This window comes from Oryx dammah, unplaced genomic scaffold (genome assembly GCF_014754425.2).
Source record: "Oryx dammah isolate SB20612 unplaced genomic scaffold, SCBI_Odam_1.1 HiC_scaffold_22, whole genome shotgun sequence".
Classification (NCBI taxonomy): domain Eukaryota; kingdom Metazoa; phylum Chordata; class Mammalia; order Artiodactyla; family Bovidae; genus Oryx; species Oryx dammah.
Window position 1 is genome coordinate 15352305 of NW_024070206.1, and position 143491 is coordinate 15495795.

Below are 143491 nucleotides of genomic sequence, written 5' to 3' on the forward strand. Positions count from 1 at the left end.
TTTTCTCAGATAATCCACATACCATCTGTGTGATGAATGTAATTATTCCTGTTCTATAAGTTGAGAATATCAAGGCTCTGAGAGGTGGTTTAGCTGGATCTCTTCAGGGAATGAACCATGTGTGATTCATCCTCTTAGTGTCATTTCTAAAATTTTCTTTTAATGGAAAGAAAAAAAAGATCATCAATAAATGTGTATAAAATTGAAAAAAAGAGATGAGGTTATGAGACATGGATGATAGAGAAGGTCTAATATATTTCTAATTGATGTCCCAGAAGAAAGGAAGAGAAACAGTGGGAAAGAGACAATATTCGAAAAGATCATGGCTGAGAATTTTTCAAAACTGATGAAAGATATCATCCTACAGGAGAAATAAGAAATAAGAGAAATAAGAATTCACACCTTGACATATCAGGGTAAGACTGTAAAACACCAAAGATAAAGAGAAAACTGTTAAAATCAAAGAGAAAATGGATATTTTCAAAGGTTTGACAGTTAAGCTGACAATGATCCCTCATCAGCAATGATGCAAGCCAAAAATTGACACTTTAGAAAGATAACCTAGAACTCTGTACCAAGCGGAAATCTCTTTTAAGTATGAGAGAATAATATATTTTCACTTGACAGAAATTTGTCCCCAGTAAACCTTCACTAGAAGATGATATAAATCAGGATAGAAGGAAGAAATCCTATATGGAAGAGCTCAGATGTGAAATAAAGGCCCCAGAAAGTGACTGATTAGCAGATACTGTCTAATAAGTTAACAACTCAATGTAGAATTTTTAAAAGCAAAAAAGAGAATGAAAAATCACATGAGGGACTTTCCTAGTGGTCCAGTGGTTAAGAATCTGTCTTGCCATGCAGGCAACATGGGTTTGATCCTTGGTTAGGAAACGTGACAGAGAACAACTAAGCCCACACACCACAATTACACGGCAGTGAAAGATGCTGTGTGCTGCAACTAGAGAGTGCGTACACGGCAGTGAAGGATCCTGTGTGCTGCAACTAGAGAGTCCATACACTGCAGTGAAAGATCCTGTGTGCTGCAATTAGAGAGTCCATACACTGCAGTGAAAGATTCTATGAGCTGCAACTAAGACCCAAAGCAGCCAAATAAATAATCGGTAGTGACAAATGAGTGAGGATGAAATGATGAATAGGCTTTTTATTGGTAAAGAAGAGGGTCAAAATGTTCATTTATTTTAGATTGCATGTTGTCATTTTTGGAGTACCTGCTTTAAAAAAATTGAACAACTTTCAAACTGGTTGGGGAATAAATGGGATGTAAAAAATAATCCAAATGATAGAAACATCAAAATTGTGGGATAAATGGAAAGCAAAAACCAGTTGATATAAATCCATATATCTCAAAAATTACATGAAGTCAAAATGGACTGTTTCAGGTGTATGACAAAGATGGTCAGATATAATATACTGTTTACAAAAGACATTTGAAACAGAAGTGCAAAAATGCTGGACTTTAAAAGATAGAGCAAAATTTGACCTGGGGAATTTTGAGGTTGTTGTAGTAAAAGCAAGCAAAACAGCTACCAAATTATTAGATAACACAGTTTTAAATGTGCCTATTAACATAGCCAAAATACATTGTGTAGAAAATGTAAGAATTGCATGGAGAGTAAAAAAAATAAAATCTGGTCGCTACAGGAAATAGTAACATCTCTCTTTGTAATGAACAGAACAAATGTTTAAAAAATTAGAAATATACAGAATTTAACAAACATGATTTAATGAACATACATAGACTAATTATCAAACAACTGCAGAATATACCTTTTTTTATAGCATAGATAGGACATTTCATATAAATTTCAAACAGTTCAGATATGGAAGTATGTTCTCTAGTGTTGGTCGCTCAGTCATGTCCAACTGTTTGAGACCTCATGGACAGTAAGTAGCCCATCAGGCTCCTCTGTCTGTGGAATTCTCCAGGCGAAAATACTGGAGTGGGTTGCCATTCATTCCCTTCTCCAGGGGATCTTCCTTACCCAGAGATGGAACCCGGGTCTCTTGCGTTGCAGGCAGATTCTTTACCAACTGAGCCACCAGGGAAGCCCATTGTGTTCTCTAACCACAATACAATCAAGCTAGAAATCGGTGCAAAAATTGCACGTCTAGAAATTAGTGACCCCATGGAATTCTCCAGGCCAGAATACTGGAGTGGGTAGCCATTCCCTTCTCCCGGAGATCTTCCCAACCCAGGGATTGAACTCATGTCTCCTGCATTGCAGGCAGATTGTTTACTAGCTGAGTCACAGGGAAGCCTAAGTAACTCCTGAGTTCAAGAAGAAAATGTACCACTTTGCATACAAAACAGAAACAAGATTTGCAGACATAGAAAACAAACACAGTTTCCAAAGGAGGGAGAGAGGGGAGGAGGGACAAATTAGAAATATAGGATTAATAGATACAAGCTGTTACATGTAAAATAGATAAGCAATACAGATTTACAGGAATTAATATCCTAAATCCAAAACCTATAGTGAAGTATAATCTGCAAAAAAACTAAATCACTGTGTTGTATGCCTGAAACTAACAAAATACTGTAAATCAACTATACTTCATTTTTTTAAAGAAACTGTTGGAGATTAGAAAGTATTTAGAATTGAATGCCAATAAAAACACAATATATCTAAACTTTTGGGATGCATCTAGAGTAATACTTAGAAGTTTATAGCCTCAAATATGTATATTAGGAAAGTCAGGTTGAAAAGGGATGAGGCAAACATTCCTACCGAGTTAGAACAAGACTGGCATAAGTCAAAAATAGGAGGAAAAAATAAGAGTAGAAATAAATAAAATAGAAGATTACAATGGAAAGATCAGTATGGTTTCCTCCTACTCCCCACAGCCTTCTTCACCTTATTAACTATTACCCTTCAGACTGCAGTTTGGCCATCTTATCTAGAGCAGTGGTTCTCCAAGTGTGCATTCTGGGAACTTGTCAGAAATGCAGATTTTAAAATTCAGACTTACTGGGGATGGAGCATAGCCATCTGGGTCCTGAGGCTCTGTGAACATGGATCAGGAGCCCTCCAGGGAATTCTGATACCTGTTTGAGAACCACTGTTCAAACTTGAGTTTGTATCAGAATCCCCTCTAGGCTGATTTAGTGGAAGGTCTAACAAAATTCTTCAGGCAAGAATACTGGAGTGGGTTGCCCTTTCCTTCTCCAGGGGCTCTTCCCGACCCAGGGATCAAACTCAGGTCTCCAGCATTCCAGGCAGACGCTTTAACCTCTGAGCCACAAGGGAAGCCCAACAAGTTCCAAGGGGATGTTAATTCTCTTCTTTTAGAAACCACTGTTTTAGGGGCTTTATAAACAGGCCCAGGAGATTCTGGTTGGCTTGGGTTTGGCAATCTGACAAACTTCTATGTGTTCCTAATATGCAGCCACTTCTCTAGGAAAACTTACTCAACAATCTCTGCCCTCCTAAGCTTTGGGTCCATCTCTCCAGGGAGCTCTTTTAGTACCCAGTGCTCCGCTCCACTGTAGCAATTATTTTGTGGCCCAGCACTATCTACTTGTCTGTCTCTCTCATTAGAAGATAAAACTCTTTCATGCAAAGACCTTACCTCCTTTGCTCTTTTACCCTTAATGTTTTGATGCTGCTGCTGCTGCTAAGTCGCTTCAGTCGTGTCCGACTCTGTGCGACCCCATAGACGGCAGCCTACCAGGCTCCCCCGTCCCTGGGATTCTCCAGGCAAGAACACTGGAGTGGGTTGCCATTTCCTTCTCGTATTCAGTAAATATTTGTTGATTAATTGATACTTGAAATACCTCTGACTGTTAGCTGACTTACCAGCTGGATTTCCATGATAGCTCAGTTGGTAAAGAACCTGCCTGCAATGCAGGAGACCCCGATTCGATTCCTGGGTCAGAAAGATCCACTGGAGAAGGGAAAGGCTACCTACTCCAGTACTCTTGTGGGCTTCCCTGGTGGCTCAACTGGTAAAGAATCCACCTGTAATGCGGGGAACCTGGGTTTGATCCCTGGGCTGGGAAGATCCCCTGGAGAAGGGAAAGGCTGCTCACTCCAGTATTCTGGCCTGGAGAGTTCTGTGGACTGTATCGTCCATGGGGTCGCAAGGAGCTGGACGTGACAGAGCGACTTTGACTCCACTTCCCCAGCTGGGTGGTGCTATTCTTTGGCCCTCACAGAAGCACAGAGAAGGGCAAGTGTTTTGTAGTTTCGGATGAGGTTCCTGGAGGGAGAAGAATCAGTAGGGGAGCTAAATCAGATATTCCCTTTCACTTGGACTTGAGCAGTCTGGTAGGACCCTGTCGAAGTGGCTGTGTGGACTGCCTGAACTGGAGTCCTGCCTCCTCTCTGCGATTTACTAGTGTGATCTTGGCGAAGTTACTTAAGTACTGTATATTCTAGTTTTCTCATGCAATACGAGGATAATAAAAGTACCTTCCTTTGGGGTTTGTCACTTTTGAGAATTAAAATTTATGTGAAGCTATCAGAGCAGTATCTAGCACTTACTAAGCAGTATTACTACAGTCCCTTTTAATTTATGGAAGTGACTAAAAATTATCTGATTATTAAATCTCTTGGGGCTTCCCAGGTGGCTCAGTGATGAAGAATCCACCTGCAATGCAGGAGACTTGAGTTCAATCCTTGGGTCACAAAGATCCCCTGGAGAAAGAAATGGCAACCCACTCCAGTATTTTTACATGGGAAATCCCATGGACTGAGAAGCCTGGTGGGCTAGAGTCCATGCGGTCGAAGAAAAGTGCGACTAAACAACTAAATCTCAGAATAGATGACTCTCATTTGCCAAGCCCCTAATTAAGTCCAAACATTATTTTCATTCCTAGGGATGAATACAGATGGAACCTAAGTAAAAAAAACTATAGTAGTGAAGCAATGCAAAAGGATTAAATTATTTGCCAACATGAACTCGTATTTTTCACTCAGTTTTAGTATATTTGCTAATTGGATATATTTTACATATAATAATGTTGTTATACTTTTCTTACTGTGTAGCTAGTGCCAAGCTTACATTTTATGGGTCTTATTGATTAGGCAATCCCCTCCCTGCCCCCAATTTGCTGTTCTCCATTAGGATTAGAGGTAAAATTGCTGTGAGCTTGGCAGAGAGGTAGAGATATTAAAACACATTGCCTGCACTTGGGTACTGACTTTATTAGGGATAGTAAAAAATAGCCTTTTATATAATCTTTTTCCTCAGCTATATCTCGTAATCCCATGAGGAATATATATGGCAGAAGTTTCTCTCTCTCATTCCTCCTTTCAAAGGGAAACCAAGCTGCAGACTGTTCACCAAAGGTCAAACAGGACTCCACATTGATTTCCAATTCAAGACCTTTCCCATCAGGCCCCACTGCCCCTGGAGGATCAGTAACTGTCTTACATGAGGCTTGGGAGGTAACAGCAGGAAGGCGTCAAAGGACACTGCAAATTCACCCATTTCATCCAAAATCCGCAAGCTCTTTACCCCGTGGTTCCCAGCCCTGCCTGTACATCACAGTCACCTGGGGAGTTTTCACAAATTTACCTGTGGCTGGGCCCCGCCATAGACCAATTCAGTCAACTTCTGGAAAGTGGGGGTCCTGCATGGACATTTTGTAAAAGCCGGGGGCAGGGAGAGGGGAGGGGAGGTTCTAAGGTGCAGAGCCACGTGCCTGGAGGTAGGATAAATGCCGAGAAGGAACGAGTGGGAGAAGGAACCCACAGGAGGTTGCAGCACGCTGAGCCTCGGTCACTTGCCCACAGAGAGGGTGAATTTATTTCAGAGCCTCCTGTCTACCTGAGATTTCTGGCCCTGCTGTTTTCAAGTATACGGGTAGCAGGAAAATAAATATTGAAACTCTGGCTCTTTTTCCTTTTCCTTCTCTGCCACTCCCCGTCCCCCTCACCCCCACTAACTCCCTCTCATGCTTACACCCAGAGTAGCCGTCCACTTCAGTGGACTCCAGCCCCCAGCCTGCCTGCTAAGTTAGAAAGTCGCCTGGGCCTGCTGACTGCACCTCACCCACCCTTTGAGGGAGTACCACTGCAGGTTCTGCAGTGTTTGGGAAGATTGGGTTCTCCCCATTTAGACTGAGACAGTCTTCCAAGCCTGGGAGGGAGACAGTGAATTCCTGGTGGTGACCCAGTTGAGAGGGACTCTGCCCAAGGGGTTGAGTGGGACTGCCAGGGTTAGCCAAAGGTGTGCCAGGAACACTTCCTACTCGGATCCAAAAAGAACCACACTCCAGAATGTCCACGGGAAATGGTGATCTCTACCTGGGATCTCTCAGACCTCAGCTCCTCTTCAGTATGGGGTGGGGCGAGCTCTCCACATACCTGAGGCTGAAGTTCCTGCCTCCTCTGAGGGTGGACACAAATGCTCTAGTCTGTGAGCAGATCCACTCCTACTATGCAGGCCAGAAAACAGGAATTAGCTTTCATTGACTGTCTAATAATATAACAGCTAACATTTATGGAGCCCTTACTCTGTGCCAGGCACTGGTTACCTCATGTAGTCAAGCACGGTGACCCTGCCAGGGAGAGACACGGATAAGGTGATGTGAAATTACTCACCCAGAGTCACACAGTTACTTGTTGTGGAAAATGAGATTTGAATTCAAGCTTCCTCATTCCATTTTCTTACTCAAATCTCTGGCTGCGTCTCTTCACCTGCATCTTCTTTCTCAGTCCTCAAACTTGTTCAGCTGCTAAGTCATGTCTGACTCTGCAACCCCATGGACTGCAGCACGCCAGGCTTCCCTGTCCTTCACTGTCTCCTGGAGTTTCCAAACTCATGTCCATTGAGTTGGTGATTCCATCCAACCATCTCATCCTCTGTCACTCTCTTCTGCCCTCAGTCTTTCCTTACATCAAAGTCTTTTCAAATGAGTCGACTCTTCACATCAAATGTTCAAAGTACTGGAGCTTCAGCATCAGGCCTGAATAGAGTTGATTTCTTTGCAGTCCAAGGGACTCTCAAGAATCTTCTCCAGCACCACAGTTCAAGAGCATAATTCATTGGCACTTAGCTTTCTTTATAGTCCAACTCTCACGTCCATACATGACTATTGGAAAAACCGTAGCTTTGACTAGATGAAAGTTTGTTGGCAAAGTGATATATCTGCTTTTTAGTACTCTTAAGTTTGTCATAGCTTTTCTTCCAAGGAACAAGCATCTTTTAATTTCATGGCTGCAGTCAAGTCCACAGTGATTTTGGAGCCAAAGTAAACAAAGATCTGCCACTGTTTCCACTTTTCCCCCTTCTGTTTGCCATGAAGTGATGGGATGAGATGCTATGATCTTAGCTTTTTGAATGTTGAGTTTTTTTAAGCCAACTTTTTCACTTTCCTCTTTCACCCTCATCAAGAGGCTCTTAAGTTCTTTGCTTTCTGCCATTAGAGTGGTATCATCTGCATGTCTGACGTTGTTGATATTTTTCCCGGCAATCTGGAGTTCAACTTGTGTTTCATCCAGCCTGGCATTTCACATGATGTACTCTGCATATAAGTTAAATAAGCAAGGTGGCAATGTATAGCCTTCACATACTTCTTTCCCAATTTTGAACCAGTCCATCATTCCATGTCTCATTCTAACCATTGCTTCTTGACCTACATACAAGTTTCTCAGGAGGCAGGTAAGGTGGTCTGGTATTCCTGTCTCTTTAAGAATTTTCCACAGTGTGTTGTGATTAACACAGTCAAAGGCTTTAGTGTATTCAGTGAAGCAAAAGTAGAGGTTTTTCTGGAATTCTTTTGTTCTCTCTATGATCCAGTGAGTGTTGGCAATTTGAACTCTGGTTCCTCTGCCTTTTTAAAATCCAGCTTGTATATCTGGAAGCTCTTGGTTCACATACAACTAAAACCTAGCTTGAAGTATTTTGAGCATTATTTTGCTAGCCTGTGAAATGAGTGCAAAGAATGTTCAAAGTGAAAGTCGCTCAGTCATGTCCAACTCTTTGCAATCCCCATGGACTATACAGTCCATGGAATTCTCCAGGCCAGAATAGTGGAGTGCGTAGCCTTTTATTTCTTCAGGGGATCTTCCCAACCCAGGGATCAGACCAAGGTCTCCCATGTTGCAGGCAGATTCTTTACCAGCTGAGCCACAAGGGAAGCCCAAAAATACTGGAATGAATAGCCTATCCCTTCTCCAACAGATCTTCCTGACCCAGGAATCGAACCAGGGTTTCCTGCATTGCAGGCGGATTCTTTAACAACTGAGATATGAGGGAAGTCCTAAGAATATTCAAACTACCATAAAATTGTGCTTATTTCACATGCTATCAAGGTAATGCACAAAATCTTTCAAGCTAGGTTTTAGTAGTATGTGAATCAAGAACTTGCAGATGTACAAGCTGAATTTTAAAAAGGTAGAGGAACCAGAGATCAAATTGCCAACATTTGTTGGATCATGGAGAAAGCAAGGGAATTCCAGAAAAACATCTACTACTGCTTCATTGACTACACTAAAACCTTTGACTGTGTGGATCAATTCTTAAAGAGAAAACTGGAAAATTCTTAAAGAGATGGGAATACCAGACCACTTTACCTGTCTATCTCCTGAGAAACCTATATGCAAGTCAAGAAGCAACAGTTAGAAATGGACATGGAACAGCAAACTGGTTCAAAATTGGGAAAGGAGTATGTCAAGGCTGTATATTGTCACCCTGCTTATTTAACTTATATGCAGAATAGATCATGCAAAATGTCGGGCTGGATGAAACACAAACTAGAATCAATATTGCTCAGAGAAATATCAACAACCTCAGGAATGCAGGTGACACCACTCTAATGACAGACACAAAGAGGAACTAAAAAGCCTCCTGATGAGGGTGAAAGAGGAGAGTGAAAAAGCTGGCTTAAAACTTGACATTCAAAAAACTTAAGATCATGACATCTTCTCCCATCATTCATGGCAAATAGAAGGGGAAAAGGGGGAAAGAGTGGCAGATTTTATTTTGGGGGCTCCAAAATCACTGCAGATGGTGACTGCAGCTATGAAATTAAGACTCTGGCTCCTTGGAAGAAAAGCTATGACAGACCTTTATTTAGTTGCCGTCATGTCTGACTCCACAACCCCATGGACTATATAGCCTGCCAGCCTCCTCTGTCCATGGGATTTCCCAGGCGAGAATACTGAGTGGCTTGCCATTTAGACAGTGTATTAAAAAGCAGAGAGATCACTTTGCTGATAAAATTCCGTACAGTCAAAGTTATGGTTTTTCCAGTAGTCATGTATGGATGTGAGAGTTGGACCATAAAGAAGGTTGAGTACAGAAGAATTGATCCTTTTGAACTGTGGTGCTGAAGAAGACTTTTGAGAGTCCCTTGGACTGTAAGAAAGTCAAAGCAGTCAATCCTATAGGAAATCAACCCTGACTATTCACTGGAACGACTGATGCTGAAGCCCCGATACTTTATGTGCTGCTGGGAAAGATTGAAGGCAGGAGGAGAAGGGGACAACAGAGGATGAGATGGTTGGATGGCATCACCGACTCAATGAACATGAGTTTGGGTAAACTCTGAGAATAGCCGATGGACAGGGACGCCTGGCATGATGCAGTCCTTGGAGTTGCCAAGTGTCAGACACACCTTGAGCAACTGAACTGAACTGATGGAACCAAATCCCATGATCTTAATTTTTTGAATGTTTAGTTTTAAGCCAGCTTTTTCACTCAACTTTTTCACTTTCATCAAGAGGCTCTTCAGTTCCTCTTCACTTTCTGCCATTAGGGTGGTATCATCTGCATATCTGAGGTTATTGATATTTCTCCCAGCAATCTCAATTCCAGCTTGTACTCCATCCAGTCCAGCATTTCTCATGATGTACTCTGCATATAAGTTAAATAAGCAGGGTGACAATATACAGCCTTGACACTCCTTTCCCAATTTAGTCAGTAGGCAAATGTTAAGTTAAACCTATAGTGAGACGATGTCATGAACCTCCGTCCATAGTTTTTCAGGCACTCTATCAGATCTAATCCCTTGAATCCATTTGTCACTTCCACTGTATAATCGTAAGGGATTTGATTTAGGTCATACCTGAATGGCCTAGTGGGTTTCCCTACTTTCTTCAATTTAAATCTGAATTTGACTATAAGGAGTTCATGATCTGAGCCACAGACAGCTCCCAGTCTTGTTTTTGCTGACTGTGTAGAACTTCTCCATCTTTGGCTGCAAAGAATATTATCAACTGATTTTGGTTTTGACCAGCTGGTGATGTCCATGTGTAGAGTCGTTTCTTGTGTTGTTGGAAGATGGTGTTTGCTATGACCAGTGTGTTCTCTTGGCAAAGTTCTATTAGCCTTTGCCCTGCTTCATTTTGTACTCCAAGGCCAAATTTTCCTGTTACTCCAGGTATCTCTTGACTTCCTACTTTTGCATGCCAGTCCCCTGTGTTGAAAAGGACATCATCTTTGGGTGTTAGTTCTAGAAGATCTTGTAGGTCTTCATAGAAAATTAGAGATACCAAGGGAACATTTCGTGCAAAGATGGGCACAATAAAGGACAGAAATGGTATGGACCTAACAGAAGCAGGAGGTATTAAGAAGAGGTGGCAAGAATACACAGAAGAACTATACCAAAAAGATCTTCATGACCCATATAACCACGAAGGTGTGATCACTCACCTGAGTCAGACATTCTAGAATGTGAAATCAAGTGGGCCTTAGGAAGCATCACTACGAATAAAGCTAGTGGAGGTGATGGAATTCCAGTTGAGCTATTCAAATCCTAAAAGATGATGCTGTGAAAGTGCTGCACTCAATATGCCAGCAAATTTGGAAGACTCAGCAGTGGCCACAGGACTGGAAAAGATCAGTCTTCATTCCAATCCCAAAGAAGGGCAATGCCAAAGAATGTTCAAACTAACATACAATTGCATTCATCTTACATGCAAGCAAAGTAACGCTCAAAATTCTCCAAGCTAGGCTTCAACAGTACGTGAACCATGAACTTCCAGATGTTCAAGCTGGATTTAGAAAAGGCAGAGGAACCAGAGATCAAATTGCCAACATCCACTGGATCATCAAAAAAGCAAGAGAATTCCAGAAAAATATCTACTTCTGCTTTAAAAGAAATAGAATTATCTAATGATACAATAAATATTTGTTTAAAAAAATTAGGGGGAAAAACTAATAAAAGCAAAGAAAATCTGTATCACTGTCTAACAAATATTCTTAGAAACCAAATTTTATAAAGGTAAAACATTGCAAATTAAAGGCATTAAATCTTGATAAAATCTAAAAAAAAAGAATAAGGAAATCTGAATAAACTCTAGGTTCTACTTAATAACAGTGTATCAACATGGGTTTATTGATTGCTACAGATACACCATACTACTGTGAGTTGTTGACAAAGGGAAAAGTGAATTTGTGGGATATATAGGAATTCTGAACTGTATCAAAATTGTTCTAAAATAGTTTACTTTTTAAATGCCATTTACAATAACATAAAAAACATAAAATACCTAGGAAGAAATTTAACAAAAGATGTGCAAGTCCTCTATGCTGAAAACTACAAAATATTGAGAAAAACTCAATAAAATATGAACAAATGAAGATGTATTCTATGTTCATAGACTGGAAGACAATATATTTCAGATGTCATATTGTTAAGATGATATCCCAATTTTTTTAATTTAAATTTAAAAAATTGGTTGAGTTGCAATATAGTGTTATTTTCAAGTGTACAGTAAAGTGATTCATATATGTATATGTGTTTATATATATGTGATCTTCTTCAGATTATTTTCCAGTATATGTTATTACAAGATATTTAATATAGTTCCCTGTGCTATACAGTAAATCCTTGCTGTTCATGTAGTTTCTATATAGTCATGTGTACCTGTTAACCCATACTCCTAATTTATCCTGCCCTGCCCCTTTCCCCTCGGTAACCATAAGTTTGTTTTCTGTGTCTGTGAATCTGTTTCTCTTTTGTAAATAAGTTCATTTGTATTATCTTTTAGATTCCATATATAAGCAATGTCATATATTTGTCTTTTTCTTTATGACTTACTTCGCTTATGATGTTAATCCCTAGGTCCATCTATATTGCTTCAGATGGCAATATCTCATTCTTTTCTGTGGCTGAGCAAAATAGCCCCTCGTATATGTAAACCACATCTTTTTTTATGCATTCATCTGTTGATGGACATTTTGGTTGCTTCCATGTCTTGGCTATTGCAAATGGTGCTGCTGTGAATATTGGGGTGCATGTATCTTTTCCAATTAGAGCCTTTGCCTTTTTCTGAACATATGCCCAAATGTAGAATTACTAGATCATATGGTAACTCTACTTTTAATTTTTAAAGGACATTCCATACTGTTCTCCATAGTGGCTGTACCAATTTAGATTACTATCACACCCTTTCCAGCATTTATTATTTGTAGACATTTTTATGATGGCCATTTTTGCTGGTGTGAGGTGATGCCTCATTCTGGTTTTGATTAGAATTTCTCTAATAATTAGTGATATTGAACATTGTTTTGTGTGCCTGTTGGCCATCTGTAAATGGCATCCCAATTATAATTCCATCAGACTTTTTGTAGAAACATCAACTTCTATTATCAAAGCTGATTCTATAAATGTATTAATATTTGAAATTGCAAAGGAGCCTAGAATAAGCAAAACAATCTTAAAGACTGAAGTTGGAGGACTTTTACGGTTGGATTTCAAGACATACTATAAAGTTACAATAGATGAAACAATATGTATTTCGCATATGGGTAATTAAATAGAACAATGAAATAGAATATCAAACCCGAGAGTAAATCCATATATATATTAAAAGTATAACTTGCTGTTCTGAAAAAGCACTAATGCATCTCAATGGGCAAAAAAATGTCTTTTCAATAAATGGCATTGGAATAACTGAAGGTCCTTATGGACCAAAAATGGACCTTGACCTCTACCTCACACCACACACAAAGTTCCTGCTCTCAGCTCACAGTCTGGCCAGGTGTGGCAGTTTCACACAGAGGAGGAAGCAATGAGCTCAGCCTGCAGTTGGGCATGAAGAGTGAAGTGAGCGGAGGTGACAACTTAATCAAGCATTACCGGTTTATGACTATGGCAACCCACTCCAGGATTCTTGCCTGAAAAGTCCCATGGACAGAGGAGCCCGGCAGGCTACAGTGCAAAGGGTCGCAAAGAGTCAGACACGACCGAGTGACTAAGCATGGCCTGTGTCCTGAGCTCCCAGAACAGTGCTTGGCACGTAGCAGGTGCTCAACAGCTTTTTGTGAATGAAGTTAAAAGCCATAGGAAGAGAGACGAGAAAGACAGTGACAGTCATCACATGCCTGGCTGAAGAGTTGAACGCAATGGAGAGTGACGGATTTTAAACAGCATGTGAGATCGGCAGTGAGAAAAGGCTGGTGCCGTAAGGAGAACAGACTGTAGGGGCTGTCAGGAGGGTCTGGAAGAACAGTCCAGAGTCTACTACGCTAGAGCAGGCATGATGTGAGCAGGCAGATGGCTAAGGCATTGGCAAGCCTAGTCGGTAAGGGATGAAGAAGAGATTTAGGAGTGGGGACTGCAAGATCAAACCAGTTTATCCTAAAGGAAACCAACCCTGAATATTCATTAAAAAGGACTAATGCTGAAGATGAAACTCCAATACTTTGGCCACCTGATATGAAAAGCCGACTCATTGGAAAAGACCCTGATGCTGGGAAAGATTGAGGGCAGGAGGAGAAAGGGGCAGCAAAAGATGAGATGGTTGGATGGCATCACTGACTCAATGGACGTGAGTTTGAGCAAGCTCCAAGAGAATGAAGGATAGGGGAGCCTGGCGTGCTGCAGTCCATGGTGTTACAGAGAGTCAGACACGACTTAACAACTGAACAACAACTGAGTGTTGGAGAGGCTCCAGGGATGGACCTGGCGCAAAAGACTTATTTTACAGAAGGAGAGTCTGAGACCCAGAGAGGGGAAGCAATTTGCCCATGGCCACACAGCATGCTGATAGCATGTATTGGACAGGAACAGGTCCTATCTCTGGCCAGATGGTCTGTGTTCTGCTCTCTGTGTTCCTAGCTAACCTTGTCCTCAGGAAAGTTTCCAATGTCATCCCAGCCTCTGCAGTGGAAGGGGAGTCCCCAGGCCTCCTTACTCAGCGCTGCCTCTGGCTGCTGACAGGCCAGAAAGGCAATGAAGACATTGGGGGCAAAGGTCACCGGAGGCTTCTTGGTGCGGCTGACCCTCAGTGGCAGTTGTTATTTTAAGTAGTTCATGCTGGAGGGAGGAAGTGACGGAGGCGAATGTGAAAATGAGTAGCTATTGCAAGATGTGTGTGATAAATGAAACAAGGAACATAAAGACAGACCAAGAGGCTCATCTGTTGTTTTTGTTCCTTTTTATAGCAACCTCTAAGTCAGACTTCTCACATTGAGTAGGATCCCTTAGCTGCTAAGTGTTTTCCTGACTGAAGTGCTCATGAGCCCCAAAGGGAACGAAGGTGGGTAGGTGATGCGGGGCCCTGGGAACAGGATGAACCCTCAGAGCCTCACCTCAGGCCTGGGCACTCAGCACCTCAGGATCCGAGGCTCTGAGCAGAAGGGCTGCAGGGCTTCAAAGGTCAGTGCTCCCTTCCATTTACCAGAGTAGGGTGGCGATCTCACTTGGTCCCTGAACCCAGGGATGTCCCCACCCAGATGGTCCCTCACCAGCAGTCAAGAATGCAAGGGAGCCGTTTTCCATTCGGGAATACTGGTTTTCTGTCTCGAGGTGCTTTCTGCTGAGAGTTGAATCCCCAGTGCCACCTGCTAGTGGGGACTGAGCCCTGGGGGCTGCCGAACCAGATTCTGAGCTTCCTGCAGGGGGGACTCCCGCTGTTCCGAGGCTCATCAGCGGCTCAGAGGAGGAACTGAGGGGGTGCTGGGGGAAACCCGTCCCTGAGATGGTCCCAGTCAGCCTGCTTCAGGCTTCCTCTGCATGGAGCCCTGGAGATCCTGGAGCATCGTGGGAGCAGCTAAGGGCTCAAGCCATCAGCTGTGAGCGCATTTGCTCCCTTCTTTGTTTTCACTGGTCTGTACTAAGCTCTGGGCTGAGCGCTACTGTGAGATTCTAGGAGCGGGTGGGGGGAGCGTTGCTCTGGCCTGGGCACCCGCTGGTGCAGCTGGAGCAGCTTCAGAGGGACAAGAGGGATGGCTGAGGAGTGGGAGGAGAGGCCGGACCTTCTGCCAGGAACAGGAGTGGGAAGAGTGTTTCGGGAACGTGTGCAAAAGAGAGGGACATGGCCTTGTCCAGGAGTGGGGGCCTCTGCCAGCATGACTGTTGTTTTCTCCAGCCGTGGGGACAGCCTGGAAGCAGAAGTGAATGGCGAAGTCATCACTGGCTGTGCATTGGCCAAGCATGTACAGTGATAGGACCACCCTCCCCCTTCTTCCTTTTATTTGGAACAGGAATTAAGCAGCAGCTAGGTGTACCTCTGTGACTAGCTGCAGGACGATGAGCGATAAGAGGAAGGGGTTGGATGGGGAGGTTCCAGAGCAGGAGGATAGATTGCTGAGGCTCTTTGTTTTCCTCTCCCCTTCCTTCCTCTGTTATGCTATCTGGAATGCTGACACTATGGCTGGCACTCAGACAGCCATCTTGGACTATGAGACAGTGTGCGAACAGCAAGAGAAGAGCATGGGTCCTTGATCCAGTTAGAGCCATCATCCCACCTCCCGGTTGGGATTCCTTTTATGTGAGAGAGAAATAAACTCTAACGATCTTAAGAATTGCTATTTTGAGTTTTCTGTTATACGTCACCGAACCTAATACTAACAGACACAGATCAAGTATGAGGAAATTGTGGGTAATAATAAGATGGCCGTAAAGTGATTGATCATGGTATCTGAACTAAGGAAAAAAGTCAGAAGGTGGCTGATACAACTGGGAATGGGGACTCCGGCCGGCCGTTTGGACTGGAGGGCAGGAGATCTTTAAGAATAAGAAGCAGAAAGTTGTGGTCAGAAAGTGGAATTTCTGATTTTATGGTTTCAGAATCTGTGTGACAAGATGTGGTCACAGTAAGTGCTAAGATTTCCTAAATACTTCCTTTGTGGCCAGCTTCCTTTTAAGGAATTGGTATGCCTACTCTCACTCCTCGCCATAATTCTGGAAGGTATTTTCTTTATTATTTCATAAATAAAGCAACAGGCTCAGAGAGGTCAAGAAACTTACTGAGGGGACCAGACTGATAACTGGCTGGGTTGGCAGTAGGAACCCAGCAGGATGACTCCGGGGCCCAAGCTCTCAGCCAACCCTCTTTCTGCCTTGCACGGCACTGGGGACTGCTAGACAGAGTGGGGAGAAGTGTGTGAGCCCAGAGGGGGAGGGCTGTGAGGCGGGCCAGAGGCTATGCCTTCTGAATGGGTATTTGCATCTTCCAGCAAGGTGGAGGAGACAAGTTGGAGGGGAGGTAGTGAGCCACATACCAGACCTTTAATTGACAGCCCTGCTCTGGGCCCTGGGGTTGGCTTGGAAGACAGTGCAGAAGTCTAGGGAGCCTGAACCCTGCTGTGTGAGGTAGATTGCAGCTGAAGTAGAAGGGTGGGGTCTAGAACCAGATGGCCTGGGGTCAGGTCCCACGCTCACCTCTTACCTCACTGTGTCACCTTGGACAAGTTGCTTCACCTTTTGTGGCTCAGTGTCCTTGGGTATATGGACATGATTGTAGTTCCTACCTTGTAAGACTGTGCAGATGAAATGAATTAACACCAGGGAGCACTGTAGACAGCCACCTCCACTCTGAGCACTCGATGGTCTTGTTTCCCAGAGCTTCATGGAGAAGAGAAAATGCTGGGACAGAACAGATCCAGGTAAGGAGAGCAGATGGTGAAAGGATTGATTCCACGGAGGAAGCACAGGGCTTGGCCCAACTGCTCCTCAAGGAAGGCTCTCATCCTGGTCCTCTGCAATCCCTCTGGATAGCGCAAGGCCACTGCCCCTGGGTTACTTGCTTGTCAGTCTCAGGTCTATAATATGAAGACTGACCTGACTTCTAAATAAATATCTGAGCAGCTTGGAAAGAGTGAGTTTTCTTCTGAAACTCCCTTGAGTTTCTGAACACCTGCCCAGGTATCCCCGGGGAATGTCCATTGGTGTTTGTCTGATAATGGCCTGAGCCGCCCAGCTTTGCTGCCTTGGCCAGGATGGGGCCTGCCTTTAATCCACTGCCCTCCTCATCCGGCCAGATGCCCGGTTTCCAGCCCTGCCCCAGCGCTGGCTGCACACCCTGCCTTGGCCCTGACTGCTCCACGTTCCATCTGATCCTGGCAGGTCCCACACACTCTACACAGCCAGTGAATTCCTCACGCATGTCTGCAGCTATTATTAGGCACCACTGGAATGCAATCCTGCTGAGGGAACTGTTTTTTATTAGCCATTGTTATAAGGTTGGTATCTGTGTGTCTGTTTCGGAAACCTTCTGGTGAGGCTGACGGTGGGTCTCTTAAAGAATCAGGCACCCCTGGGCCACCAAAGCACCTGGATGGCCACAGGGCTGTGGGCCGGTCCAAACTCCCGCCCCAGTCTCCGCACCCCTGGGTCAGGAAGGCTGCAGCTCCAGGTCGTGGCTGGCCCAGCCCCAGAGCCCAGGGTCCACCCTTCCCTGTGCTGCTGACTGACTGTGTGACCCTGTGGAAGTCACGTTGCCTCAGTGGGCACTGTGGTGTCAATCTCTGAAACAGAAATGGTAAGGGTTGTCTCACAGGGTTTTTAAAAGATCCAACCAAAAGCACAAAAATGAAAGTCAGTGGCTTGTCACAGGGGATGCTGTATGTGGAGTGCCAACAGGCACAGGTCTGTGGGGAGGATGGGGACCAGTGGATTTGACCCTCAGGACAGTGCGTGGCAGGGGTGAGAGAGGTTAGGTCTCTTGTCCAGGTTCACAGAGCCTGCGGGCAGAAGCACTGAGACCCTAACCTGGGTAACTGGCTCCAAAGGTCACGCTGTCACGTGTGTGCTAAGCCGCTTCAGTATGTCTGGCTGTTTATGATGCTATGGACTGTAGCCCACACCAGGCTCCTCTCTCCACAGGATTCTCCGGGCAAAAATACTGGAGTGGGCTGCCATTTCCTTCTCCAGGGGATCTTCCCGACTCAGGGATCGAACCTGTGTCTCTTAGACTCCTGCTTGGCTGGGTGGGTTCTTTACCACTTGTGCCACCTGGGAAGCACAACAACCTCAAAAGATTACCTGCCCCCATGCCCAGGGTGTCTGAGAGGCTTGGGAAGTGAGGAGAGAGGATGGGGCGAAGACAAAGTTGCAAATAAAAATGGAGAAAAGGAAAGCATTTTTTTTTCTTACCTAGGTGTCTTTATTTTGTGATAATTTATGGAGCTGTACTCCATGATTTGTGTACTTTTCTGTACATATGCTGTACTTTTTTAAAAGGTTAAAAAGAAAATAGGAACTTTGTAGCATACCATTGAGTACAAATGTATTTTTAAAGTTCAAACTCATTATGACTTATGCAACTCTCATCTGTATCTTTTCTAACGACATTAAAAATTATGTTTGAGAATCTGAAGATATCAAAGTAAGATTCCCAAGAGGCTAGGTCAGTGTATAAATCTCAGAACTGAAATTCTCGAGGGTCATTAACCCCTCTTGGTGGCTGACTAGCTCCTGACATGGAAACAACCAGCTGTCATAGGTCATCCTTCCTTCTCCTCCCCGCTGGAAGATGATTTCCTCCAACCTCCCTTTTTAAAATATATTGCTCAGTTGCTAAGTCATGTCTGATTCTTTGCGACCCCATGGAGGTTGGAGCCAGACTCACCCAGATTTAGATCTCAGCTCCTCTGCCCACAGGTTCTGTGAACCTGGACAAGAGACCTAACCTCTCTCATGCCTGCCTGCACACTGTCCTGAGGGTCAAATCCACTGCCCCTGTACTCTTTTAAAAAGACATTGTTGTTTTTGTTCAGTTGCTAAGTCGTGTGGACTCTTTGTCACCCCATGGACTGGAGCACACTGGGCCTATATGTAATTCATTTCTTTCTTTATTTTTGGCTGTGCTGGGTCTTGCTGCGTAGTTTTTGCTCTAGCTGCAACAAGTGGGGGCTTCTCTCTAGTTGTGGTGTGCAGGCTTCTCATTGCAGTGGCTTCTCTTGTTTTAGAGCACTGACCCTAGGTACACAGGCCTCAGTGGCTGTGGCACGTGGGCTCAGTAGCTGCGGTCCCTGGGCTCAGGAGCACAGGCTCCGTAGCTGTGGTGCACGAGCTTGGTCACTCTGTGGCATGTGGAATCCTCCCGGATCAGAGATAGAACCTGTGTCGTATTAGCAGGTGGGTTCCTTACCACCAAGCCCTCAGGGAAGCCCCAGCCTCCCTTTTATTTAGGTTGACTAAAAATATCAGGTTAGCTAATGGGATGTGAGTGGAAGTGTTATGTGAGACTTCAGAGAATGTCTTTAAATGGAGAAAGACCCACCTTTCTTTATCTCTTCCCTCATCTCATTTTTTTATTTAATTTTTAATTTCAGGAAAATTGCTTTACAGTGTTGTATTGGTTTCTGCCGTACAACGTGAATCAGCTGTAATTATACACATATCCCTCCCCTCCTCGCCCCCCAGGACGCCCCTCTAGGTCATCACAGAGCGCCAGGCTGGGCTCCCTGTGTTATACAGCAGCTTCTCACCAGCTATCTATTTTATACATGATAGTGTATATATGTCAATGCTACTTTCTCCATTCATCCTTTTCTCTCCTTCCCCAACTCTGTCCAGAAGTCTGTTCTCTACATCTGTGTCTCCATTCTTTCTTTGCAAATAGGTTCATCAATACCATTTTTCTAGATTCCATATATATGCATTAATACATGATGTATTTTTCTCTTTCTGACTTACTTCACTCTGCATAACAGGCTCTAGGTTCATCCACCTCACTAGAACTGACTCAAATGTGTTCGTTTTTATGGCTGAGTAACATTCCATTGTATGTATGTACCACGTCTTATTTATCCATTCATCTGTAGATGGATGTCTTGGTTGCTTCCATGTCCTGGCTATTGTAAATAGTGTTGCAGTGAACATTGGAATGCATGTGTTTGGAATTGTGGCTTTCTCAGGGTATGTATCCATTAGTAGAATTGCTAGGTCATATTGTAGATTTATTCCTAGTTTTTAAAGGATTCTCCATACTGTTCTCCAGAATGGCTGTATCAGTTTACATTCCCACCAACAGGATGGGAATGTACGAGGGTTCCCTTTTCTCCACATCTTCCCAGCATTTATTGTTTATAGATTTTTTGATGATGGCCATTGTGACTGGTGTGAGATGATACCTCATTGTAGTTTTGATTTGCATTTCTCTAATAATTAGTGATCTTCCCTCATCTTGTTAAATGGACCTTAGAACTGATGGCTGGAGCTCTTGTGTCCATTTTGGAACCTGAGGACAAGAACTACTTCCTTGGAATATTAGAGTGATGAGCTGGAAGGAGCCTGGATCTTCAAAGACTTTTCTGAATGAAGCCACTCTTCTAGCCTTAGATTGCTGTTAGATGTCTGTTATATAATAGAAAGAAATGTATATCTTTATTAGATCTTGTCATTTGGGGGATTTCTGTCCCTCAGAGCTGACCCTGATTCTGACTCTTATTCCCCCCATGAAAGAATTGATGGCCTTTCTTTGTCCTCCTTGGGCCTCATGATTAACCAAGGATCTGTTGGGAAGCCAAGAGTTCACTTACCAGCCCGAAAAATGACATTAATCACCTAAGTTAGTCCTACATGAAAGCTGAATGGACAACCCAAGTCATAAGATCTTAGGGGGTCCAGGGGGGTCTCCAAACTGCCTCTTTCATATGCATGGTCCCTGAAATTCTATCTTTATATGTTAATTAATAAAACTATACAGCTATGAGAATTCCTACTCAAATGCAAGTGATTCTAGTAGGAGTACTATAGTGTATTCTATTACCCCTTACATTAGCATGAACTCTTTTATCTTAGAAGCAGAGACTGAGTTAAAGAATTTAAAAGATAGATGGACCCTCAGGGGTCATCTAGCTCAGTGTTTTCAACTGTGCTTCAGCAAGCCCTTGCCTCTCTATGTGGGTGCCTAGGGGATGCCATTTGGGTCAAGAAGGGGCAGGAGGGGAGGGGTGAAGACCACAGAGCATCCTTTTGCTTTGAAGGCAGAGTTTTAACGCTGGAAAAAGTTTTAAAAACCACAGCTGTCTTTCCATGTATAGGCTCCAATTCTAAGGTTGCCAACAGGTTAATCAAACCTGAATTCAGATGGCTAGTTAGTGACAGAGCCAGACCTAGAATTCGGGCTTTTGATGCTTAGCACTGTGCTGTTTCCGCGATTCCACACTTCGTTCGGTCAGCTTCAGCTGTGCATTGAGGAGATGAGGTTTGCTTGGTGGGAGGACAATGAAGGGGGCTGATCCTGGTCTGGGCTCCAGTGGGGATGCTGGGGAGTCCTGGCCACTGATGCCAGGCCCTGAGAGTGGTCGAGAGAGGACAGGGCAAGAGGGACGCCTCCAGAGACACCTGACCACCTTCACAGATATGTTGAGACTTAACTTTCCCTCTATCTCTGGACACGGTAAACACTGCTGTCTGGAGTTGCACAGTTTTATAGCTTACAAAATGCTTTTACAGTTTTACATTTAATCTTCACAGACTCCTCCTTTGAGGGGGTAGGTATTGTATTTTCCAATTTACATGCGACGATACCAGTGGGTTAGAGAAGGTAGGTTTCTCTCCTGAGCTCACAGAGGTGTGACCTAAAGCATGTCACCTTCTGACCCTATCCTGAGCTCTTTCCTGCCATCAGACAGCATCTCCCACACTCCAGGATGCTGTCAGCCACTTTCTCCTGCCTGTAGCCAAACACCAAGTCATTCAGACAACAAACATAATCTGTTTCCTCATTTGTAAGTTGTGGACCAGTTGCCTGGTTTTTCTTTTCCCATGAGCTTGGCGACTGTCGTCATACATGCAGTACCAAGTAAACCAGTAACACGTGTTGGGGCTGGAGGGCTGGGCAAGTGACCAGCGACCAGCGCCATGGATGACACCTTATGCGGTTCTGACATGGCATTTCTGGGAGGTTGGTGGGACGTATCTCCCCATTCTCTCATTTCTCTTCCCTCAACACTACACACTCCCAGGAACAGTGTCCCATTGAGAAGAAGAAAAGGGAAACATAAGTGGAAAAAAGGGTAGAGGGTATTCCATGCATTCTATAATGCCATCCTGTGATTCCCCAGGCTGTAGTTCAAGGCTAAATGAAGCTGTGCTAACCTGTAGACAAAGGATAATGGATTAACATGTTACAATCTATCAGGCCTTTGTGGACATAATCCTGAACACAGGGAAATGTCTTTTACGTGACTCTTTCGGTTCATGGAGTAGGCTTTCTTGCATAGGGCTCTGCCTATCACATAATGGGGAGCAGGGGCAGCCACCTATACAGCCCACGTGCAGACTGGTCACACCCATTCGTTTCTGTATCAGGCAACAATAGAGCTGCTTGCAAAAGAAGGGGTGCGGCCCACGAAATGTACAGAATTTTTTCTGGCCTTTTCAGAAAAAGCTTGCTGACCTCTGGCGTACAGCTCTGCCTGCTTGGCCTGTAAGTAATGACAACAAACTTACCACATGGCAAACTTACCACATGGCAAGGCCAGGCGGCCCTACTGTGACCACACTCGTGGATGAGGGTCTGTTTTCGGGGTGTTCAGGCAGAATACATCAATCCTGTTGTTTCTCATATGCAAGTGTTGACAAGAAAACTTTACAAGAAGTTTCCTTTAAAACGAGTCCCGTTTCCATGGATTTCTATTGTGACATCAGACACGTTCTCTCCCCAGTTGGTTGCCCTGAAAACACCGAGGACGCAGCTCCGTTGCTGGTCGCCTGAGGTTTCTTTCCAGCGCTCTCTGCGCAGCTCTGGCGCTGGCCTTTATTACGGGCACTGAGAATGCTCCATGTTGAATTTCCTTCCAGCAGGAGCACTGAATGAAAGCTATCAGAGCCCAAGAGCCGGGCTTTGAAAGGGAGTGGGGAGAGCATATATTTTTTGCACAAGGAACCAGAGGGAACTCTGGAAAGTGCGGGGGTGGGGGGAAAGGAAGGTATCAGAGACAAGCTCTGAGCTGTCCCAGTGTGTGGTGGGCCTGCCCCCAGCGTACTTACTGACGTCCATGAACATCAGGTGAGTCACATGTGAAGCACTGAATACAGTGCCGGCTCTCATGAAGCAGTGAGCCTGTGCCCCCGCCTGCTCCTCTAGAAGGAGGCAGAGAGTGCCTTACCAAGCTGGTACAGTAATGAGAGATCCTTGGTGGGGCTGCCTGCCAGTGGGGTGTCGGGGGCTGCGGTAGTAGGGAGGGGTCAGTTGCTGGCAGGGGGAAGCAAGATAAGCTGTCACCTCCAAGGCTTTTCAGGCTTTTCTCCCTCAGACTGTTCTCCACCACCCGGCAGATTGATTTATCTAAAGCGCAAATCTGAGCATATTGTTCCCCTACTTAAAATCTTGCAAGAGTTCTGTGGATGCAGTCCCAGCTCCCTGTGTTCTGGTTCCTGCCACCAGCCCCCTCCAGCCTCATCTCCAGCACGCCGAGCTGGCTGTGCCACATCTGCGGCTGCTCACCTGGCTCCTCTGCCCTGCATACCTCGTCCCAGGGCTCCTCATGGCCCACCTCCTTACCTGTCACAGTTGAGGCCAAACACTGCCTCCGGACACCTCTCTTGCCAATGGGTCCCTCCCCACCTCCCCACCCCTGACACCCCAGGTTGAGTTACAGGCACACACATCCTCCTCTAGGGTACTGTCTGTCTGTCTTCACTGTGCTATGAAGCTCTTGGGGCACAGACTGGCTGATCTTTTTTCCTTGGCATTCACAGAAGACCAAGCACCTGGAAGCTCTTCCACCACGGCTACCAAGTGACTGGAGATTTTAGGACCCAGGACTGTGGGGAAATGACAGGAGCTCTGCTGCGGCCATGGCATCAGGACTGGGAACTCCCCTGGCGCTTTAGAAATGGATGATCCCAGGGAACAGTCATTCCTTTCCATTTCACAGGGACTTAAGGAACATTAGATATTTCTAGGCAGCTATATTTATAGGCATTTGTCTGAAGTTCTAGCATTATACTGCTGCTAAGTCGCCTCAGTCATGTCTGACTCTGTGTGACCCCATAGACGGCAGCCCACCAGCCTCCCCCGTCCCTGGGATTCTCCAGGCAAGAACACTGGAGTGGGTTGCCATTTCCTTCTCCAATGCATGAAAGTGAAAAGTGAAAGGGAAGTCGCTCAGTTGTGTCCGACTCTTCGCGATCCCATGGACTGCAGCCTACCAGGCTCCTCCATCCATGGGATTTTCCAGGCAAGAGTACTGGAGTGGGGTGCCATTGCCTTCTCCGAGCATTATACTGACCAGCCAGAAAACGCATCTCGAGGCCAGTACTGGGTTGCAATGAAAAACATTCAGCTGAATTCATCAGTGCTCTTGCTCAAAGGACAGAACCTGATCCCAGTGTTTCTACCCCAGAGCTTGGCCTTTAAAGTGATCAGAGGAGATCCCAGGTTCTTTCTGGCCACAATGTCATCATGTCATTTAAATGTGTTCTTTTTCATGGCTGTGACTCACAGCTTGTAGGATCTTCATTCCTCAACCAGGAATTGAACCCAAGCCCTTGGACGTGAAAGTACAGAGTCTGATTCCCTGGACTGCCAGGGAAGTCCCTCTAAATGTGTTCTGAGTAACCTTATCATAAACTGTGTGGCTATTTCGATCTGCAGGAGTATGATATGCCCGAGGTAGAAATGGCTCTCTCTGCACCATATGCCCTGAATGCATAAACTCTTATGGAATAATAATAATGATGCCTCTACCTTTTGAAGCAAACTGAATAAACTGGGGCAAATGCAGGAGGGAAATACCTGTGTAAACAAAAAAATGTTGCCTGCCTTTTCAGTTCTACAAGGATACAGCCATTAGCAACTGCAGTTTGTTCTCCAGAAGAAAATTCAGGGTGGAGAAAAACAGAAAGTTTTCTGTCCTTGGGATACACTGGCCCCTAGAGAGTTGAGGTGCACGTCTAAGGAGAACGGCTAAGAGACCCCAGATTCTTGCATCGTCCTGTACATTGAAAAGCACTAAAATCATTAACTTGAGAGCTCGGTTCTTTGTGATTAGCAGTCATCTTTTGATGTTTGACTACGTGTTTTTTCCCAGCAAAAAAATAATCATATGTATCTTGGTTCCTCCTTTACCTCTTTGGCGTAGTTCCTCAGAGCTATCCGAGAGGCTGTCTCCTGGGCTATGAATAAAACTTAACTCTCTACCTTTATATTGTATATTTTTCTTTCAGTTGACCCCTGGGAGGTGGTGCTAAGACAGAAGGAGGAGGATGTTTGTCAGGTTGGAGATGTGAAGGTCCAAAGGGGACTTCACATTCACGTTCAAGATTATTTCATAACTTATTTAGAACAAAGCTCATACTTCATAAGGGAACTGAAAAAGGAGCTTAAGTTATAGTCTATAATAATAATTTATTGAAAACAAGACTGATGGCATAGGGTCCAGTGTCTGCAGTTGCCCATGCAAGGGGCAACCCTGGCTCACTGAATTACGAGGCCATCCCTGGCATTTTTAGTAAGTGGCCACTAGACACCCTCATCACAGGCAAAGTGTCCCTAAACCACAAATCCGCCTTGTTCGTACATAAAGATATACAGGAACAGCATATTCTTATCACAAACTCCTTGAACACATGGGTAGAAGGTTACTTATATAACCTGGCAGGTTGCAGTTGTGTGGTTGAAACAAAACGCAGCTTTCTTAAACCAGTAGAAACCTCTAAGATCTTTTCAAAATAGGAATCTTTCCATTTTCTATTGGAGACAATGCTCACAGCATGAGTAATGCCCATCAGTTATCAGTAATTTAGCAGATTGTGCCAGTGTTGACATTTGTTCTTGGCTTAATTGTGTGTGAGTGTGTGTTTTAAACAAAGATGCAGCTGTCCCCATTCCTGGCAATTAGGATATAAAAATGGTGTTCGCTGAGTCTGGCAGAGGGATCGGTTCTCCATGTGTTTACTCTTTTGTTTGCAAGGCCTTCTGAGTGTTTGCTGCAATTCTACCATCAGAATATCAATTTGGCTTAAAATGGAACCATATCCCCATTAATAGAAATAACAGGAACTGCAAACCTCCGTGTTTCCAGATCATCAGTCTCTGATTCCATCAGAGATGCTTGTGATTGTGTGTGTGTGAAAGACACCTCTTTGACTTCTTGTGAAGGCAGGTTTTAAATGTTGTTAGGATCAAAAAAGCAGTGTCAGCAGAGATGCTCTGGACTCTTGCTAATCATTTGCAGAGTATCAAGCAATCCAAATACCTCCCATATAGAATACAGTTATCCCTCAGTAACCTCGGGATTGGTTTCAGGGCTCCTGTGGACACCAAAATCTGCCAGTGCTCAAGTCCCTTACATAAAACAGCATTGTATTTGCATAACACGTATTCACATCTCTAGATTATTTATATTGCCTACTGCTGCTGCTGCTGCTAAGTCGCTTCAGTCGTGTCCAACTCTGTGCGACCCCATAGACGGCAGCCCACCAGGCTCCCCTGTCCCTGGGATTTTCCAGGCAAGAACACTACTACTATGTAAATGATATGCCAATAGTTGTACATACAGTTTGAATGCAACAGTTAGAACCAGACATGACACAATGGACTGGTTCCAAATTGGGAAAGGAGTACGTCAAGGCTGTATATTGTCACCTTGCTTACTTAACTTCTATGCAGAGTACATCACACGAAATGCCGGTTGGACTGGATGAAGCACAAGCTGGAATCAAGATTGCAGGGAGAAATATCAATAACCTCAGATATGCAGATGGCATCACCCTTATAGCAGAAAGCGAAGAGGAACTAAAGAGCCTCTTAATGAAAGTTTGAGCAAGGTCCGGGAGTTGGACAGGGAAGCCTGGTGTACTGCAGTTCATGGGATGGCAAAGAGTAGGACAGGACTGAGGACTGAACTGAACTGAGGCGGTACCACCAATCAAATATGGGATTACAATAATAATGGACCATCTAAAAGTTTACGTGTTATTTCTTTATAGTTACAGTGAGGACACTCTATAGTTACAGTTGGACACTCAGTCGTGTCCGACTCTTTGGGACCCTGTGGACTGTAGCCCACCAGACTCCTCTGTCCTTGGGATTCTCCAGGCAAAAATACTGGAGTGGGTTGCCATGCCCTCCTCCAGGGGATCTTCCTGACCCAGGGATCAGACCCAGGGACCGAACCAAGGTCTCCGGCATTGCGGGCAGACACTTAACCTCTGAGCCAAGCCTACTAGCAACCTCGTGGATAAGAGTTATTTGATACATAGAAAACACGGGGTCTGGGCTTTAACCTTGTAGATTAACATGAATTCCAAGATATTGGTGGAACCCTAATCATGAGATTTAACCGTGAGTTCTTTGGTTCTTCCAGTTCAAAGAGCAAACTTAGATGCGGAGACCAGAGTATTGGAGTCTGGGCACTTCCCTGTCAAAGTCCTTTTTCTTGCTGAGAGATTCGAGGTCGGGTCAAGTTCGGAGATGAAGCCCCGACCTGACTTTAGAATACCCCGGACTGGCTGGAGGGCCCTGGGAAGGGGCGCCCTAGAAAAGTCCACTTAGGGCTCCGTGGTGACCGCTGCGGGCATGTGACTCCCATGCGGCGGGGGCTGTGGCGGGGCGTGCGGGGTGGGGCGGGGGTGGAAAGCTGATGGGAGAGCACAGTGAGGGGTTAGGATTTCTGAAGTTGTACCTCTTTGGCATTGCATTTCTTTGGGTCCCCGCCACCAACACCCCCACCCCCGTGTCTGTACTCTTGAAGTGCAGACCTTTCTAAACAGTGACTTACTAGAGCTCTGGGGGACCGTGGTACCCGAAGGCGGCCCGTTGCCTGACCTAAGATTTACGAGTGGTTCCAAGGATGAGACAAGGTCCCAGTGTCTCGGTGACAACAAGGTCTTTGACGAACTGCCGAGAGCTGTGGCCGGGCGGAAAGCCCCAGAATCTCCTCCCTGCTGGAGTGGGGCGCCCGGGCCGCGGGCGGGCAGGCGGGCGGGCAGCCCCGCAGGCCATCAGCATGCAGGAGCCGCGCGCTCCGTCCTTGAGGGCTGCCGGGCTGACCTTGCTCGGCTTTCTCGGTAGAAATCTCCCCGGGAGCGTGAGGACGCGGCAGCGGGGGTGACTCAGTGCCCCGCCGCGGCTTTCTTTCCTGCCTCCTTCCAAAATTCCGGGATTCAAACCCGGCGTTTTCCGCCCCACCCCTCCCCCTCTCCATTCCCCGCCTGTCATTACCCAGATTGTCCGGGTGTTTTGTCCCCCACCTCCCATCTGTAGAACTGAAGGCCGACCTTCGCGCTCTCCCTTGCTGCGGGCCCGGGGATCAGACTTGGCCCGCCAGGGCCGGGGATCGCACCAGGCGACAGATCTGGAGCCCGGCCGGAGGGGGCGGTGCGCGGCGCTCTCCGGCGCACAGGCGGACCTAGCCCGGGCCCCGCTCCCCATTGGCCGCCACCTCGGCGGGAGGGGCCGCCCGGGCTCGGGGCACCTGGCGTCGCCCCTCCGCAGGGAAATCGGAGGCTGCCGGGCATGGGCGCCTGGAGGTAAAGGCATCGGGAGGGAGGCCTGGAGTATCTGTGGAGCTCGGGGAGGCCAGCCCTGTTCTGCCAGCTGCCCCGGCGCGGACGGCGCTCGGATTCTCCTGCTCCGGCTTCGGCAGCCGGAAACTTTGCTCCGAGAAGTCCCCCACCCTCCTGATCGCGCCGAGAGGCGCCTGGTGGGCCGCGCGCCCCCGGGGGCCCCGCAGCCCCGCGCGTGATTGAGGGGGCCCCCAGGCGCCAGGCGCCCGCCGCGCTCCGCCGTGCGCGCGCGGCCGCCAGGATGCGCTACGCGGACCCCTCGGCGAACAGGGATTTGTTGGGGAACCGAACTTTGCTCTTCATCTTCATCTGCGCCTTCGCCTTGGTGACCTTGCTGCAACAGATCTTGTATGGCAGGAACTACATCAAGAGGTAAGAAAATCCGAGCGCGGGTGGGGTGGCGCGGAGCCCGCGGGCAAGCCCCCAGGTGGCAGCCGCAGGCTCCGCCCCGGCGTGGCCCGGGTGAGCGACCCCGGGGTCTGCACTGAGCCTCGAGCAAAGCCGCGTGAGGTTTGGGTCACCGCGCTCCTAAGCGCATCTCTCCTCCCAGTGGGAGGAGAACGCCTGCGTCTAGCGCTGGCCAAAGGGGCCCGACAACTTTGTTCTGTTGTGGAAAACGGGGGACAGGATGGAATTCGGACCGACCAAGCTGAGGATAAAAACATATGAATGTCCTGAGCGGCCTCAGGGGTCAGATCAGTGTCCTCAAGTCCACAGTGCTGGGGCCATCTGGTTGGAGGGGAGGCTGCCGGTTGTGGAGGGCTCAGAACCATATAGGGTTACCTCTCGAGTCCTGAACTTTTGTGGGGGCCTCTGGGGGAAAAAAAAAACATTCCACCCCCCCAGCTCCCGCCCAGGAGTGCAGAGTTAGGTGTGGCGAGGTGGATAGTGGGCTCGGACGATGCGACAGAAACAGTGAATTCTTACAGACCGGTAACCACTGGCCCCGGGAGACTCACCACCCGATCCCTTCCGAAGCGGATGGTTCCGTCTCATCCTTCGGCAGAAGGTCAGAGCTGCAGCAGAAGTTAACCCTTCCCACTTGGGCCCCCCTCCTACCCCACCTCATCCGCGGGCAAACTCCATTAGGAGAAAGGGGCTCAGCACTCAGGCACGGCCTCAGCCCCTGCGTGCGCAAAACTCGGAAACGCCACAGTGGGCTTCTGCCTGCGGCTGGCTGAGGGCAGCCGCTTGGGTTACAGGACCTGGGGAAAGGGCTACGCTAGGATCCTCCCGTTTCAGAGCCTCTTTCGGAAAGACCCCACTTCTCTTTTCTGCCCGAGCTTTTTCCTTTGCTGTCAGTTGTCTTCCTACCCTCGCTGCCCCTCCCCCCACCAGACCGATAGAAAACAAAACGCCTGGCTAGCTATATAAACCTCCCGGCTTCTTCCCTAAACTTCCGAATAATAAAACAGTTCTTCTCTTTGCATCCTCTGGAGTCCACATCAGTCGCTGGCGCCCTAGTCTGGGCTGCATCCAGGGATGGGAGCAAGTGACACTGCTGTTGGGCCTGGGCTCACCGTAGGAAAGTCAAACGGTTGGGCTATTTTCCACTCCGCGTCCTGAGCTGGGGAGCGTGAGGCCCCTTGGCCAGAACATTTGTTCCCAACCAGCCACTGCCCCGACCTTCCCAGAGAGCATTTTTCTCTGGTTAAGGGCAGCTGACGGACCCTGCATGGTGCTGGTAGCTTTAAAGGACATTTTCAGAGTCTCCCGGCTTGCTGGAGCCCATTGGGCCTGCCGCCCACCCACCTCCTGCCCCCACTAAGATGACCCCGTGCAAAGACAGTTGGGCCCGAAACGGCCTGCTTGCTGCACTTGCTCCTTAGCAGGGTGGCTCTGGGTTCCTATCCCCTGCTGGCACCTACCCAGAATGGCCCCGGGGTTGCTGGGACCCCTGCTGCCTTATCAACACCGGGAGAATATCCTGCCCATGGCAAAGGGCAGCTCAGCTTCTAAGTGCTCCCCCTGGCAGGCCCTCCTCTTGGGCTGATGAGCTGGCTGCCTGGAATTCGGCAGCCATACCAGTTGCATCCTGCCTTCTAACACAGAGACCTCGTCCTCCTTAGTCTCAGAGGCCACCTCACAGGCCTTGCTCCAGGGCCTGGGTGAATTCAATCAAGTAAGCAAGCTCACATGTACTTGATCCTGGCAGGGCACTGTAGGATCTTTAAAGAAGATGCTGTGGTCCTGGTGTTCAGGGGCTTGATGTCTAATTGGGGAAACATAGTGGTCACAGGTGAGCTAAGACGTGAGTGTTGAGATGTTTGAGGAAGAAGGCGCCACCAGCCCGGAGTTGGGAGGGAAGAAGACCACCAAAGGAAGTGGGACCCAACTGGGCCCGTGAAGGAAGGAGATGCTTTGGGCAGGTGAGGGAAGTGCAGATCCAGAGCCCAAGAGGGCAGGAGCCAAGGTGCGAAGACATAGCCCCGCCACCTTGCACCTCCTGGGCTGACCCTACCTGTGCTGTCACATGGGGCTTTAACCATCGATCAGTTGGACCGTCCGAGAGGCTGTCTGGACCCTTCGCCAGGTTGCGGCTGCCACGCTGGCGCACGAATAGCCTCTGTTCCCCTATCTTGTTTCTTACACGTCTCATCATTGCCATGAACTGACTTGACAAGGTTACTGGTCTGTCTCCTGTGTCTCTACACTTGACACTTGAGTGCTCCTCCAGTAGATGCCCTGGAACGGCCTGCGTGAGAGTCACCTGCGTCATCACTGAAATGCAGGTTCCTGGGCCCCTCTCTGGGAGTGGGACCCAGTAACCGGCCTTTTTAATGAGCTCCTCGGGTGATTTGTAACAAGCTCCCTTCTGCTGCTCTAGGCCTGCGGTTCTCAATCAGGTCAATGTCGCTCCTCAGGCAATGTCTGGGGACACTTTGGGTTGTCACAGGGGGGAGAGGAGAGCATCTGGCATCTCTCGGGCTGAGGCTGGGGACAGGGCTAAAGATGCTATGATGCATGGCCCGCCCACGACAAGAAAGACTTATCCAGCCCCAAATGTCAGCAGTGCTGAGGGAGAGAAACCCTGCTCTAGATGAACCCATGGGATAGGGTTCACTTTGTTTTGTCCCCAGCTGTACCCTGAGCACCAAATATGGTGCATGGCACATAGTAGTTTCTTGAAATATTGGGTAATGGAGAAATGATTGCAAGTGCCTACCTGCAAGGGTGGTGAACTCAGGAGACCAGTGACAATGCGGATCCCACTAAGGTAAGGGGGAGTGTAGGGAATGGGAGGTTCAGGGAAGGAGGAGACAGATGTATTTTTGGGTCAGTGGCTTCAGGGAAGTGGTTTTTGGACTGAGAAGGACAGTTTAAAGCTGCATGTGGTCCTTGAGTAGAGTAGCAATGTGATTCAAGCGAAGGAAGGCTCTCTGAGCCTTTCGTAGGAAAGGGAGGAGGCTGGGAGGCTGTTGACACAGCCTGGTCAGAAGTGAGGAGAACATGGTGCTGGAGGCAGATCTACTTGGGAGCTGGGGACTCATGCAGGCAGCCATTCTTTGCTTCTGGGCTGAGCTGGGTGGATGTATTCAGCAGAGCCTTCATTGTTTGACATGACACAAAGAGCTCAGGGCCACAAACAGGGCCAGCTGTTCCAGCGAGAATCAGGGACAGATTCCACCAGAAGGAAGTGGGGGTGTGAGTCAGTGCACATTCTATTTTTTTGGTTGCCTGGCCACTCCCTGTGCTGTACAGGGGGTACGTCCAGGAAGGGAGGTGAAGGGGAGATGTAGAGAGGAAGGTGGGCAGTACAGGTGGCTTAGTGGGCGTTGAGTCTCTCTGGAGTAGGTGCACCGTATATGGAATGAGAAGGAAAAGGCAAGAAACAAAGCTGTGAAATTTGCCCTTGGTGTTTCTTGGCTTCCACGTCTGTTCTCGCTTGAACAAATACTTAATGAAGATTTCCTACACGCTGAGCCCACAGTGATCTGCAAGACGGACACCGCCCAGGGTCCCCGGGAACTCACAGTCTATGGGGAAGACAGAATGGCAAGTAGCACATGCATAGGCCTCACTGGAGATCCAGACAGGGGACTCTAAGGAGGCGGAGCGAGCCATAGCAAATTGGTTGGGATGTCTTAAGGAGCAGGGAGGGAGGCATTTGAAGGGGGTCTTAGGGAAAAGGGAAATGACCCATAAGAAACAGAGGTGGAAGGAAGGGGTATGAAACACAGCTTGAACAACAGTTGAAAGGTTCAGGGGAGACTTAAGTAATTCTTCATAATGCGTGTATAGCTGGGGGCCAGAGTGAGGCAGGCAGAGCCAGATTATGGAGAACTAAGTGGAAAATGACTTCTTCCCTGATGGTTCAGTTGGTAAAGAATCTGCCTGCAATGCAGGAGACCTGGGTTCGGATCGCTGGGTGGGGAAGATCCCCTGGAGAAGGAAATGGCAACCCACTCCAGTAATCTTGCTCGGGAAATCCCATGGACAGAGGAGTCCATAGAGTTGCAAGCATCGGACACAACTTAGTGACTAAACCACCACAAGTGAGAAATATGTGAGAAGGAGCTTGTCTGGAGGAAAGAGGGTAACAAATTCAAATCTGCTCAGACACTGCAGGGGAATCCAACAAGTCGTTGGAAAGGAGCTCAGGAACTGTGGGTGGACAAGAGCCAGACAAACAATGGGGATTTTGGAGTCACCACACATCAAAATCAGCATTTTTCCAACTTTCATGATTGTTATACACAGTAAGTTATACCCAGGGATCCAGAACACACTGTCATACACATCCATCTGAAAGAAACATTCTGTGAAAGAATGTTTGGCCTCATTATGAGAAATCCACTTTAATATTTTCTATTCTGCTTCATTAAAAATTCCATTTTACTTCATTTAAAAAAGAAATTCAGCCTTAAAAGGAAGGAAATTCTGATATATACTACACTATGGCAGACCTGGAAGACATTATACCAAGTGCTATAAGCCAATCATAAAAAGACTATATTATATGGTTCCACTTATGAGTTCTATAGAGACAGAAAGCAGAATGGTTGGTTGCCAGGGGCAACTTCAGGATGGAGGAATAAGAAATAAGTGTTTAATGGGTACAGAGTTTCAGTTTGGGAAGATGAAGTTTGGGAGCTAGATGCTGATGATGACTGCACAACAGTTGTGGTTGTGCTGAGTATCAATGAACTGTACACTGAAAATGGTTAAAATGGTAACTTTTGTATTTATTTTACCACAATAAAAAAAAATAATTCTGGAGCATACTGCTGCATTGATTTTTTAATCTATTGGTTGAAACCCTCAATTAGAAAAACACTGGCCTGTGTGATGGAATTGGATGACATCTTACCTAGGGGAGAGCAGAGTGAAAGAAGGCGATGGGCAGGGGCATAGAGGAGAGTCTCAAGGGCTTGCCTGCACAGAAGGGCTGGAGAGAGGAAAGCTGGCGTGGGAGCTGAGGCTGCAGAGAGGTAGGGGTGGAGGAGAGTGAGGAGACGGAGGTGCGGGGGGAATCTAGGCAAAATGATACCTGGCTGGGAGTGGGCAACTGTGACGCACACTGCCGAGGGATCTGTGGGAAAGGGCCTATGCAGTTTTGGCAACAGGGCAAGGGCGGTTTGGGTGTGAATACTGGAAACATTATGTATTCATAGGATCTACTGATCTATAAATTCATAAAGTTTACCCATTTTCTAGAATGTGCTATGCTGTGCCTAGTTGCTGAGTCGTGTCCAACTCTTTGAGACCCAATGGACTGTAGCCCGCCAGGCTCCTGGGGCTGTGGAAAGCATCTCTGCCTTTAAACTCTCCACTGCTCCAAATCCCCTTTGTTAGTGCAAAAATCTTCATATAAACGCATATCACTGGAGTGTTCAGTTCAGTTCAGTCGCTCTGAACTGAACTCTTTGCGATCCCTTGAACCACAGCACGCCAGGCCTCCCTGCTGCTGCTAAGTCACTTCAGGCGTGTCCGACTCAGTGCGACCCCATAGACGGCAGCCTACCAGGCTCCACCATCCCTGGGATTCTCCAGGCAAGAACACTGGAGTGGGTATATCCATCACCAACTCCCGGAGTTCACCCAAACCCATGTCCATCGAGTCGGTGATGCCATCCAATCATCTCATCCTCTGTCATCCCCTTCTCCTCCTGCCCCTAATCTTTCCCAGCATCAGGGTCTCTTCAAATGAGTCATTTCTTCACATCAGGTGGCCAAAGTATTGGAGTTTCAGCTTCAACATCAGTCCTTCCAAAGAACACCCAGGACTGATCTCCTTTAGGATGGACTGGTTGGATCTCCTTGCAGTCCAAGGGACTCTCAAGAGTCTTCTCCAGCACCACAGTTCAAAAGCATCAATTCTTTGGCACTCAGCTTTCTTCACAGTACAACTCTTCCATCCATACATGACCACTGGAAAAACCATAGCCTTGACTAGACGAACATTTGTTGACAAAGTAATATCTCTGCTTTTTAATATGCTGTCTAGGTTGGTCATAACTTTCCTTCCAAGGAGTAAGCATCTTTTAATATCATGGCTGCAATTGCCATCTGCAGTGATTTTGGAGCCCAGAAAAACAGTCAACCTCTGTTTCCACTGTTTCCCCATCTATCTGCCATGAAGTGATGGGACCAGATACCATGATCTTCGTTTTCTGAATGTTGAGTTTTAAGCCAACTTTTTCACTCTCCTCTTTCACTTTCATCAAGAGGCTCTTTAGTTTTTCTTCACTTTCTGCCCTAAGGGTGGTGTCATCTGCATATCCGAGGTTATTGATATTTTTCCCGGCAATCTTGATTCCAGCTTGTGTTTCTTCCAGCCCAGCGTTTCTCATGACATACTTTGCATACTGGAGTATTAAAGACTTCAGTTACTTACATTTTAACAGAGGGGTAACGAAAGAGCAATTACTGTTTTTTTTTTTTTTAAGGTAGAGAGGACACTGTGTGATCTGATGGCAACCTGCAGTTTAAACTTAGTCTCAGAGGAGGACCAGGTAGACATGGGCCTTAATGCTCTCCTTCAGTGTCTCTCAGGAGCTTTATCATTCTCCGTAAAGAATGTGAACATTTTTGTTAGATTTTTCTCTGGCTGCATAGTTTTTAATGCTACTGTAAAAAAATCTTTTAAAAATCATATTTTCTGTCCATTTGTAGCTAGTGTAAAGAAATTAATTTGATTTCAATGTATATTGTTTTTATAAAATAGCAAGCTTGAGGATAGTAATAATAATCAACACATAATGATAGTAATTTATCTGTAGAGTCTTCTGGGATCTCTATGTAGACATTTTCTTCTTTCGTTACAACCTTTTACTTTAATTTACTTATCTTACTGTGCTGGCTAGAACCTTTGAAAGCATGTTCAATAAATATGTCATAGTGAATATCCTGGCTTTAATCCTGATTTTTTTTCTTAAAATTTATTTTTAAAGAGTAGCATTATTGAAATATAGTCATAAAATCCACCCATCTATGAATTCATAAAGTTTATTCATTTGAAGTGTACAATTAAATGGCTTTTAGTACGTTTGAACAGTTATGCATCCCTCATGCCAATCAATTTTAGAACATTTTCCTTAAACCCCCAAAGAAACACTGTACCTCTTACCCATCACCCCGTAGTACTCCTATACCTCCCAGCTCTAGAAATGAATAAATACACTAATCTGTCTCTTTAGATTTGTCTATCCTGGACATTTCATGTAAATGGAAACATACAGTGTGTGGTCTTGTGTATCTGACATCTTTCACTAAGCATATGTTCAACATTCATCTGTGTTGTAGCATATATCAGTACTTCATTTCTTTTTTTAATTTTTATTTTATATTGGAGTAGAGTTGATTAGCAATGTTGTGTTAGTTTCAGGTGTATAGCAAAGTATTCAATTATACATATACATGTATTTATCCTTTTTTAAAGTTCTTTTCCCATTAAGGTTATTACAAAATGTTGAGCAGAGTTCCCTATGCTATACAATAGGTCCTTATAGGTTATCTATTTTAAATATAAAACAGTGTGTATATGGCAATCCCAAATCAGTACTTCATTTGTTTATTGATGAATAATATTCAACTTACAGATATACCATATTTTGTTTATCCATTAATGATGGAATTTAGATTCTTTTCACATTTTTGCTATTATGAATAAGGCTGCCATGAGCATTGTACCATGGCTGTACATGTATTTCTGTGGATGTGTGTTTTCATTTCTCTTGGGTATACAAGTGGAATTGTTGAGTCATATGCCAACCCACTCCATATTTTTGCTTAGAAAATTCCATGGACAGAGGAGCCTGGTGGCTACAGTCCAGAAGGTCACAGAGTCTCGGACAAGACTGAGTACACACACAGAACACACAACGTGGCAACAGGTGGAATCGTTAGGTCACATGGTAACTCTATGTTGCATCATTTGAAGAATTGTCAGACTGTTTTCTGAAATAGCGACACCATTTTACACTCCTTCCAGCAGGGTATGAGGAGTCCAGTTTCACCACATTCTTGGAAACACTTGTTATTATCTTTTTGATCATAGTCATCTTAGTGGTTTTGAAGTGGCATTTCATTATGGGTTTGATTTTGTGTTTTCATGATGGCTGGGGGTGTGGAGCATTCTTTCCTGTGCTTATTATTAGCTGTATGTATTCTTTGGCGAAATGTCTATTCAGATTCTTTGCCCATTTTTAAATGGGATGATTTGTCTTTTCATTATTGGGTTGTAAGTGTTCTTTGTAGATTCCAAATATAAATCCCTTGTCAGATATATGATTTGAAAACCATTCCACTCATTTTATGGGTTCTCTTTTACTTTCTTGATAATGTCCTTTACAGTATGAATGTTTTAATTCTGATGCATTCCAATTCATCTACTTTTTTCATTGGTTGTTTGTGTCCTAGGTGTCATATCCTAGAAACCATTGCCTATTTCCAATATCAAGCGTCACAAAGATTTATCCCTATGGTTTCTTCTAAGAGTTTTTTTTTTTTTTTAATAGTTTTTTCCCTTACTTTGAGACTTCCCTGGTGGCTCAGACAGTAAAGTGTCTGTCTACAATGCGGGAGACTGGGTTCAATCCCTGGGTCAGGAAGATCCCCTGGAGAAGGAAATGGCAATCCACTCCAGTACTATTGCTTAGAAAATTCCATGGACAGAGGAGCCTGGTAGGCTACAGTCCATGGGGTCACAAAGAGTCGGACACGACTGAGCGACTTCACTCCCTTACTTTGAGGTCTTAGATCCATTTTGAATTAATATTTGTATGTGGTGTCATTAATCCTGCTTTTAAGAGGAATAATAGTAAAGTGTCACCACTGCATCTATCTGCTTAGTTTTATTTTGTTTCATTTGTTGTCGTAGTTTTTTGTTTGTTTTGTATCCTCTAGTAAGGAAAAGAGGGTTCCCTTATGGAATATGCTAAAAAGTTTTGTGGTATTTGAATATTAATTTTAATCAGTGTTTTTTTCTACATCTATTGGACTTTTTCTCCTTTACTCTTTTTATAAAAATGCTTTGATTTCTTTATTTATATGACTGCACCCCGTCCTAGCTGTAGCATGCAGGATCTTTAGTGGTGGCGTGAGAATTTGTTGCATGTTGGATCTAGTTCCCTGAACAGGGATTGAACTTTGGCTCCCTGCATTGGAAGCACAGAGTCTTGGCCCCTGGACCACCAGAGAAGTCCCTCCTTTACTTTTTGGATGTGACTGTTGTTGTTTAATTGCCAAGTCACATCCAATTCTTTTGTGACCCCATGGACTGTAGCCTGCCAAGCTTCTCTGTCCATGGGATTTCATTGTGTTAATAGATGTTAAACTAGAATTTTAGAGACAAACACAGCTTGTTTGTGATACATTATTTGTTTCATACAATGTGAGGTTTTGTTGACTAATGTTTTTATTTAAGATGTTGAATCTCATGTTCTTGAATGATACTGGTGTACAATTTTTAAAATGTTTTCTTTGTCTAGTTTTAAAACCAGTCTTGTCAAATGAGTTGGGAATGCTTCCTCTTTATCTATTTTCTGGAACGGTTTATGCAAGTTTGATATCTATTTTCTGAACGCTTGGTAGAATTCACCTGTACAGCCATCAGCACCTAATATTTTCCTTGTGGGAAGACTCTAAATTACCAATTTTGTCTCTTTAATGGTTCAAGGCTATTCAGGTTTTTCTATTTCTTCATTCATTTATTGGTAGATTATATTTTTCCAGAAAAATTTCAAAAATGTTCAGATTTCTTTGCACAAAGTTCATAATATTCTGTTACATCATTTTTAAATGATCTTTATTAAATGACTGATTTGGGGCTTTGTTGATTTTTCTCTTGTAACTTTCCTATCAAATTCATTAATATTTTTTGCTTTGGTTTTATTTTCATATTATTTTTTCTAGCTTCTTAAGTTGCATGCTCATCTTTGTAATTTTCAGGGGGTTGAACTTGGGTCTCCCGCATAGCAGGCAGATTCTTTACCATCTGAAATGCCCCTTTCAGTCTTAAGTATTTTCCAATGTAAACTTTTTAGGTTATAAAATTTCTTCTAAATAACTCTCTAGAGTTATTAATCATAAATTTCTATGATTTGGGATGATGATGATGACAACAATTCAGAATTGTCTTAGACTTACAATGTGCCACATACCAGTCTAAGCGCTTTATATGTTACTGCACTGAATTCTAACAACAAATAATAGATACAATTACTACTCTCATTTTATAGATGAGGTAACTGAGGCACAGTGAAGTTAAGTAATTTGTTCATAGTCATACAGCTCCTTTTCGTTACCTTGAAGTATTTTAATTATCTTGAATTCCAAATATTTTCTAGTTTCTCTCATGATTTATTTATATTTGCTCATAAAGTTTGGAGAAGGGATAAGCTACTCACTCCAGTATTTCTGGGCTTCCCTGGTGGCTTAGCTGGTAAAGAATCCTCCTGCAGTGCGGAGGACCTGCGTTTGATCCCTGGGTTGGGAAGATCCCCTGGAGAAGGGAAATATACTCACTCCAATATTCTGGAGAATTCCATGGACTGTATAGTCCATGGGGATCGCAAAGAGTCGGACATGACTAGATTCTTTCCTGCTCGTAAATTTAGAAGTGTTTTAAAAGTTTCAGATTCTTTCTTTACCTACTTTTTTGAATTTTTAACCCAAATGAATTGTGATGTGATGTTTATAAGGTGGATTCCTTGAAATTTGTTGAGATTTTCTTTGTGGTCTAATATGTGGTTGATTTTCATAAATATTATTTGTGTTCCTGAAAAAAATGTGATTCTCACATTGCTAGGTACAGTATCCTTACATATCTTTTCAATCAAGTGGTTTTTAATTTTTTAGTCTTCTGTATCCTCACTGGTTTTGTTTGTTTTTAGTTTTTTGGTTCACTTGTTCTGTCGATTTCTAAAAGATAGGTATTGAAAATTTCCTCCATGATAGTGGATTTATTAGTTTCTCTTTATCAACTTACCAGGCTTTATGTTAAACATTTTGAAATGATGTTATTGGATGGATACTAGTTTAGACCTATTGTCTTTCTAGTGAACTGAATCTTTTATTAAAATGTAGGGAGTTTCTTTGTTTTTAGTAATGTTTTGACCCTTCAATTTGATGTTGTCTAAAATGAATATAGTGAGGCAGTTTTCATTTGGCTAGTATTTGCTTGTCATATGTCTCTTTATCCTTTTTTTCCCCAACATTTCCATGTCTTTCATTCCATGTCTGTGTAACCAGCATATAGCTACAGTTTTTAGTTTGACAACCTTTATCTTTTACTTGGGAAGTATAGTATATCTACATTTATTGTGATTACTGATAAATAGCATAGGATTTTAGAATATTATTTCTACCATTATATTTTGGGTTTTTTATGTATTCTGCTTTACTTTTTTTCCTACCTTGATTTTGAATTGTTTGTATTTTCTTGGGTGAAGGAGGAGGTTTCTAAGAAGAATCTTTATCTTGGGTAGCCCCTGTTGCCATTGCAAGGGAAGCATGGATCATGGGGATTGACTGACGCTGCTAAGACTGCTGCTGTTTTTAGAACTCATCTATGGCTTCTTTCCTTGCCAGATCATTCGTCCATTTAAGAAGGAGTTTTATACATATTGTGAATATATATATATTATTATATAAAAATATATAATATATAACATTATGTAATAATATATAATAATACAATATATCATATATTATTATATTATATTATATAAAATTATTATATATAAATTATATATTATATAATATATATTATATAATATTAATATAATATAATTATAATACATTATATATTATATTACAATATATAATATATTATAATATAATAATAATATATGTAATATATATATTATATACATATAGGGACCTCCCTCGTAGCTCAGTTGGTAAAGAATCTGCCTGCAATGTAGGAGACCCAGGTTCGATTCCTGGGTTGGGAAGATCCCCTGCAGAAGGAAATAGCAACCCACTCCAGTATTCTTGCCTGGAGAATCCCACAGACAGAGGAGCCTGGTGGGCTCTCGCGTCCATGGGGTTGCAAGAGCCAGACACGACTTAGTGACTAAGCCTCCACCACCGTATATATATTAGGTGTATTTTAGCATTTTGTAGTGGGAGATGTTGCAGAATGGGGTCCCTGGAAGGAAGACTCTTTGCCAGAGATTTGAATGCAGGATGTTTATTAAGATGTGTTCTTGGGATCAACACCTAAAGAAGGAAGAAGGACAAAGATTGAGCAGAAGGAGAGACTGAGCTGCAGTGAAGTCCCAGAGAAGGCCATGGCCTTCTCCCCCTGGAGGGGGAGCCGCGGAGTGTTCCCTGAGTTGAAGCTTCCTCAGGGTGAGGAGGCTGGGTCTTTGTACCTCTGCTGCTACTGCTGCTGCTGCTGCTAAATCACTTCAGTCGTGTCCAACTCTGTGTGACCCCATAGACGGCAGCCCACCAGGCTCCCCCGTCCCTGGGATTCTCCAGGCTCTAGGTTGAATTTGTAGTCACTGGATGCAGATGCTTCTGGAAGAGAGTGTGGTCTTGGCCAAGTTGGATCTCCTTATATGGGGTGATTCCCAGAGGAAACTGAGAGCTGGGGGCTGTCAGCTCTCGGTACCCCAGCAGGTCAGGAGGAACTTCTTCATTCCTGAAGGGGCACCTGCCACAGAGGGGTTTTCAGCATGCCATTTTGCCAGAAATAGAAACCCTCCAATATCTCCATCCCCTATGTCCTCTCCAAACAAAAGTCTCACCCCCATGATCAACCTGTGCTTGAAGCCCCACTCGTTGTTTTTTTCTTTAAAGAACAGAGCTGCCCAGTATAGCATAGACAGAACAATCTGCCCTGCAGGTCCCAAAAGGATCAGTTGAAAGAAAGTAGGGGATCACCCGACTTTTAAAGGAGACTGTTGCTCCTGCCAGCCAAGGGTCTTTCACACATCACATCTGTCCTGACTCTGCAACTTTACCAACTTTCCCCTATCTGCTGTGCCCTCCCAGTTATCTCTCTGCCAGTTCCAATCCTGCTTCTCCTGTTCTCAGCCCACAGTGTGCGTCCCTGCTCTGAATTCGTAGCACCTGTGCTAGCTGTACTCAGCACAGTCTGCCCAGAGCTGCCCTGTTGGCTTCTATGTGAGAGCACAGCAGGCAGGACCCTAGACTGGGCCTACCCTATCCTGCCTGGTGTAGACAGGACTCTTCCGTACTCTTTCCTCCACCTCGAGGGTATAGATCTGGGCTGCCTGCATATGGCTTGTGCAGGCCTGAGATTTGAGAATATGAAACTGGGCCAAGGAAAAGTACAGCCTGACTTCATGCTGTATCTCAAGTGTGTATTCGAAGGCTCTCACTGCTGATCCCACACTTCCTCTCAATTCAGTTCAGTTCACTTCAGTCACTCAGTTGTGTCCGACTCTTTGCGTCCCCATGAACTGCAGCATGCTAGGCCTCCCTGTCCATCACCAACTCCTGGAGTTCACCCAGACTCATCAAGTCAGTGATGCCATCCAGCCATCTCATCCTCTATCGTCCCCTTCTCCTCCTGCTCCCAATCCCTCCCAGCATCAGAGTCTTTTCCAATGAGTCAACTCTTTGCATCAGGTGGCTGAAGTATTGGAGTTTCAGCTTTAGCATCAGTCCTCCCAAAGAATAGCCAGGACTGATATCCTTTAGGATGGAATGGTTGGATCTCCTTGCAGTCCAAGGGACTCTCAAGAGTCTTCTCCAGCACCACAGTTCAAAAGCATCAATTCTTCATCGCTCAGCTTTCTTCACAGTCCAACTCTCACATCCATACATGACCACAGGAAAAACCATAGCCTTGACTAGACGGACCTTTGTTGGCAAAGTATTGTCTCTGCTTTCTAGGTTGGTCATAACTTTCCTTCCAAGGAGTAAGCGTCTTTTAATTTCATGGCTGCAATCACCATCTGCAGTGATTTTGGAGCCCCCCAAAATAAAGTCTGACACTATTTCCACGGTTTCCCTATCTATTTGCCACTAAGTGATGGGACCAGATGCCATGATCTTCGTTTTCTGAATGTTGAGCTTTAAGCCAATGTTTTCACTCTCCTCTTTCACTTTCATCAAGAGGCTTTTTAGTTCCTCTTCACTTTCTGCCATAAGGGTGGTGTCATCTGCATATCTGAGGTTCTTGATATTTCTCCTGGTAATCTTGATTCCAGCTTGTGCTTCTTCCAGCCCAGCGTTTCTCATGATGTGCTCTGCATGTAAGTTAAATAAGCAGGGTGACAATAGACAGCCTTGACGTACTCCTTTTCCTATTTGGAACCAGTCTGTTGTTCCATGTCCAGTTCTAACTGTTGCTTCCTGACCTGCATACAGGTTTCTCAAGGGACAGAGCCTTGCTCACTGGAGAAACAGGCACGACTCCCAGGAGGTGGGGTGACAGGACTGGAGGATCTGCCTGGGGTGCCTCTGGAGGCGGAGAGAGCCTTGTGGGGACTGAGTGGAGCTGGAGGGTACCCTCGGGATGGGGAAGGGGCTGGGCTGACCACCACCCTGGGTCTGTGCTTTGCTGGCAGAACAGCTACAGTCTTGCTGATCAGAGCAAGTTTTGATGGGGCTCCTGCTGTAGGGCTGGGACTGGAGGAGGCAAGCAAGGCACCCAGGAGACAAAGTTGATGGAACTCCCTCTCTGGTGTCGACTCTGCACTTGCCCCAGCTAGAGGTGGGGGGGCTCCTGGATCTTGTGCCCTGACCTTGGGCTCTCTGGGCCCAGCCTGCACCAGCTGCTGGGTGTTAGGGCGCTTCCTGTCCTTTGCCCAGCGTCCCTCAGGGGCGCAGTGCTGCCTTCTCACAGCTCGCTCTTGATCATCTCTCTCTACTTTTTTTCCTTTTGATATTTGTGCTTTCCAGGCAAATTTCACCTCTTAGAGGTTTTTCCTCTCTTACTTATTCAGGCTCATTCACTTCACATCTAATAACCTCTCATCCAGTAATTCTCTCATTTAGCTCTTCACTCGATGTGTGGGAACCCCCTCCACATACATACACTACAGGTGATGGATTCATCGGGCAATAACATGAATTATTAGCATTCCTTAAGGGCTCATGAGCCAGGCTCTAACCTAAGCAGGTAATCCTAAAGAAGGATTATCTGATTCAATCCTCACGTTAGTCCTGTTAAACAGATACAGTCCTCCTCATTTAATACACAGAGTGGATGAGTAACTTGTATAGGTTCGCACAATTTGTAAGACCCTTGAAAGAGATATTTCATTCATTTCTGAATTCACAGGACCTGGCATAGAGCCTGACATTAATTGCTGAATGAGTGATGCATACAAAGGGAATCCCCAACTTTTTCCCCAATAATCAATGAATGTCCACTAAACATTCAGCTTTATGCTCATGGAAAGGTTAGGTTACTAAAGAATCATCAGCTATGTTACATGTCCTTAAGGAACTTACAGAACACTGAAAGAGACAAGCATGAAAAATAGGTAAGATTGTGTATAAATACATTAGTCATTGCGAGGCATAGACTATAAATCTTGTAGATTTCAGAGGAGACAGCAATCAGGGTGGTGAGCGGCCAGGTGGGACCCGAGATGGGCTCGGAGAACTTGTGGGTTTCAGAGACTGGATTTAGGGTAACTCTGGGGGACAGGCTGTGGTGTTGAGTCTGGAGGAGCAGGTGATGGGAGCCACTGAAAGCATTTACATTTCTCTTTGTGTTCTGGTTCTGTGAGATCAACAGCCTCTCTGGTCCCAGTTTAGTCTTATGCAGTATGAGTGGGTGGCCAAGGTACTCTTCTCTCTTCCTACCCTGATGACACTGGTCACTGGCCAGGCTTTGCTAGTCCCTCTGGGAAGGGCCCACAGGTCCTGCCAAGGCTCTGGACTGTGGGGGGATGGACGTGAGGCAGGTAAGCCGGAGGCGTGTGTGGGGTGCTGTGCATAGAGGGGGCTGGGGTTATTGGGAGGGGAAAAGAAGAACAAAATCCACAGATGCTTAGGTTCCTTAGAGTCAGCCCTCTGTACCCTGGGGTTTCACATTCACAGCTTCAACCAACCGTGGATGTGGAACCCGCCAATGTGAACCATACCACAGTCATGGGGGCTCACACAACGGAATGTTATTGTCACACGGTTATGGTGGCTGAAGTCTGAGATCAAGGCGTCGGTAGGGTCTGAGGGCCGTGAAGGAGAATCTGCTCCCCGCCGCCCCCTAGCTTCTGGTGGTTTGGGGGTAGTTTTCGACACTCTTTGGCTTGTAGACATCTGCCTTCATCTTAACAGGGTTTTCTCCCTGCGTACATGTCTGTGTCCCTTTTTTATAAAAACACCAGTCATACTGGATTAGGGGTCCATCATACTCAAGTGTGACCTCATCTTTTTAAATTTTTAAATTATTTACTTATTTGGCTGCTCCAGGGCTTAGCTGTGGCACACAGAATCTTCAGTCTTCCTTGCAGAAGGATCTCTCGTGGTGGCATGTGAACTCTTAGTTATGACATGTGGGATCTAGCAGCCTGACCAGGAATGGAACCCAGGCCCCCTGCATTGGGAGCGTGGAGTCTTACCCACTGGACCCCGAGGGATGTCCCCAGTTCCTAACCACTGGACCACCAGGGAAGTCCCCACATGACCTCATCATAATTTAACTAATTACATCTGCAACAACCCTGTTTCCAAATAAGGTCACCCTGGGATTGGACTTCAGTATCTGATTTTTTTGGTATGGGGGGAGGGGACACAATTCAACTCATAGCAGTCAAAGGACCTAACAGGAACCAAGGCCGGGGAGGGCATGACTTGATCAGCGTATAGCTGGACTGGGCTCCAGAGGTTTGGGGAACAGTGTAGAGGGGGCGCTAACCTAGGAGGCACCTGCTCACATAGACTCCGGGCCTGTCCTAGGATGGAGAAAGGAGAACTAGTGGGAGCTCTTGACGGAGCGGTTGGAATGAATGCTAGGATGAGTGAGGGGCCTTCCCCCATATCCACATCACTCCCCTGCTGTCCGAGGAGGGAAGGGGTCTCCACTCTGCAGGCCGTGGTGCTCTGCCTGCAGTCTGAGCGCTGGAGGAAATTGCAAGGCTGGTGTATGCACCCCCTGTGGACCCCATGCTCCTCCTAAAGGTGGCCCCTACCGTGGAATAAACATTGAGCAAATATTTAGCAAAGAGTAGTTGGAAGAGGTGAGATTTTTGGATGGCCTTGGGTGCCCACTCTTGTGGGTCTGGGGCTGAGAGTGGAGGTCTGGAAGGCCAGGCCAGGGAGCAGACTGTTTGGAGGTTGACTGGGGGAGCCCAGCTTCTCTGTGATGCAAGGCTTGATGGGGGTGTGAGGTGGCCACCGACTTGTACCTGGAGCTACTCTGGTTCCTTCTCTGGACCCTCCCCTGGCTAGTGCCCCCATGCGCACCCTCTTCTGTCCCCACCTGAGCACTGGGAGAACCTGGACTCCTCTGGGCCACTCCTTAGCCAGAGGCCTGTGCAGAACCATGAACGTTCCCGGCATCTGGGAGGCTCGTGGGCACCAGGGGCCTTTCAAGGAGGCCAGCCCTCTGCCATCTGTCCGCAGACCCCAACTCACTGCAGTGTCCGCGACTTGCTCCACTAGCTTTCTCTCTTCCCACTTGGAGGTGGAGAGTGTTGGGGGGGGGGTGTTGCTGAGGGAGCAACCCCCGCCCTTGTCCCCAGCAGGCTGCCACCTGCACCATCATTTCTGTTGCCCCCAATGAAAGGCCCCCACAGGCAACTGGGGGATGAACCCACTTCTCTTTTCCCCTGAGGTTCTTCTCATTCAGGGTGAAAGTCACCATCAGGGAAATCATGTGAGTCACTAGTGAGTAAGGATGGAGACCAGGCGAGGAAGTACGTGGAACCTGGTAATTATGCCCATTCATCCTCCTGCAAAGGCTTCCCAGCTGGCAGGCACTTCCGCTCTGAGCTGGGTGGGAAGGGTCCACACCTTCTCTGAGGAGGTCTTCCTGACTACCCGCCGCAGCTCTTCCTGTAGGCCTGGGGATGGCAGAGGACTGTGAGAGGTGGGAGAGGGCACGCTGTGTGCCCCAGGAGGGCCAAACCCCCAGAATCCTGGGGGCCCACCCGCGGTGTTTGCTCAGAAGAGATCCCTGGTCACCTCCCTTGTAGGTGACTTTGAGCGGCCACAGAAAGGTGAACTGTACCACCTGCTGCCTGCCCTGGACTCCCTGCCAGCGCCAGAACAAGCCATGGGACTCATGCCTCGGGCCACTGCAGGTGCCAGGCCTTTTCTGGACCATTCTTCTCCGGAATCCACCTGTTCCCTTATCACTTCCTACTCTGCTGAGATGTCACCTTCTCTGGGAGGAGACCACTCTCCCTGGAGCAGCCCCTCACCCCCAACTCCTTTTCTCTCTTGCCAGCCTTTATTTTTTCCACAGCACTTTTCACCATCTGACACATTACGTGTTGTGTTGCCTGTTAGATTATCTGTCTCACTGTAGTTGAAATGAAGTGTTGCCAAGGCAAGACCTTGCTATTTTCTTCACTGTTGAACCCCAGCCAGGCATGACTCTTCAACAAATGTAGAACAATAAAATAAATATTTGATATATATACATTTATAATGAAATAAAAATAGCATGAATAGATAAAGGGAAGATATCCTGTCAGCTGTGAGGTACAACATAAGTACTTTGCTGATTCATAACAGAAGAGTGGTTATGCATTTTATTTGACAAGCTTGGTGTGAAAGAAATGGCTCATTTCCTCACTTTTCCTTTAATTAAAAAAAAATAGACTAAACCATATCCATCAGCTGGTGGGAAATCTCGTCTGTTTAGTCTGTTGAGGTGCTTTCCCTCCGCCCTTGAAGGGTCGTGTGGGGATCCTGGAGGCTTGTGTGGAATGAAAGTTGCCGGGCTCCCCAGGCCAACCCCCACCTCAGGCAGTCCAGTCACTGCTCCCTGGAAGCTTCTGGAAGTCTGGATCCAGCCTCCCAAGGTGCTCCAAGAAGCAGTCTTCCTGAGGCCCTCTGTCCGTGTAGAGGGGGATGTGAAGAACCCTCACTGGAGACATCGTGGGCTTCCGGCCCTTGAGGAATCTTCTGCTCAGCCACGGTCTCACCTGCCCACCCCAGACCCGCAGGCCCTCCCACCGCCCTCCGGGTTGGCCTCGCAGTTTCTTCAGTGAACTGTGAAGCTTTCAGTCCTCACCACCCACATGGCCCTAAAGTAAGAGGTTGAAAAAGCCAGGTTACCTTTATGGAATGGAGGAGCGAGAACGCACATGAATAATTCAATAGATTAGCCTCCCACGAAAGTTAAGAACTGACGTTTTGTGAATGATTTTCTTCTTTTTTTTTTTTCCAAATAGAGCTGACTCAAGGTTATCTTGTCATAACAGCAGCTCAGTGGTTTACATTCCTAATATATGCTTTGTCTGGAGGGAGGGAAAGGGCAACTTCAGGCCAGGCTCGGGAGCTGCACGCCTGGCCTTCCCCCGTGGCTGCCTTTTGTGATGGTGAGTGTGTCTGCTGCACAGGAGGCAGAGGCTGAGGGTTGTTACTGACCCAGCCCCCAAGATGGAAGACCCCAAGGGGTGCTGAGTCCTGGCACAGGATCCAGCATTTTGGTGGTTGAACTGGGAGTCAAGGCTCTGGCTCCCAGGCCTGGCTTTGCCTCCAGCTGGCTGAGCGGTAACTTCCCATGCTCTGCCTCAGCTTCCTCAGCTGAGATGGGTGCACACACTCTGTCTCCCTCTTTGGACTAGGGTCAACTTCAAACAAGAGGATATAAGTCAGGGCCACTAATGGGGATTCCCCAGGCTGTGGGTAGCTCACAGCAGGGAGTATTTGGTCTACACAGCATTTAAAAATAGGAAAATTAAACATAAAAGTCTGGCTATCCAGCATCTCTTGGAAGGATGAACAAAATGGCAACATAAGGCTCATCTTCCCACATGGCAGCAGTGGGCTGGGGCTCAGGGCACCTACCTGGGCAGGTGTAGCGTGAGATAACCCCTGGTCCCTGCTGCCTTTGCTTCACTCACTCACTTCATCCACCGTCTTCTTCCTTGGTGAACTTTGCTCTCTGGTGGAAGTGAAGCACTTTGTGGGGACGTAAAGTATCGGTTGTTTTGCCCAGGGTGTGTCCCAGGTGAAATGGCCCACGGAGAGTGAAGACAATGAGTGGCTAAGGGAGAGGAAGGGTGTTATGGGACTATTCATCACTTTAGAGGTCAATGTCAGGGAATGAGAGTGGCCTTTCTGGCCAGCACAGGGTCTCTGGGGGGTAAAGGCGTCAAGAAAAAGAGGTGGATTTGGTTCTGTTCTTGGTCAAGGTTGCAGTTAAGAAGGGCTTAAAAGCTGAGCTAAAACTCAACTGCTGCAGCCGCTTCTGGCTGCTGATCCCTAGGCACCGATCCTCACCGGGCCCTGGCCTCTCCGGATGGGGTTGCAGGAGGCCAAAGGGCCAAAGGCTGGTGACCCCCACAGCAGGTCACCAGGCGCTGTGGAGCTTGGGTGGCAGCAGTTACTCAGAAGAAAGCCATGAAACTCTGGAGCGGCTCCTCTCAAATCTCAGCTTGAAAAAACCTCCCCGGCTTGGTTTTCCCAGTTTTTCCTGAGTTCATGCCAACTCTCCTCAATCCCTTCTGTTCGTGCAGCACGAAAAGAGTTACCAGAATGCTTTTGCACCTGCTTTTTCTCACTTGAGAAAGTCCAAGTGTTACTTACTGAGGACCTACTGGGTGCCTCAAAGGGTCTACAAAGTCATTTGTGATCGCTGTATTGCTCAGAGTCTACATTGTTTCTGTGATTATTAAAATAATACATGTTTATCTTAGAGCTTATGGAAAGGACAGCAAAGTATAAATAAGTAGGGGAAGAAATTCCCTCATCATACCACACTCAGTGACATATTCGTTTTAGGGAATGTTTTCTCCTCGCCTTTGCTCTAAGCACTGTTTTTGTAAAAGAAATGAGATCGTAGTGAACGTGTATTCTATTTATTAATTTTTGGCTTAAGTTAATGATTTCCCTGCACCATTTAAAATGACTTCATAGATACAATATTTGGGGGCCCACATGGCCACATGTCATTTAGCACCGTAGTTCCTTAGCCTCTCCCCAGTGCTGGGTATTTAGGATGTTTCCTAATTAATAAAAGACCCCAGACAACTGTCTGTCTGGTTCAAAGCCCTTTGATCTGTCAACGAAAATTCTATTAACCATCAAGTTAAGAAAGAAACAAGGGAATTTTGTTCCAGCCAAACTGAGGATTATAACCTGGGAAGCAGAATCTCAGAAAGCTCTGAGAACTGCTCCACCTTTTAGGAGTTGAAGTCACAGACATATGCATTTAAAAAATATTTATTTTGATTGGAGGTTAATTACTTTACAATGTTGTGGTGGTTTTGGCCATACATTGACATGACTCAGCTATGGGTGTACATGTGTCCCCCCATCCCGAACCCCGCTCCCACCTCCCTCCCCATCCCATCCCTCTGGGTTGTCCCAGTGCACCGGCTTTGAGTGCCCTGTTTCATGCATCAGACTTGGACTGGTCATCTGTTTCACATAAGACATACTCATTTTTGAGACAAAGGATTTTGGATCAGAACAACATACTGACATTTTCCATAAAGTTCACCAAGCGTACACAGTCCAGGTGAACACACACCAAGGAAATAGCAAGTTAGCATGACCCACTGCAGAGCTGGGAAAGAGCACTTTTGTTTTGAGAAGTTACATTGCTAGCATCAGAATAAAGAAAAAGACAACAATCTTTCCGGTTGAGCGGGCACTCCCATCTTACAGGAGCTCTGTCTGCACATTAATGCGGATGAACCCTGCTCATCAGGGAGGGAGAAGGCCCAAACCACAGAGAGATAATTTTATATTTCTTGTCCTGCCTTAAAATATAAATTTTATTTCATCGGATCAAATTTGGATCATTTCCTAAGGATCAGTTTCTAGGAGTATCATGGGGACTGAATGTATAAACACTCTTAAACCTTTTGATACATCTTCCCAAGTTCTTTTACAGAAACATGGGTGACACCAATGACCAGCCCTAGGTATTAACATTACATTTAACTTGTCAACTTGATAGGTTAATAAAAAAGGATTGCTTTAATTTCATTTGCATGTACTTTGGTTATTAGGGGCTTCCCTGGTGGCTGAGACGGTAAAGAATCTGCCTGCAATCCAGGAGACTTGGGTTTGATCCCTGGGTCAGGAAAATCCCCTGAGGAAGGGAATGGCAACCCACTCCAGTATCCTTGCCTAGGAAATCTCATGGTCAGGGGAGCCTGGTAGGCTACAGTCTAGAGGGTCACACAGAGTTGGACACGACTGAGTGACTTACACTTTCACTTTCACACGTGGTTACTAGCGAGGTTAAACCCTCACCACAATTTACCTAGATATTGCATGTGTAAGATTGAAAAAGCAGAAAAGGCTATGGATGTGGAGAGTAAGACTTCTTCTCAGCTGGTGCTCCAACAGCTTTCTTGTCTTCTCTGGCAGAGAACACAGAGTGACATGTGTTTAAATTGTATGTTATTAGATTTAAGCTGTAGGTTATTAGATTTAAGTTTATGCTATTCGATTTAAGCTCTTATATGTATGTTCGCATTTACATATCTGCTTTTGTGGGCTGTTTATATCCTTAGGTTGAGGATTATTTCTTCCTTTTGACAGGTGAGGAAACAGGCTTCAGGAGGTAAAAATGCCAGGAGTCACATGATTGCAAAAGGGAGTAGGCTCTGGGGGCATCTCTATTCAGGAATCTTTGGAGGCAGGAAGGGGACAGCTGCAGGCACAGGTGATGGAGAGGCTCTGGGAGCGCCTTCTTATGCAGCACTGTCTCCCTCATCAGACTTTTGCTGCTGCCTGAAATCCCACCAAAGGCAGGCCCGCAACCTGGCCACCCGGTTTCTGACACCTGGGAAAGGCGGTTTCTGTGGCGAGCACTGCACGGTACACGGGCCAAGCCCTGGCCCTGCAGCCTCTGCTCTGCTTTTCCAGTGCCCTCACCCCCGACCCCACGCCCTGGCCTGTGGCCCTTCAAATCCAGCCTCTCTATGCCTAGTACCCACTGTTAACGGTCCTCCAATTGTATATCCTACAACTCACCTCTTGAGAGTTAGAAACACCTCTGTGTGCACAGCCCTGCTACTGCCCCAAGAAGGTTGGACCCAGTGAGCCATCTGGAGTGTGCCCTCCCGCCCCGTTCCCCAAACACCTTGCTTCTTCCTCTTTCCTGGGACGTGAAAACCTCCTGCTCTAATTTTCATCAAGGATCCTGGAATTTTAGAACCTAAAGCTGCCTGAGTCAGCCCCCTTTTCCACTTGCTTCAGGGCTCTTGGGGAAGACTACTTTACACCTGGTTTACAGGCAACTCTATAAAGGGCTGTTCGGTTCAGTTCAGTTCAGTTGCTCAGTTGTGTCCGACTCTTTGTGACCCCATAGACAGCAGCAGGCCAGGCCTCCCTGTCCATCACCAACTCCCAGAGTTTACCCAAACTAATGCCCGTTGAGTCGAGATGCCATCCAACCATCTCACCCTCTGTCATCCCCTTCACCTCCCGCCTTCAATCTTTCCCAGTATCAGGGTCTTTTCAAATGAGTCAGTTTTTCGCATCAGGTGGCCAAAGTACTGGAGCTTCAGCTTCAGCATCAGTCCTTCCAATGAACACTCAGGTCTATAAAGGACTATCCGCATGTAGGGATGACAGACAAAGAGCAGGCACAGAGGCCCAGTGGCTTAGGGCAGAGTGGGTGGTGCCGAAGGGGCTGTGAGAGAGAGGAGAGTTCAGTTGACAGAGCTGGGGGCTCAAGGAGAAGAAGGCTCTTCAGCTGGACTTTGAACTTTGGGTGGGAGTCAGGTAAATGGGGGATGGGATGAGGTTGAGTGGGAATGCCCAGGGCAAAGGCTTGAGGGTCGAAATGCCCTGGTGGGTCATGAGGCTGAGGTTTCCCTGGGCTGCAGGTCAAGCTGCAGGGCAGCTGCTGGAAGGGCCCCTGAGTTGAGGGTTTGGAACTTGTCCTTTGGCAGTGGGGATTCTTGGAAGGTTCTGGAACAGAGGAGGTGGCTGCTGGCATGGTCATTAGGAAGCAGCTCTGAGAGAATGTGGGGGTACACGGAGACCGGAGATGAACTTGGAGGTAGCTGGCTTCCATGCTCTACTGACCTGAGGAATGTAGGAAAGACAGTGACTCCAGTGTCCGCCTGCAGAGCCCGAGGAGGCCATGGCTGGAAGCATATATATTTTTAATCCAATCCATATATTTTAATAACCCTTCATAATATTGGGGGGATATTATTAATGCTCAAAATACTTCAAGCTAGGCTTCAGAAGTACATGAATTGAGAACTTCCAGATATACAAACTGGATTTAGAAAAGGCAGAGGAACCAGAGATCAAACTGGCAACATCTGCTGAATCATAGGAAAAGCAAAGGAATTCCAGAAAAACATCTACTTCTGCTTCATTGACTACACTAAAGCTTTTGACTGTGCAGATCACAGCGAACTGTAGAAATCTTCCTGACCCAGGAATCAAACTGGGGTCTACCTGCATTGCAGGCAGATTCTTTCCTAACTGAGCTATCAGCAAATGGCCCTTCTGTGTCACAGTTCCTGGTAAAATATAGTAATTGATGTTTTCTTAGTAGTTTGTCACTTCTGCAACCCTGGGAGGGACTGTCTTGTGAAGGGATACCCTGTCTCAGCAGCCAGCCTGGGCAAGAGAGTGGTGATGTTGCTGGCTGACCCACTTGGTGGAGGACATGAGTCTTGCTGGCTGGACTCTTTCTAAAGAGCCTGGGAGTTTTCTAGCTGGCTGCTGGGCTGGGAATTGCTTGAATGCCCTTGTGAATCAGCTAATTTGCAAAATTTCGGGTGGAAATACTAGTTTTCTTGGCCAATAGGTATTCTGGTACGGATTTTAGGTTGGTTTTTAGAGTCAGAAGGTGCTGTATTTAGGATGGCCACTTGATAGCCTTGTGACCTTGGGCAAGTTACCAAACCTGTCTGAGCTACACATTTCATCAACTATAAGTGCAGAGAATGGGATTTGCCACATGAAGCTGTTGTAGGAATGGAAAGCATGTATGTGAAGGGCTCACAAAATGTTTCCCCTCCTAATAAACCAAATCCAAATTCTTTCTAAGAAATAGCTAATAATATTTCCTCCAAATATCTCTTTGAAAGGAAATGTAACCCCTTCAAATCAATAAACAGATAAATGAATAGTTTATTTTATAGATGCTCACAATGTATTTATAAATGTATATATGATGTTGTTTAGTCACTAAGTCATATCCAACTCTTTGTGACCCCACGGACCTTAGCCCACCAGGCTCCTCTGTCTATGGGATTTCCCAGGCAAGAATACTAGAGTGAGTTGCCATTTCCCTCTTCAGAGGATTTTCCCGACCCAGGGATCAAACCTGAGTCTCCTGCTTGGCAGGTAGATTCTTTACCATTGAGCCAACATGGAAGCCCGAATATGTGATGGGTTTATAGAAGTATGCAATATTTGTATTGTGGACAGATAAGTATATAAAGGGACTTCTCCGATGGTCCAGTGGCTAAGACTCTGAGCTCCCAAGGCAGGGGGCCTGGGTTCGATCCCTGATCAGGGAACTAGATCCCACATGTCGCATCTAAGACCTGATACAGCCAAATAAATAAATAAATATTTGGGCTTCCTTGGTGACTCAGACGGTAAAGCATCTGCCTGCAATGTGGGAGACCTGGGTTGGATCCTTGGGTTGGGACAATCCCCTGGAGAAGGAAATGGCAACCCACTACTGTTGCCTGGAAAATTCCATAGATGGAGGAGCGTGGTAGGCTACTGTCCATGGGGTGGCAAAGAGCTGGACACGACTGAGCGACTTCACTGGTTCAAGAATATAAAGATCTTGAGCCAGAACAAGTGCAATGCTGCTGCTGTCCCTGAACACGCTGGGAACTGCAGGGCACTTTGCTGCAGCTTCAGGCTCTGTCCTGCGAGTTGGGCCTGTTCTGCCCCCAGTTCCGCTCTGCTGTGGAGGCGGAGAGCGTGGACAGAGAATCCGAGTCACTCGGCAAAGCATCCACTGAGCACCTCACGTGTGCGGCCCTTCTGCTCACAGGGCCCCAAGGGCCTCTTCCGCCCAGCGTGTGGCTGGAAACCAGGCTGACTCACAGGCAGGAGGCGACCTGTCTTGCCATCGAGGACACAGCTCAGCCCGGTGATACTTCCGGCCAAGCACTTTGGAGACATCGAGACCGCTCTCCTGGCTCAAAAGATAGCAACAGAGGCCAAGAGAGATGTGGAGACTTCCTTGGGGTCACTCAGCTCATTAGCGGCTGGTCCGGGTGGACCAGAGCCCAGCTCTGACCACCATCCCTGCCCTGTTCCCCTTAGCATAGAGGCTGTTTATTAAAGGGCTTTATTTTTAGGGGTTTAAGAGTTTTATTTTTGTTTGTTTTATTCTCCACTTTCACGGTGAAGTTTATCCCGCGTGCCAGAGTCTTTGATGGGACTTGAATATTCACATTTGAGGGCTAAGCCAGCCTCTAGGAGGTGCACTGGAGCTCAGTGTGGTGGGCAGGAGTTCCCTACAGGGGACGTTTGGCAATGTCTGGAGACAGTTTTGGTCATCACAGCAGGAGGGTGGGTCAGGAGGTGCTGCGGGCCTCAGAGGGTAGAAATCAGGGATGCTGCTCACTAGGGGTGCACAGGACACCCCCCAACAAGCACTGTGCAGCCCCAAATGGCAGCAGCGCCAGACCGAGCTGCCCTGGTGATGAGGCAGCAGCACTCCTTTGGTCTGTAGCCTTCTGTTTGGTCCTGGGCAGGTTCCCTCCGAGAAACCCAGCCATGGCCAAAGCTTTGGGGCAGCGTGGCTGGGACCAGGCGTGCACAGTAAGCCTCTTTTCAGGTCTGCGCAGCTGTTTTCAGCCTAGTATCTCCCTGCATGAGGCCAGCAGCGCAGAGCTCCTCTGGGTCAAGCCTCCTGCCATCTGTCTATCTTGGGGGCAGGTAGAGGGCCCAGCCTGCTTGGGCTTAAGGCAGGGGCCCTGGGGGCATGGAGGTGGGTAGTAGCTGATGTTCCTTATGAACCTAAAGCAATTTTCCTGCCCGCCACTCCATTTTGCACCCTTATCTTCTGCGGCCCCGGCACCACACCTTCCAAAGCTTTCTAGATCTGTGTCCAGAGAATAGATTTGCTTCTTACAAGCAGTCGGGCTCCTCTCTCTGGCCTAAGGCAAGTGACCCATCTGCTTTTGCTCCTCCAGAGTGTTGTCGCTGACCCCCTTCCATGCCTCCTCTCCATCTGTACTCAGGCCCTTATTATGCCTTTGCTGCGTTTCAGTCTGGCTGGGGGAGGGAGCGAAGAGGACCAGGTGTGTTGAGCTCATCTCTTAAACAGGAGGCCTGTCCTTCTGTGTTGGAAAACTAGATTTCATCAAAAGCTTTGCTGTGTGTCTGGCCTCTGAGGAAGGCAGAGAGCTGAGGAGCTGGAGCGAGTTGCTGGAGGCGGAATTGAAGGATGCTCCAGACAGGGCATAGAGGAGCTCGGTGACCTTGATCTCACTAAGCCTCAGTGTCTCTGCACGTATGATGATGCCTAACCCTGGCCTGCCCATCCAGGTGAACTGAGGGCACGGAAGTGGACCAGAAGAGAACCCTGTAAAGGACTCTGGTTTATCGTGGTCATCCTTCTGGATGGACAGCACTCTCGTCTCCATTAGGCGCGGTCAAGGCGGTGTGTCATGTGGCACACGCTGGACCACGGCTCCCCAGTGACGGGCTTACCCAGCACGTGAGCATCAGTACCGACTGACTCGTTCTCTTGCCAGAGGCCTCCAGTTTGGTTGGCAGAGTGGCGACCAGCTGGCCAATTGGACGGGGCTCTTTAATGTCACGGACGACCCAGCAGTGCAGAGCGGCAGTGACTCCAGTTCCAGGTACAGACCCCCGGTGAACAACCAGGGTGGGGGGAAAGCTCTTCTCGGGGCGACCTTGCGGCCTCTGCCCCTCTGGGCTGCTCTCAGAGAAGAAGCAGTCTCAGTGCAATGGCCCAGAGCTCACCCTGGCATCTGACCTGGGCTGCTTAGATAGGAGGGTGAGGGCCAGGGCCCAGCCAGAGCAAAGCAGGGACTCGCCGCCCCCTCTTTTGGAATGAGTCTGGGTCTCCAGCCTCCATTTGAGGTGGGGGCAATATTCCACCCCTCCTGGAAGGATTTTGGGGTGTGTAGTTATGTGTCAGGGTGACATCAGGGTGGGCAAAGACCATTGGTTTCCCACTCCTCTGAAATCCACTGAGCAGGCTGTCCCTACTCTGCCCAGCCTTGGCTGGGCTGACCTTGGCTGTACTAAGTTGCTCAGTCATGTCCAACCCTATGGACTGTAGCCCACCAGGCTCCTCTGTCCATGGGATTCTCCAGGCAAGAATAGTGGAGTGGGTTGCCTTTTCCTCCTCCAGAGGATCTTCTCAAACCAGGGGTCAAACCCACATCTCTTATGTCTCCTGAGGTGGCAGACGGTCTCTTTACCACTGGTGCCACCTGGGAAGCCCTTGACCTTGGTTGGGGAAGAACCATCTTCATCAAGATATGATCCTGAGAACTGACATTTATACCATCACATGGTTATTTCTTCTTGATCTGCTGTAGTGTTTGGAGCTAAAATCAGTAATGAGGGGCATTCTGTATATCCAGGAGAGGGAACTATTTGTAGAACAAATGAAAATGGAGTATTCTCAGGTGGAGCACACTCATTGTGGGTAGGGTGGGGGTGGGTTGCGGCGGGGGTGGTCATTTCGGGGAATTTTTTAAAGACAAGGTGGGATGCTCTCTCTGCTTGAAGGAGGGTGTGGCTGCAACCTACCCACTAAGGTTTTCTCCGGGCTAAGTTATTTGGTTTCTTAATTTTTGCGTTTCTAAGTGCAGGCTAACTATTAGATTAGTTTCCCTGGGAGACGCCTGGGTTTTTGTTGCTGTTAATTTTGACACTAAAAAAATCAAATTGACCCTGCAGAAGAGAAGTAGTATGTTTTTCAGGGGCTTCAATCTGCATGATTTTATCCAATGCTTTGAAAAAAGAGAAGATGTGGCCCCAGTGTCAGATGCCGATGGGGGAGGTGAACAGACAGGCCTTGGGGTGTGGGGCAGCCACGGGCCACGGCCTAGAGTCAGGGTCTTACTCGGACTCTTTAGGAGCCTAGTTCTTTCCATTTATCTGTGGTGGGAGCCCTGGCCTGCCACTTGGCGCCTGGGATTGTCACCCAGTGAGAGGACAAGTCCCGACTTGTCTGTTCCATACGTTGAGCTTCCAACATTGGCTTCTGCTGTGTGACCCGCCCACCCAGATGCCCTGGGGTGTCTAGGTAAGTCTGCAGGTGTCTGTCTCCCTGGGAAGGACTCCCTGAAGGGTTCACAGAGAGGGTTTGGCTAGAAAATCCTAATCAGCTGAGTAAGACGGAAGAGGCCCTTGGGAGGCTGTTCTGGGCAGATGTCCTGGGCTGGGGCTGAGACCACTGCACAGATTCTGTTTCTGACTTTTCTACTGCCAGCAGCTTTTGTCTCTTTGTTCTTTCCCTGCAATTTCGTCTCTAATTTCTCTGCCTTTCTCTCCCTACCTAGTCTCTGCTCTTCCTTTCCTCCTGCCACCCTCTCTGGGTCCCCTTTTCTTTCTCAGTCCCTGTGTCCGGCCTCTCTCCTCCTCCCTCTCATCTCCCTTGGCCTTGGTCCTCTCTCCCGCTCTCAGCAGCGCAGGTCAGCCTCCCCTCCCTGTCTCCCCAGGCCCCTCAGGTTCAAACACACCACCCCTCCATCAGGTGCTCTTTACTCCACATCGTCACCAGCTGAGCTGGTTTCCTTCCAGAGAGCCGCCGTTTGACCAAGAGCCCCCTGAGCCCCTTAATAAATGTGATGACCACACATTCCAAGTTCTTCTTGGGCACTGCCAACTCAGATCCCAATTTCTGAGTGACCTCTAAATGCCCCACATAGGTGAGAAAACACAGTATGTCTTTCCCACGTGCAGAAAATAATGGCTCATGTAATTAGAACCGACCTGTGTGTTGGAGATTCTTTCCCTTGGTGTGGGAGCAGCTTCTGCCTTCGTTAAAATGGACAGAACAGCTCCTCGCAGCAGATGTGCAGACTTGGGGGAGGACCTGATGACCCTGGGAAAGGACTCTGCCGAGTGAAAGTGCATCATCCCAGCAGACAACTGTCCGTGCCTGAAATACGGGATGAGCTTCGTGGTATTATTTGCCTACTGAATAATTCAGCGCATGCCATATTTTGCTATCTGTAGCTGTGTGGAGGGTTGAAGTGTGGTACACCGGAAGTCATTTATTATTAACACCCGTTGGAAGGGAGGTCAGGAGGTACCATTTATAACAGAGGATAAAGATGGGCAAAAAAAAGCAATGACTCATAAGTTATGTACTCAACCAGGAGCCACAAGGAGAAGGAGCAGGTCCAAATGATCGGTCTGGAACACTCCAAACAGGACCACAAAGAAAATCCAGGTCAGATGATGCTCATAAAGGCTGTGGCCAGGTCTTCACTTTGGACACAAGCTGGGGAAGTCCAGCTGGCAAGTGTGTGAGTTACAAAATATACATTGACATATAGCTTTGTTAATTTCAGGTCTAGATCTAAAAGTGTCCAATAGGCATCTAAGGAGAACTGCTGTAGAGAGCAGATAGGAATAATTGGTAATCAGCAAGTGCTTCTATTTAAGTGGCTGCCTTGATAGAGCAGGAAGGTCTTTGAAAAGAGTTCTCATCATCTTCAGATTGGGTGTTTGTGTTTCTATCTCCCCACCTAGGCAGTGATTTTGCTTCTCCCTCTTTGAATTTTCAGCACCCAGTATGGCACCAGCTCAATAAATGTTAATCGAATAAAGGATGAATTAAGCAAGGACAAAGTAAAGACTGTTGGTAAGAATGCAGACTTCAACGTTAGTGTCCCTGAATTCTCCCTTAGAGATTTATTCCTTTGGATTAAACCTTGTCTTCTCCGGGCAGTATCCTTGAAAATTAATCCCTGGGGAGGGGAAACATTTTGGAATCATAAACTCATTCACAGTTTAGAATGACCAGAGAATTTTTTCTCTTGAGTAGGTGGTCAGGTAGTCTGAGAATCTGGGTGGCAGTGTAGGAAAAAGGAGACTGAAGGTGGGGGTGTGTGTGTGGATAAAAACAGAAGGCAGTGAAGGCAGATGATATACTTTTGCAATAACTGACTGAGAGCCGCCCCTCAGCCCTGCCCCCCACCCCATACCACCCCCACCACTACGGAGTATGGCAATTCTGACAAGGGCAAGATGGGGGAGGGGAAGGGGGGGTGAAGGGCTCTTGTCCTCTCAGCTCACTGCTTTCACCTCTCCAGCCTGGCCAGCTTCTTGCAAACCCAGTGACCATCTGGAGGGCAGGGGAGGCATAGCGCCCACCTGCCAAAGTGGGCAGCAGTGCCCACTGCCTCGGGACACCACAGGGAAATGTCACCCAATCTTAGGGGCTGAAGGCAGCTGAGGCAGAAGTCCCCCAGGTGCTAACTCGAAGCCTGGTCTGTAGTCACCACGCAAAAGACTTCACTCAGCTTCCGTCAGATGGTTCCTGATCCGTGCCCCAGTCCTTGTCCTCCTCCAGGATCCACTTTCCACTCCAGTGCCTCCTGGAAGCTTTCCCTGATAGCCACTTTTCCTCCACGTTCTGTAAGATGTGTCTGCATCAGGGTTGGGGGTGGGGGGTGAGTGAAAGTGAAAGTCGCTCAGTTGTGCCTGACTCTTTGCGATCCCAATAGTCCATGGAATTCTCTAGGCTAGAATACTGGAGTGGGTCTATCCTTTCCCTTTCCCAGGGGATCTTCCCAACCCAGAATTCAAACCAGGATCTCCTGCATTTGCAGGTGGATTCTTTACCAACTGAGTATCAGGGAAGGAAGCAATTTCTATCATCACATACACACACAGAGAACTCCCCAGCCAGTGCACGTGAGCCCCTCTACACTTGCTCAGGCCTTCCCCAAATCCCAAGGAAGCTCCTGTGCCAGAGAACGGGGCTGGCCCACCTGTGCGTGCAGTGTCAGGGCCCTCCGAACCTTCTTACTTCAGACCCAGCCCACAGGCAGCCCCTCCTCCCAGGGTGCATACAACCTTGGCCCCCTGGTCCGGAACCGCATGGCAGGAGATGGTTTGCAAAGACAGGGAAGGACCACCTCTAGAGCAGAGCTGAGGACAGAGTTTCCCTGCACTGCTGGGCTTCCACTTGGGGTGCTGGGGACTTCCCACGGGGAAAGAAGCACCAGCACAGGAGAAGCAGGCAGGCCCCAAACTGGCGACACAGTCGCCGCTCTGCTCCGCAGAACAGCAGGTCCAGTGAATGTGTGTTTCTTTCTGAAAGAAAGAGCCTTTCTTTCTGGGTCAAGGTCTGCATTCCAGGCGAGCGTGTATGCCTGGGGTGTGGAATCATCATATTTCAGAGCTGGAAGGAACTTGACTGAATTGAATTTAACATTTTATTATGCTGTCTTGAATTGTTCCCTAATTGTTTCATGACAGTGTATAATTAGGGAATAAATTGTGTGATGCAGCTGGCGAGGGCTCCAGGAGCCTAGGGTACAAGTCGGAGGTGCTTCCGTGGAGGGGAGGGACTTGGATTGGACGTGGACAGGCGATGATGCCATTGCTGAGCGCTACTAGGGGCTGGGTGTGTGCCAGGCATGGTGCTGGGTTACCCTCAGACCTTTGAGGGGGGTGCTGTCATTGCCCCCATTTTACAGATGAGGAACTGAGTCCCCACTTCCAGTTGGCAGTGGGTGGTGGAGCTGGAACACACTCCTTGCTCTGTAACTCTTGAGTCCCAGCACTCGTGGGCCATGCAGAGGGATTCTACTTTCTGGGCTGTGGATAGACATCCAAGGTTGGGTTAGGTTGGATCTCCTTGGCTGTCCTTGCCAAGTCATCCCAGCTCCTGGCTGTTAGACTGGACTAAAATGACCGTATTGATCTAAGTAGGTAATTGACATGCACGTTTTCTCCCAGTGCTGCCATGAGCACTATAGGCAAGAAAAGACAATCTTTAGGGTCTCTCATCCCCTCCTCTCCTGTCTCTTTCCCACTTTTGACCTTCTGCGCTCTCCTTCACCCCCAGCCTCTATGCTTTGTGTACCTTCCGTCTCCTCCTGGGGGTCCTGGATTTCAAAGAGGAGCCCTGGGTGGCAAGGTTAGCCCAAGGGAAAAACTTTTCCACGGAGGACTTACAGAGGAGGTGTGGTGACAGCTTTGAGGGGTGGGGTCTGCACGTCTGCATCTGAGTGCAGGCTGGCTTAGCATAAGCCTTTTGGGTCAATTTTTGCTTCTGAGGAAAAGGACATACATAAATAAATAAGAGGTTAGGTGAGTAGTCTGAATTTGGGGGTCACCTGCATCAACAGGAGTATTGTGAGAGAATCAGATTATCGAGAGAGAGGATGGAGAGTGATCAGCAGTCTTTGGATGGAGTTGCCTCCTTATTTGGTTGAGTTTAAAATGGAAAAATTCCTCCTGTGGTTCTGATATGCTATCTGGATGTTCTTCTTTGCTTTTTAACTGCCAGATTTTTCTATGAATATCCCTTAAGTTTAGCAGATTATTTGGAATGAAACTACTTAAAAAAAAAAGATTCCTCATTCTATTAATTTATTTTAAATAATGGGTGAAAAATAAATAACCAGAACTCTTGGGCTCCATCTAAGTAAGATGGCACTGCTTCTCCCTTTCCTCCCACGCACCCAGTGTGGGCTTCTGGCGGCAGGCAGAGGAGGCCGACTGTGAAAGCAGGGCGGTTGGGGCCCCGAGAGGCCTCAGATGGTGTCATTCTGTGAGCTCTCCTGGCCACCAAGCTTTGTGGCCCTTGGCTGTGTCTGAATTGAGTCTCCTGGTCAAATAACCACCGACATGAGCCTTTTTGGGCCTCAGTTGCCTCCTCCTCTGTGAAACTCCCACTTTGCTCCGTCACCAGCGGGGTCCCCTGGTGGGCTCACAGCTAGGCAGGAGGGTCCCCTTGGGGCTGGCTTTTCACATCAGATGACCCTGGCCCTACCCCTTTCTCCCTCTGTCCCTCCCTCCAGCGGTCCATTCTTCCTCCTCTCCTTCATGGCTCCCATGCTTCCTGCCTCCTGGACCATCATCAGGAATTTCATACTAGTCCCTTAGCAAAGACAGGAGGCCACAGAAAGGAGTGAGAATGGAAGGAAATGGAGAATGGAAAGGACAGGGGCTCTGGGGTCTGGTTAAGAGGACCAGCATCCGTCTGGGAATCAGTTTAGGGAATGCTTAGAAGGGAAGACCGCTAGGCTCTCCAGGTGCCCACGCCATGTAGCCATGCATAGCCCGCAACCCCTTCTTCGATGTCGGTGGAGGCTGTGCTGGGACCGTGGGCAGTGGGGCTCCTGGAGCCTCGAAGAGAGGCCGGTCCTTCGTTGCAGGCCTCCCCTCTGGGCCTGCAAACCTTCCCTCCCTCATGCTCAGCTGCGGCTCCTTGATTTACCTTCCGGAACCTCCTAGACACTTCCGTCTGCTCTTCGTCCAGCAGCTCCTTCACACGTCACGGAATCCCATTCTCTCACCTGAGACCCACTCCTTATACGCTCACTGTCTTAGTCTGTGCGGGCTGCTCTGATGAAATACCACACACCAGGAGGCTCATCAACAACAGGGATTTGCTTTCCGCAGTTCTGGAGGCCGGGAGTCTGAGCCTGTGTGGTCGCCAGCACGGTCAGGCGAGGACCCTGTTCCAGGTGGCAGACGGTGTCCTCACATGGTGGAAGGAGCTAAAGAACTCTCTGGGGCCTCTTTTATAAAAGCACAAATCCCATTCAGGGGGCACCAGCCTCATGACCTCATTACCCCTGAAGGCCCCATCTCCTGATATCATCACCTTGGGGGTTAGGGTTCCAGCATATGAATTTGGGGGGGACATGCATTCAGCTCAGTGAATGCACCCGCTCCTTCACTTTGAGCCTCCACAGTCTCTGCCTCCAGCACCCCCCTACTTCCAGTCTTGCCTCAACCCACACCAGTGGGGCTCTTGAATGACGCAGGGACCTCCCTGGGCTCCTGTTGTCTTGAACACCATCAGTGTCTGGGGATGAAGTGGTGTATGTGAGAGACATAGACTGCTGGATGGGCTTCACCTTCTCCCAGCCAGTGACTACTGGGGCTCAAAGTATTGTAGCCACAGAGAATTCCATGGTCCAGATGGAGCTCTGGAGGGGGCTTCAGGCTGGACAGGGGAGCCCTCTCTGGGGCAGGCTTATGGGGAAGGGCTAGGAGGACTGACAGAGACAGACTCTGCACCCTAGAGCCAGGGCATGCTGAAACGAGGCCCCCTCAGCCTGCAAAGCTGGAGCCCAGGCCCGTGTGGGAGGAGGGGACCCGGTATTCAACAGCTGCAGCCACATTTGCATTTGTCTTCTCACTTGACAGAGGCCGTCCCCTGCTGATCAGGCAGCCAGCGCTGCCCAGCCCTGCCCCCCACCTCTCCAAGGGCACAGAGACGGGGCAGGGTGGATGTAGCCTGGCACCAGCGTTGGCCTTGGCTGCCGGAAGCCAAGTGGCATCTGAGCTGAGCTGGGCTCCTGATGTGACCGGCGGTGACTATTTATACCTGTGAGGTGTCCTGCCAGCATCTTCTCCCCTTTGAACTGGGTAGAGATCGTCTTTCCAGAATTCAAAGAAGAGATAGTGACTAGCTCACCTTGAGAGGCTCGTGGAGTTAGGGAGGTTGGAGAAACTGCTGCCCTCAGTCTTCTAGTAGCTCAAGGGAATGCTTGAGATATTTAGAGAAAGAGCTGAGGCTTAAAAGGGCATTTGTTAGTGACTTCCAATAATAAAGAGTCATAACTCCATTACAGAAAGTGTATAAAAATGTAGAAAAGTTTTTTTTTTAAATCATAATTCTGTACTTAGAGCAACCTACTATTAATATCTTGTTATCATCCTTTCCCATGGGCTCACATATGTATATATAATTCTTTTTGGAGATCATAGTTTTGTAGCTTGCTTTTTTCATTCAGTATTATCGTGTATATCATTTTCTCATGTCATTATACACAAACATTTCAGCATCATTTTGAAGTCTGCATGATGATCAGTATCCAGAGCAAACAGGGATTTCTATGGCTTCCTCCAGAATGCCATCCTCAGGCCTCCTCTCAGAAGCAGAATCAAGGAATGACCCAGTGTGGCAGTGCTTCTTACAGTCTTATTTCCTCAAGTCGTTTATCTTTAGAGGCTGAGATGGAACAGCACAGCCTTCTAAAAGCAAAGCCCAGATAGGCTGGAGAAAGAAGCAAGGGCTATATTAGCTCCATTTTTTTCAGATGGAAAAATGAGGCCTTAGACCTAGGCCTGGAGTGATTGTAATTGCCTGGCTGAGGTACCACATGCAATGTTTTCAGGGTGCCTGGGATTTTTTAAAATCATCAGGTGTGGTTAGACACACAGATGTGGAAATGACTGTCAGGAAGGAAGAGGTTTTTATACTTTCAGATCCTAAAAAACGGGAAGCATACCATACCATGTGGGGCCACACGGGAAGGCACCAGCGTCCGTCAAGAAGCAGAAGGAGCAAAGGGGGAAAAGCGGACAAAAGCCTTTCTTGTGGTTTCTATGTAAGGAACGGATGAGCAGGCACATGGGGTTAAGATTGGCTTGTTTAAATAATTTCAGAGGGCTCTGGGGCAGAGAGCTGCCCCAAGTTGTCTGGTAGCTGGCCTGTAGGTGATTAGGGCAGAGGAATAGGTGGCCCTAGGTGTGAGAGGAGGAGAAAGAGGAGGAGGAGGTGGTGGCGAGTGTGAGCTCTGGATTGCTTGGTTTGCACATGAAAGGTGTGCTCACAGGTTTTTTGTTTGTTTGTTTGTTTGTTTTTACATATCTAGGAATTGATTAGCTCTAGGAGAAGGCAATGGCACTCCACTCCAGTACTCTTGCCTGGAAAATCCCATGGGCAGAGGAACCTGGAAGGCTGCAGTCCATGGGGTTGCTGAGGGTTGGACACGACTGAGCGACTTCACTTTCACTTTTCACTTTCATGCATTGGAGAAGGAAATGGCAACCCACTCCAGTGTTCTTGCCTGGAGAATCCCAGGGACGGCGGAGCTTGGTGTGCTGCTGTCTATGGGGTCACACAGAGTCGGTCTATGGGGTCACACAGAGTCGGACACGACTGAAGTGACTTAGCAGTAGCAGCAGGAGAGGCTGGCCCCAGATGTCAAAGCATCAGAAACACAGTTAATCCATGGAGTTTGCAGCAGAGATGCAGTGATCAGGGACATCCCTACGTCAAAGAAGAACTCAGCATGGGCTTTACCCTTAGGGTGATGGGGGAGAGGTTTCCCAATAGCAGCAGCAGGAGAATGGCAACCAGTCCAGATGGTAGAGAACTTCTGAGCTATGCATTTCTTTCTCAGCCCTGTCATCAACCAGCTGAGGGACTGTAAGCACATCTCTGACTCACTGGGCCTCCATTGGCAGATCTCGTCCTTTCATGGCAGGAGAAAGGGGAAGAAGGGGAATAGACGTTTTCTGGGCACTTCCTGTGTGCCAGACACTACACTAATGCTCTCTTTGGGATTCTCATCATTATCTTATCTCAGCCAATTATCTTATCTTGTCACAGGTGTACTTCGTTTTTTATGCTGATTTTGCAAATGAGAAAACTAAGGCTCATGGAAATAATGGGCCCCTGGCTAGGGATGGGCAAAGAAGGATGTGAACCCTATTCTGAAACCCTTGCCATCTATTAGCCACTAAACACACCATGTGAGACCATTTGGAATCACTGAACTGCCAAGTGATGATATTGGGGATGCAAGAGAAAGGGAGACGGAGTGGAGGCTGGCAGAGGGAAAGTGAGGATGGCTTGTGAAGGTGACGAAGGGGCTGGCTGATCAAAGGGAGGTGCTGATTGGTTTTAACTTCCTTTGAGTTTCTCTTGTTTGCTGTGCTTAGTCCCTCAGTCATGTCCGACTCTTTGTGACCCCATGGACTACAGCCCGCCAGGGTCCTCTGTCCATGGGGAGTCTCCAGGCAGAATACTGGCGTAGGTGCCATGCCTTCCTCCAGGGGATCTTCCCTACCCGGGGATCAAACACAGGTCTCCCGCATTGCAGGCAGATTCTTTACTCTGAGCCACCGGGGAAACCGGTAAACATTCCCTTGTTTATGGATCATTAATTCATAGAATTGTTCTGGCTTGGTTAGTTAAGTGGGAAGCACTGAAGAAACTTTGGGGTTGTATTTTCGTACTGGATGGGACTTCAGATACCACCTCATTCAAATTATTTAGGAGGATAAAAAAGAGGCTCAGAGAGGTGAAGCGGTTTACCCAAAGCCACACGACTGGTTTAGAGGCATATCCTGGGTGTGTCTGTAAGTGTCCCAACTCCTGAGAACACTAGTATAAGTTTCCTCTTAATTATCTTCTGTGTCATTAGAATCTGGAATGTTTCTTAGTAGCAGCCTGAGATCACGGCTTCAGAAGACCCAGTGGATTCCCAAGAGCTCAGTGTCACTGGCTGTGGTTGCAAATGATGATCTTTGTGATAAGACACCAGACCTCACTTACTGTTGTGTGATGGAAAAATGACCTAAGTTAGAGACAAGCTCATGGACTTTTTTTTAGCCCCAGGCTGACACCTTGTTCTTAGTTGCAGATAACAGAAACCATTTTAGTTAAAGCAGAAAGGGATTGACTAAGGGTAAGGCTAGCACAGAATCACTGAGAAAGCTGAAGAAAAACTCTAGGCCAGCTTCCAAGAATGTCTCTGCAAACTGCATTGTGAAACTGGGCCACTGTGGAAGCCTCTGATAAAATCGTGAAGGTGCCGCCACCACTGAATTTCCAAGAGCCATGCCACCTCTGCCACATTCTGCCAGGGAAACAATGCCTTGAGCCTTGACATTCTTCTAGACCATGGCTCTGAATCAGTCTCATGCTACTGACTGTGAAAGTGTTAGTTGCTTAGGTGTGTCGGACTCTTTGCAACCCCATGGACTGTAGACCTCCAGGCTCCTATGTCCGTGGGAAGAATTTTCACAGGCAAGAATACTGGAATGAGTTGCCATTCCCTTCTCCAGGGATCTTCCTGACCCAGGGATTGAATCTTTGAATCAGCTTTGCAGGCTGATTCTGTACCTTCTGAGCCTCCAGGGAAGCTACTGACTGGTTGAACCTAAATTGCCTGGAGGACCCTAGCTACAAAGGAGTCTGGGAAATGTAGTTTTTAGCTTTCTTGTCTCTGTAGTGCAAATATGCAGAGATAACAAAGACAGATTCCACATGTTTCAGATATTCCTCATTTGGAAAGGGAAATAGATATATAAACAGACAATTACAATACAATGCTATCTGCTCTAATTAAGAGAAAATGTATAGAATAACCTGAGAGTGAGCATTAGAAAAGTCTTCCCAGAAGTGGGGGCATTTGTGGTAGGTACTTAAGGATCAATATGAGTTTGCCAAGTGAGAAAGACAATGAAAAGAGCTGTAAAACATAAAGGAAACAGAAAAAGGAGAGTGATATTTTAGGCTCTTCAGTGCCTCAGTTCAGTTCAGTTGCTCAGTTGTGTTCGACTCTTTGCGACCCCATGGACTGCAGCATGCCAGGCCTCCCTGTCCATCACCAACTCCCAGAGTTTACTCAAACTTGTGTTCATTGAGTCGGTGATGCCATCCAACCATCTCATCCTCTATCATCTCCTTCTCCTCCTGCCTTCAATCTTTCCCAGCATCAGAGTCTTTTCCAATGAGTCAGTTCTTCGCATCAGGTGGCCAAAGTATTGGAGTTTCAACTTCAACACCAATCTTTCCAATGAATATTCAGGACTGATTTCCTTTAGGATGGACTGTTTGGGTCTCCTTGCAGTCCAAGGGACTCTCAAGAGTTTTCTCCAACACCACAGTTCAAAAGCATCAATTCTTCAGTGCTCAGCTTTGTTTATAGTCCAACTCTCACATCCATACATGACTACTGGAAAAACCATAGCTTTGACTAGACGGACCTTTGTTGGCAAGGTAATGTCTCTGCTTTTTAATATGCTGTCTGGTTGGTCATAACTTTCCTTCCAAGGAGTAAGCATCTTTTAATTTCATGGCTGCAATCACCATCTGCAGTGATTTTGGAGCCCCCCAAAATAAAGTCTGTTACTGTTTCCACTGTTTCCCTATCTATTTGCCATGAAGTGATGGGACCAGATGCCATGATCTTCGTTTTCAGAATGTTGAGTTTTAAGCCAACTTTTTTACTCTACTCTTTCAGTTTCATCAGGAGGCTCTTTAGTTCTTTGCTTTCTGCCATAAGGGTGGTATCATCTGCGTTTCTGAGGTTATTGTTATTTCTCCCAGCAATCTTGATTCCAGCTTGTGCTTCTTCCAGCCCAGTGTTTCTCATGATTTACTCTGCAGATAAATTAAATAAGCAGGGTGACAATACACAGCCTTGATGTACTCCTTTCCCGATTTGGAACCAGTCTGTTGTTCCATGTCTAATTCTAACTGTTGCTTCCTGACCGGCATACAGATTTTTCAAGAGGCAGGTCAGGTGGTCTGGTATTCCCATCTCTTTCAGAATTTTCCACAGTTTATTGTGATCCACACAGTCAAAGGCTTTGGCATAGTCAATAAAGAAGAAGCAGCTGTTTTTCTGGAACTCTCTTGCTTTTTTGATGATCCAATGGATGCTGGCAATTTGATCTCTGGTTCCTCTGCCTTTTCTAAATCCAGCTTGAACATTTGGAAGTTCACGGTTCATGTACTGTTGAAGCCTGGCTTGGAGAATTTTGAGCATTACTTTACGAAATCTGCTTAAATTCTTTTATAACATGAAAAGTAGGAGATGATTTATTTTGTGTAGATAGGAGTCAATTTGTTGTGTAAAATATTTTTTAATATTCTAAAATATATTTAAAATGTCTTAAATGTATGATTATAGTATTTAAAATTAAATTACAGTAAAATAATAAAGAACAAATATTTACAAATATAATAAAGTATTACATATGAAATTATATTTTAAATTATTTAAAATGCAAGTTGTTTAAAAAGAAGCCAGTTAATTGGATAAATGTCTCAATATTTCTAAAGCACCACAGACATAAGTTTGTCTATGTAAGTTAGTGAGCATATTTGTGAAACAGCTGCTGCCATGTTTTGGGAAGGTTTATGGGAAATGTGCAAGGACTGACTTTATTTTAAATCCTTGGCTGTGGCCTGCAGAGCCCAGATGCAGTCCTGGGGCTCCACCCCGACCTCTGGCTCTCCAGGGCTAGCTGTAGAGAGGCCTCTGCCCCAAGTTTAGAGGCTAAGCCTGCAGGCTTCTTGACTCGGGGCTGTCCTGGGATCCCACCCTCCCAGCTTCATCAGCCCCGGTGTCTTCCGACAACCTCCAGAAAGAGAGGTCGTGAGGAGAGGGTACACCTGGCCTCTGCCCTGGAGGCCCCTCTGCCTTCATGGCCGAGTCTGGCAGGGAACTACCATGTTTTATCTTGGTGGTCACCCTCCCCTGCCCCTCTCTGCCCTACCCAGTCAGCAGATGTTCCCTGGGCTGGTGTGATCTAGCAGGTATGGCTGTAGGAGGTCAGAGGGCCCTTTCCAGGGGTCACCAACTGTCCTTCTAAAGCGGGCAGACAAGAGCATCTTGACTGAATGCACTGCTTCGTGACCCAGCTTTGCCACCTGCTGCCCACATGGCTCTGGGCAAGTGCGTTAACCCCCAGAGCCTGCTGTGGATGCTTGTGATGACCACTTATCTGGTGGGCTAGTGATACAGATTAGAAGAGGATATTATGTTTAATGAATTACGTCAGGTAAAGACTAATACTATTTGGTGTCACTTATATGTGGAATTTAAAAAGTAATACAGGGCTTCCTAGGTGGCTCAGTGGTAAAGAATCTGCCCATCGATGCAGGAGACACAAGAGACATGGGTTGGATCCCTGGATCAGGAAGATCCCCTGGAAGAGGAGATGGCAACCCATTCTAGTATTTTTGCCTGGAAAATCCCATGGACAGAGGAGCCTGGCAGGCTACAGTTCACGAGGTCACCAAGAACTGGACATGACTTAGTGACTAAACAATGACAAAAAGTAATACAAGTGATTGTGCATTCAAAATAGAAATAGAATCACAGACATACAAAACCAACTTCTGGTTATCAAAGGGGGGAGGGGAGGTGGCAGAGATAAATTAGGAATATGGGATTAGCAGATAGAAATTACTATATACAAAATGGATAAGAAATAACGAGATACTGTATAACACAGGGAATTGCACCCATTATCTTGTAGTCGCCATGCTGTATACTTGAAACTAACACAATACTGTAAGTCAACTCTACTTCAATTAAAAAGGAAAAAAACTGAATACCTCCATGTAGAGTACGGGGCCTTGGCCCGTGACAAGGGCTCAGTGGTGCTGGTTGAAGTTGGTATTGTTATTCTGCGTGAAGCTGCAGAAGGGACTGTGTTGGCTCAGGCTCCTCTACACTGACAGCATGGCCTGGAGCACCATCTGTTCAGCCTCAGTTTTCTCAGCTGCCAAATGGGGAGAAAGGATCTCACCTAGTCACAACGCGAGCATGAACGTCAGTGAGCTGATGGAAGTGGAAATTCTTTTCACAGTGGGAAAGCAGCTTGTGCTTTCTCGGCTATGCTGTGGCTGTCATTGCTGGACACTTGCCCAGGAGGAGGAGAAAGGGGCAGGAGAGGAAGGGCCCAGCTGAAGGCCTGTAGCCTCGCTCACTGACTCCAGGGCCGCCTCTGTCAATGACTGGTCCTAGGAGGAGTGTGAATGAGGATGTATCCAGAGCATCCTCTTTCTCCTTCAAAGTCACCATGTGGAACCAAGCCCGCTTCAAAATGTCGTGATGTACTGAAACGGGTTCATGGCCTAAATGCTTATACTCCCAGGGTAGTAGGGGTGCCAAGAGTAATCAGCCAACCAGTGATTAAACCAGCGGGCCTGGAGGCAGACCCCCATCAGGTCATCTGCTGGGGAGGGCTGGTTTGCTCTATGCTATTACTTTGACGGGACACCACCCCTCTGCCCCCATTCCTGCTTGAGAACCCCAACAGGTTCCCGGGAGTCTGCCCACTTCTCTGTGTAGTAACCTCTGTCCCTGTTGGTTCCCAGGTACTTTGAATTTTACGAGGGCCCTTTTGAGTATAACTCCACAAGATGCCTGGAGCTGAGGCACGAGATCTTGGAAGTGAAGGTGCTCTCCATGTGAGTGTGGCTGGGTGGGTGGTGGGTGCTGGCCGGTGCATGGGGGGCAGGCAGGGCAGGGGCTTGTGGGTGGGGGCATGGCCCAAGGAAATAGGACACTTGGTGGCTCATGACAGAGCAAGAATTAGGTCTGCTTCCCCAGGGCCTCTGGCATTTGGAGAGCCCCAGAGGGCTGGATGTAGGGATGACTGTGTTTTTTGAAAAATGTCAAGTTCTCAAGGTCACCTCTGGTGACTGTGTTCCAGTCCCCGGCTCAATTACCAGCCTCCACAGTTATCATCACGGAGCTCTCTTGTATAGAAATTGAAGAGGACACAGGAGTGTCTGTCCTGAAATTCAGTACTTTGTGGCTTAAGCATTGACCTCTTGCTATTGTCTTTTAAAAATTTTATATTTATTCATTTTTAAAATTATTATTTAAAGCATACAGCTTTCAAGTGGTACAGTTCAGTTCACTCACTCAGTTGTGTCCGACTCTTTGTGACCTCATGAACCGCAGCACGCCAGGCCTCCCTGTCCATCACCAACTCCTGGAGTCTACCCAAACCCATGTCCATCGAGTGGATGATGCCATCCAACCATCTCATCCTCTGTCGTCCCCTTCTCCTCCTGCCCTCAGTCTTTCCCAGCATCAGGGTCTTTTCCAATGAGTCAGCTCTTCGCATCAGGTGGCCAAAGTATTGGAGTTTCAGCTTCAACATCAGTCCTTCCAATGAACACTCAGGACTGATCTCCTTTAGGATAGACTGGTTGGATCTCCTTGCAGTCCAAGGGACTCTCAAGAGTCTTCTCCAACATCACAGTTCAAAAGCACCAATTCTTTGGCACTCAGCTTTCTTTATAGTCCAACTCTCACATCCATACACGACTACTGGAAAAACCATAGCCTTGAATAGATGGACCTTTGTTGGCAAAGTAATGTCTCTGCTTTTTAATATGCTGTCTAGGTTGGTCATAACTTTCCTTCCAAGGAGTAAGCATCTTTTAATTTCATGGCTGCAATCACCATCTGCAGTGATTTTGGAGCCCAAAAAACTAAAGTCTGACACTGTTTCCACTGTTTCCCCATCTATCTGCCATGAAGTGATGGGACCGGATGCCATGATCTTCGTTTTCTGAATGTTGAGCTTTAATCCAACTTTTTCACTCTCTTCTTTCACTTTCATCAAAAGGCTCTTTAGTTCTTCTTCACTTTCTGCCATAGGGTACAAAAGGGCATAAAGTGAGAAGCCCCCTTTCCACAGACCTCCCCTCCCTCAGTCTCCTCCTCAGAGGCCACCCATGTATCTTCATGCATCCTTCCAGAAAGTCCGCATAAACCAGCACCCAGATGGCAAGAGAACCGTGCCCGCCCCTCCCCACCCCAGTGCATCGCTCTTTTACATCCTGTGCGAGGGAAGACACATTACTTGCTGGACACTCACTCATAGGACTGCCAGGAATTGAGAAGAGTCTGTGCCCTGTTAATCATGACAGGATGCATGTTGAATTGAAAACCATTACTGTTGACTCTTGAACAAAGCGGGTTTGAACTGCACGGATCCACTTATATGCAGATGTTTGGCGAGAGTTCTGCAGTGCTACTCGAGGTTGGTTGAATCTGTGGATGCAGAGGAACTGTGGACCTAGAGGGCTGCCCACAAGCCCTGTGCTGTTCAAGGGGCAACTGTACACTCAGATGTGGAAGAAATCGGAGCCAGGCAGTGCTGGGCGCTAACGTGGACTCAAGGGACCGTGACAGGATCCTGGCACCACCATCAGGCCCACAGGCAGGAGCCGCTTCTCCTTTAGCCATTTGACATGATCACGTGATCATGTGGGTCACTGAAAGAGCATGGGCCTTGGGGTCAGGCAGACTTGGGGTCTAAAGCCGACTTGGGCCTTAGCAGCTCTGCATGTTTATACAAATCACTCAACCTCTCTGAGTCTTTCCTTTCCTATAAAAATGGGGCCACTATTAACCTACTTTTAGGTTGCAGTAAAGACTAGCTGAAATAACATATGTGAAAGTATTGTGTTGGCCAAAGAGTTCATTCAGGTTTTTCCATATGATGTCACAGATACATAGCCCAGGAGTGCATGTCACAGCAGCACACACCATAGGTGCTCAATAAATGTGAATGTTCCCCCCACCCCCAGCCCCTTTCCTTCCTGGAATCAGCAGCAGCAGCAGCTTTGCTGACATTCACCGACGCTGTAAGCTTAGTTGTACAGGGAAGTTCTGGGGATAAGGCCAGGTGTCCAGCTGGGATCAGCGGTATTATTCACGGTCCCTGTTCTGACTAGGGGTCAAGGTTAAGGCCAGGTATCCACCTGGGATCAGCTGCATTGTTCACTGCCCCTGTTCTGACCAGGGGTTGGGGTTAAGGCCAGGTATCCAGCTGGAATCAGCAGCGTTGTTCATAGTCCCTGTTCTGACTAAGGGTCTGGGGTTAAGGCCAGGTGTCACCTGGGATCAGCTTCATTGTTCACGGCCCCTGTTCTGACCGAGGGTCTGGTGTTAAGGCCAGGTGTCCAGCTGGGATCAGTGATATTGTTCATGGTCCCTGTTCTGACCAAGGGTCTGGGGTTAAGGCCAGGTGTCCAGCTGGGGTCAGCACCATTGTTCACGATCCCTGCTCTGACCAAGGGTCTGAAGCTTCCAGAGGAAGCCGAGGAGGTGCTCCCTCTCTATCCATCCCACCCAGCCCTGAGTGGACCACACCGTGGAGGGGGCAAGGAGTTTACTGGGCCAAGAGGATTCCAGATGAGGGGGACGGTGCGTGCAGAGGCCTGGGCCGGGAAGGGCCCGCTGTGTCCCAGGCTCTGAGACCGGCCTGAGGGGACACCAGAGCCGGGTTGCTGGAGGGCAGGCAGGGCTGGAGCTTGTGAGTCCTGCAGTGCAGGCCAGGATCTAGATTTTATCTCTGTCTGAGGGCCATGGGGCCCTTTGGAGGGTGGGAAGAGTAGGCTGTGGTTGGTGTTGGATATGCTCTGCCGAGGGGCTGTGACTTGGTGACCACGGTGGCTGCCTGGCCCCCTGTCGGGAGCCAGAGGTGTAAGCAGAGAGCCGGATCTTCTGTCAGAGCTCCAAGATCTTAGGCCCTTAAATGTCTCACCCTGGAAAGCCGAGGCACTGAGAACATAATCAAGAGTTCACAAAGGGCGAATAATTAATTCTTAAAATTATAAGATGCAGTTTCTTCATGGCTGCCTCAGGATCCAGACAGGAAGCCTGAGAGACCCTGTGAATGGGCCATCCTTCTGTTACAGCCCACACCTCTACCCCACATATTTCCTGTGTGTTTGCATGAGTCCTTGTATTGGTTTGCTGAGGCTGCCACCACACAGTACCCCCGACCAGGGGGTTTAGACCAGAGAACTTTGCTTCCTCATGGCTCTGGAGGCTGAAGGTCTGAGATCAAGGTGCTGGCAGATTCGTTTCTCCTGAGGCCTCTCTCCTTGGCTGATATGTGGCCGTCTTCTCTCTCTTGCAGGGTCTTCCCTCTGTACCCACGTCCTAATTTCCTCTTATTGTAAGGACATCAATCGTAATGGTGTAGGGCCCACCCTAGTGATGTCATTTTAGCTTAACTACCTCTTTAAAGACCTTGTCTCCAAATGGAGTCACATTCTGAGATCTTGGGGTTTGGGGCTTCAGCACAGGAATTTCAAAGAAGCTATAACACAGTCCATAATAGTCCTATCAGAGGGACCATGTTAGAAGATCCCTGGGCCCTTAAGGGGATTCCCTCACATCTCAGTCTGTAAAAAATCTGCCTGCAATGCAAGAGACCGGGGTTTGATCCCTGGGTCGGGAAGATGCCCTGGAGAAGGAAATGGCAACCCACTCCACTATTCTCACCTGGAGAATCCCATGGACAGAAGAGGCTGGCAGGCTACAGTCTGTGGGGTTGTGAGAGTTGGCCATGAGTTAGCGACTAAACCACCGTCACCACCGGGCCCTTTGTTTCAAGCCTAAATCTCAAACACTGTGGGGTGTGATGGGACCTCATCCTGCCCCGCACCATCTGTGCCCACCCTCTGTCCCTTGTCAGGATCTCCTGTTAGTGGTCATGGGGCCTCTGTATGTCTGGCTCTATGTGTCTCTGCCTTTGGGGTACCCTCTCTGGTCTCCTGAGCTGAGTGGCCATCCCAGCTGGTAACCTCTGGGCCCTTTCCCTCTTGTCTCTTTCATGTCAGTTGCCCTCCATGTGGTCCCCTGGCCCTGGAGTCTGGGCCCTTGTGGTGAGGGAAACAGGCTGCTTTTCAGGGAGCAACAAGCCCAGTGACTCCTTTCCTGAGACCTCAAGCTGAGGTCAGTGGGCTCCCCCAGAGCTGAATCTTAGTGGTTCTGATGCCACCTGGGCACCTGTGGGCTTCACTGTGGTCCAGCCCAGAGGCAAGAGCAGTGCTCACAGTGGAGACCGTGAGTCATCTGGAAAAGGTTAAATCTCCATCTGCGAATGGAAGGGGCTGGACGGATGTGCCCAGAGGCCCTTCCGGAACATGCATGTCAGCTGGCATTCCATCTGAGGAGACAGGGCAGTGTGTATGATTCATCTGGGGATGATTCTGCTACAAAATTGCTCCAATCAATGGTAAAAATCAGTCAACTGAAAAACTCCCACATGGTAAGGGCCTCATTCCCTGACAATGTCAGATACAATGAGGAATGACTCTATGATGATTTGTTGCAAAATCACATTGTCCCTGATACTTGTAAAAATTAGTTATGTTTTATTTTAGCCATTCTAGGGCCTCTTTAGTTTTAAACCAATTGCTGCCTGTGCTCACACACAGATAGCACCATGCATGCCTGGGACCTCACCCTGGGTCTCTCCTGCCACCCTTTCCCCATCTTTCTGGGCTGGGGAGCCCAGGCAGAGCCTCACAGAGACCAGGAGAGAGGCTGGGAGCAGCTCCGGCAGCCCTCTGGGCTGGGACGTTCCTTTGTGCCCATGCTTCTCTGAGTCTTGTTGCCTGGCCCTGCCCAGGCTCTGGACATGTCTGTTAGATGAACAAGTAGGTGGATGAGACCTAGGTGGGAGCAGAGGAGGCCATGGAGGAAAAGGGGAAGAAAGAAGGAGGAGGACGAGGGCATGGCCATCATCTCGCACACGGCTGGAAAAATCAAGTAGCTACCAGTTTATAGTAATAAAAAGTGACGGTTTCTGCCCACACCCTCTCCCCTAGCCCTGCTCCTTACGACTCTTGGCTGTGTCTTCTGGGAGTCACCTCGTCCCTCAGTCCTGTGCATGCCACGGTCGCCACGTTAGTGTCCACTGATGTCCTGCTCTGGTGGGTGAGGATTCCACCCCCTTACCCAGCCCAAACACTCCCTCCACCCCACTTTTCCCAGTTGAGGGGTCCTGCTATGTTTAGCTCTTCTATCTATAGATTGCCTAGATAACCTATTTCTTGTTCTATCAAATACTGGCAGTATCTGTTGGTTCTGTCCTTTGTTAAGAGGAGGGTATCTGGCTTTAGTCATCCATGAGTTTACCTTGAGAATGTCAAGGCTGATGACATTTACATTCTATTTGTAACTATAGCAAGCCTTTCTTGGGTTTTCTCTATGGGCTGACTCTAAAATTTGAGGGTCAGAAAATAATGATTCCTATTGCCTTTCTTGTAGATTTCCACCCCTCCTCGTTTTTTTTTTTTTTTTTTTTCTGGAGCTTCTAGTCATCTTTTTCCTTTTGAACACTTTGTCTCTATCATGCCCTACTTTTCCCCCCTGCCTCTCCATCAACCAGGCATTCCCCCAAGGGTTTCCCTTCATCCTCTTTATCCATCCTGGACAGGCTGCTCTCTGGGTGGGTCACACACAGTTGTCACTTCCCTTCTCTGCTCCGTAGATTGGATTCACCCATAGCTCCTTCTTTCTTGGTTTTATGCCTTCATTTGCAGCTGCCCATGCTCAGGTAAATTCCCCCAAACTGGTGGGTAATGGTTGAGTCCTTCTGTGTACAAATGATGTAATTCTCTTATTTGTTGATTTGGTGGCGTTGGTATTTTAGGTCAAGATTATTTATCCCCAATATGCTGATGACCTACCTTCTCCATCATCTTCTAGGGTCCAGGACTGTGTGAGCATATGGTGCTAGTTTTTCCTTTGGGTGTGACCTGTTTTTTTCCTGTCTGAGTCTTTACAGGTCATGACGGTTCTGGAATATCAGAACCTGGGCCTCAGGATACACACTCATGGAGACCTGTTACTCCAGAGCTCACTCCAAACTCTTGAACTTTCTCTTGGGTTTCTTTATATTTCCTCCTCCAGTTTTCTTCCTCTCTTCTTTCTGGTACCTCTAAGAGTTGTATACCTCTGGATTGCTCCTTGAATAGCTTTTCATCTCATCTTTTCTCTCTTTGCCTTTTGCTTCTACATTCTGAGAAAATTCCTTGAGTTCACCTTCCAACCTTTTCTAATGACCTTTTTCCCCCCAAGAACTCTGTTTTTTAGATTGTTCTCAGGACAATCTAGTCTTTTTTATTCCTCTTCTGGAAAATAGTCATGTCTTGGGAAAAAGGGGTTAAGTGCCTGGGATCAACCTTTCATCTTTAAGGTAAAGGTGATCTGCATTTGTAAAGCAATTTATAAAATATTTTATACATATTATCTCATTTGATCTTTCTGACAAAGATCTCATTTGATCTTTGAGATCTGCAGGGCAGAGGTTATTATATCTGTATTACAGATAAAGTAGCTGAGTCTCAGAGATAGATGACTTGTCTGAGGTCATATTGCCAAATGGGAATGAAACCAGGATTCCAGGCTGGGTGTCCAGGCCCAGATCTTGGTCTAGTGTGTGACAAGGCCTTTGGCAGTACAGAGAATGGGGTCTGGACACTGGTAAGAGTTGAACGTGGGACCCCAGCCTGCAGTGTTGCCAGGGTTGTGTTTCCAGGAGGTGTTTGAGGCCTTGGCCAAGCAGGATGCTCTGCTGGGAACCTGTGGGTGACAGGGAGCAAGGGAGGGCGGCAGTGTGAGTGAGGGTGCCACTGTGTAATGGCCCCTCTCCTTCGATGTCACCCGAGCTCAAGAGGCAAGAGCTGCTATGGAAGGTTTGGGAAAGCTGGAAGGAAGACGTCCGGATGCTAAAGCTGCAGGGCAGGTTCCTGCCCCAGGGCCTTTGCACTCACTTTTCTCTCTGTTTGGAATACTCCTTTCCTAGATATTTGTGTGGCTCACTCCTGCATAATTTCAGTTCTTTGTGCGTGGTTCCCCTCTTCAGGGAAGCCTTCCTGGACCAACTCATCTGAAGCACTCACTTTTCTATCCCTGCTTCATATTTTTGAAAATTTTTTTTCTTTTTTTCATTGAAGTATAGTTGGTGTACAATACTATATATTACAAGTATACAATATAGTGATACACAAATTTTAAAAATTATACACCATTTCTAGTTATTTTACAGGACTGCTTTTATTCCCTGTGTTGAACAATATATTATCCTGGTAGCCTCTTACTTCATTTTTCTTTGTAGCACTCAGCACTCCCTGACATGGCATTATATATCTGGGTTTGTTTGTTTTTTTGGTTGTGATAAGAATGCTTAATACAAGACCTACCTTCTTAACAAAATTTTAAGTGTGCAGCCCAGTATTGTGAACTGTAGGCACTAAGTTTTACAGCAAATCTCTAGAACTTATTCATCTTACATAATTGAAACTCTGTAACAAACCTTCATTACTCCTTCCCGGAGCCCCTGATAGCTATCATCCTGCTCTGTTTCTATAAGAGTGACTGTTTTAGTTACCTTGTGCAAGTAGAATCATGCAGTATTTGTCCTTCAGCAACTAGCTTTTTCACTGAGGATAATGTCCTCCAGATTCATCCAAGTTGTCACATATGGCAAGATTTTCTTCTTTTTTAAGGCTTCATAATATTTCATATTATGTATAGAACGCCTTTTCTTTATCCACGCATTTATCAGTGACCATTTGGATTGTTTCCATGTCTGTCCTGGTTATTCTGAATGATGCTGCAATGCACATAGGGGGTAAGCATTTCTTTAAAATTCTGATTTCAATTCTTTTGGATATATACCCAGAAGTGGGATTGCTGACTATATTGTATTTCTATTATTAATTTTTTGAGGAATCTCCATACTCTTTGCCCTAGTAGCCATACCATTTTACATTCCCACCAACAGTATAGGAGGGTTCCCTTTTCCCTATACCCTTGCCAATACTTGTCATCTTTTTTTTTTAATAATAGCCATTCTAATAATTATGATGTGATATTGTACTGTGGTTTTGCTATGCATTTCCATGATGATTATTGGTATTGACCATTAGTAAGTCTTCTTTGTAGAAATGTCTTTTCAAGTCCTTTGCCCAATTGAAAATTGGGTTCTTTGGTTTTTTTGCTATTGCTTTGTAGGGGTTCCTATGTATTTTGGATATTAACCCCTTATCAGATATGTGGTTTGCAAATATTTTCTCCTGTTCATTGGGCTGTCTTTTTACTCTGTTGGTTATTTCCTTTCCTGTGCAGAGCTTTCCAGTTTGATGGAGTCCCACTTGTCGATTTTTGCTTTTACTCTTTGTGCTTTCGGTGTACTATCCCACATATCTGCTTCCCATGTGTAAGGTCTATGCAGGCAGGGAGTTGCTTTGTTCACCACAGTATCTCTAGATCCTGCCATATTGGGGAATTCGATAATATTTATAGATTTTAGTTGAACTCAGACTTATTGATTCATTCATTAATTTATTGATGTACTCAACAAATATTTACTGAAGATACAGTCAGGCATGATGCCCTGGCCTGGTATTTACTATTTAGTGGGAATGGTAAGGTGGAAGTAATGACAAGTTATAGGTTTCACACAAAGGGGAGTGCAGGGGGCTGTGAGTGAGCATCAGCATGATAGCTCAGTTTAACAGAAGGTTGTCCAGAGAGAAGTTTTCTCCTCTCTTCCTTTCTGTCACTGGAAATTGTGATCTGCCCTTGGGAAAAGAGAAAGAGGGGGGCACTGTGCCCTTGCAGTCAGCCCTACTGTGTGCTGAGCACAGTGTGGGGTTATCTACAGACCTTAAGAAAGTGGTCTCACACCTTCTACAGACAGATGTTCTTGGGAGAACAGTGCAGGCCTGTGTAGCAGGCATTTGAGGAAGGATATTTTGAAATGTACCCAGATTGTTTTGATCACATGTAGTAAGACACATGGACACACAAGACTATCGGGAAGGAGCATGTTCTTTGCTCACAGATCCCTAGAGACAAGAGGCATGGCATGCCACTCAGGGATGCATGGGAAGCACCAGGACTGGTCAGGAGGCAGGAGGGGCGAGGGGAATGCATGGGTGAGACCCTTTATTGTGGTTTTCTTGGGAAGGAATGGACAAGGTGGGATAAAAAGGTTTAGGATTGGCTAGTTTGCATGATTTCAGTGAGCTCAGTGTGTAGGGCCTGCCCCTGGTTGTCTGATCCCTAGCTCTGGGCTGATGAGGGCAGGGGGCTAGCGGCTCCATTCATACAGGAGGTCGTTGAGGGTGTGGACTCTGGATTGGTTGGTGTGTGCATGGAAGGCAGGCTTGCTGGAGGGTGCTTTTCTATCTCTAGGAGTTCACCAGGCTCCAGATGCCAGAGAATCAAGGGGTTTACAAATTAGAAAATACAGTGAATACAAAGGACTAGCCCAGGACTTGGCATAAGGGGGGACAGGAAGGGAGCGTGTTCGGGGATGGTGACACTGTGTCCAGCCTGGCCCTTTCATGCACTCTCTGTCCTCCACTCCTAAGGGTGAAGCAGTCGGAGCTGTTCGACAGGTGGAAGAGCCTCCAGATGTGCAAATGGGCCATGAACATCTCTGAAGCCAACCAGTTCAAGTATCTATGACTCGTCTGTCCTCCCCAGCCCTTCCACGTTTGCGGTTCTCCTGGCCACCTCTTCAGATCTCCCTCGTCCTGCCAGGCCAGCCCCCAGGGGGCATCTTCCCTGTAGCTGGCCCTAATTGGGCCTTGAAATCTGGGAGAGGGGAGGTTCTGACTCAGCACACAGGCTGAGGCTGGCACCTTGTGGGGCACTGTCCCCCGTGTTCCTGCCCTTAGTCCTGGCAGCACTGGTGCCTGGTCGGTGCTGTCGTCTCCAGTACAGCCCCTGACCACGAGGTGAGATGCGCGAGGTCTCCAGCTGGCCTGTGCTCCTTAGGAGTCTTCCATGGCTTTGTCCCGCTTCCCACCCTGCCCCTGGGGCAGCTGCTCGAACTCAGCAGCGCTCTCCCTCTCAGAGCACTTGGGCTCCTACAGCCTAGACCACCCACTGGAGCATGGCTATACTTTATTCTTGAGCTTCTCTCTAACTGAAATGGACAGATTGCAAGCTCCCAGGAGGCAAGAGCTGTATCTTAGTGTTCTGCTGTCTTTGAGAGCTAAGAAGCTACTAGATGTCCAGTCTCTGTGGTTAGTGGTGAGCTGTAGGGTCTGCTCTACTCTAAAATTCTGGGAGCTTCTGGTATGCTTTTAGTGCAAGAAGACCTCATTGAATGGAATTGACAGGATCCTGGGAATGTGTATATAAAGTGGATTTCAGCAACTCGGGTTGTAGTTTGAATGTGCTGAGGAGCCATCTGCATGAAGGAATCCTGCATGGGAAGCTGTGAAAAGCAAACAACACTGAGTGTTTTGTATTTTCTGTATAAGTCATTTCTTCCAGTTTGTTGCAGTTCTGGGCCAAGTCTAAAGGCGGCTTTAAGTGGCATGTTTTAGAAATGTGCTGCAGGTACCAGCAGCCCCTAACCAGAGGCCTCCCTGAGACTGCAGAAGCCCAGCTGAGGCTCAACAGTCGTTTGCAGAGACCCACAAATCATAGATGTAGAATGCAGGGAAAAGGTCCAAGATCTGCGTTGCCGATGCAGCCCCAATTTCACCTTAGAGTGAAGCCTTATTGCGGGTGGTGTGTGATGGGGAGGCCCAGGCACACCGAGGGCACACTGGTGAGCGCTGGACGGGGTCAGTGAGGTCAGGAGATGCCAGAGGATGTTGTCCAGGCTGAGAGCGGCACAGAAACGTCATCAGTGGGAGTCACATATCTAAGGAAATAACGAAGCCACCAGGAGATGATGTGGCAAGAGAAAAACTGGGATATGCGTGGGAGCCTTTGGCAGGGACTAGCCAGCACTATTTGGGGGGAGGCTCTGAGAGCTGAGCCCCTTCTGGCGGTGGGGGCGTGGTTCCAGGTGTGGGAGAGAGAAATGACATCAGGTCTTGCCATGTTCTATAACAGGTAAAGCTTCGAGGTCAGTGGTCTTCCCCCTTTGCTCTCATTACAAGCTCACTGATGATGAGATTCTAAACTGAGGTGTAAGAACCTGGTGCAGTGGGGTGCGGTGGGGGAATGTGCTGGAACACAGGCATGAGCATTCCAGTTCTAGGAAAGGAATCCTGTAACAGAGGCCCTCCCCTCCCCTACTGCTTGCAAATGGACACACTTGCCTCCTGGTTTATGTATCAGTCACTCGTGAGCTTGGTTAATGAGTCAGTCTCCCTCACTGGGATTCTCACCAGTGGGCTGACAAGATGGACCAGCCAGATGCTGCTTTGAAATGCTGACTGGTGGCTCCTGCCTCACCAGGCCTCTGGCCTTCTTTCTGGAAAGCCTCAGTCACAACCCTCCCCAGGAAAGACTACTCCCAGCAACCAACTGAGCTCCCCTGTGAAGTCTCTGCAAGAGATGGAGTCACAAAAAAGAATGTGTATACCCTTCTCGGGCTTTGGAAGCTTGGAGTCACAGGATTACAGAGGGTCAGAAGAGCCAGCCCTGCATCCTACAGATGAGGAAACTGAGGCCCAGAAAGGGGAGCAGAACTACCCCGAGCCCCACAGCTGCTGAAGGCAGAGCAGAAACTAGAAGCCAGGCCTCTCGATGCCAGGTTGGCACCCAGGTTTCCATCCCAGACTTTCAGCATGAACTTTCCAGAAAGCTTGTCCTCACCTTCGGTTAGTAGTCAACATCCGGGCTCCATGGAGACGGTGTTCCATTCCACCCAGGGCTGCCAGAAGGCTGGGTATAACTGTGCCCAGAGCCAGTGTTGTGGTGAGGAAGTGTGTCGTGGCCCACTGCTGCTGTTCTTGGAGAAAGTGGATCCTTGTGCTCTCATAGCCCCAAAGTGAGATGGGGACAGTTGGCATCCTTTGTCAAATCCAGCCCCTCTGTAGCCAGGGTGGGACTTGGGTCCTCAGAATAGGGGAGCAGGATGTGTCTAGGATCTGACCCCGTCACCAAGCCTTGTAGGCACACTTGGGAGAATGCAGTGCCAGGCGGAACACCAGCTGCAGAGAAGAGAAAACCAGGCTTCTCCGGCCTGGCTGGCTCCCAAGCCTGCCTCATCAGCCCCACGCTCCCTCGGAGGCTATTTTCTAAGCCTGCTTGCATTGTCTGAGCTTTAACCCTTCTGTAGCTGATGTTTGGGTGTTTTTGTCAGTGAAAACCACAGGAATTTTTTTTTTTTTAAATCATGAACCCCCCAAACCTTTTGAAAACCCAGTTCCACATTCTGTAAGAAGTCACCCAGTATCAACCCACCATCCAATTTCTGACCCCTCCCTATTCCTGAGACAGTTTCTAAGTCACTGAAATGGCTCATTTCTGTTGACTGTGTGTGTGTTGCTTTTTGACCATCAGGCAGGGTTAGCCTCACCTAGAGTTAGTTATGGGAGCCAAGAACCAAGGAAGAGCTCCCGTCCCTGGGTTTTCCCTTAGAGCTGGGTATGGAAGTGTTTCTGGGAGTTAGTAGAAGCCTTGGCGGCTCTTGTGAAAGCTGGCGTGGGAATGCTTTGCCCAGGGTTGGCAGGACCTGGTTGTTGACACCCATGTGTCTGACATTATGCAGAATCCTGACAGGCAGGGTCCCGGCCACCCAAGGACTTTCATTCAAGTGAAGAGGGAGTTGACAGAGGATAAAGCAAGTGGTGCCCAGTCTGTGCTCTGGGACTTTGGAGGGCAGTGCGGCCAGCAGGGCCAGGGCAGCCGGGAGCTTACGGAGGGAGACCTGGCCGGACCTTGAATGGCTTGGGCATTGGGAGGGGTTCTGAAGGCAGGGGACACATGAACAGGGGTGAGAAGGGGTGGGTGGGAAAGGATGGTGCTCCCTGGCCTCCCCGAAGGGCCTCAGTTCTGAGACCCCTCTGTTCCCTGCCCCGTGTCACTGTTCTCTTCCTGTCCGTCTCCTGCCTGGCAGGTCCACTCTATCCAGGTGCTGCAACGCCCCCTCCTTCCTCTTCACCACGCAGAAGAACACGCCCCTGGGGACGAAGCTCAAGTACGAGGTGGATACTAGCGGCATCTACCACATCAACCAGGAGATCTTCCGCATGTTTCCCAAGGTGCTGCTTCGGGCAGGGTAGTCTGGGTGGGCATGGAGCTGACCCCACGGGGCCTCCTGTGGCTGTGCCCGTGTGGCATGGCAATCACTCTGCTGTTCCCCTGTACCCAGTGGAACTGGGCTTGGCTGGCCATTCTCTTAGGCTTAGTAGACTGTCCTCTGGGGTTCCTGGGTGTCCTGAGTACACTGAATGCCAAATAACACTGGCTGTTATTTGAATGACTTTTGGCAAGAAAGTGGTTGTAAAGTTTTGATTATTGTCTTGCTTGCAAAGAACATCCTGAAGCTATCTGGGTGGAAGATTAAGCATTTTCTCCCCACCCAAGGGAGGCACAAGAGCAAAAACATACATGCAAAGGTCGTGTGCGCAAGAAATCACAACCATACAAAGCAAGGCACTGCCAGGCTGACCTCGTAGTGGCTGACCTTGTCTTGCCAGGCCTCACTCTCCCTGTCTGTAACACTGGAGATTGAACTTGGTATAGTTTTGGCTTCTTAGAACAGAAAACCTAAAATATCAGACACTTAAACAGGAGAGACATTTATTATTATTTTTTCCTTTATATGCAAGAAGCCTGGAGGGAGGCTGTTCATTCAGGGCCTGTGCACTTCCCCTCCGGTCAGGCGGGCCACAGAATGAGGGGGCCAAGGGCTCAGACCACCGAACCCAGGCGTAGGCATTCACTTCCGGCCTGATCGTGGCTCCAGACTCTTGGAGGAGGGACTCTGTGCTGCATGTTCAGCTCTTCTGATGGTTACCTCCTGAAGGAGATGGTACCATGCTTGTTTACAGGCACTTCCTGGAGCACTCTGGCCCAGGGCAGGGCATAGTTGGTCCAGTTTGTAGACCTGCTGGCGTGGCTAGGGGTTAGGGGGTGTGTTCAGGTCTTGCTGGATGAAATGTGAAGGACTGGGCAGCTAATAAAAGAAAGCCCGGGGTTCCCTGCATTCTTGCTGTGCACACCAGGGGGCACTGGTATGACTGGGCCTGGGGGTGGATAGGCCAGTACTGGGGGAGGAGCCGGGGCTGGAGAGGTGTCAAATGCACCCTCCCACTGCAGTGCTGGAGGATGATGGGATGCGAGTCGAGTTAATGAGGTGGGTCTTGCAAGGCTGGGAACATGAGGCTGGTGACAGCAGGTGAACTTGCAGGTAATGCCAGTGGGTGACATGCAGCTCGGTTATGACATATGGATCCAAGGAGGGCCATGGGGAAGGGCTGGAAGGGGAGCAGGGGTGGCCAAATGTGCAGGCCATATGGTCTCTGTCACGGCCACTCACCTTTATCGTTCTAGCATGAAGCAGCCAGAGACAGGCGTAACCAAAGGACTGTGGCTGGGTCCCAGTGACACCTGATTCCTGTTAGACACTGAAATTCGAATTTTATACATTTTAGACATCACAAAATATTCCTTTTGTTTCCCATCCTTAAAAAGTATAAAATCCATTCCTAGCCCACTGGCTGTGCAGACATAAGTGGTGAGTCAGGTATGGTCTGCAGGCTGTAATTTACCACCCCCTGGATTAGAGCATGTGACATAGAAGTATTATCTGAACTTCCCCTAAGGTGAGTATTTCTTTGAGTTAGAAAAATATGCAGCTTCTCAGGCTCCTACCCTGACCCTGAAGATTCTGATTCCGTGGTTCTGGGATGGAGCCAAGGATGTATACTTCCAGAAAGTACGCAAGTGGTTTCTGATTTTCAGAAGTGTGGGAAACACTGACATAAAACATAGAACGCTTTTGGTCATTTCTCCAAAGATGGCTTTGTTTCATTCTCCCTCTGGGCAAAGTCAAACAGTGCAGTTTCCCGCACTGGCCGTGGGATGTCCTTGTTTCCTCTGTCCTAGTCCTGGGAGCATGTCCCTCCAGGGAAAATGTGCCAAGGACAGTCTCCCACAGAGGGGTACAGCGCCTCCTTTAGAGTTAGCCTAACTCCTGGTGATCTCATTGTATTTTCAGTCCCACTGGAAATTGTGGGATCTTCCACGATGCCTGTCTGGCAGCTGGTCTCAGTGGAAGTCCCAGGTGCTGACCGGGGCTGCTCTCACACAGGGCTGGCCAGCTGGGGTGAGCTAGGAGGAAAGCCACCCAGGAGTCTCTGGTGTCAGGGCCATCCCATAATAAGCACCTGATGCCCTCACTCTTGGGCCAGGTACTGGGTGAGCTTTTCATCCACACCAGTGGCTGTCTATGCGTGGGGCAGGGAGGTGGGGACATTTGCCAATGTCTGGAGATGCTTTTGGCTTCCCTAGTAGCTCAGCTGGTAAAGAATCTGCCTGCAGTGCAGGAGATCCCAGTTTGATTCCTGGGTTGAGAAGATCCACTGGAGAAGGGATAGGCTACCCACTCCAGTATTCTTGGGCTTCCCTGGTTGCTCAGCTGGTAAAGAATCCGCCTGCCATGGGGGAGACCTGGGTTCAATCAGATTCATTTGGTCATCCCGACTGGGGTGTAGGAGGCCAGAGATACTGCTAGGCTTCCGGTGGTGTGCAGTCAGCCCCCACAGCAAGGAATGAAAGTGAACGTGAAAGTCGCTCACTCTGGTCCAAAATATCAGTACTGCCGAGCTGAGCAATTCTGCTTTATGTCATCTCACTGAATTGCAGGAAATACACATTACTATCCGAATTTTTTAAATTACAAAATTTAATTTGTAACAAATTTTACAAAAATTACAAAACCAAGTCACTGAGAGTTCAAAAAAACTTGCCCATGGTTCCCTCAACTCACTGTGGTGCAAAACCAGGATTGAGTTGGGTCCCTTAACTGGGGTGCCCAATCCCAGTTTGCCCCAGCCATTTCTAGTTTGACTGAGTCTAAGTCCTGCATCCCAAGCAAAGTGCCCCAGTCCTGGGCCAACTGGGATGGTTGGTCACCCCTTGACCCCTCTGCACTCCTTCCCTGAGCCTGCCTGGTCCCACCTGCCTCGGGTTGCCTCGAGGCCTAGACTGGGGACATGGCAGAACTAGGTCTTTTAATCAGGCTAGTATTTGCTTTTTCCTGCCTATTTGCCTGTGGTCCCCTGGAAGGCAGGCCCAGGGAGCCTCTGTGGGCAGCTAGTGCCCAAACACAGGCAGCCCTGCCAGCTGAGGTGTGATGAGGCCAGAGTGCTGTGAGATGCTCCCCCCAGTGCCCCCACGGGTGCATCAGCACCAGGGTGAGTCCTGGGTTCCCCTGTGCTCAACACGCTTTCTCTGCAGAGATCCCAGGGCCGCCGGTTCTCACTGCTCCCCTGAAGTGGCTTTGCTTGCTCACCTCCAGTCTCCTGTCCCTGCTGCTGCCAAGTCCTGGCATCCGTGCTGGCCTATGTGGCCTCTCTGACTTAGTTCTATGCCCTCCCCATGGAGCTGAAAGGCTTCAGGGCCAGGTTTAGGGCCCTGGTCCCTGGTGTCCTGCCCCCAGCTCTGCTGCCATCATCCCCCAGAAAGTCTGCCTTAAGCACTGGCAAGAATACTGGAGTGGGTTGCCATCCCCTTTTCCAGGGGATCTTCCTGATCCAGGGATCAAACCTGGGTCTTCTGCACTGCAGGCAGATTCTTTACCATCTGAGCCACCAGGGAAGCATGAAATATGTGGACTAGAAGTCAAGGAAGCTGAGTTTCCAGACACTGGGGAAAACAAAGGCAAACAGGGTAGGCACAACTGTACGCTCTTCTTATTCGAAACTGGGGGCTTCCAGGGCTTACTGAAAAAGGTTGTGGAGACCTAGCTTCCCATTCCAGCTCATTTGTAATTGCGTGTGAAACTCAGACGAGGCTTTTAGTCTCTTTTCATCTGCAAAGTGGAACAGCCACTTCTCTCCCATGTTCCCTACAAAGCTGTCTCGTGGGGCCATGGGTGTGGAGGTGGATGTGGGTACTGAGGGGAGGGCACCGGTGAAGGCGGGGGTGGCGCCACCTCTGACAGCTCTGCCCCTGTCTCCCCAGGACATGCCCTACTACCGGTCCCAGTTTAAGAAGTGTGCGGTGGTGGGCAACGGGGGCATCCTAAAGAACAGCCGCTGCGGGAGGGAGATCAACAGTGCTGACTTTGTTTTCCGGTAGGAATCACCTTGGGTCTGCACCTGCCACTTCTACCCCCACACCCCTCCTTCTCCATGCCCACCCCTTCTGGTGCCCCACCCTGTAACGCTGCCCTTTTAATCCCCACTTCCCACCCCTGCAAATCCTCATGCTCTGGGTTGTCCCTTCCCCCTTCAGCTCCGTCCTGTGCAAGGGGTCGAACCTGTCAGGTCCTCAGTCTCCACATCTGTAAAATGGGAGCAAATGACATACCAGATATGAAGACACTGAGGACTCACAGGGGCATGCAGAGCTGTTAGTGAGGTCGTCTGGGCAGCTACCTCTCTGGTTGGGTTCCCCTCTTCAAAGGTAGCCTTGTGGCTGACACCAGTATGAGCTTCACTGTGGCCTTACCTAAGTTAGACACCCGTCCATGTATTTCTTCTTCCTCATGTAAAACCCCCTCTTATCTCTTTGGGGATTCTAGCTTACCTCTTTAAGTAGAAGATAGGTTGAAAATAAGAGTTAAAGTGAACAAACGGGTTGAGGCTGCAATCATCTCATGGGTTGGGGATCTACAACAATTAGGCCACTCAGGGTTGGTGAGGGAAGGGGCTGAACTTGCCCTTCTATGCCCAGGCCACGAAGATTCCACCCAGCTGGTTTCCTCTCTGTTCCTCTGCCCAGATGATCACCATCGCTTTCCTCCCCACGCCCCTGCCCCCCAGCTCCCTCTAGAATGACTGACTACATGCAGTCGGACCACTCTTTCCCGTCTGCAGGTGCAACCTACCCCCCATCTCAGAGCAGTACACCGTGGATGTAGGGGTGAAGACAGACGTGGTCACCGTGAACCCCAGCATCATCACAGAGAGGTCAGTAGCCCTCTCTCTAGACCGGTCCTGTCCAGTACGGTAGCTACTCGTCATGCATGGCCACTGGGCACCATCCAGATTGAGATGTGCCATCTCTAAGTGCAAAACACACCCTCGCTCTAAAAGATTTACTATGAAAAAGAGGGTGAATCACACCTCATTACACTTTTATACTGATTACATATTAAAATGATAGTATGGGGGTATATCAGGTTAAATAAGATCTATTGTAAAAATTAATTTCACCTAATCCTTTCTACTTATCTAAATGTGCTTCCTAGAACATTTAAAATTACATTTGTGGCCTGCCTGATGTTTCTCTCACACAGCGCTGATCTAGACAATCTTCCCCTAGAGATGAACCAGAGGGCTTTCCAGTGCATGACGGGGGCAGGCAGCTCCCTACAGGGAGTGTCCATGTGACACTGGGGAGAAACCTCAGGCAAAGACCTCAAGGCACCACCTCCCGCCAGCGGGTTCCCTCCTGGGGTCTGTCTGGGAAGCCTGGGGGAGGGGTTAAGGTGTTAAAACTTCAAAGAGGGCACAGTCACACCTCCAGGTCAGGAGAAGGGGAAGAGGAGGGGGAGGTGTTAAATGGGGACAGATGCCCACAACCTTTACAGAGTCAGCATTCAGAGAAGGGTGAGATGAGTCAGCTGGGAGGAGGGCTGTTTAATGTAGAGAGAAGGTTAGGGAGGGGCTATGGGGAAGGAAGGGCTCCGGGGACCAGCGACTGGCTTGGTGTCCATCCCCGGGGCCCTTGGTGAAGGCAGGCCAGGGGGGTGTCCTGAGGGGGGCTCTAGGGAAGGCCTCCCTCCCGCACTTCCCCTCTGAGCCTACCTGGGCACTCTCATCCGTGTGGGTTAAGGATTACCCTCCCCCTGCAACGGCACCACTGCCTCCCCCCCCCCCCACCCCCCAGGCACTTGTCCCTGTGGGTCCAGACTGCCCTCTCCTGTACCCACTTAGAAAACTAGAACTGTGCCGGAGAAAGGCGGGCATTCATCTGCTGAGTGACTGGGATCAAAGGAGGCGAGGGAGTGGGGGGTGGCCTTGAGAGACCCCCCACCCCGCCAGTCCTTTGCGAAGAGCCCTGGATCAAGGGTGGGCCAGCAAGGGCCCGGGGCCCCGTCTCACCCTGCGCGCGCCCCGCCAGGTTCCACAAGCTGGAGAAGTGGCGGCGGCCCTTCTACCGCGTGCTGCAGCTGTACGAGAACGCGTCGGTGCTGCTGCCCGCCTTCTACAACACGCGCAACACCGACGTGTCCATACGCGTCAAGTACGTGCTGGACGACTTCGAGTCGCCGCAGGCCGTGTACTACTTCCACCCGCAGTACCTGGTCAACGTGTCGCGCTACTGGCTCAGCCTCGGGGTGCGCGCCAAGCGCATCAGCACCGGCCTCATCCTGGCCACGGCGGCCCTCGAGCTGTGCGAGGAGGTGCACCTGTTCGGCTTCTGGGCCTTCCCCATGAACCCCTCGGGCCTGTACATCACCCACCACTACTATGACAACGTCAAGCCCCGCCCCGGCTTCCACGCCATGCCCTCGGAGATCTTCAACTTCCTGCACCTGCATAGCCGCGGCATCCTCCGCGTGCACACAGGCACCTGCAGCTGCTGCTGAGGGCGGCGCGGGCCTTCTGCCGGGCCCCCCAGCGCACGGGCACCCCCGGCACACGGAGCCATGCTCTTCCTCGCCGGCCGGCAGGGCGGGGTGAAAGCCTGGCACTGAGGCTGGCACTCTCTTGGATGCTCAGCTTCAGACTTGGGTCCTGTGGGCTCTGGGAGGCAGGGATGCGGGCAGGGCAGAGACAGCTCCATGCGTACTGCCCCACCTGCCCCCTACTCCCCGCCACACCTCAAGATGGGGGCCCTGGGGGTCGCAAGGGAATCAAGCACATTTCCACTCAGTGTTAGCATCCAAAAGAGCACAAACCGTATGGCCTCTTTGCAGCTAAAGGAAGTCCCTACTGGGAACAGAAAAGAGGGAGACAGACAGAACATGTGAGCACAGTTTAGATGTAACTCAGACTTTCGGGTTCCTGACTCTTATTCCCAGGCCTCGGCCATGAAATGTGGTCTAGAATCTCAGAGCTAAAAGGCCAGCCAAGTGGCCAGACCTTCCTGTGAGGACAGTGGCTCAGAGAGGTCCAGGGATTATTAACCAAGTTTCCACCAACCGAGTAAGTGGCACTGTGAGATCTGATGCAAGGGCTGTGGGTTAGGATCTTCGCTCAGACACTGTCAGCCAAGGAGAGCCACCCCCTTCAAACACATCCTCAGACACACACGTCTTGGTGCCTCCAGGTTCAATCCTGTGTTTGACCTTTTGATGAGAAGGAAATAAACCAGACCAGCCATTTGCACTAAGGTTTTCAAGCCAACGTTATCGACTCAGTAAGTGCTTAGCGACTTGCTTCCTCTTCTGTCTCCCTATTTTCAGCTCTGTTTTAACCCGGAGTTATTTATAAGATCCATCCCTCTGTGTGTTCCTGAATACTGCAGTTCCTGCTGTATCGTGTTCCTGAATTGGAACCGTAAGGCTCGGATTGGAAAGCGCTGACATGTGACTGGTGAGCTTAGCTACGGAAGTGAGTCGTGGCCTCCGACACCAGCATCACTGAGGTCCTACTGTGAAGGCGGGGTTTCCCGCAGCACGCAGCCTGCTGGCCTTCACGTGCGTGGATCCACAGGGCCTGTGCTTTGGGAAGTCAGCTGTGCCTAGGCTGAAAGGGCTTCACGTGTCATTTCACATCGTTTTCCCCCCCCTGAGGTATTCCCACCGTGAATGCGGCTGTGCCTAATACACACTGTTGGTGAATTGCCTTAGAATTTCGCTTTGTGGAACCGTAGAAGGCTAGTGCTGGATTTTCAGCCTGCCCCTCCTTTCCTCCCTTCCTGCTCTCTCCCCTCCTTCACCTAAACATTTCCAGAAGCCTGTTCTGCTTTGGTTTGGGGTGAGGCTTGGGAAGACATAATGACAAATAAAGACAGGATCTCTGTCTTCCAGGAGTGGAGGGCAGACCAGAGACAAATTCCGACTCCACATGCTGGGTGTAATGAGAAGGAGGAGGGATGGTGAGAGCTCAGCACACAGGGAACAGGACCTTTCATCTGATCACCTCATCTTACAGGCAGAGCAATAGGCCCAGCTGGTGAGAGACCACGGCACACAGGCCCTGTCCCGGGTCCCCAGGCTCCCCATTAAGGCCAGAACGCCTTCCTCTTGCCTGGGCTTCATGTTGGTGGGGCCCTTGTGGAACGGGTGCTCCATGCACAGCACTGTTCTAGGTGCTGGCCTTGATTCTGAGCTCCGGTCTTCACTGGGGAAACCTCAGGCTGTTCTGAGCCTATCTGCTTGTCTGCAGTGCAAGGAAGTAGCCAGTGAGCCAAAGTAGGCCCAGGACGTGGTGAACCAGGGAACACCCCCGAGGACAGTGGATGATCTTTCTTGGGCTCTGCCTGTTTCTCCAAGGAAGGAACATCTGAGACAGATTCCAGTTAACTGAGGTTTCCAGCCAGTTGTTTGTGGTTAATTGAGCCCCATTCTTGAAACTACAGAATGTCAGACCTGGAAGACTCTTAAAGAACATTTTGTCCCACTTAAGGAAGGTGAGGTGACCTCCCTGAAGAACAGGGAGGTGACCTGGCTCAAATCATGCCAGGGGCTCTACTGAGTACATGCTGTGGACAGAACCTTGGTGAGTCAGACACCAGGGTTCTCATAGCCAAGGGTGTCTGCCCCAACCAGGGCCCTTGTAGGAGCTGGGGATGGAGCATCACAACCCATCTCATGTAGGAGCTGGACTCCTTGCTTTTGGTCCTGTTGAAGTCTGAGGGCCTTAGGGCAGTCCCTTGTCCTTTCCTAGGTCTCCATCTCCTCATCTCTACAACCAGAGGCTTAGAAAATATCTGTAGGTCTCTGTAATCTTTAATTTTATTAAGTTTTTGGAAGTATTCATGATGTATGGATCTAAGCCATAGGTAATATTTATTGCTATAATAGCTAAGATTTCCTGCACGCTTATTCTGTATCAAGCCCTGCACTGGGCGCTTTCTTTGCATTATCTCCTGTGATCACCACAGGACCCCTTTGGGTAAGCAGGCTCCAATGGGGAGACAGAGTCATTTGGTGTCTTGCCAATGGCCAGACACCCAGTAGAGGAAACTGCACCCCGGGTCTTGTAGAAACCCAAAGCCTGCGCTCCAAACCTCTGTCTTCGCCACTTCCTAGCCAGTGCCCCCAGGGCTGGCACAAGAGGAATGCTTGTTCCAGAAGGACCGAGAGGCCGCTGCAGGGTGGTGCTGGGCCCTGCTCTAGGGACAGTGCTCGGAGACTGGCATGGGTTCAGAAGGGAGTGTGCTTGTAGGTGCTTCTTCACCCCGAATCGCCCCAGCCCTGACCACAGTACAGGTGCGCCCACAGTGCAGTGAGGGAAGCTGAGGCCACATTTTGCAGAAGGGGTACTCATTAAATGATGGCGTGTTGGAGGACTTGCCCAAGGCCACATGGCTGGCTAGTGACTCAGCTGGGACTTGGTCTCCTGACTTCCACGCTACACTTTTCTCCTGCAGCCAGTGTTTGTAGGAAAAGCACATTTTCAAAGGCTCAGAAGACCTGGGCAGTGGCTCAGGAAGCCACCCCACCCGCATGTTCCTTGAAGCTCCGCCCCATCCCACCATGCAGTGCAGACAGCTGGTTATATATAATACCCTTATGTAAGGAAAATCGACTCCCCAAACAAAACAACGATCGTGTCTTCCTTTGTGCTAAGCCCACTGCTTCAGGCTTCCCTGGGGGCTTGGACAGTAAAGAATCTGCCTCCAATGCAGGAAACCCAAGTTTGGTCCCTGTGTTGGGAAGATCCCCTGGAGAAGGAAATGGCAACCCACTCCAGTATTCTTGCTTGGAGAATCCCATGGACAGAGGAGCCTGGAGGGCTTATAGTTCGTGGGGTTGCAAAGAGTCGGACACGACTGAGTGACTAACACTTTCACTTTCACCAGGCTTGAAAGGCAGTGAAAATAAGCAAACGACTCTGTGCTTAGCCAAGCAAAAAGGAAGGTGGCTCAAGGTCAGATGCAGCCTCTGAGACCATTTTTGTAATGCTGCCGTGGCAGCTCTGCCCACTAATCGCCTGGTGCCGCAGACAGTCCATCACCCTCAATTCTGCTGAGTGTAGGGAGGAGGCAGGGGCAGAGCTACCTGACAGCTGAGGGACAACACAGAGCTGGCTTCAGTCAGGTATTCAGCAAATGGTTACTGAGCGCTCATTTTGTGCGGGGCATTTGGCTAGGGGCCTTTGAGCTAGTGATGAGCAGAGTATTAGCCCCAGCCCTCCCAGAGCTTATGGTCTGGTGGGCATGTCCAGATGCTGAACTGAGTTGCCTGGGGGACTGAGGCAACTGAGGGGCTGAGCTGAGTACTGGCAAATCTGGGCTCAGGGACAAGTATCGCAAGAGGAGCACCAGGCCATGCAGGCATCGGTCCTGAATCCTGAAGGCTGGCAGAATGATTGTAGTTGCTAAAGCGGTAGACCCATGTCAGGCTTCATTCCTCAGCATCCATGTGACAGGGGTGAGTGGCTTCACTGGTCTTTTGAGTCTTCTCTTCCTTTTTTTTTTTTTGGTAAGAAACCACTTTACCCTGACTTTCCTCCTGCCTCTCTGAATGCTCTTTCTCAGGCTCCTTTGTTGACCCATCTTTTGTGAAGCTTCCTCAGAGTTCTCTTCTCTTATTAGGAGTGTTCCTTCAGAAACTGCATCTGTTCACAGCCTCAAACCTCTCCTGTCCTTGCATCTTACACCCCTTACCTGGAGGCCAGTTCTCCTTTGAAGCCTCAGAAACACCCTCACTGTGGCTGTCTGAATGCCTGTAGCTGCTCAACGTCTCAGCTGGTATAGTTAAAACCTGTTCAATGTGCCCTCAACTGGCACAGGTAAAAGGACAATCTGGGTTCAAAGTCACATCCCTCCCACTTCCTGGTGACTTTGGGGGAGCGGCAAACGCCCTCTGGAAGCTCTGATTCATCATCTGAGGTTTAGGCCAGGACACCAGCTATGGAATAGGGTTCCATGATGCCTAGCACAGTGCCGACACAAACTGACACCCAGAGAACAGGTTCCTTCTTCCTCCTCTCTTCCCCCGCTGAATGGCTCTACCTCATCACTAGCCCCTCAGTCCCAAACCTGGGTCTCTTTTGGTTCTCCTTCCTCCTTCGCTTTCTGTTTGTTCACCAGATTGTATCAATTCCAACTCATAAACATCCCTTGAATTCGTTCCCTCCATACATTCCTTCTGCCACTGCCCTAACTCATCAGGCCCTCTGACTGATCATTCTGCTTCTAGAGAATTACCTTCTGGAAACACCTTTGGTGGAGCCCATTGCCTACTTATACCATATAGTCCAGATTCCTTTACCCAGACATGCAGGGGTTGTCCCAAGCTGGCTCCCTCACCTTCCCAGAGACCCTCCTGTCCCCATCATCCCACCAGGACTCCTCCAGGTGCTGTAGCTTCGCACAAGCTGTTGGCAATGCCTGACATGGCTCTTACCTCCTCGCTCCTTCCCTTTACCCCACCACTTGTGCAGGTAATGTCAGGTGAGGGTCCCCACCTCTTCCCCTCTGTGAACCTAGGCTGAGCACTCTCTGCACTTCTGCAGGAACCATCACTGACTCCTGTTAGGACATCCTCACAGCGCACCACCATGGGTGTGCCTATGTCCTTGGCTGAGGGCTGTCCTTTCCCCCAGGAGAAGGCAGTGTGTCTGGTTCTTCTTGGTGTCCCCAGCACTGGCACAGAGCCACCTGTTAACTACAGCAGTGGGGTCTCTGATTAGCCAGTGAGGTCCAGTGGTTCAGGAGACCCCACTAATAAACTGAGTAACATGTAATTGTCAGCTTAAGAGAGTCCTCCCTTGATGATGATTACTTGTTTTGCCTGGCACCTTGCATGTGGGAAGCACTGCGCTGTACAGACGCCCCCACCTGCCTCTGGGGAGCTTGGGGCATAGGTCCCTGCTGTGGTTGCTTGCTGGCTCCATCACCTGGTCTCCACTGCCTTCTCTTTGCCTCCTTCCATTGTAATCTTGCATTAAATCCCTGGGTTGGGAAGATCCCCTGGAGAAGGGAATGGCAACCCATTCAAGTATTTTTGCCTTGAGAATTCTGTGGACAGAGGAGCCTGGTGGGCTACAGTTCATGGGGTCTCAAAGAGTCAGACGCTACTGAGCAACTAACACACTATTATAATCTTCTTCCTCATCTGCTTCTTGCCTATTCACCAACTCTCCCTAGTTTAAGCAAAAAGTGGAAAGATTTTCTTTTTCCCTTCTCTCCTTCAAAACCATAGATTTGTCAGAATCTTAAATCGCTATGTTGAGGTACAGACCAGGTAGCAGTATACAAAGGAGTAATCAATAATGTCTCAAGAATGAGTGGAAAGTGCTGTGTTTATTGGCTGGGAAACAAATGAACTGAGCTTTGCAAAATGTCTGCTCCAGATGCCCAGTGGAAGGTCAGGAGCTTGGGGGTCTCTCTGGGAGGGGGCTGGTGCGGCTCTGAGTTCAGCACACACCCTGGCCTCTCTCCCGGCAACCCGGGCACCCTTCTAAGGAGGAGGCTGACTGTGGCTTATGACCGGATGAGGCCAGGCTTGCGGTGTGGCGATGCTCGGGGTGTGCCTGTTCTCTTGTTCTTTAGAGGGCTGGCCAGTCTAAGGAGGTTGATTACATCCTACAAGGCACTGTGATAAAGTGACGTGTTCTTCAAGGCGTAGACTGTAGATCACTTGTGTCAGAATCCCCTAAGTGCTTTGAACTGGGCTCTGCACCACTTGTGGGTCAGTGGCTACTGCCACATGAGTGATGGCATCTGGCTTGAAATTCAGGCTGGAGTCTTAAGCGATAAAAGAGCAAAAACAAGCATCTGACACACAACTAAACTTTGGTATGTTTTAGAAATATGAGTATAAAATATAATCCACTGTTAAATTCACAACAGAAATTGACTGCTTAAGAATCTCTTACATTTACGAAATCTGTTTTGGCCTAGACATTATCAGTGATTTTTCTATTTTTCAATTGTGGGTAAAATATACATAAGACTTACCATCTTAGCCATTTTTAAGTGTACAGTTCAGTAGTGTTAAGTTGTGTAGCCAATCTCCAGACTGTTTTTTTGTTGTAGTTATTGCAAAACTAAAACTCTATACCCATTAAAGAACAACTCCTCATTTCCCCCTCCCCCAGCTCCTGGCAGCCATCATCCTTTCTGTCTCTCTGGATTTGACTACTCTAGGTCCCTCACATAAATGGAATCATAGCGTGTCTGACTTTTTGGTGACTGGCTTATTTCATATAGAAGAATCTCTTGGGTATGATCTGTTCTCAAATGACTTGAACTGTTTTCAGTGTCCCTATGATAGGATTCTGATTTTAATTTTTGCCTGAACAGTTATCCTGGGCCCTTGGTTGTTCCCTGGCTTCTGACAACCTCAGCACCTTTTGCTGAGGGTCAGAGCAGACCCTGTCTCGCTCTGCTAGCTTGACTCAGCTGTCCTGGCCAGCCAGTGTCCTGAGAGGCAATAGCTCTGCTCAGCTTCTACAAGTCTATAGATATTTCTCCTACATGGTCTCTTATGAGAACCTGCTTTTCTTTTCTTAACGAGAGAGAGAGGGAGAGAGACATACATACATTACCATGACTTAGCTCTTGGTACAAAAGCCAGAAATCAGTGACTGTCTCTCTTTTCAGTAGGGGGATGGTTTCCTTGGCAACCAAGTAACTCATTTCCTTTAACTAAATGACTTGTTCAACTTTAGGGTAAAAGTGTTATTTTCTCTAGAATCGTGGTCTTTAACCTTGTGTATACATTGAAGTCACCCAGGGATCTTTATAAAGCAACCCATGCCAGATCCTCATTTTTCCAGAGAATCTGATTCACTTGGCCTGGGGACAGGACCCCATACTCTTATTCTTAAAAATCTCTTAAGTGAATCTACTGCACAGAGGCCGAGGGTCTCTGTTTTGGCGGCACATTGGGGTCATCTGGAGAACTTTTAAGAGCTACTTGTGCCTGGACTTTGCCCCCTGAAGTTCTGATCCAGTTGGTCTGAGGTGTGACCTGAGGGCTTTTCTGATTCTCCAGAGACCCTACTATGCAGCCAAGACTGAGAACCACTGTTCTAGCCCGGCATCTCCCAAACTTGAACCTGTGTCAGAATCACTCGAAGAGCTCACAGGTTCCTGGGCCTCTCCCCAGAGTCTGATTTGGTGAGCATGGCAGGGAGCTTCCTTGCTGCTTCCTAAGTGATGCTGAGGCTGGTCCTGGGAACAACACTTTGAGGAGCACTGCTCTGCCTGATCTTGTAACTGGCTCAGCCCTATTCTGCTGGCATTTATTTCCAGATTAGTGGTTGGGAGCCTTGATTCAGGCTTGAGACTTCTTAAAGGTATCAAGCAGCTTTATTTCTGAACATTTTCAATCTTTAAATAGACATTATGAAATCTTTTTAAAGCAAAATTAACTAGATTTCCTCTCCCAGAGTTAAGAGGCTCGGCGTGTGCTTGAATTAAGATTCATCTGTTCCTGGAGTAGGGATGCATTTGGGGATTAGCGCTAAGAGGCTGGAGTCTCTGGAGTTGGTGACCAGCCTGTGTCCGGGTGAGGGTCTCCCTGTGATGAGTGCTGGGATAAGATCAGGGCATCACAGTGCTCTCTTGAACACAAAGCCGGGGCTGGCACTCTGCCCACCATGCCGGTGGAAAACAAACAAGGTGGGGATGAGGCAGCATCCCACAGACATGGGCTGATGTGACCCAGGGTTCACACCTGCCTTATGCTCCTCCTTCCTCTCCCACCTTCTGTTAGAAAAGGCTCAAGTTGAAACCAGCGAGCTAGTGCCGAGATCCTGCCTCATTCTCTTCTGCCTCCAACTAGAGGCCAGTCCCTTGGCCCTTCTCCTGAGGATATCGACAGTCACGTGGCCCTGGAGAGCCCTTTATCACTGTAGCAGCTCACAGTTTCACATTCAGCTGCAAAATGTATGAGAAACCTTGAACATCTTAAAGATTTGTTAAAGGAGGAAATAATTGCCTTTTTTTTTTTTTTTGAAACAAGGTCAAAGCACACCTAACTTCCCAGGGCATTTTACCCAGCAAGTTTACTCAGCCTCAGGCAGGTGGGGACTCTGGTGAAGGAGAATTAATTTTGAGCCCCTGTAGTAGATGCTATAAAGCTCTGTATCAAAGACCAAACATCTTGCTAACAGCAAATCCCTCACGGCATTCATGGAATTTAATTTTAAATTCAATTCCAGTGAACTTGATTCTGGTTTCTAATAATAAAGCAAATTAAGAGAATGACAACAGGTGCTAGATTTAGCAAGAAGCGGCAGCTAATAGACTAACATAATGGCATTAAAAAGACCAAAGCTATACATCTCAGAAAATACCAAGTGATCTGATGCTATTTAGTGCAGGGGCCAATATGCAGTAATAACCCCAAGGGCCACAAATAACCCCTCACAGCAGCCCATCCTGTGGTGTCCACAGCCACGCAGAGATACGAAAATGCTCAAAGAACGTTCAGTAGACTGTGTTTAAGGAGGCAGAGCAGCGCTTTATCCACTTGGAATTATTTCCATCCCCAAGCACTTGAAACACATTTATCGAAATCTTGGTGCTTAAAGGATTAGCCCTCAGTTATCTTGAAGTTCAGGTTGGTGAAGTTCAAGTTCATTATCTGATCACATAAGATTCATGAGCTGGGTAAACTCACTCTTTGAGACTTAGTTTCTCTCTGACATTTGCTGCCTCTGCCCGCAAGGTGGAGGGTGAAGGGCACCCCTTCCACCGTCCTGCCTTGCAGGGGGCGTGCAGGGCTGGCGGTGGTGGCCGGGTGCCCTCTGCTTCCACCTGTGGCGTCTCTGCTGCTCGCGGGAGGGGATCTGCGTCTCAGCTGGGGCCAGGGCTGGCTCTGCAGTGACTCAGCCTGGATTTATTTGTGAATTTAAGAGTAGGCCTATTTGGTCGTCTTCCTGTGAAAGTGAACACTTCTGCTTTCTACACACCTTCATCCCCCATTTTCTCACCAGCCCTCGCTGTGTTCCTAGGAGGAGGGAAAGGCAGTGAGCGGCCTGCAGACTGGACCGAGGCCGGGGAATATGACAGAGGTGTGTCCTAGGTCGCACAGAATGCTGGTGGAACCCTGGTGGGGTGCCCAAGCTCCCCAATGGGCAGGGGCAGGTGGCCCTGTCTTGCTCCCACCCTGAGGCCCTTCTGTTTTCTTCCCTCTGGGTTATCCGGTTGACTGGAGTCAGCTTCAGGCCTGGGGCTTACCCATGACCGCATACCCTTCCCAGCATCTGTGGGGAGGGTCCTCTTTGGTATTCGTTCCTCTCGGGGCCCCCAGCACTGGGAGCTGTACCTGGTGGGGTGAGAGGGTGGCAGTTTTACTTGGCAGAGGGTCAGCCAAGGCCACAGGCCTGAGCACAACAGGTGTGAGGAGGTGGCTGGCAGTGGATCCAGTGATGCCCCCATTGCTGTGCTGGTTTGTGGGGGGCTGGGGGTGTCCCGAGTGACAGCTCCTGCCAGCCTTCCCGCACCTCCTCCACAGGACCCTCAGCCTCTGTTGGGGCTGGCTTCTGAGCAAGTCCCTCTTCCCAAGTTTTTTTTGGGGGGGCAGGTGGTCCTCCCGGAGGCTTCCACACTCTGCACACATATTTTAGGGATGCAACAGGGTCTTCAAGGCCTACCAATTCCCTTCTTGGACCCAACTAACCTCTCTTCAGAAAGCCATAACTCTTCTTCAAAGCTGTATCCTATGAACTGTGAAATATATGTAAATGTGTATGTATTTTTTAAACTCACAACTCAATGCGCGTATAAGAAGTTGTCTAGTGCTACAGCTTGGAGTCAAACCTCTGCCACCTGTCTCCCCAAGTGAAGGCAAGACAGATGATGGGGGTCCACGAGGGAGCTGTGGAAACCTTGTCCCGACAGCCACATGCTCCCAGGCTCGATGTTGGTTTCTGGGAGCTCACGTGAAGGCAGCCAGTGGAGTGCTCCCACAGGGCTGGCGGCAGCAACTCGCCCCCGCGTGGCCTCCTGTGCGTGAAGACGAAGTGGCCCTGCAGATGTGACCTCCACGTGCTCCTCAAACCCATCCCCCTGTGCTTTCCTCTCCCAAGAGCCTCATCACACTTCACTGCGCTCCACAGAGCCTTTCCCACTGGAGGAGGACAGGGAGACCGAGATGTCGTTTGCTGGGCTGCACGGAAACTCAGTCTGGACGTGGAGCTGGAGCATTGCTTTAAAAAAAAAAAAAAAAAATCCCTCTCTTGCTCTGGTTGATTTGCTCCCTCTGTTTGTCCTGGAGAGAAACGCTTTGTGCCCCTCCAGATTGTTGGGAAGATGAGGTCACAGTCATTATTTTCATGCAAATTTTGCTGAGGAGCAGGGATTCATTAGAAACTCTTGCAGCCTCATTCTAGCTTGTGCGTGGCTGTCCTTGAGTGATCCTGAAGTGGTGACTGTGACTTAACGCCTGAGACGTAATCATGGTAATTTGTATCTGTCACTGTGTTTGAAAAGCCCTCAATTCCACCCAATAAAACCAGTCAAGTGGTTCATCTAGTGCAGATTTCTCTGGCTGTGGCCTTGTGTGTGAGCGTGTTTGGGGACTGGGCTGGACCAGGCTAATGCAGCACAGCTCAATGCGGGAGGCTACCAGCTCTAGAGAGGAAGGCATGGCTGCCCGGGGCTCATCTTTGGGCAGCATTGGCCTCTCTGTGTCTGCCAAGAGTGGCAATCTAAGCAGGGGGGGCTTAGGAAGGGCTCAGAGACCAGACCCAGACCAAGTTGGGTGGAGTGCTGAATTGACAGTATACAGGGAGCAGAAGGACAAAAAGAGAGAAGACTGCAGACTTCCTCTAAGGAAGGAGGGTCCCCGTGGGCTGGTGGGGTGGGGGTTAAGGGCAGAGGGGTGAGTGGGTGGGGGAAGATGGGATCTGAGTTGTGCTAACACCTAGAAACAGACCCATTAGTGAAAAAGACTTGTTCTTCTTTAAGCAAACTTACTCTGTCAAGGTCTGGAGTCACAGCAAAGGAATTACCCTTTCATTAAAAAAAAAAAAAAAAAAATTATTCTTTCAATGCTGCTATCCGTGAGTGTGTTTGGAATAGGATTATGTTAAATAAATTTAAAAAAATTCATGTACAAACTGGCTGGGTCTGGCCTGCCTTATGAGATGTAGATAAGACTGTTTGGATTTCACAAATATGCATTTTGGAGAAAGTGCAAAACCTTTCTGATTTCTGCAAGCTCTCAGGGGCTGGTATTTTCATGACCCCCTCAGTCTCTAGACTTTAGAGCTTTTGAGCATGTTTCTGTTTTATATCCCTTAATCACCTAGATTATATGCAGACCTTCCCTTGACATCAGTGATCATACAGCACATTCCAGAGTGATGTGGGAGAAGTTGGGAAAGGGATGGACGACATTCCAAGCAAGCAATCTCAAGCGTAATGTTGGGTGTCCTCTGGCTAACCCACTGGCCAGCCTCCCACTGGGAATACTTCATGTGGTCCTAGCCCACCTATATGGCCAAACCTCTCCTTGACCTTTTTTGGCCTCCTATTCTGACTCCCCAACTCTCTATCAATGGAGAACACATTTCTACTATTTTTATTTGGACTTGCTTAAACATTCTCTGTGTGCTTGGTTTCCTGCAGAGCCTGGATCTCAGCTCACCTTTTACCTTCCCCTCCCCCCAGAAAAGAACTTCCATACCAGCTGAAAGATATTTAAACTTTCCTTATTACCGGTGTAAAATGCCAAACGCTCAAACAAGCAATGGTGGAACCTAAGGGTACTGTTTGAGGGTTAGCCCTGAGACCTGAGTACTGTCTGTTATAGGAAGAAAAAAAGCTGAGGGTCAGGGAAATAGGACTTCAGTATGTATTTTTGAATAAATGAGTGAATGAACCAATGAGCTGGGGGGACAGAAGTTAATTGTAGTTCATTTATTTAACAACTTCATGCTATTTAATAGATTTTAATAGCTATTTTAATAGATTCATGCTATTTGTCACTTCATTCCTTCATTGAATAATCATTTCTTGCACCCCTACTTTGGGCTAGGTGACTTGAGGATTTGGGAATACAAAGGTGAACAAATGCATGTACCATCTCTGCGTTTACAGGATGTAGAGTCTTGCCAGAGCAGTGCTGCTGCTGCTGCTAAGTCGCTTCAGTCGTTTTCGACTCTGTGCGACCCCATAGACGGCAGCCCACCAGGCTCCCCCGTCCCTGGAATTCTCCAGGCAAGAACAATGGAGTGGGTTGCCATTTCCTTCTCCAATGCATGAAAGTGAAAAGGGAAAGTGAAGTCGCTCAGTCGTGCCCGACTCTTAGTGACCCCACGGACTGCAGCCTTCCAGGCTCCTCCGTCCATGGGGTTTTCCAGGCAAGAGTACTGGAGTGGGGTGCCATTGCCTCCTGCATGCCAGAGCAATAGAGGTAAGCAAAAACTCCACAATTCAAAGTTTACCTGTAGACGGTGCTTCTAAGGAGCATGCGGTATTGCAGGATGTTCAGCACATCTCCCTGCCCCAAGGGTGAGCCCAGCGAGCACTCCACTGGAGCAGAAACAACTGAGATGAGAACCGAAGGATAAGGAAGGGTTAACTGGGGGAAAGGTGAGGTGAGGTGAGGGGAAGAAAGTCCAGACAGGGGGTCCTGGATGGGGAGAAAGCGTGGGACCCCGGGGGAAGGCTTTTGCAAGGGTAGGGAAGGGGAGAGATAAGGCTAGAGGGCTGGATGGAGGCAAGACCCTGTGAGGAAGAGGTGGGCCAAGTTAATGATTTTGATTTTGATTCTAGAAGAATTAAGTAGACCTTGGAGGATTTTAAGGAGGAGGAGGACACGGTCAGATTAACATTGGAAAAATTCCTGAGAGATGTGGCCAGGTGGCAAGTAGGAAGACACTGAGCTCACCCCAACCCCGGGGCACACTGAAATTACGACTATTTTCAGACCAACTATCTATGAGTATGACTTGAAGACTAGCAGAAAAGATTTCCTGAAACTAAAGATGTAAGAAGGCGCAATGATATGGGTACGAGGGGCAGAGATGAGTATAGTCAAGACCCACATCTCTGGATAGGTGACCCACAAACGGAGGGATGATAGTCACAATTGCTGAGGTTCTCCCCAAGTTGTGAGGGGTTCAAGTCCCACACTGGGCTCCCCAATTCAACCCTAAATTGGGAAAATGAGCCCTCAGAATGTCTGGCTTTGAAGGCCAGTGGGAGAGCCAGAAGACTGTAGAAAACCTCTTAAAAGGTGCACACAAAATCTTATATGATTTGAGTCCCGGCACAGAGGCAGTAATTTGAAAAGAGCCTGGAGCAGACCCACTTGCTGAGCTTAAAGAGCCTCCTAGAGAGGCAGGAGGCCACTTGGACTTCCCCTTGAGATGCAGATGATGGCAACAACCATTGTTGTGAGTTTGTCCTACTGCAAAAACACTGGCACTTGCAAGCACCATTTTGGAGTGTTCTACCTGGCTTGGGTAAGTGCTGGGTGCTTGCCCACCAGCAGGACAAGGCCCCCATCCACCGGGGGCTGGCAACAACCCCAAGATCTCACTGAGTCATGCAGCTAACTGCCCTAGGACCTGGCCCTGCCCATCAGCAGGCTGGTTGCCACCATGCAAGGCAGATCCCTGCAGTCAACTGGCTGCCAGAGTCCAGACAAGCCTACCAGCGTGCCCATGGTAGTTGATCCCACCACAAAGAAGGGCCCACACGACACACATGGGGGGCTTCCCTAGAGCATCTAGCTCTGGTGACCAGGGGGCAGCATGGTGCTGAGCCGCAGAAATCGTCTCCTACAGAAAGCTACTTCTCCAAGACTGGGAAACATAGCTGACCTATTTAATACATAGAAATAAGCACAGAGAATTAGGCAAAATGAAGGGACCGAGGGATATGTTCCCAATAAATTAATAAGGTAAAACCACAGAATAACTTAGCAAAGTGGAGATAATCTGATATCTCCATATATCTGATAAAGAGTTTCAAGTAAAAACTAAAAACGCTCAATGAACTTGGGAGAAGAATGGATGAACACAGTGAAAATTTTAACAGAATTAGAAAATATAAAGAAGAACCAAACAGAACTGAAGAATATAATAACTGAAATAAAAATATACTAGAAGGAATCAGAAGTACGTTAGATATAGAGGAGTGGATCAGTGAACTGGAAGACAGAGCAGTGGAAATCATTCATGCTGAACAGAAAAAAGAAAAAGAATTTTAAAAACATGAAGACATTTCTCCAAAGAAGACATACAGATGGCTAACAAACACATGAAAAGATGCTCAATGTCACTCATTATCAGAGAAAGGCAAATCAAAACCACAATGAGGTACCATTTCACACCAGTCAGAATGGCAGCGATCCAAAAGTCTATAAGCAATAAATGCTGGAGACGGTGTGGAGAAAAGGGAACCCTCTTACACTGTTGGTGGGAATGCAAACTAGTACAGCCACTATGGAGAACAGTGTGGAGATTCCTTAAAAAAACTGGAAATAGAACTGCCTTATGACCCAGCAATCCCACTGCTGGGCATACACACCGAGGAAACCAGAATTGAAAGAGACACGTGTACCCCCATGTTCATCACAGCACTGTTTATAATAGCCAGGACATGGAAGCAACCTAGATGTCCATCAGCAGATGAATGGATAAGAAGGCTGTGGTACATATACACAATGGATGATTACTCAGCCATAAAAAAGAATACATTTGAATCAGTTCTAATGAGGTGGATGAAACTGGAGCCAATTATACAGAGTGAAGTAAGCCAGAAAGTAAAACACCAATACAGTATACTAACGCATATATATGGAATTTAGAAAGATGGTAATGATAACCCTGTATGCGAGACAGCAAAAGAGACACAGATGTACAGAACAGTCTTTTGGACTCTGTGAGAAAGGGCGAGGGTGGGATGATTTGGGAGAATGGCATTGAAACATGTATAATATCATATAAGGAACGAATTGCCAGTCTAGGTTCGATGCAGGGTGCAGGATGCTTGGGGCTGGTGCAATGGGATGACCTGGAGGGATGGTGTGGGCGGGGAGGTGGGAGCGGGGTTCAGGATTGGGAACACATGTACATCCATGGCGGATTCATGTTGATGTATGGCAAAACCAAGACAATATTGCAAAGTAAAATAATAATAATAATAATAATAAATTTTTAAAAAAGGAAAAAAACATGAAGGTAGTTTAAGAGACCTATGAGATAACATCAAGCGTGCTGACTTTATGGGGGTTCCAGAAGGATATGAAAGCAAGTGACAGATAACCGGAAGAAATGACACTTCCATACCCTGTGAAAGGGAACATACATTCAGTTCCAGGAAGTACAGAGTCCTAAGCAAGAGGAATCTGAAGAGGTCCACATCAAGATACAACATAATTGAAATGGCAAAAAGTAAAGATAAAGAGGGAATCTTAAAGGCAGCAAGAGAGAAGCAATTCGTTATATACAAGTGAACCGCCATAACACTGACTTTTCAAAACAAACATTACACTCCCAAAGAAGTGGAACAATATATTAAAGCTGTGAAAGGAAAAAACTCTACAACCAAGAAAAGTCTATCTGGCAAGTCTTTCATTCAGTTTTGAAGGAGAGAGAGATTTCTACAGATCAACAAAAGCTTAGGAGTTCAGTACCACTAAACCAACGTTGTAAGAAATGTTAAACCATGTGAATGCATGCTCAATTATGTCCAACTCTGTGACCCCACGGAGAAGGCAATAGCACCCCACTCCAGTACTCTTGCCTGGAAAATCCCATGGACAGAGGAGCCTGGTAGGCTGCAGTCCATGGGGTCGTGAAGAGTCGGGCACGACTGAGCGACTTCCCTTTCACTTTTCACTTTCATGCATTGGAGAAGGAAATGGCAACCCACTCCAGTGTTCTTGCCTGGAGAATCCCAGGGACGGGGGAGCCTGGTGGGCTGCCGTCTATGGGGTTGCACAGAGTCGGATATGACTGAAGGGACTTAGCAGCTTAGCAGCTGTGACCTCATGGACTGTATCCCACCAGGATCCTCTGTCCATGGAATTTTCCAGGCAAGAATACAGGAGTAGAAAGACAAGACTCCAGGGAATCTTCCCAACCCAGGGATTGAACCCACATCTCTTGCGTCTCCTGTGTGGACAGGCGGATTCTTTACCACTGTGTCATAAGAGATGTTGAAGGGGCTTTTTTAAGCAGAAAAGAAAAGACTACAAGAAATATAAAAATTATGAAAAGAAAAATCCCATTGGTCTCATTGATGAAAGCAAACAAACAGTATAGATAGTAAATCAGTCCCTTATAAAGCAAGTAAAATGATCTAAAAACAAAAGTAATAGAATAATCTATATCCACAATAAGTAGTTAAGGGATCCTCTCTCTAAAGTCGCTCAGTCATGCCTGACTCTTTGCGACCCCCTGGACAGTAGCCTGCACCAAGCTCCTCCGTCCATGAGATTTTCAAGGCAAGAGTACTGGAGTGGGTTGCCATTTCCTTCTCCAGGGGATCTTCCCGACCCAGGGATTGAACCCAGGTCTCTCACATTGTAGACAGACGCTTTACTGTCTAAGCCACCAGGGAAGTTCTAGTTAAGGGATACACAAAACCAAAATTATAAAATATAACATCAAAATGATTAAACGTGGGAGAGTAGCAGTAGGGTTGTTAGAATGTGTTACAACTAAAGAACTCATTAACTTAAAATAATTGTATATTAATATATATGATCCATATCTATTTCTATTATCTATTTATCTAACTATCTATCTACCTATCTATGTTGTTATATATGAACCATAGACCATGGTAAGCACAAACCAGAAACCTAAAATAGATACACAAAAAAAGAAAGGAATTTAAACACTAAAGGTAGTCATCAGATTCCAAGAGAAGAGAACAAAATGAGGAGGAAGGGAAAACGGAACCATAAAAACAACCCTAAAGCAATGAACAAAATATCGATAAATACGTATCTATCAATAATTAATTTAAATATAAATGGACTAAATGCTCCAATGGAAAGACATAGAGTGGTTGAATGGATACCAAAAAAAATTATATATATATATATATATATACACCCTATTCCATCCAAAAGCAACAGGATACAGAGATGTGCTCTAAGGGGTTTTGCCCTTGACAATGGTTGTGTGTGCTTTTTGATCAGGGCAGGAAGAGTAGTGGTTGCAAATGGTGTGGGTTGGAGCCACCTTGGCTGGAGAATGGGGAGGCGGGGTGGGCTTGAGGATGGGGTGAGGAGGAGAAAGTCTGCAGGCCTGAAGGAGGGATTAGGATTTTATTCTAAGGGCATGAGAAGCCATTGGAGCATATACGCTGGGGGTGACACGATCTGATTCATTTGTAAGTAAAACCTCTTGGGCTGATCTGAGCAGAGTGGATGCGGGGAATGGGGACAGTTAGGAGGAGCAGGGACGGGGTTTGCCTAAAACATCCACGGAAACTAACATTCAGTGAAGCAAGAAAACTACCGATCTCACATCACCGTATCACCCGCCCTGCTCCCAGAGTAGGAGGTGGTTCATTTTGAGACACCAGACCAGCTGGTACCCTGAACGAGAAATTAGGGACACGCGGTGGGTAGGGAGCCATGGGAGGGGCCAGGGATGCCAGAAGGAGCACTCCTCTTCTTGATCTTGTATATGCTCTGCACCCACCCTCAGCACACACTTGTAATTCACTCATTCACTCGCTGTTGTTGAGTCACATTCGAGCAACTCTGGATAGGCACCGAGGATACACAGGCCTCCAGGAAGGATCTGTGTCTGGTGGAAGAGAGAAGGCATTGGGCAAAACTGAGATTTTGCCTCATTCTCACCCTTCAGTGTGTCCACACCCTTTGTTATGTAACTTTACAGCCCTGGACACTGGGCTCAGACATATGCATTGTTTGGCTCGGCCAAAGATGTTAGCAGATGTGAAGCAAGTAAAGGCTTCAAGTGTGTTTGCCTTGTCAGGGTGGCCCTCCTGCCCTTCGATCACGGCCGTGAGAAGAGTGTTCCCTGGGCAGCTGGACGCATATAGGGTAGGCCTACGTCCAGCCGATCCTGTAGCTGAATGCAGAGCTGAAGTTGAGACCAGTGTAGATGTTACCCCAGTCGAGCCACAGACATGTGAGATATTATGCTCACACCACTGAGATTTTTGTGGCTGCTGTGTAGCAAGAGCTGACTGGTCAAGATGCACACTTCAGCTCCAGTGTCAGAGTGAATGAGGGCTTTCACAAGGAGAGCGATAGGCATGTTTAGAAAACAGAACTTCAGTTTAACTGTAATGTGGGTTTCATGAGAGGGAAGTTGGGTCAGATTATAGAGGACCTCCAGTGTCAGCTCCAGGAGCTCGAATTCTGTTAATGCCAGGGACATTTGTTATTCTTCTGGCAACCCCACATCTGAATGCCCTTCCAAAGTTTGAGGAGAGCACAGCTCCCAGTGTAGGAGTTGAAAATGCCAAATCCTCATTTTCCCAGCCTCCTTTCCAGCAAGGTGTGGGCACACACTTAGGCTCAGCCCATCAGATGCACAAGCCCCAGACTCTAAACTGGCACAAGATGGCAGCATCCATTCTGGCCCAGCATCGGTGGCAGTGGGGTCCTTACACCACCACATGACCTCAGGCATCCTTCCAGGGTGCCTAAGACCCTATGCATGGGTCTTAGCCCTCTGAAAAATCCTGAAACCCCTCCACCCCATTTTACTTTTACATAAATAATTTTTTCAACTTAAACTAGCCACTGTTGGTTTCTATTTCTTGCAGTCCTGCATCCTGGCTGGTTAAATTTGGTTGCACTCAGATGTAACTGATGTTTTTGAACTAGACAGTGATCTGACCAAAGACAAGCTTTAGAATTGATTCAGACAGCAGGGGCATATACTTGAAAGGGAAGGAGCCTGGAGCAATGAGATCATTTTGCATGTGTGTGAGATCATGTGTGTGCAAGCATCATTTGTGCACATGTGCCAGTGGTCAATGGGATAAACAGGCACCTGCTTTATTCAGAAGTCCCAACAATTTACCCTGTCTGCCCTGCAGGTCAGCGTTCTGAATTAGGATATGGATGTGCAAGACCATGTTCAGGGCCTCAGGCTAAGCCTAGGTTGGAGGAGGAGGCTGGCACTGACCCCGGGATGGAAGGGGGGCGTCTGCACATCATGCTCCGAGCACGTTTTTCCATCAACCATGTGCAGGTCCTCCCACCAAAGGGCCTGGCATTGAGTCAGTAGCCAAAACTGCACCACATAAGCTTTCGTAGTGGAAGACAGCAGATGAGGCCGGCTGGTGAGAGACACAGAGTCTGAAGCCAAACCCTGCTCCCTCATCCTCCCTTCCAGTCAATCCCTTTCCCTCGTGCCTGCCCCCTACAACCACTGGGCTAGTTTCACCACTTCTAGAAGGTTGAGTGCATATGATCAGACAGCATGTAGTTTATTCTGACCAGTTTCTTTCACTCTGAGTAATGCTTTCGAGACTCATCTCTATTGCAACACGTGTCACCTCTTCTTCCGTTATTTTAATGGCTGAACAGTCTTGGCCAGTCAATGGGCATCTGAGTTGTCTCTAGTTATTATCAATAAAGCTTCTATGAACATTCAAATGCAGCTTGTGTGGACATATATTTTCATTTCTCTTAGGTAGATATCCACAAGTGGAAATTTTGGGTTATGTGGGAAGTGTCTTTACAAGAAAGTGTCAAACTGTTTTGCAAAGTGATGGTATCATCTTACACTGCCACCAGCAGCATGAGGGTTCTAGTTGCTCCACATTCGCATCCACACTTGGTATTGATTCAGATTCTACTCCCTTAATCATTATGTTCTAGGGACATGGGATGCTCTAAAAATATTTGATTTCAGTTTTTTGAAAAAAATTCCAATAAAATTTTATTTTTTTCTTGAATGGTCCCCCATGCAAAATTAACACGGTTTAATTTTTTTTCTCTGAATAGATCCTCATGCAAAATTATATTTCCCTAGTAATTTCCCTGTAATCTTTAAGGTCCCAAAGACCTCCTGAAGAACCCAATATAAAATTAACAACAGAGGTCAAACCACACAGTGCCAGCAGGGGGCGTGCGTCACCCACACTTAAACTCCACTCCTCTTTCTCATTCAGACTTTGGTGTGACTCTAGGGCCGTCCCCTCAGCAGAACGTGGAAGGAAAGTTCAGAAGGTGGAAGAAAAGTTGATCTTTCCTGAGTGATAATGTTTAGGGCCAGAGATGCCTTCCTGTGGTAAGGACTTGTTGTTCAGTCTCTAAGTTGTGTCTGACTCTTCTGCAACCCCGTGGATTGTAGCCTGCCAGGCTCTTCTGTCCATGGGATTTTCCAGGCAATAATACTGGAATGGGTTGCTATTTCCTTCTCCAGGGCATCTTCCCCACCCAGGGATCGAGCCTGTGTCTCTTGCTTGGCAGGCAGATTCTTTACCACTTGAGCCACTTGTGTGTGCCTGTGTAGTTGATCAGTCGTGTCTGACTCTTTGGAACCCCAGGGACTGAAGCCTACCAGGCCCCTCTGTCCACGGGGATTCTCCAGGCAAGAATACTGGAGTGGGTAGCCATGCCCTCCTCCAGGAGATCTTCCTGACCCAGGGATTGAACTCAGGTCTCCTGCATTGCAGGCAGATTCATTACCAGCTGAGCCACCAGGGAAACAAACATTTATTCATTTATCAGCACATGTGGGATCTTAGTTCCCTGACCAGGAATTGAACCTGTATCCTTTGCATTGGAGGCCCAGAATCTTAACCACTGGACCAGCTGGAAAGTCCCCTTGAGCCACTGGGGTGGCTCCAAAACACAAAGCCGCCCCAGGGTCTGGTTAGGGATGTGCATGCTGACTGCTGTTGGATGTCCTGCGTCACCCGGGAGCTCTGAGGACTCGACTGCCCAGGCTCTGCCCCAGACTGAGTAAATCAGGGTCTCTGGGACAACCAGGCAGCAGCCTTTACAAATTCTCCAGGTGACTCCAGTGTGCCGTGGGGGCTGAGCACCCTTGGGCTGGAAGCCTGTTAATCCTACCTGGGTGGCCTGTCGTGGCTCCTCCACCATCCCCAGGTGCCTGCCACTCCATGTCACAGAATGTCGCTGCTACTGGACTGAGAGTCTGCCAGCCCAAACCCCCAGAGGCTCCTGGAGTGCCCCCTGCTGTCGGTAGACAAGCAACGCCAGCTGCCCTCACATCTCTGTGACGCGGTCACCCTAGGCAGCACTCAGCGTCCCATCCTTCTTTCTGGATTGAGTTGAAACCCGCCTTTAATCACCTGAGTTGTAAGACTGCCCTTTCAGTCTTAGTCTAGACAATCACTCACATTTGTAGACCCTCAAAATGTCCTCTTCTCCAGGCTAAATGTGCTCTCAGAATGGTATTGGTTCTGGAACACTCACGTTACAAACATGTCATGTAAAGTGTGTTTTCTTTTCAGCCTATTCTGTTTTCCTTGTAGCTGCTTTGTAGACCTGCCTGTTATTTGTTCATCCATCCACTGAGCATCCATTCATTCACTGAGCACGTGGCTGCCAAAGCCGGTAGTGTGCCAGGCATCTTGTAGGGACTGGGAGCCTAGCAGTGAGCAAGGGGCATACAGTGAGCAAGGGGGCATGGTCCCTGCCCCGACAGAGCTCAAGGCTGGGAGAGGCAGGGGAGGGGCATCAAGTAGACAGGGCCTTGCAGGACAGTCTTCAAGAAACTGGCTGTTTCATCTGTTCATTAGTGTCTCTGATGTGTTACTGTGGGCTGGGACCCACAGAGGAAGGACACTGGGGTTCGTCCTTGCATATGGGACCTGAGGGAGAGCTTCTGGGACAATCTGAGATGATAATGAAGCATCACTGAAACCCTCCCTCCCCACCCCCATCTCTGCCATGCAAAATAAGAGAGGATTCCTGAGTCATGAATGTTTATTAAGCTTCTACTGTGTTCCAGAGGCTTCTGCCGACTGAGCACTTTCTCCAAGTGTTTGATAGGTTTTAGTGAGTTGTGCTCCCCCTTTTACAAATGGGGAGACCGGCTTGTCCAAGCCACATAGCCAGGAGGTGGTAGGCAGACCAGTTTTGTCTTCTGACCTTAGTTTTATCTGATGACCTCACACAGCCAGAGAGAGGGATGAAAGTTCCAAGTGGACTGAAAACTTCCAGCATTTCAGGATTTACATAGCCATTTTACAATTCAGACTGTAAGAAATCTTAATAAAATCTTAATAAAATCAGCAAGGAAGAGGGGTCTGGTGGCCCTAAGGGAAACTTTCTTGCTGACCAGGGATGGGGAGGGGCCTTGGTCCTCTTGCTGTGACTCAGAACCCCACATGGGGCTGCAGGGAAAGTAAGGGCTGAGAGGCGCAGGCATCTGGGTCGACGCTCAGGATTTCTACTATTTCACTGCAAGGTGCAGAGGGCGATACGGGCAAATGGAAAACTCTTGTTTGAACAGATGCTGGTCAACTTTGCCAGCCTGTCGGGGTGCTGTGGGGGTCACCTAGGACTCTGTGGGCTTCCCCAGCATCCTTGGCTTCAGCTGTAGGAACTCAGGACTCAGGAAGCACCTTGTGGGTGGTCTGAGTGTTCATCAGAGCAGCAGGTCTCTCCTGGCTGAATGGCCTCTTCTCAAGGAGATGAAAGCGGAGAGGTTGAGAAGGACCCAGTTAGAACTTTGCCTGCCTCGTAAGATGAGCAGAGGTCATAAATAATAGAGAGAAACTGAGTCCTCTGAGTCCGGGGGCCCAGCTGATTTGGGGCCCCGTGTGCCTCAGGAAGGCCCCAGATCCTGGGGGCATCTTTTCATGACCCTTGATGCTGCAAGACTGGGGTGTCTTTAGTAGGGAGGCCCCACCTGTCCCTGGGGTGGGGGGGCCCTGCTGTGAGGCCAGGTAGGAAACAGATGCCAAGGGCTCATGTCACCTGATTCTCCATGAAAGGAAGAGAGGGGGCTGGGCAGGAGGGGAGGGGTAAGGAGGACAGCCTGTCCTCGGTCCCTGTGAATAAGTCATGAGGCCCAAGGAGAGCCCACGGCAGGTGCAAAGGAGGTGGCGGGGGAGAGGGAGCCAGAGACAGGGGCCAGGGCAGGAAGGGCTGGGGTAAAGCCCTGAGGTCCTGTTCAGGGGCCAGCGGGGAGAAAGGAGCGGAAGTGCTCTGGACACGCGTGGGCTTTGACCCACCCGAAAGTGTGTGCAGGAGCACAAGGAGAGGGGGGTCCTGGGAGGGGCCAGGGAGTGGGCACGCTGAGCCAGTGAGGGCCAGGAAGGGGCAGCTGGCACAATGATGCCCCAGAAGAAAAAGAGGAGAAAGAAAGACATTGACTTCCTAGCCCTGTACGAGCAGGAGCTGCTGAACTACGCCTCAGGAGATGACGAGGAGGAGCTGGAGCACGCTTACTACAAGGCCAAAGGTCTGCCGGGGCCTGGCTGTGGGGTGGGGGGCCCATCCGATCCCAGCCCTCGCTTCGACTCGACCCCTTTCCTGTGGACTATCCTGTTGGGTCTGTACTGCACCCTCTTGAGGATACACGAGGGCCCCACTGTACTGAGGGCCACAGAGTTGCGGTGGCACAGAACAGACTAGAACAGAAGTGCCCACCCTCTCCAGCTCCTGTACCTCCAGCCTGCTCTCTGCAGGGCGGCCTGCATGAGGCTGTGAAGGGCCTGTGGAAGGAGACCTGGGCGCTCATCACGTGCTCAGCAGGGGCTCAGGGCTGCTGCCCACTGTGGCCGATGGAGAGGGGGCCCTGGGCCTTCGCAAGGCGATGCTGTGGTCCACTCGGGGAGGGCAGTTGGCTCTTTGGACCCAGGGCCCTGCCCTTTTAGTCTTCTTTTCCTCTGGGGTGCATGGCAGCTTCTTGGAAATACTCTACCTTCACGTCAAGTAAACCAGAGAAAGGGTGAACTAGGGACCCAGGAGCCAGTTTTGGCTCAACAGGGGCTTTTGTTTGCTTTGGTGGGTTTTTTTTTTGCTTTGCTTTTACAATTAAAAAAAATGTTTGACTGTAAACGCCTATTAGGCAGTGGATTTATCACTCGTGTGTGTGTTCACTCAGGCATTGCCTGACTTTTTACAAGCCCATGGTCTGTAGCTTGCCAGGCTCCTCTGTCCATGAAATGTTCTAGGCAAGAATGTTAGAGTGGGTTCCATTTTCTTCTCCAGGAGATATTCCTGACACAGGGATTGAACCCACATCTGTTGTATCTCCTCACTGGCAAGCAGATTTTTTTTTTTTTTTTACCCTTTTGCCACCTGGATTTCATGCATCAGTGCTGCCTACCGGATCTCTGAAGACATTAAATTCTCAGTGCTCCCTCTAAACTGGCTCATTACCCCCTGTAAGCACCAGATTCACCCATTCATTCACCAAAGAAGTACTGAATGCATCTCTGTGCCCACCGTGGGCTTCTGCTCCTTCTTAATCCTCATCCGCTGGGAGTTCCTTGATTATACCCCATCTGTAGGGCTTGTTCCCCAGCCAAACCTGACCTCTGTGTGGGTGGGGCCCTCCTTTCTTTGTCCTGACTCCTCACCCCATTTCCAGCGCAGACCCAAGCTCAGAGAAGGAGGTCACCGCTGTGGCACCGTGAAGGCTGTGGCTCTCCTGGGGCCCCTTTCCCAGCTCCATGTCCCAGGCATCTCCTGGGGTGGAGGCGTGGGTTGTGGGGAGGAACGAGGGGCCTAGAATGAGTGAAGTGTTGCAGCCTTTTCTCACGACATGTGGTCCAGTGGCAGGGAGGGGCATTGACGCTAGGTGTTAGGGCAGCACTCTTGATGAAAAGTACTCTCAGCTTTGGGGTGATTCACCCTGGCCAGCATGACTGCTGGTGAGAACATTCGAGAACCTTTCATAGCTGCCACAATGTCCACTTCTGTTCATGGGCTCTGCCTGCCTCAGTGTGACTCACAGCTTCCCTCTTCTCTTTATCCTTCTCAAAGCATTTCCACTTCCGTTCTCATTTTTAATCCTCGAGATCCCCGAGTACAGTCCAGGAAAGTGTGATTGGTCTCAGGCTAAGGACAGAGGCTCCAAGAACTGAAGTGATTTCAGCAAGGTCACAGGCAGGAAAGGCAAGAGCTTCAGCTGTTTCCAAGACAAGTTCCCACTTCCGGTCAGGATGCTATTCAATAGAATCATGGATTTAAAGCATCAGGCACCATGCTGAGCACTTTATTCATGTGGATTGATTTCATCTTCACAGCTCAAAGATGTGGGTTGGATTCTCAAAATCTTCTTTTTCAGATGCGTCAAGTGAGGCACAAGAAAGCTAAATAATGTGCCTAAGATCACAAATCTATTAAGTAGCAGAGTTAGGATTTGAATCTTGCTGGTTTGGCTGGTCCTTGCCCTTGTACTGCCCCATCTTGACTGTGCTAAACAGCTGGAGAAGAGCAAGCCGAGGTGAGTGCCCCGTGACATTCCTAAGAGGCATGGACCTACTGACTCTGCAGTCAGCCGCAGGATGGGATGATGAATGTGGATGGTGCTGACCGTAGTCACATTCTGAGCTTTGCCTGCACTGTTGTGGTTATCCTCTCAGCTTTAGAACAATGTGTCACCTACACCCTTTGAGCACTGGGTTCTTCCGTTACATGGAGAATCTTGCTGAGTGTGATGGGGAAGAAGAATAAGGGGAAAAGCCTAGGTTTCCGTCTCTGTTTCTTGGGTCGCCTCCAGGCTACACTGGAGTTCACCAACAGCCAGAGGAAGGTGAGCAGCTCTCTTGACGCTCTGAGGGTACAGGCTGAGCCTGGTGCATTGGTCCACCACCTGACCTACATAAGGCCCGTGAGGACAAGAGAGTGACTCCTCCAGAATCCGGGTTTCAAAGAGACCTCAGAGGCTGTCTTGCCCAAGCTTCCAGCCCTGGGGCCCTTTTTCTCCGCTGTGTCTCAGGGGCTGCCCAGTGTCTGTGGGAGTACAATTTCCCGAGGCGGCCTTCTTGGGGATGTTGTTAATGAAAATGATGACAGTCATGTTTAAGATGATGTTGACGTTGATGACAACAATGGAGATGATGACGGTGGTGATGACGATGATGGGATGATGGTAACAGTTTATCACTTATGGAATGCATATCTTTCATCCAACCAAGGGAGTATCTGTAAGATAAATTCCCAGAAGTGGAAATAGGCTAGGTCAACGACTATGAAAGTTGAAGACTGTTTTATTTGGTTCAATCCTTATAATCATCCTTCAGAGAAGAAATCTCTACTTCAGCAATGAGGAAAATGAAGCTCAGTAAGAAATTTGTTTGAAATCATAGAGGCAGTGATGATAGAATTGAGATTACTTACTGGTCAATTTATTTCATAGTCCGCCTCCATTTCATCGATTGTTTCATTCATTAATTGTCTTTCCATTCTTTCATCTGTGTGATTATTTATTGAGCACCTTCCATTTGTCATGCTCTCTGCTAGGAGAAGCCTTGTTGCTGTTGACAGTTCTTCTTTGTGCTGATCTGGGGATTTTACTGTTTGGGATCCTCTGGACCAAACAGAATTTTGTGTTTTCCAAGAGATATTTGTCCTCTCTATGACAGTTCTTCAGCTGTTTGAAAAACTTTTAAATTAAAAAATTTAAACTGAGGAAACACACACATACATATGGGCTTCCCAGATGGCTCAGTGTCAATGGTAAAGAATCTGTCTGCCAATGCAGGAGCCTCAGGAGACATGGGTTCAATCCCCGAGTCTGGAAGATTCCCTGGAGAAGGAAGTGGCAACCCACTCCAGTATTCTTTGCCTGGAGAATCCCATGGACCAAGGAGTCTGGGAAGCTATAGTCCCTGGGGTCACAAAGAGTTGGACATGGCTGAGCACGCACCAACACACATAGAATATTATATATATATTGTATATATATAGCTCAAAACTCATAGAAGTACAGCATGTTGAATTTTTACAAATGTGCATGCTTGTGTAACCATGATTGAGAACAGGACATAGAACATTTCTAACCTCCAGAAAGTTCCTTCACTCTCCTTCTCAGAGGTAATAGCCCTCCTAATTCTATCACCATACTTTTGTTTTTTGCTCTTGAACTTCATATAAATTGAATTATATGGCACATTTTTGTGTGTCTAGCTTTTCTTTCACTCAACATTATATCCAAGAGATTTACCTATGTTGTGACTTGTTACATAGTTTGTTCATTTTTATTATTTGTGTATTATTGCATTTTATAGATATATCACCCTTTGTTTAACCATTCTATTGTTGATGGACTTTGGCGTTATTTTAGTTATTATGGATAAAGAAGCTACAGATCTTGTCCACATCTTTAGATGAACACATGCACTCATTTCTCTTGGATTTATAACTGGAAGTAGAATCACTGAGTCATAAGAAGGGCTTATGTTTAGTTACCAGGGCTTGAACCAATTTACACTCAGCAGCAATGTTCGGGGCTTCCCTGGTGGCCTGGTGGTAAAGAATCACTTGCAATGCAGAAGATCGCCTGCAATGCAGTAGACCCAGTTTTGATTCCTGGGTCAGGAAGATGTGCTGAAATGGCAGCCCACTCCAGTATTCTTGCCTGGAAAATCCCATGGACAGAGGAGCCTGGCGGGCTCCAGTCCATGGGGTTGCAAGAGTTGGACACGACTTAGTGACTAAACCACCACCACCACCAGTAATGTATGAGAGTGCCAATGGCTCCACATTCTTGAAAATACTGAGTATTTGTCCATCCTTTTAATTGTAGGCATTCTGGTGCATATATGGTAGTGTCTCATTGTATTTTAATTTGCATTTCCCTTATGAATAATGATGTTGAGTCTTTTTCCATTTGGATATCCTCATTTATGTCATGCTTATTTAAGTATTTTGTCCATTTTTCAACATTATTGAGACATAATTAACAATAAAACGAATCTACTTTATATGTGCTGTTTGATCCACATTGACAAATGTATACATCCCTGTAACCTCTTGCAACATTCATACGCAGGGTATTTAAATTATCCCGCCAAAGTTCCGTGTGATCCTTCCCGGGCAATTCCCCCTGACGTCAACCCTAGACAACCGAGATCTGCTTTCTGTTAGAACAGATGTTCACATAACTGGCATTACTTATTGTGTGGTAACTTTTGTCTGATTTCTTTTGCTCAGTGGCATGTGCTTGAGATCCATGGGCATTGCATAAGTCAGTTGTTCACTCCTTTTTATCACCATCACAGAGTAGGATTCCACTGCAGAGATATACCACATCTTAAAAAATCCATTCACTTCTGGATGCATTTTGGTTGTTTCTAGTGTAGGCTTATTATGCAGATAGTTTCTGTGAACGTTTGTGTGCAGGTCTTTGTATGGCCATGTTCTTATTTCTCTTGGGTAAATATCTAAAAGTTGAATTTCTGGGTCTTATGGTAAGTGTATGTTTACTTTTAAAACAAACTGTTGCCCGTTAGAACAATCATGTGGTCTTTCTTTTTCTTATTAATTTGTGTAATTCTTTACATCTTCTGAACATCTGTTTTTGTTGGCTACAGGTAGACTTCAGAGATATTGTGGATTTGATTTCAGAGCCCAGCAATGAAGCAAATATCATAGTAAAGCAAGTCACACCAAGTTTTTGGCCCCCAGTGCCTATAAGTTACGTTTCCCACTATATAGTCATTAAGTGTACAATAGCGTTACATCTAAAAAAAGTGCAATACCTTAGTTTAGAAATATCTTTTGCTAAAAAAATTGCTAGCCATCATCTGAGTCTTTGGCAAATCATAATCTTTTTGCAATAGTAACATCAGAGATTGCTGATCATAGATTATCATAACAAATATAATAATAATGAAAAACATTTGAAATATTTTGAGAATTACCAAAATGTGACACAGAGACAAGAGTGAGCAAATGCCGTTGGAAAAATGGTGCCAACAGACTTGCTTGACACAGGGTTGCCACAAATCTTCCATTTGTAAGAAACAAAGTATCTGTAAAGCACAATAAAGCAAAGTATGATAAAAACGAGGTATTATGGTGGTATGCCTGTGTGTGAATTCCAAATATCTTCTAGTCTATGGCTTGCCTTTTCATCTTCATGATGGCTTAATTTTTTATGTTTTATAATTTTTTATTTGTTTATTTATTTATTTTGGGCTGTGCTCCTTTCTCTAAACCAGGCAGCTAGAGGCCTTTATGTCTTCTCTCATGTGGTGTGTTTCTAGAATTTCCACTGTGCTCCTCATTTTCCTATTGACTCAGTTTGGAAACATCCTTGCATAAGTGCAAACCATATGCGCAGCACTTCAGGTCCTGGAGTTATCCCGGGGAGGGGTCTAGGAGCCGTTTGCAGATCAGAAATCCCTGTGGTGTAGACTGTGAAGAGTGAAGGCTTTGGTTATCAGAAGAGACAGGGAGTCACACAAATGTACTGCTTCCTTTCTCCTCCTCACGGCAACTTTCATCAGAACGAGGGCCATCGAAAGGAACCACATCAACAGCAAAGAGAACAAGCTTCAAGGGCACAAAGAGAGGAGACATCAGTGCCTCTGCCTAAAGGGACTCACTGGCAATTCTGCTTTCCCCGTCCCTAGGATGGGTTATCCTGAAATCTCCATGGCAATGCCCAGGCAATGCCACAGGAAGTGGGGACTGTGAGGCAGCCTTGTGTAGAGGGCAGAGAGGAAGGTGAGAACCAGGGGCAGGCTCTCAAGATCTTGGCTAGGAGGGCATCCATGTACTGTCCTGGAAAGATCACAGATGGGCTTTGGGAGCCTGCGGCTGGGCTCTGGTGTTAGCATTGTGTAGTGTGTGACCTGCAGAGAAAGCAATGGCACCCCACTCCAGTACTTTTGCCTGGAAAATCCCATGGATGGAGGAGCCTGGTAGGCTGCAGTCCATGGGGTCGCAAAGAGTCGGACACGGCTGAGCTACTCCACTTTCACTTTTCACTTTCCTGCACTGGAGAAGGAAATGGCAACCCACTCCAGTGTTCTTGCCTGGAGAATCCCAGGGGATGGAGGAGGCTGGTGGGCTGCCATCTATGGGGTCACACAGAGTCGGACACGACTGGGGTCGCACAGAGCTGAACATGACTGAAGCGACTTAGCAGCTGCAGCTGCAGCAGCAGCAGTGTGTGACCTGAGCTTGTCCCTTTGCCTGCAGGTTCCTCACCTGTAAAATGAGCAAGCGGCATTAAGTGGGAGACTGTGGTCTCATGGCAGGACTTGATGTGGGTCTCATCCTGGCTTAGAGTCTTGGGGGTTGCAGCAAGCGTTCCAAGAGTCCTCTGTGCTGGGTATCCCTGGTGGAGTTAGAGGGAGCTAGAGCTTCTCCGAGCCCACGTAGGATTCAGGGTTTTTTTCTGAGCCTGCCCCCAACTTCTTTCCTCCTCCAGTGTACGAGGTGGTCACAGCCACAGGGGACGTTCGTGGTGCAGGAACAGACGCCAATGTCTTCATTACCATTTTTGGAGAGAATGGGCTCTCTCCCAAGCTCCATCTCACCAGCAAGTGAGTACTGACTCAGACTTGGTGGGGTCCTGGGCTGGAACTGAGGGTTGATGCAGTCCTGGAGCCCATGAAGGAAGACACACGTGTCCACAGGTATATGAAATGGTGTGGGCCTTGCTAATGACAGGCCACGTGCCAGCCAGGTCTCAACCAGTGAAGCTTCTCTGTTGATTTTTGTGTGTATAGTCATGCCTACTTTGGATCTCAGAATTCCAAGTATTCATATCAGCTGTCCTTTGATGTGGAGAATAAATACTCAAGCAAGAAACAAGGTCTAGGCCCAGCTTTACCATTTAGTTGCCATATAACATTGGCCAAATATCTTTGCATCCAAAGCCTTGACTTCTTCATATATCATCCAGAAGTGATAATCACCTTTTACCAAACTCATAGGACTTTTCAGAAGAGAAGAGGTCATGCATGTAATCATGCATGAAGGTCGTGCATAATCTTAAATGCTCTGCAGCTGTGTCTCACCCAGGACCAATATCATACCAAACCTACTTGCCCACTAACGCACACTCAAGTCAGTGCGTATGTTTGTATAAAGGTGTGTGTGTGTGTGTGTGTGTGAATGTGCTTGTGTCCTCCATGTCATTGTGGCCCACTGAGAGCAGAGGCTGCTTCCCTCCTCCCCCGACACCACACAGGGGCACACAGGGTTACTACACACGGTAACGCTAGAGTGGAATCATGGAATTCCAGAGATGGCCGGGGCCTTACCTGGGCAACTGGTTTTCACCCTGTGCTAAGTGGAGCAGGGTATTGGTGAGCTGGTTTGGGGCTCCCAATACCCTATCCTCCCTTTCTTTGGAGCAGCTTGGCTTATACTTGTCTTGTCTACTGAGTTTCTCAGTCAGATTCTATTTGCTCCAAGGATTCTATAGCCAAGGAAGATGTGAAAATCACTAAATCTATTCCAACCTGCTCTTGGGAAATCTGGGGTCTAGAGGAGAGAGGTGAGCAGCTCTGGATCATGGAGCTTTTGATGGTAAAGCTGGTCCTCGAACCCCAGGGTCCTGATGCAGATGTTCCCTTGAGTACATGACCCCATGGCCCTGGAGGGTGTGCGGGAGTCTCCCCTCCCCCTGCAGTTCTCCTGGGGCTCCAGGGTGTGATCTCTGGGCTTCGTGGCTCCACTCCTCCAGGTGTGGCGGGGGAAGAGATGGAAGGGTGGGATCCACAGGCCAGGAGATCCATAGACTCTGTACTTAGCAGACCGACCAGGGAACACGTTGTCTTATCTACTGAGTTTCTCAGTCAGATTCTATTTGCTCCAAGGATTCTATAGCCAAGGAAGATGTGAAAATCACTAAATCTATTCCAACCTGCTCTTGGAAAATCTGGGATCTAGAGGGGAAAGGAGATGGCCCTGGCCACCTCTGGAATTCCATGATTCCACTCTAGTGTTACCGTGTGTAGTAACGCTGTGTGCCCCTCTGTGGTGTTGGGGGAGGAGGGAAGCAGCCTCTGCTCTTCCAGCAGAACATGTTCACCCTGAAGGCTGACCTGGGTGTAAATGCAACTCTGTTGAGGCAGGCATAACGTCCTATTTTGTCCATTTCCACAGAACAGGGTACCTGCCTCCTTGTACTGCTTACCCTGCTGAGTGGCTTGCTTGTGGAAGTCCTTTGCTCCAGTGCTGTGGGCACGGTAAAGAGAATACGTGAAAATTCCATCCTTTTTGCCATGTGTCCTCCTGCAGCGCAGCCCTCTAGGGAGAAGCTGCTGGACCTTGGGGAGTGGGCTAGCTTGGCTTCTGGAGTCCCCAGCCTGTCTTTTTCTAAACAAAGAGAGTCAGCCCCCTTTTGTGGTGGTTCCTCACCATCTTTCCTCCTCTCATGCATCTGTATCCTTAGACTCTCCCCTCTCCCCTTTTCCCTTTGTCAAAATGGCCTCTCAGGAAGGTCCCTGAAGTCAGCTTTTATAGCCCTGTGTGAAGGTTCATTGCTGAATCCCCTCTCCCTGGGAATCTGAGTTCCAGCCTTTCTTCTCAATGGGGAAGACAGACTGCCTAATGGGAGAGGGTCTCAGGCAGCACCAAGCCGGCAGGGCACCAGGCAGTGCTGAAACTGCAGGAAGGCAGCCAGCTTTTCTGGGATAGCCCTGCATGTAGGAGTCAACGTCCCCCCACTACTCTGTGGGTCTGCTGATGGGGGGCTCTCCTGTGTCTGTGTCCTGTCTCAGGTTGGGCACTGGGGGGCAGAGATTAGACCAAGACCCCAATCCGGCTGGGGCAGAGGGTTCTTCAGGAGCTCATGGGAAGTGGGTGGTTTCTGATATACAGGCACATTTTGCAACATCAGCTGTTTGTCCTTGGAGAGACTAGAGAGGTGACGCCTAGAGGGATGCTAGCTGGAACCAGAGGATGATGGGAGATCTGCCTTGTACCTCCAGCATTTATCGCAGTTCTTGGCAAAGAGAGCTCCCTCAATGATTTGGTATCAGTGTGGCTAGATTAGGACTTTACAGGGCAGGACATGTAATCTGGACCTTGAGGGGTGAAAAGGACTCTGATAAGAAAGGATCAGAAAGAGGGTACTTTAGATGAGTGGGGACAGCTTGCAGAAGTACAGAGGCCACAAGGGGCACTGCAGGCCAGTGGGGGCTGCATGGAGGGGCAGAGAGGAAGGAGCTAGGAAAGGCAGGGGAGGACTAGACGGGAGAAGGCCTTGCTTGAAAGTCAGTGAGTGGAGGTTTGACGTACTCTGCAGCCAAGAAGGACGAATCTGACCACAGTGAGCAGGATAAATGAGGAAGTAGGAGACTAGAGCCTGGCTGCTTTGCAAGGCTGCTTTCAGAGTTTGTAAGACCTGAAAACCCGTCTACAAAGAAAATTGCAAGGACACAATCCACACCATCTGAAACCCTTCTGATTCAAGATAGAGAGCTCAAGTCCGGGTGGGAGCATTGCTTTCTGAGGAAGTCCAGGTTGCCATGTGACCCAGATGCAGGTGGCTGCAGAGGTCACAAGCTCTGAGAGGTTTAGATGCAGCTAAGTCCCGCTCGGCTCCGCCCTCCCCCTCCACCATCCCTGGGGTCTGGATCAGAATGCCTGCTGGTCTCAAAACTCTCTCCTCCCAGTATCTAGTGCTGTTCTCTCTGCTCCACACTGTCTCACCCCAAACCCACCTTCACACCCACTTGTCACCTGGAACTGAGCTCTTTTTCCTTGTTTTACACCCACAAGCACACACACATACGTGCACTCATGTACATGCACACATACAGACAAAATGCAAGTCTTCCCTGATAGCTCAGTTGGTTAACAATCTGCCTGCAGTGCAGGAGACCCTGGTTCAATTCCTGGGTCAGGAAGATCCCCTGGAGAAGGGAAAGGCTACCCACTCCAGTATTCTGGCCTGGAGAATTCCATGGACTGTGTAGTCCATGGGGTCACAAAGAGTCGGACACAACTGAGCCACTTTTACTTCACTTCAATTCATAAGGCATCTTGGGGTGCATTAGACTTCACTGATAGCTCAAAGCACGAGAGTTCACATAGAGGCAACATAAACAACTTAAAACAGAATGTTAGATAGACCCTCCCCCCAGTTTTAAAATTAAGCCACCACCCTTCCTGGAATTTCTCCTTGAACCCTTTTTCTGCAGCCTGTGGCCTCATCCCTCACCCCACCTCTTCTCTCTCTCCTCAATTCTGCTCTTTCCTGTGACTTTTCTCTTCTGCCCCAGGCCTTACCTTCTACTCTCCTGTGGCTTATCAGGATTTTTTCATCTCCAGTACAGAGTAACTTCTGCGGCAAGAAGAACCTTGCTGCCCGATGTTAATGTGCTAATTGTTCTCACCTTCATGATCTGGGGTCTAAATTCCTCTGCACACATCAGACCCTCTCTTAGTCAGCCAAGAGTGTGACACGCTCACTTCCATTCCCCTACTAGCTGACCTCTGCCCCACCCTCCATACCAGTAAAGTGACGGCAGCTCTGGATCCCAGAGGAAATCCCATTCTCTGTGACCCAGGACCACCCCTCAGCACGGGTCCCATGTTCAGGACATGGCAAAAGGATGGAAATCTCATGTATCTTCTGGAACACGGTTCTCTTGTTAAGAATTCACCACCTGAGAGTGTGGGAGAATCCTGGCTTCTTAGCCTCCCCGGCAGTTAGCTAAAATGCCCTGTGCATGCCTGGAAAGGGTGGGTTCCCTGCAGAATAGCAGGCGCAGGTGGGGGGCTGTGTTGGGCTTTATTTGAGGATTGACCAGCAACCGTGGAGAACATGCCATCTCCTGCAAGGAAATGTGAAGAGGTCGCAACTGTTTGTGATGTTTCCTTTGACCAGGGACCCTCTGTCCTTTGCTGTTGCCACTCCACCTTCAGTCAGATTTCTGACTTACTGGAAGCGGGGGATTTGGAGTCTGACCCCAAGTGGGTTGGGGTTGGGGCTCATCTGGGACTGTCCTGGCCTCTCCCTGAGAGGAGGGAGTCCATGTAGGCCGTCTCTACAGTCCTCTGTTTCCCCTCCTCTGAACAGAGACCCTGGCAATACAGAAGGCCTTGCTCTATTTTTTTTTTTCTCCTTGGCTGCACTGTGTGGCTTGTGAAATCTTAGTTCCCTAACCAGGGATTGAATCCAGGCCCCCCTTGCAGTGGAAGTGCAGAGTCCCAACTGCTGAACAGCCAGGGACTTCCCCAGAAGGCCTTGCTCTTTTCTGCCAGGATGCTAATCTCCATTCTGTAAACACTGTGGGTGATGCCTCACATCCTGCCATGCCCTGGATGCTCCAGTGTGGTCCAGAGACATTGAGGAGTGCCCCTCTGCCCACCCCGGCAGATCTTTCTCTCCTTGTTTCCCTTCTTTTAAATTTTGTCTTTTGAGCGACTGTAAAGCAGCATGGAAAAGTACAAACACGCTGGAAAGTATGAATCTACCTTCCACCTGGTTGTAAGCACAGGCCCTTTCTGAAGACGTGGAGCTCTCTGTGCTGGATGCAGCTGCTGGAGCCGGAACACTTGTGAGAAGCACCCCGGAAAGCCAGCTGCTTTCTTTCCAAATCACCTTCCTCTTCCCCTACTAACGACACTGGTTGTTCCCCAAATTCCATGTACCCTTAGCAGATGACACTCGGCGATCTTGAAATTCATTCCAAAGAATTTACCATGGGCAGCTGCATGCTGGATGGAATGGGGCTGCTAAAATAGGGACTGTGCTTTGTTCATAGTTGCAAAAACAAGACGTGCTCCCTTCAGGAAACTGAAAAAAACACAGACAAGAATAAGTAACCAACACTTCATAACAGTCTTATCATCCGATATTTTTGGATAAATCCCCCCCCTAGGGGGAGGATTTTAAATTAACTTGGGGGGATGTTTTTAAATTAACTTGGTGTTCCTTATGTATTGGTTATTCTGTTTGTACATTCTATTTTTAACCTGTTCTTCCTTATATGCCCATTTCATAAACCTGTTTTTGTTTCATTAAATATTTTTCACAATAGAATTTTTGATGGCTGCCTAATATTCCATCATATAGCTTCCCAGGGTGACTGTTTCATGGGATATTTATATGATGTAGAGACTCCTGTCTATTCCAAAAATCAATTTCCTTGTCTCATATACTGAAACAGAAAATACCTCTTATTACCTTCTTTTTCATTCACACAGTCCTGATGCCCAGAATCAATGTTCACAGAATGTGGATGGTGTTGCTATTCACCCTTGGAGGTTCAAGCTGCCAGCCTGGAGACGAACCATTTCACTCCAGCACAACCCAAAAGTTCTCACCTCTCTCTCCTCCTCCAGCCCTGCACCCACAGTACACCCTTTGGGCTCTTCTCCCTGACAAGGTGACCTCGGTGTACATTTTCACCTGATTTTGTGAGCTTTGCATTGCTTTAGGAGGGCCCTGGGCCCCGTGTCTCACAATATGCCCACTGTAAGGAGGTTCCTCCCCAGACCAGACTGTTTGCCAACTGGGTCTGTGTGCAGAACCACAGCTTCTATGTCTCTAGAATCTTAAAAGCCTTTGGTTACTGAGAAAGTCTGAGCCTTGTTGCCTTGGGGAGAAGGCCCTTCACCTCCATTTTTATCTTGAAACAGGTGATGGCCAACAAAAAGGCATGTCTTCTTTATTTTTCATTTCCCGTGGGCTGTGTGCCGCTGCTGAGAGCCCTGGCTGGGAGCACTGAGGGAGGTCCACAGCTCTCAGTCCTGCAAGGCCTTCACCATGGGGCAAGAAGAGCTGCAAGCAGGCCTGGACTTAAGCAGAGGGGGTCCTGGCCCACAGAGAAGACAGAGCAGATGTCCACGTGAGATTCTGGCTTCCACTCCTGGAGGACTCAGTTCTCCAGCCTTCCTGTATCTAAGCTGATGGATGCTAGGATGCTCCCAAGTCTGGACTTGTTTGGGCACCTCATTGAGAAATATCTCAGGTGTACTTGCTTCTGTTTGCACTATTTGCGGGATGCCAAATATGCATTCCCTCACTGTCCCCACTTCCCTGATTGCTGGTTTGGGTTAAGTGTTTCCTTTCTTGTTGGAATGGCAGGACCGTGGACCACCACCCAAGGTTTGCATCCACTTGGGGCTGCCTTTGAAACTCTCTCAGCAAGAGCAAGGCAGGTGGGGAAGAGAGGCCAGGAGGCCTGCAGATCCAAGAGCACCATGGCATTATCACACCTTCCTTCCTCCTCCACTCTCCCAACCCAGAGCAACCACAGACGATTGGATCATGACTTTGGAGAGCTAGGTTCTGGTCCCAGCTCTACTACCAAGTAGCAATTTACTTGTTTGTAAAATGGGGCTAATGTTGCGCAACATCCTTGCCTTACTGACATGCAGCAAAGATCCCATGAGAACCTGGGTGTGAAAGCAAGGAATGAATACTAACCATCCTTGCCTTCCACCTCTCCAAACCATGTCAGAAAGGAATCTCAGAATGGAATTGACTGCCAGTAGCACTTCCTGGAGTGGGACCGTGGAGGAAGTAGGGTTTGCCAGCCCTTGGCTCTCCTCTTGGGCCTCTGAGCCAAGTGCTGATCTGTGTTAACCGTGCACACCATTGCAGGAGTGAATCTGCCTTTGAGAAAGCCAATGTTGACGTGTTCCGAGTAAGAACCAACAATGTGGGCCTCATCTACAAAGTCAGGTGAGAGTTTGGCCTCTGACAGGACGGGGTGAGATGAGGGCAAGTAGGATAGGAACTGGTTTCATTATTGACACTTGGGTGTTGTCTCCTTTCCTGGTGTCATCTGAGTCATCTTCCCCTCCCACCCTGAGTCATGGTGCTGTAAGCTCACCCATTAGAGATTCATTTCTTTGGGTTATGACAACTTGAGACAATTTTTCACACACTTGGGGGAAATAAGCTCTGAGAAATCCTAGCACAGTTGTTAGCATACTCTGCATCCAGATTGCCTTGGTTCAAATTTCTGCCCTGCCATTTACCATCTGTGGAACTTCAGGGAGATTTCCTCTCCAAGCTTCAGTTTCCTCATCTATAATAATGGTGCCCAGCTCCTAGGGCACCATTAGGGTTAGTGAGGACTCAAGAGTCAATGTTTAGAACAATAACTGGCACACAGTAAGCACCCAGTGAGTGTTAGCAATGCCAGGCCATATTGCAGGGTGCCTTTTGACAGAGATCTCCCCTGACTTTGTTCTCTGGGAGAATTTTTGTGAATGTGTGGGGAGGGATAAGTCTGCCAGCCTGGTTGCTGAGCAAGAACTTCAATTGTCCCTTTTTGCCCCCCTTCACCTACTGTTGCTGCTGCTGCTAATAAGTAGGTTCAGTCGTGTCCGACTCTGTGTGACCCCATAGACTGCAGCCCACCAGGCTCCCCCGTCCCTGGGATTCTCCAGGCAAGAACACTGGAGTGGGTTGCCATTTCCTTTTCCAATGCAGGAAAGTGAAAAGGGAAAGTGAAGTCGCTCAGTCGTGCCCGACTCATGGGATTTTCCAGGTGAGAGAGCTGGAGTGTGTTGCCATTGCCTTCTCCGCCTCCACCCATCCCCAGTCAAGTTCATGCCCATCTGTCAACATGTCAAGATCACCTATGGTCTGACTGTACCCAGACTAGAGGGCTTGGACAGGAGTGAAATGCTGCCTCCAATCACTCCTTGTTTTTCTTCTTCCCACTGGGAAATATAGGGCTGTGAACTCTTTTTACTGGGAAAATAAGGGATGTATAATAGGCTCTGGCACTGCTTGTGTCAGGGGAAGGGGGTTATGAGCAGGGAAGGGGCTCTTACGGGGGAAGGCTGGGAAGAGTGTCAGTGTGTGGGAAAGGCAACCCCTAAGCTGAAGTCCTACTGTGTGCTGGGCTCCGTGCCAGACAGAGGCATGCATTATGTGTATATCATGTGTGTTAGGGGCTTTCCAGGTGGCGCTAGTGGTAAAGAACCCACCTGCCAATGTAGGAGACACGGGAGACACAGGTTCGATCCCTGGGTCAGGTAGGGCATGGCAACCCAGTCCAATATTCTTGCCTGGAGAGTCCCATGGGCAGGGGAACCTGGCAGGCTACAGTCCATGGGGTTGCAAAGAGTCAGACATGATTTAGTGACTGAGCGTGCACGTGCACGCGCGCGCACACACACACCCACACACACACACACACACACCCCATCTGTTGGGGTGTGTGCTGTCTTGAGCTGTGGTTGTCCTGTTAAGATCTGAAAATGTAAGGCCTCACTGTAATGGAACGCTTGGTGCAAAGTGAGGTCACCGAAGGATCAAGTTCTGTGGTAGAAACTTGGCCTCAAAAAGGAAAACCAAACTGCCAAGGATGGAGAGGACTACAGAAAGTGGAAGATGATAGGGGCCAGATTTTGAACATTCTGGATCTCTACAGTAGCCCCTGGCCCCACGTAGTATTGATCACTTAAAACATGGTTAGCCCAAAACAGATGCAAAACCAGGTGCAAAAACACTTCAGATCTTTGAAAAACTAGCGCAAGATAAAGAATGTAAGATATCTCATTAACAAATGTTTACATGGTTACCCACTGAAATGATAAATGGATTAAATGAAATATACTATTAAAATTAATTTCACCTCCCCTTTGTTTTCAGTGTGGCTACTAAAAAACCTAAATTACCAATCTGGCTTGCACAGGAAGCTCATGTGATGTTTCTTTGAGGAAACACCAGTCTATGTGGCCATGCGGGCTCATCTGGGTGGTAGGAGTGAGTAGCTGAGTGTGTTTTGGGAGTCACGGTGAGAGGGAAAGCTCCAGACAGTCCTCCTGCAAGCCTTGGTGATCCTCAATTTTCCATGGAAGGCAATATCTCCTTATGGGCAATGTAGCAATCCAGATTCATTAATAAGCACATCCATCTTGCAAGGAATCCCCATTTTTCAGATGAGAAAACTGAAGCCTCAGAGATAAATAACAGAATCAGATCAGTTGAACCTCTGTTTTGAGAAAACATTGGGGGGATTTCAGTATGGAAGGGGCATTGTCTCTGTCTTACTAGTGATGGTGTGGGTGTCTGCCTCTGGCCCAGGATCGAGCATGACAACACAGGCTTGAACGCCAGCTGGTACCTGGACCGTGTGATTGTGACCGACGTGAAGCGGCCTCACCTCCGTTACTACTTCAACTGCAACAACTGGCTGAGCAAAGTGGAGGGTGATCGCCAGTGGTGCCGTGACCTGCTGGCCAGCTTCAACCCCATGGACATGCCCCGAGGTCAGTGTCCAGAGGCTGACTTGCCTGCCATCCCTCCCTGCCTGTGCTAGGCTCGCCCAGGCTTCTGCCTTGTTCTGGGTGGCCCCATCACTCCTTGCTACCTCTCCAGGGTCTTTTTGTTGACTAGGGCACAGCACTTCCTTGTGACCTTTTCAAGATCAAGTTCTGGGGGCTCACAGAAGGGGAAGATGCAGGAGGCCCTGAAGGCATGGTGGAGGAACAGACACAGCCCTGAGCATACCCTGTGTTTTCTTGGTCTTGGTGGTTTGTTTAGTAGCTAAGAAGTCACTTGCAACCCTATGAACTATAGCCCACTAGGCTCCTCTGTCCATTGGATTTCCCAGGCAAGAATACTGGAGTGGGTTGCCATTTCCTCCTCTAGGGGATCTTCCCGACCCAGGAATCAAACCCAGGTCTCCTGCATTGCAAGCAGATTCTTTACCAACTCAGCTACTATCAGCTCCTACCTATGGAAAGTTCCCTCTGAGTTCAAAAGCAACTCTCCCTGGCTTCTTATTCCATAGTTTTTCTTCTGACACTTGAGGAAGGTGAGTTCCAGCCAGGGCATGATGGATTGGATCACAGCCTGCTGCTTCCAGAGTTCCCCAATTCCTTCTTGTTTTATGAGGAGTGAAGCAACTTATGTCAAATGCATTTCTGTCCCAAAGAGTTAATTCAGTCATTTTAGCTCTGCAGGAACAATGGGAGGCAGGGAAACAAAGCGTGTAAAAACACACCTGTATTCTCTGTCCTATTTTATCACACTTTGTCTCTTAAAATCCTGACCCCCCCTCACCCCATCATTGATATATATTTGTCCTCATTTCCAAAAATGGAGGCCTCACATGTGGGTACCATCATCATAATATCCTGCCTATATAGAGTCAAGGGACATCAGAGGGGAAAGGAGCTTGGTGGCCAAGGAAAGAGAAGTGACTTTCCCACGGTCACTCAGTAGAACAGCAGAAGGCTAACACACTCCTCCCTCCAGCATGTCCCCCAAGTGCCACTGGCAACTCAGCTGGGCACGTAAACATATCTGTTATTCTAATGATGATCTCCCAGCTCCCAGCCAACCTTGAAAATTTGCCCTGTTCCCATGTAGTCCTCATCATAATAACTTGAAGCTTCATTGATTCTTTTTTTTTTTAAGATATGTTTAAAAAAAAAAGAATACCTATAATTCCATCACCTGGAGAAATATCACTGGTGACATTTTTGAGCACTTATTTATGGTCTTTTTAGTGTATATAGTTTGAGAGGAATGGGCTGGTACAACATCCCCTGTTTTAGAACATGTTTATTTCTAAGTCATTAAATGTCACTCAACATCCCTACTCGGAGAAGGCAATGGCAACCCACTCCAGTACTCTTGCCTGGAAACTTTCAAGGATGGAGGAGCCTGGTAGGCTGCAGTCTATGGGGTCACTAAGAGTTGGACGAGACTGACACTTCACTTTCACTTTTCACTTTCACGCATTGGAGAAGGAAATGGCAACCCACTCCAGTGTTCTTGCCTGGAGAAGGGACGGCAGAGCCTGGTGGGCTGCCGTCTATGGGGTCACACAGAGTCGGACACGACTGAAGTGACTTAGCAGCAGCAGCAGCAGCAGCAGCAGCATCCCTACTTATAATGGCTGTGTAGCATTTTGGTGTAGGGAGATACATACCATCATTTATTCACTGGATACTTTATAGTTGGATATTTATATTGTCTTCCCCCTCTAGATTTTTTTGTTATTATAAAGAGTACATCTAAATCTTGCCACAGATAAATTATTCTTTCCCTAAGATCATTTCCTAAGTGGAATTTCTAGGTCAAATAGAGTACATATGGTGAAGACTTTTGATGGGCATTCCCAAAGTGTTCTAAAAAGGACCCATCAGGGTACAGTCACATCAGCTGTGAAGAGCACCCACTCCACTTGTCCTTGCCAACAGCTGAGAGTATTGATTAATTTCCCAACTGGATAGGAAAAAGGGCTTTTCAATGTTCTCTCTTCGGTTAATGGTGGGGTTGAATATTTTCATGTTTTATTGGTCATTTGGATTGTGCGTGTTTATGTGTGTAAATTGTCTACCTCATGGTCCCTGGGTCTTTCTTCTTGATTGAGGTGAATTTCCCCAATTCTCCTATAGACTTAAAGCACTTTAATTCTTGATCCAGCATCATTATCAGGATCAATCCTTAGCAAATTGTCAAGCTCGCCATCTTTCTTTTTTTGTTCTCTTAAGTTTCCCCTTTCTTGGCCTTTCTCCTCCTTTTAGCTTATGATCCAACTTCTGCTCTGGTCACATGAAAATCCAGTGCTCCGCTGTTAGACGAAGAGCTTCTGAAAATCACCGCTGAGAAAGAATGAATGTAACTCAGTGATTCCTCAACTTTCCATGATAATGGTCCAGGGTAGTGTTTCCTTAAAGTTTCTGAGTTAGGTTGCTTGACTGGGCCCTCTGTCCTTCTATGGGCTGGAGGGCATTGAGTTTTTTTAGTATTTCCAGGCTAGATTCTGGGAAAGGGAATGAAAAACATGATCCTCAAATATTCAAGGGACTGCATTGGTAAACAAAAGGTTGAGTTTCTTTCTATTTTCACCTGAAATTGTATTAATTTGGTGTTTGGAGGTCTTTGATCATCAAAAGGGGGAAGATAATTATTTCTTCATTCATGCAGTTTGACAGGTAAAAATATTTAAAAACATGGGATGCAGGGTATAAAAGAGGGGGAGAGAAGACAGGGGACATTTCCCATGTATACTCCATGCCTCCATCCTTGTTCCCTCTCTCCATCCCCTTTTGTCCATTTTAAAAAATTATTTTTAAATTTATTTTTAATTGGAGGATAATTGCATTACAGTGTTGTGTCGGTTTCTGCCATACAACAGTGTGAATCTGCCATAAGTACACATATATCCCCTCCCTCCTACCCCCCAACTCATGCCTCTGGATTGTCACAAAGTCCCTGGCTGAGCTTCCTGTGTTATACAACAACTATATAGCTGCCTATTTGACACATGGTGATATACACGTTTCAATGCCACTCTCTCAATTTGTTCCCCCCTCTCCTTTCCCTGCTGTGTCCACAAGTCTATTTCCTAGGTCTGCATCTCTATTCCTGCCCTGCAAATAGGTTCATCAGTACTCTTTTTCTAGATTGCATATATATTCATTAATATATGATGCTTGTTTTTCTCTTTCTGACTTACTGCACTCTCTGTTGTAACAGGCTCTAGATTCATCCACCTCAGTTCAGCTGACTCACATTCATTGCTTTTTATGACTGAGTACTATTCCATTGTATAGATGTACCACAACTTCCTTATCCATTCATCTGTCAATGGGCATCTAGGTTGCTTCCATGTTCTGGCTGTTATAAGTAGTAATAAACTACAATAAACATTGGGATACGTGTGTCTTTTTGTATGATTTTTTTCAGGGTCTATGCACAGTAGTGGGATTGCTAGGTCATATGATAGTTTCAGCCCTAGAGTTTTAAGGAATCACCATACTGTTTCTCTATAGCGGCTCTGTCAGTTTACATTCTCACCAATAATGCAAGAGGATTTCCTTTTCTCCACATCCTCTCCAGCACGTATTGTTGGTGGATTTTTTAATGAAGGCCATTCTGACTGGTGTGAGGTGATAGCTCATTGTAGTTTCCATTTGCATTAATGAGTGACATTGAGCATCTTTTCATGTGTTTATTGGCCGTCTGTGTATCTTCTTTGGAGAAATGTCAGTTTAGGTCTTCTGCCCATTTTTTTGGTTGGGTTATTTGTTTTTCTGATATTGAGCTGCATGAGCTGCTTGTATATTTTAGAGATTAATCTTTCGTCAGTTGCTTCATTTGCAATTATTTTCTCCCATTCTGAGAGTTGTATTTTCATCTTGTTTATAATTTCTTTTGCTATGCAAAAAGTTTTAAATTTAATTATGTCCCATTTGTTTATATTTCCATTACTCTAGGAGGTGGGTCAAAGAGGATCTTACTGAGATTTTTATCAAAGTGTTATGCCTATTTTAAAAAAACTTTTTAAAAGTTTATTTTTAATTGAAGGATAATATTGTGTTGATTTCTGCCATGCAACAATGTGAATCAGCCTTAGGTATATATATGTCCCCTCCCTCCTACCTCCTACCCCACCCCAACCCTCTAGGTTGTCACAGAGCCCCAGTTTGAGTTCCCTGAGTCATAGAGCAAATTCCCACCGGCTATCTCTTTTACATATGGTAGTGTATATGTTTCCATGCTACTCTCTCTATTCATCCTGCTCTCTCGTTCCCCCTGCCTTGGGTCCAAAAGTCTGTTCTCTATGTCTATTTCTCTATTGCTGCCCTGCAAATAGGTTTATCAGTGCCATCTTTCTAGATTCCATATATACGTGTTAATATATGATATTTGTTTTTCTCTTTCTGACTTACTTCACTCTGTATAAGAGGCTCTAAGTTCACCCACCTCATTAGAACTGACTCAAATGCATTTCTTTTTATCAGTTCAGTTCAGTTCAGTTCAGTCGCTCAGTCGTGTCTGACTCTTTGAGACCCCATGAATCGCAGCACGCCAGGCCTCCCTGTCCATCACCATCTCCCGGAGTTCACTCAGACTCACGTCCATCGAGTCAGTGATACCACCCAGCCATCTCATCCTTGGTCGTCCCCTTCTCCTCCTGCCCCCAATCCCTCCCAGGATCAGAGTCTTTTCCAACAAGTCAACTCTTCGCATAAGGTGGCCAAAGTACTGAAGCTTCAGCTTTAGCATCATTCCTTCCAAAGAAATCCCAGGGCTGATCTCCTTCAGAATGGACTGGTTGGATCTCCTTGCAGTCCAAGGGACTCTCAAGAGTCTTCTCCAACACCACAGTTCAAAAGCATCAATTCTTCAGCGCTCAGCCTTCTTCACAGTCCAACTCTCACATCCATACATGACTACTGGAAAAACCATAGCCTTGACTAGATGGACCTTAGTCAGCAAAGTAATGTCTCTGCTTTTGAATATACTATCTAGGTTGGTCATAACTTTTCTTCCAAAGAGTAAGTGTCTTTTAATTTCATGGCTGCAGTCACCATCTGCAGTGATTTTGGAGCCCCCAAAAATAAAGTCTGACACTGTTTCCACTGTTTCCCCATCTATTTCCCATGAAGTGATGGGACCGGATGCCATGATCTTTGTTTTCTGAATGTTGAGCTTTAAGCCAACTTTTTCACTCCCCTCTTTCACTTTCATCAAGAGGCTTTTTAGCTCCTCTTCCATTTTATATATGTACCACAGCTTCTTTATCCATTCATCTGTCGACGGACATCTAGGTTGCTTCCATGTCTTAGCTATCTTAAAAGTGCTGCCATGAACATTGGGGTACATGTGCCTTTTTCAGTTATGGTTTTCTCAGGGTATATGCCCCGTAGAGGGATTGCTGAATCATTCAGTGTTTTATTCATAGTTTGTTAAGGAATCTCCATACCTGTCTTCCATAGTGGCTGTATCCATTTACATTCCCAGCAACAGTGCAAGCGGATTCCCTTTTCTCCACATTCTCTCCAGCATTTATTATTTGTAGTTTTTTTTTTTTAAATGATGCCCATTCTGACTGTTGTGAGGTGATAGCTCATTGTAGTTTTGATTTGTATTTCTCTAATAAATAGCATGTTGAGCACATTTTCATATGTTTATTACCCATCTAAATGTCTTTGGGGAAATGTCTGTTTAGGTCTTCTGCCCACTTTTTGATTGGGTTGTTTGTTTTACTGGTATTGAGTTGCATGAACCACTTGTATATTTTGGAAATTAATCCTATGTTATTTCATTTGCCATTATTTCCTCCCATTCTGAGTGTTGTCTTTTCACCTTATTTATAGTTTCCTTTGCTGTGCAAAAGCTTTTAAGTTTAATTAGGTCCTACTTGTTTATTTTTGTTTTTATTTTCTTTACTCTAGGAGATGGTCATAAAGGATCTTGTGATTTATGTCATAGAGTATTGTGCCTGTTTTCCTCTAGAAGTTTTGTAGTTTCTGGATTACACTTAGGTCTTTAATCCATTTGGAATTTATCTTTGTATATGGTGTTAGGAAGTGTTCTAATTTCATTCTTTTACATGTAGCTGTCCAGGTTTCTAAGCATGGCTTATTGAAAAAGCTATCTTTTCTCCGCTGTATATTCTTACCACCTTTGTCAAAGATAAGATGCCCATAAGATGAGGTATGTGGGTTTATCTCTGGGCTTTCTACCTTGTCCCATTGATCTATATTTCTGTTTTTGTGCCAATGCCATACTGTCTTGATGACTGTAGCTTTGTAGTCTGAAGTCAGGACGGTTGATTGCTCTAGCTTCATTTTCTTTCTCAAGATTGCTTTGGCTATTCAGGGTCTTTTGTGTTTCTATACAAATTGTAAAATTTTTGTTCTAGTTCTATGAAAAATGCCATTGGTAATTTGATAGGGATTGCATTGAATCTGTAGATTACTTTGAGTAGTATAGTCATTTTTATAATATTGATTCTTCCAATCTAAGAACTGGAGAAGAAAATGGCAACCCACTCCAGTATTCTTGCCTAGAGAATCCTGTGGACAGAGGAGCCTGGTGGGCTGGCATCTATGGGGTCCCACAGAGTCAGACATGACTGAAGTGACTTAGCAGCAGCAATCCAAGAACATGTTTTATCTCTCCATCTGTTTGTGCTGTTTCTTATTTCTTTGATCACTGTCTTCTAGTTTTCTGCATACAGGTCTTTGGTCTCCTTCAGTAAGCTTATTCCTAGGTATTTTTATTCATTTGGTTGCAACAGTAAATGTGATCGTTTCCTTAATTTCTCTTTCTGAGTTTTCATTGTTAGTATATAGGAATGCAAGGGATTTCTGTGTATTAACTTTGCATCCTTCAACTTTACTAAATTCATTGATTAGCTCTAGGAATTTTCTGTTGTTATCTTTAGGATTTTTTATGTATAGTATGATGTCATCTACAAACAGTGAGAATTTTACTACTTCTTTTCCAACCTGGATTCCTTTTGTTTCTTTTTCTTCTCTGATGGCCACAGACTTCCAAAATATGTTAAATAACAGTGCTTTGCTTGTTTTAAAATCATGGTGTTTGCTTGTTGTGGAGTTGTAAGAGTCTATCCAGAATATATTTCTGAATATAAACCCCTAGTCAGACTTGATTTACGAATATTTTTTCCGTTCCATGGGCTGCCTTTTGTGCTGTTTGTGTCTGCTGGTGCACAAACTTCTTCAATTTTATGAAGTCTAATTTATCTAGTTTTCCTTTTTGTCATTTATGCTTTTGTGTCATAGCCAAAGTCATTGCCAAATCCTATGTCATGAAGCTTTTGTTCCACGTTTTCTTCTAAGAATGCTGTATCTTTAGCTTTTACATTTTTGTCGTTGATTCATTTTTTTTTTTAATTAATTAATTTATTTATTTTTTACTTTACAATTCTGTATTGGTTTTGGCATAGATTGACATGAATCCACCACAGGTGTACATGCGTTCCAATGAACTTTTGTATATGGTGAAAGGTGAGGGTCCGGTTTCATTCTTTTGCACGCGGATGTTCAGTTTTTTCAGCACTGTTTGTGGAAAAGGCTGTGCTTTCCCCCATTGAATGGTCTTAGCACCGTTGTTGAAAATCATTTGGCCATACATACAAAGGTTTGTTTCTGGGCTCTCTGTTCTGTTAGTCTAAATATCTATCCTTATGTCAGTATCACATCATTTTGATTACTGTAATTTTGTAGAAGTTTTGAAATCTGGATGTGGTAGACCTCCAACTTTATTCTTCTTTTTAAAGATTGTTTTGGCTATTCAGGGTCCCTTGATATCCAGCTTCTTTTAATGCATCTTAAATTCTCATTAACTGTTTTTAATAGTGACACTATGCCATACTGACTTTGCTGTCAAAGGGCTTTTATTCACTTGGAAAAAAATATGAATAGTTTTCTCTCAACCCCAAGTCCTCAGTCCTTGCTCAGGACTTCAAGGCTGCTGGGGAAACCTCACAGATTCTCCTGACTCAGCCCCTACGTGAGTCAGCAGGTGTGGGTGTCCCAGTCTTGGCTGGCTCTCCACCACATCTCAACAAAATGATCCAGGCAGACACCGCACTTCCTAATTAAGCATCTCAGTCATACAGACAGCCTGAACAGGGAGTTAGCAGCCATCTCTATGTTCATTTCCTTCCTGGAGTGGGTGTCAGGGGTCCTGGCACCTTCTGGGGCCTGGGGAAGGTTGGCAGCCACTTTTTCAGCATATCTGTGTTGATTATCCCTGGAAACACAGTCTTGACTATCGAATTGCTCCGGAAATTTGGCGAATTTTCCCTCCTGCCATCTGCCTTTTTGCATCCTCGCCTCATTGCCATGGACACCTGACTCACTTCCTGGAGGATTTCTTTCATCCTGTCTGTAATGGCTCACCCTCTTGATACCCAGAACCCAGAGGAGACATTGACATTTACAAATGATGAAAGCCCTTGGCCAGGATCTAAGTACAGTCTTCCAGGCTTTGAACCAAAGCATCATCATTAAAACCTAACAACCGCCATCAGTGATGCCCTCTGAGCTCCTGTTAGATTCTCCAGGTCAAGGTGCTCACACTCTAGCGAAGGACGGAGACTGCCATAGTGCAAGTACCCACAGAGAGGATGGAGGGCACAGTGGTCCAGAACTCTAGTCTCAAGCCACAGAGTCCTAAGTTCAAATTCCAACTGTTACCTACTAGCTGTGGACAAAATCCTGTGGCAGCCTGTGTCTTCATGTGCTCACACCTTACAATTAGAATCTTATTTAAAATTCACAGCACCCTGAGGAGGGAAGTTCTATTATCTGCAAAGAAGGTGGGCTGAGCATCCACGACCTTGAAGAGCCCCCTCTTCTGTTTCTTGATCTCAGGCTAGCAGCTCCCCTTTCTCAACCTGCTTGCTCAGACTGTGTTGGCTCTAGTGTCTGGCAGGCAGTGCTCTGAAAGCTGTTCTCCCCGGCACTAATAAATCACAAGGAGGTTTCAAGGGACCCACGCGAAATGGGGATGAAGCCTGAGGGACAGGATGAGACATCCTCTCCCCACCTGCTCCCAGTCTGGGGCGGAAGCCAGACAATGTACAGCAGTTTCTAGGGTTCAGTCTGCACCCCATCCACCCCAATAAGGACCCAATAAGACTGCTGTCCCCGGAGCCCCAATGCCTGCCTTCCTGGGATGAAGCTGGGAGGTTCTCCTGGCTCCCAGGCTGCTGTCTCAAGTTGATTAGACAGAAAATTCTGAATCTCCCACTGAAACATATACCAGAGTCAGAGAAAATGTTAGAGCCCATACCTCTGCCCCCTCATTGCTCTTCTATCTTTACCTTCAGTTTTCTCCAGGCCACCGAAACACTGTTGCATCTAAAACCCCAGCCTCTCCGGAAAGGATTACCTACTCCCTTGCCTTGGGTTTTTCTCTCCCTGACAACTCTGGATAAACTGAAGCCTGTACCTTCCACTGTAGTGCAATGATTCTCAGTGGAGTCCCGGCACTCCATCAGCAGTTAGGGGATGTGTAGGGAATCTTCTGGGCTTCCCAGGTGGCTCAGTGGTAAAGAATTCTGCCTGCCAAGCAGGAGATCCGGGTTCGATCCCTGCGTCTGAAAGATCCCCTGGAGAAGAAATGGCAATGTACTCCACTAGTCTTGCCTGGGAAATCCCATGGACAGAGGAGCCTGGTGGGCTACAGTCCAAAGAGTTGCAAAAGAGTTGGACACAACTTAGTGACTAAACAATAACAGCAAAGAATCTTATAGGGAGAGAGGAAAGAACTTCTACCTGTTTCCAGAGATTCAGATACATCCTGGCCAAATAGCAGAAGGAACCACCGTGGCTACTGGGGCTAGTGTGTAGCCCTTGGATACATGGCTGAGAAACAGCATATCTCAGAGATTCTATTTGCCTCTTTGGACTCTAAGCACTTAATATGTGTCAATCTGGTCTCTCAAGCTCAGCTTGGGTTTCTCTGAGGGTAGCACTTTTACTTGTCCCTGCCCACTTGGTCCTGGGACTTAGGGGCCGGAGTGAAGATCAGTAGGACACGGGCTCATGTGTGCAGATACATGTGCTCATGAAGACCCGCAGCAGAGACGAGTGTAAAGAGCTCTACTGGGGGGCGAGAGCTGGCTGCTAGGCTTGCCCTCAGGAATGGTGCACCTCGGGCAAGTTACTTGTCCTCTGGGCTGCCTGCTCATCTTATCAGAGGTCCCCTGTGACTCTGGCTTCCTCTGCTAGCTCTGGCTTTACTCTGCTAGCTAAGCATCTTTCAGTTCCCTCAAATGGCTCCAGGCATCTATCCATCCCCCCACCCCCGACCTGTCAACCTTGATGTCATTTTTGGTGTGACACTCATGGGGCACAGTGCCCAAATGCAGTTGATAAACACACTGCGGAATTATACAGGCTGAGAACACAGGGCTACCCATGTCTTTCTGGCCCCAGGGAGGCTTGAGGTGCATCCCTGAGGCTGGAGCTGGGATGGGGGAAGCATTGAAAGATTGAGGATGGGGACACAGAGGTGGACAAGGCAGGACACGATGGAGTAGAGTTGGAGTGAAGGCAGTGCTGGGTCTTGAAGGAGTGTGGGCTGAGGGCTGTCACCAGTAGGGAAGCACAGGTATGACCTGTTTAGAGCAGACATAGCTTTCTCACTGCCAATATGATATCATTTCCTGCCTTCTGGCCAAGCAATTGTCCCCATCCTGGTGCCAACCCACAAACCCTCCCACCTTGCAAAGCACC

The 143491-nt window shown here is 47.5% G+C and overlaps 2 protein-coding genes across 4 annotated transcripts in view; both read left to right on the forward strand.

Annotated features, from left to right (window-relative positions):
* The first annotated feature begins 28900 nt into the window (after positions 1 to 28900).
* Positions 28901 to 103189, forward strand: ST8SIA5 (ST8 alpha-N-acetyl-neuraminide alpha-2,8-sialyltransferase 5). Of its 2 annotated transcripts, XM_040264544.1 has the most exons (8): positions 28911 to 29041; positions 56929 to 57036; positions 72258 to 72350; positions 82083 to 82169; positions 85520 to 85664; positions 89593 to 89705; positions 90450 to 90542; positions 91699 to 103189. In XM_040264544.1, exons 1-8 carry the CDS (start codon positions 28911 to 28913, stop codon positions 92165 to 92167), a joined length of 1239 nt encoding a protein of 412 aa, XP_040120478.1. In that variant the 3' UTR covers positions 92168 to 103189. The 2 variants fall into 2 exon arrangements, with proteins under 2 accessions (XP_040120479.1, XP_040120478.1); XM_040264545.1 differs by lacking the exon at positions 56929 to 57036 and having other exon boundaries at positions 28901 to 29041.
* A 12726-nt stretch (positions 103190 to 115915) lies between these two features.
* Positions 115916 to 143491, forward strand: part of LOXHD1 (lipoxygenase homology PLAT domains 1) — a 198251-nt gene continuing 170675 nt past the window's right edge. For both annotated transcript variants that reach the window (XM_040264546.1, XM_040264547.1), the window contains exons 1-4: positions 115916 to 116045; positions 122976 to 123090; positions 130116 to 130196; positions 132558 to 132742. In XM_040264546.1, coding sequence (XP_040120480.1) covers positions 115916 to 116045; positions 122976 to 123090; positions 130116 to 130196; positions 132558 to 132742 — 511 coding nt within the window. The remainder of the gene's footprint in view (positions 116046 to 122975; positions 123091 to 130115; positions 130197 to 132557; positions 132743 to 143491) is intronic.

Coding starts and splice junctions, on each gene's coding strand:
- ST8SIA5 (XM_040264544.1), top strand. CDS start 28,911: ATGCGCTACGCGGACCCCTCGGCGAACAGGGATTTGTTGGGGAACCGA. Junction 82,170..85,519: donor TCTGAAGCCAACCAGTTCAA/GTATCTATGACT, acceptor CCTGCCTGGCAG/GTCCACTCTATCCAGGTGCT. Junction 85,665..89,592: donor TCTTCCGCATGTTTCCCAAG/GTGCTGCTTCGG, acceptor CTGTCTCCCCAG/GACATGCCCTACTACCGGTC.